Raw genomic sequence first — 107,605 nt, forward strand, 5'->3', positions numbered from 1 at the left:
CATGTATTTAATGCAGTGGAAATATACTTAAAGGATGTGAACAGCATCAGAAAAAAATCTTGTGCTTTGACAACACCTGGCTAATAGGGTTCAATTCTTTTTTAACTAAATAGCTGGTTACTGGAGAGAATTACTGAAAAACAGGTCCACCTGAAGGCAGTGCATACCTTTAGCAGTCTTTAAATAAGGCAAGAACTCCACTAACTTACAAGTGATTCTGTTCTTCCTGGGTAATAAACTGCATATCTCTTGCAGCTGAATCTTCTCTCTCCTTCAGATCTAGGGAGGAAAACTTGCAGAGCATCTTTCAGCAGTCTGAAGAAGAAAAACACTTGTGGCAAAATAACAGTAGAGCACATCCTGCCCTAAAACTAGGGTGAAGTCTAAAAAAGGCCAGTTATAGTCAAACCACGTGTTGCTGACCAAAGGCACAAATTGATAGGTAGCAAAATCTTGGAGTTGGTACCAACACACAACTGACCAATACAGAATAGGCATGTAACATACTTGTAATGAGACATTCAGCTGAAGCTGTAAGGTGTCCTCTTCTTCACGCCATGTAAGCAACGCCAGAGGCCAAGGTAAATTTACTTGGAGGACGTACGCCAGACAAGTACCAGTTTGGTTGCTCTGCTCTTGCAAAGTCCAGTCTAAACACAGCTCTATATCTAAACTCAAGCACTTGATACTACGGTTAAATACAAGCGCTTGGAACCCTGTGCCTGATATGGATACCAACACAACTGCATCCTTCTACCAAGTTCTTCTATGTATCATCATATGAGGATTGTGACCTAAATGATAAAGACAGAAGTTCTCAGGAAGTTCTTTCCCATCTCCTCATCATGATTTAGCATTTACAGCATCTATAATCATTTCCAGTACTGTGAAGTTTGAATTATCATACTGAGACTCGAACTAGCATTCATAACTTGCACAGAGCACATCAAGCTGGGTTGTGGGACTACAAAAAGCTAACTAAGGCCTCACTCTTCCTTTTCTTGATATTCCTCCATTCCTTCACTCCCCACTGTAAGTCCTAAAACATGGAGTTTTGTTTCAGTGTCTTAATTCTCAGCTGCTCAGAATCAACAAGACACAAAACATCAACTTTTCATCTATAAGGACTGCCTAGCAAAACTGTGAGCAACAAAGTTGTCCATCTTAACCACTCTCTTGCTTGTTTTTTTGATGGCTAACTATTGTCACTTTAGAAATAAAGCTATTTCATCTACTAAGTCCATTTCCCCCAACCAGAGAAATGTTAAGAGAGAGAAAGAATCAAAGTATAAGAAAATAAACCCTTGACGTAGCAGCACCACAGTACCTGAGGTGGAAACAGCTCTGGGAGAGGGATAATTCTCCTTCTAAAGTGCTGACAGAGGCACAAAGGAGGAAAGATGCTTCTCTTTGGCCCCACAAAAGCTATGGGAGAAGCTCAGGATGACAGCAGCAATGTCAGCGATCCCTACCTCTTTTTGCATCCCCACTTCTCTTTTCTTCCCTGTTCCCAGCTGCTCATATAATCAAAGGGGGAAGGACAAGACAAAGCCTGGCAAAATAAAAAAACTGTAGCCAGATTCTGCATCTTAGTGTATTTATTGACGTGGTCTAGGATTAGGTGCAAAGCGGGGGGGAAACAGGAAAAAATGGGGTAAGACACACACAAGTAACTTTATAATGTCATTAGACATTGAAAAGGAAAGATAGGTCAGCAACTTTTCTCTTCTCTACACCTTTTTTAAATAGCGAGTCAGTGCAGTATTCCTTTAAAGTAGGTAAGCCTGGATATTTCTATTAGGAATTACTGGGAGAAAGTTGTTAGTGTCATTATTTTCCTAGGCCCATTATCTGAGATTTGCTCTTTACTTGAGGCAATGGTTGAAGAATTTTATTGAAAAAATAAAATTCAATCACCACCAAAGGCTTTTTCTTGTGGTATTTTTTTTTGGCAAGAGAATACAAAGGTACCACTATTGCAAGGGCTGTCCCCATGATAATTATCAGAACATACCTCAGACACTGGACTGTGACAAACAGAAGAAAGGTTGGAAATGTGACCACTGCCTTAAAAAAAATAATCTTGATAAAGAAATGGCGTCAACTGGCTTGTTTAGACTTTACAGTATTTCCAGCCTTATGAATTTTCCAGGCTTGAAAACATTTACTTCAGTAGGTTGCAGAGCTTCTGGCTTCCATCTTTATTACAAATTGTTGGACTTCATTTATCCCTTCAAGGGATTGCTTTCATGGGTGACCAAGGCTCATTTTGAAAGATTCGTGATCTTTCATGGGCCGGTGCACAAGCCATCTCATCACTGAAGGGCAGGAGGAGATTTTACCAAAATATAGCTGTCCACCAAGTGTCTAACACAGTCACTGTCGGAGTGGGAGGCGGACCCGGAGTAACGATGGAGTCTCAATATGAGTATGATCGTTCTCATTTATTCATACACCTTACACTTCTTATATACTTATCCTAATAATGCACGTGCTAACAAAACAAATCCTAATTGGTTATGTCCCACTGTTCACGTGCCTTGTGCTGTCACGCAACTGGCCAGACGCTCTTGAGCACGCGAAAGGGGCAGATACAAAGTTCTCATCACGACTCTTCGGGACTTTCCCGTGCTGGATTCCACATTCTTGTATTCTACTCCCTTTTATCTTATCCCAAGGTCAGGCCTAGCTATAGACAGCAAACCCTGGATTGTTCACTGCTATTAAATCATGCCCTCATTCACCGAGCCATTCTTCCACAATTCCCCCTTTTTGTTTTGAACAAGCCAGGGTTTATTTGTTATTCGCGATAGAATTTTTCTTAGACATAACCTTACACAACTGAAAAGAACTATTTCTACAAGTATAACTATCAACAATATTAATCCCATTTTTAATTCGCTCCTAAGCCAACCAGTCAATCTAACCAGTTGGATAATCCATCCAGTTGGATAATCCATCCAAACCAAAAAAAACACCTAGGTCAAAATCGTCACAGCCATGACCATGCGCCAATAACAAAAAAAAGAAGAAGAAATTTATTGCTGCTCTGTTCTGTGAAACAGTATGCTGCACGGTAGACATGTCGTCAGCCAGTTCAGACAAAATTCGACTTGTGATGTTGGCTTGTTTCACTACCCAACAAAATAATTGTTCTAAGTTTTTATGCGCTTTTACGGCTGCAACTTTTGATAGCAAAAGAAATGCAAAAAATCTTTCCCAAAAATTCCATAATTCAGGTCTCTTTTCCACCTTGTGGGATGAGTTTGATTTGGATGATGATATGGAACGCCAAAACTGGGCTGACCAATGGTACATGGTCCACCCTTCGGGTTAGAGGGCATGCCTGCCCGTGCTCGATTACCACAGATCAAAAATATTCTGGTGGTAATCGTCTTGGTAATACAGTGCCAGGAGCGGAGTGAGTTTTATTTCGTATTGTAATGTTGCACCATTTCCGCTCCCAATCACTGCTGTTCCCCATGGGATTAATTATTATTGGTGCTGCTTGGTCCGCTATACCAAGCAGCACCTCAGACCACGATACCTCAGACCACGATGCTAAACCTATAAAATAAAATTAAAAAAAACAAAATAAACCCCAGTACGTAGCAGTCAATGAATCCACAAGTTCAAGTTCTTGTGGTTCGGGTCCAATTGGAAGTTTGTCATCCCAATTATCATATTTGTCGAATGCTTCGCTCTCGTTTTCCCATCGAAAGGGTAGGTTACTAGTGATGTTAAACTGTGACGTCAACTCTTGCATTGTTTGATTAAAGTTAATTTTTTTTTTTTTTTAATGGGAACTCCTATAAGACAAGTCACAAATGATAAGCTTGGGGTCGCCAAACTGGCACAAAACTAGTAATGTTCAAGACTTGTGCAAGAGTAACCCATACATTTTGTCGCAGATCAAACAATGCGAGGTGGTACACTGCAATGACTAGTTTTAAACATACTAAACACAGCCAAAACTGCCTCATTTTCGATACCGTTTCCATTTACAAGAATGCCTACAGTTTTCTTTTACTTTCTTCCAATCTTGATCCTTAATAGTCCATATTACAGGGCCACTGATTATTATCACAGTCACCACAGTTATGCAACACCCAGGGATCACAATTCCCACAATTACAGCTTTCTTCATTCATTCCTGTGCAGGATCTTCTTGTGTAGGCTGTTGATCATGCTCTGATGGTGTCTCTTGATAGGGTCGAATGCTTTTCGCTGGTATCCACCTAGGACCACCTTCCGTGGAAACACACATATATCCTCGACCATTAAATATTACAGCAACAGGTCCTTTCCATATTCCTGTTACTGGATCTCTATATAATACTCCAAAGCTGGGGATAATTGTCTTTTCATTCAACCTTTTACTTTGATGATGTATTATCACCTGTGGCTCTTCTCTATCACTCATTAAACACAAATAGTTTAATGTGAACAAAACCTTATTCAATCTCATTTGCACATCCATTCCAGTGTCTTTTTGTCTTTGTAAATAATCTTTCAACACTTGATGAGTTCGCTCCACCAAAGCCAGTGGGAGAGTGTGGGATTCCTGTGATATGTTATACTCCCCACTTGGACAAAAAGACCCTCGTCTTTTGACTAGTATAGGCAGGCCCATTATCCGTTTTTATGGTCTCAGGCACCCCCATTACAGCAAAGCAGGACAACAAGTGTTTACACACGTTGTGCTTTCTCAACAGGTAATGCGGTTGCCCATACAAATTTCGAAAAGGTATCGATTGTCACGTGAACATACTTTAGTCTTCCAAATTCCCCAATATGAGTGACATCCATTCGCCAGAGCTCTAAGGACTTTAGTCCTTTAGGGTTAACTCCGATCCCTATTCCTGGACCGTGATTTCCACATCTTGGACAGGCTTGTACAATATTACGGGCTTCATTCTCTGTTAAGCCATACTGTCGTTTTAATCCTTTGGCATTCTGGTGAAATTGGTCGTGACTCTGTCTTGCTACACAAAATTTATCCATAGGGGGCATATGCGGAGCTGGACTAATGAAGCTATCTGCTATCTGATTACCCCTTCCTAGTCCCACGTCAAGTTGATGACTTCGCACATGATTAACACAACAAGGCTCTGTGTGTTGTTGAAGCATGGAGCGTAATTGCACAAACAATGCTCCTAATCTTGGGTTAGTTGTCTGTCTTAAAAGAGCATCCTCTAATCTTGGGACTACTTCTGCTACATATAATGAGTCCATTACAACATTAAGAGGGGTGGTTAGCTAATTCAACAGGGCCCAACCAACAGCAGTTAACTCTAAGGTCTGTAAAGAATCTTGGGGCTGTCCCTCCAAAATATGCTTGTGCCATTCAGCACGTTCGTGCCACACACAAACAGCACGATGCAGTCATTTTCCGGTCAGTATACACAGTAAGGCCATCCACCAGTGGTTGCATACTGACTTTCGTTCTCTCCAGCCACTGATTTCGTGACAGTATCTGCCACTTTTTCCCTTGTGGCTGCTGCGAATGTATTTGTCCTTCAAATCCTAATAGGCCTTCCTGAAGTGGTATTACATTTCGTAACCACCACTCTAGGTCTACAGCATTAACTGGAATGCTAATGTCTGCAGGTTCTTGACCGCTGATCTCAATAATTCGAGATCTGCCTTTTCGTACTAACTCTGCCACAGCTTTGGGTCTGGTTTGAATGCTCGTTTTTGGCTGCAAACCCAGAAACACCCATTCCAATACCCAGAATGATTCAGCTTTATGGGTTCTCTTGCTACTGGCAATGGCAGGGTCATTCAGGTCTCTGTCCTTCCCAGATTCCCCTCTTTTGTTTTGCCATTGACAGATGACTGCATATGGGGATTCGCTATTGTTACAAACCAAAAGCGATATCGGTAAATTCAGTATCTTCCAAGATGACCAAGATATTTTGTAAGCTACAACTGATTTTTTGTAAAAGAGTCCTTTGATCTGCAGTAAGCTCAATTTTGCAGGCTGTGTCGGCATTGTGCAACAACACAGTCAAGGGAGCAATATCAGAGTTGGAAATGTCCACACACGGTGGACCCATTGAATATTCCCTAACAACGTTTGAACATCTTTAACAGTTCGTAAACTGGTCATCAGTTCGATTTTCTGTGGTCGGATTTGGGCATCAGAAATGCGCCAGCCCAAATACTTCCACAGAGCTGACCTTTGTACTTTTTCAGGTGCAACAAGTCCTTTATCTCTCAGCATATCCCTCAATGTCTTCAGTGCCAGTTCATCAAACGGTTCTTATAAGGGACACTGGAATGCAGTGTTCTTCATAAATTGTTACTCCCCTAGAGAGAGATAAGGACTGCCAAGCTGAAACAAAAAAAAAAACCTTCACATATCAGGAGTAAGGGCGGGGAGGAATGGGGGGGGGGGAAAAAACCCTCACACACAGCCACAGGGCTGGGGGTGGGGGGAAACTCACACACAGCCATAGGGCTGGTTTTTTTTCCATTTTCTTTTTCTATTGTCTATGTTCTTTTTGTATTTTTTTTTCAGTTTGAAATTGTGTCCTCTGCAGCCTTTCTCTTCAAAGGTCCCAGGTAAATCTACCTGTTTGCCGGCTTAGTGGACGTTTGAGATTGAAAGGTCTCAGAGTTGCATTTTTAAGGTTAATCAAAACAAACAGAGGCTCAAACTCCTATAACCAAAACCCAATTTGCAAATCTTACAAACGTTTAAAGCGCTTTAAACACACACACGCATACACACACAGAACCGCTCTTTTGAGAGCTGGCTTAATATACCTATACAATATTGTTTACAACCAGTCAATAAGAAGAGCACGATGGTATGAATATTTAAACTATACACGGTACCGAACACATACAACACTTACAATATGCACATATATTATAAAATAAGGTTTGTATCAATTGTTTAGCAGGTAACAGTCCTTGGTTGTTACAGCATTTTCGTGGCATCTTCCTCCTCCTCTGATTCCTCGCTAGCCCGACAGCTTAGTCCGCCCCGCACTTTATCAGCGCAGCCGGCTACTGTGGGCACTTCCGGTTTTTGTGTCAGTGCACTTCCGCCCTCTGATGGGTGAACGTCGGGCGCCTCCGGCGCACTGGGGCCGTCTATGTCCTCAGACGCATTCCCCCTTTTTACAGCCGGATTTAAGAGCTCGCAGATGCTGGTACAAACTTTCCCAGTCATTCCTTTCATTGGGCAATTCTGGCTCACCCCAAAGAAAGCACTCATACGACTCGTCGTGATGCGATGAGTTTCAGCCGGGGGATTGGGGCAGGCTATGGCGCGCACAGCGGCAGCGGCAACTTTTGACTCCGCCTTCAGCGCTTGTAAAGTATTAACGACAGTTCGCCAAGTTTCCCCACAGCCCCCAAAAGGCTCTTTTGCCCTTTTTCGTGATCGTGCAGTCCTCCCGAACAGCTTTAACTTCCTTTTCATCCTTGTCTGTTCCTGATATAGTCTTTTGCCATAACGTTTCTCCATAATCTCGCCACTCCGTAACAAAAAAAATCGTGTGCGGATCAGTAAAGTGTCCCCATTTTCTACCTAAATGTAGAAGTTTTATCAGCAGTTTTGTGGGCAGTTCATGCCCTCTCTTAGAGAGGATTCCCACAAGTAGCGTTGCCGCAGCTTCTGTTTCCAGCAGTTTTGAGGGGAGTTCATGCCCTCTCTTAGAGGGGATTCCCGCAAGTAGCGTTGCCACAGCTTCTATTTCCATAATTATCCCTAAGGGGCGAGGAGCGACCTCACACCAGCTGTCTACCTTGACTATGCACAGGCAGCGCTTCCCTTAGCCGCAGTTTCCCACTCCCCTCCTCTAGCTGCTTACCGCAGTCTTGGAGAAGTTAAAGGTGTCCTGTAACCATCCTCTGCTAACAGATGTCACACCTTACACTTCTTATATACTTATCCTAATAATGCACACGCTAACAAAACAAATCCTAATTGGTTATGTCCCACTGTTCACGCGCCTTGTGCAGTCACGCAACTGGCCAGACGCTCTTGAGCACGCGAAAGGGGTAGATACAAAGTTCTCATCACGACTCTTCGACTCTTCGGGACTTTCCCGTGCTGGATTCCACATTCTTGTATTCTACTCCCTTTTATCTTATCTTATCTCAAGGTCAGGCCTAGCTACAGACAGCAAACCCTGGATTTTTCACTGCTATTAAATCATGCCCTCATTCACCGAGCCATTCTTCCACAAGTCACTGTAAAGCAACTCTGTTAGAGATACTGTTTTACATTAATACTTTTTCTTCATAAACAAAAAGGGTACCTCTGCCTTGACTTGTAATCATGGAGAGATGTGGATTTGCAACCAACCACAGTCTTTACAGTAAATTTGGTATTTCTCCCTGACCCTCAAGAAAAATTCTTTAATTTAGCATTTGTTTATTCAGATTCTCACTCCACATATCAGAAAATGATAACTGAATTTTCTTATTTACTGGATTATTCACAATTTAGTCACTAAATTCATTTAGGCACCTTGAAGTGGATTTTTGAGAAGGAATTATGTGTATGAGCACACATATACACACCCTCCAAACATAGCATCAGACACTACAAGCATCCAGTGAAAGAGCATTTTAAAATGAAAAAAATAACAGAGCCTAAAAAAAGGCTCAAAAAAGACATTATTTGACCTGTTTCTTTGTGCATATATCAAGAATCCTGAGCTTGTCGTCCCCCACCCCTTGCATCAGGAAAATTCCCATCCTGCCTGGATTAACACCTCTGGACGGCTACCCAGGAAAGTGTTATATGTGTAGATTTGTGGCGGTTCTGCCTAGGACAGCTGGTTATGTTCTGAAATAGCTTCACATTCACTGCGCTCCTCCAGGGTTATGCTGGCAGCTCTATAGTGGATGACTTCACCCCAGATGAGCCTCGGGAAACTGCTGAGTCTCAACCACTGCTCACTGCACAGCAAAACAAATGCTGGCTTGTGTGTCAAAGGTAGGGACTTTTGGAAAATCTAGGATTAAAATAAATTAAAAATAAATCAAGGAGAAAACAAGAAGGAAGGTCTTTGAGAGGCGTTTCAAAGGTGAATGAATTTGTAATTGTTTTATCCCATGTCTCTAAAGCAGCAGAGCGGCTCCCCAGTATAACACCTCTGCAGGTGTTGCAGAGTGGTGGGCTGAATCTGGCATCTTCCCTGTGAGTAGATCCAAGAATGTTAATCTTATGCTTCCATGAATATGCTCTCCTATTGAGAGAATAGATTGCTTAAATAGGAAGATGACAATGGACGCTCAAGGATGCAGCTGGTCAGGGAAAGGGGAGGGGGGGGGGCATGCTCCTCAGAGCTGCCTCCATCCATCCCCCACAAACATGACCATTAATAGATTCCCGAGCCAGGAAGTCACACCAGGTTGTCCCAGTCAAAACCAAGTAAGGATTTGGGCAGCACAGTGCTCAGGGTACTATGCTCTCACTTCTCCAGCCACTCTTGCCCCAGTTCCCCTCCTCTTCTCCCACCTACAGCTGGGGCCCACAGGGATGCCCATAGGAGCAGCATCTCCCCAGCATCACCTTCCCCTCTCAGAGTGATGCTTGTCCCCTGTCATAGGGCTCTGATGGCACACTTTCCTGTAGAGACTACCACTGGCCATACCCCTTTGCAGCACGTGGCACTCCTCATCACCACTGCCTGGCACCTCATCCAGAAACATTGGCTTTCCTTACTAGGAAGTCAATCTAGCTTGTAAAGGACCTTATTTAAAAAAAAAAAATCTCATTAGAGGGCAGCAAGCCAAAGCAATCATTAAAACACATCCTCACAGAAATTAAATACAAAATTAAATTCACAGCTATTTGCTTACTAGAGCTGTCAAATCATGGAAAGAATAATTTCAGAGAGGAACATACTTTCAGCTATTACCTAATTTTCCAGTCAGGTTATTTGCTGATGGATTTTTCTATGTTTGATTACCAATCAGTCAAAAATCAACTCCCTTCCTCGGGAAGAACTGGCTGTTCACAGTCCTATCTCCAAATATAACGTGAGCAGAATTTTCAGAAAATGTTTGTTTCAGATCCCCAATAGACAGTGAATTCTTAAGCCACTAATACTGGATTTACTTCTGTGCTCAGACAAGAGGAAATCCGAGATATTGGAAAGTAATAAGGAAATATCCTTGTTCATGCTCAAATACCTTTGCTACATGCAAATATGGCTAAGTATGAAAAGAGGTTGCCACTGGAAAGTCAGAACAAATGTCTGCAGTTAATCAAAAATAGCTTATGAGCAAAATTTGAAGGGAACATTTCACGCTGCTACTAGGATTGCAAAGCAGATTTTCTTGATTGGACTGGCTCCAGGCCAGCAACAAATGGATTTTCTAGAGCCACAAAGTTTATAATAGATATTAGTTTTAGAGGAAAGTTGTGAGCGGGAGGTAGAATCATTTCCAACATGCATCTCCATAGCTCTCCCCTGAAAATGTCAGCACCCAGGTGCCTACGGACATCCCAACCTTGTTTCCATTTGTGTCCCACAGGTGGCGTCTGTCACTCTTACAAGCACTCAGCAATGATCTTGCTTTGTCTGGAAACTGCTCTGGAAGGCATCCAGGCCACATCCCCGTGAATGGCAAAGTACATATTTAGAAATGGATTTCCCAAAATGCTCTGAAATGTGGCTTAACTCCCACTGAATTCACAGTGAAGTCAGTGGTGGGAGTCTTGAAAAAAAACATCCACAGAAAACAGAAAGTACAAATTTTGGACAGCGTCAGCGCTTCCCCTGGGCAGAGAGAGGAGGAGGGAAGGCATTGTTTACTCCAGCACCTGCTCCACTTCTCCTTGCACACAGTCACCTCTGAGAGATTATCTTCTGTTCTGCCCTCAGTACTATATGGTCACTTACTCCCATGCAAAGCTGCCAGTACAGAACCACCACTATGCAGTAGGACCGCAGCAAAGGCTCAGATCTGAGACCACCTTTCTCAGGCTCTGTGATAGCAGCAGCAGTACAAGATTAGGAACATAGTAGCTGTCATAAGCTGACTTCAAAGCAGACTGTTCTCTACTTGGTCACTGAGCACTTTGTTCTAAGGGACCTAAACTTGAAGCTTCCCAACCACCTAGCTTGCTCCTGCTGGGTTAAGATTCGGGCAGGTTTCTTGCCTGTATTACTGTGTCTTATTGTACTTCCATCTCCTTTGAAGGTGAGACATGAAGAAGTGTAAAGAAGTGCTGAGAAAATATGAATCTTCCCTGTCCACTGGAGAGCTTCCCTCTTCAGTCTCAGTTGAGTTTCTTCCTCCTTCAGGCCCCTTACTCTCCTCCTCCAAGTAACATATTTCCCTGCAATGTCTTGAAGCCCTTAAGTCCACTTCCTCCATTGCCCCAACATAACTCACATCTATGACAGGGTATTTGCTGCTCCTCAGATCAAATCCTCAAAGAGATCCTGATCCCCTCACCCACAGAGCTGGACACTCCACTTTCACTCTCCCTTGTAAACTCTAAGAGATGGCAATGACCATGGCAAAGAGCTACAGAAAATGGTAGTTCCCTCACCCACCTGGGGCACTGGTAGCTCCACTGGTGGTAACGAGAAATGGCAGACAGGCTAGGCAAAAGAAAAATGGCACATCATGATTAATAACAAAGTCATAATAAAACCGTGCCAGCTGGCAACAGCATCATCTGTCAGTGGGCTGAATTTGCAGGGAGGGAACCTGCTGTCATCTGTGTCTTGAAAAACTAGGAGACCTGTAGGAATTCTGTATAGTGAGAATGCCAGCATGCTTCCTCCTTCCCTTACCCTTTTTCCTTGCCAACACAAGTCTTACCTTGCACCTAAAGACAAATCACAGTGTCTGACACAGTGCTGGCCACTGCTTTGGCCAAGGCAGTGACTGGGCAAGTGCTCTGTAGAACAAAAATACAAGATTTTAGGGCTTTCTCTGAAGAATGCAATATTATTGACTCTCATCTTTTGAGTTCGGCACACATGGGCTCACAGAAGACACACCTTGGGAAATGGATTTTGCATGGAGGATGTGCAATAAGGGAATAAAATGTGAAACATACATAATGATTCATAGCTACAGATACTATATTTTTTAAAGAAAAGTTTATTTCAAAGACATTACTACCCCTTGGAATCACATACAACCACAGTCTGCAGGACTTTAGGCTCCTCAGATGTCACCTGTAAACATGGTCCTGTGATACTCTGTGAACTGGTCTTTGGAATGCTCAGTATATCACCTCAGCTTAATGCCAAGCAGGTAACTTGACAGTCATTCCAGATTGTCAGCCATCCAACAAAACTAGAAGAGCAAGTCACTTGGATGTAAAGCTTTGACCTGCTTGCTGAGCATACCAGGCCAGTCCGGGTGACAGCCTGTTGGAGAATGGATGCATGAATGACTAACTGAACAAGGCCATGGATCTATGGAAAGGCTGTGCGAGACACGGTTATCATGAGGCTTTTGTTTAGCATGAGTATCTCAGTGGAAACTTATCAGCTGCAAGAAAGATGTACCAGAAGTATGTTAAAACATGCTGATAAGGAAGAATGTGAAGATCGAATGGATCTGGAGATAAGCTGAACAAACAACTTGAAGGAAGCAGAAAGCAGGAAGCAGGAACATATCTTGGGCCCCCCAGTTGTATCTGCAAGTAGAAGGGAATAAGATTAAATGAATGTAGTAGTAGCCAATGATTGTTTGACAAATGTATAACCAAACCAATCAAGTTTAGGGAATGACTAAATAAAATGTAGTAAAAGGTATATAAACTGCAACTGTAATCAATAAAGTTGAAGCTTGCTTTATCACTCACATTGACTCGTCTGCTTGCTTCCCTCGCCCGTCGCAACAGCCAGCTCAGTTAAGTATTTTTGCCTGGATTACACTACAATGTTTTTGAGAAACTGTTTAACAGAAGAGAAAAGCATGCAATGGCATACCTGCAGAAGCTAGTCCTTCCTAGGACCACTTCTCAATATGATGTTTAATATGATCAACTTGTACACAGATATCTTTGATATGATTTTACCATTCATGTTTGTGTGTGCTCAGTTCTTACTGTTAACTTTAAACGATACTTTGATTTATTGAATCTATCTGATCATAGCTAGTACCAAACCTAATAGACTATTCTGTGTAGATGCAGATATGGATGTAGTCTGTAGAAATTGTATTTTTTTGCAATCAATTCTGAAATTTTTATGTTTCTCCAGTTAAAAAAAAAAAAACAAAATAGGGAGGAATTATTTCAAACAGTATATTGAAAAGAGAATTAAAATATAATTTTGTGTCAACTGGAAGGAAATTGTGTATTTGTATCTTTGGAATATGAATTAATTTCGTGGATTTTAGATTTCTTTTTCTGCTCATGCACTTAAGACTACTTTCCCCACCTCCGCTCAAGAGGACAAGTAGGGACACAACTTCTAACAATTTTTTTTTTAATAAGAAACTTTTGGTATAACAGATGACATAAAATGTGTTAGCTGCCTACTTTTGCAGAGATGCACAGTGAACTTTAGTAACATACTAAGATCTGAATTAAATTGTCTGCCAAAAGCAAGCAAACTTTCTAGACAATCTGTTCTTTGACACACTGCCTGGTGTACCATCTGCTCTGTTTAAAGTGCATTGTACATGTTTTGCATGGTTTCTAAACTTAGCAGTGAGCCAGAGTCAACATTTCTACAGTGGGGATCCCCTATAAGAAGTTCTGTCAACAGCTCTTGCCCTTTCAGCTTCATGTCCAAGATCCAAGAAAATCCCTTTCCCTACAGACTTCATTGACCTTACAGACAAACTCTACACTATCAGGAGAATCAAAAGTATCTTTTCAAAGAGTATCTTGCAGGTGATCTCACAAGTAACTTTAAGGACTAATAAAGCACTGAGTTCAAAACAGTGGCTCTTCATGTTCTGTGGCACTATTAGGATGCAAGCTTTACAGTTATTTGTATATAGAAGTCACATGCTTAAATTTCTCTTGCCTAAGATACTCTCATTTGAAGAAGTCATGGTGTGAGAGCTGTATTGCTCTTCTCTCTGCTGTAATTGTCCCAGAAACTACCTCCAAGCTTCACTTTAGCTATATGGCCTTCCATCAGTGCTTGCTATTGTCATAGAATCATAGAATCACCAGGTTGGAAAGGACCCACTGGATCATCGAGTTCAACCATTTCTAACATTCCCTTAAACCATGTCCCTAAGCACTTCATCCACCCGTTCCTTAAACACCTCCAGGGAAGGTGACATGACCACCTCCCTGGGCAGCCTGTTCCAGTGCCCAATGACTCTTTCCGTGAAAAACTTTTTTCTGATATCCAGACTGAACTTCCCCTGGTGGAGCTTGAGGCCATTCCCCCTTGTCCTGTCCTCTGTCACTTGGGAGGAGAGGCCAGCTCCCTCCTCTCCTCAACCTCCTTTCAGGTAGTTGTAGAGAGTAATAAGGTTTCCCCTCAGCCTCCTCTTCTCCAGGCTAAACAACCCCAGCTCTCTCAGCTGCTCCTCGTAAGACTTGTTCTCCAGCCCCTTCACCAGCTTCATTGCTCTTCTCTGGACATGCTCCAGAGCCTCAACATCCTTCTTGTGGTGAGGAGCCCAGAAGAGAACACAGTACTCAAGGTGTGGTCTCAACAATGTGGAGTACAGAGGGAGAATCACATCCCTGGACCTGCTGGTCACACCATTTCTGATACAAGCCAAGATGCCGTTGGCCTTCTTGGCCACCTGGGCACACTGCTGCCTCATGTTCAGTCGGCTGTCAACCAACACCCCCAGGTCCTTCTCCTCTGTGCAGCTCTCCAGCCACTCTTCCCCCAGTCTGTATCACTGCATAGGGTTGTTGTGCCCCAAGTGCAGGACCTGGCATTTGGCCCTGTTAAATCTCATGCCATTGGCCTCAGCCCAGCAGTCCAGCCTGTTCAGATCCCTTTGCAGAGCCTCCCTACCCTCCAGCAGATCCACACTTCCTCCCAGCTTAGTGTCATCTGCAGACTTGTTGAGGGTGCACTCAATGCCTTCATCCTGGTCATTAAAGACATTAAACAGGGCTGGACCCAGTACTGAGCCCTGACGGACCCCACTTGTGACTGGCCTCCAGCTGGAGTTAACTCCATTTACCACCACTCTCTGGGCCCGGCCATCCAACCAGTTTTCAACCCAGGAGAGTGTGTGCCTGTCCAGGCCAGAGGCAGACAGTTTCTGAATCAGAATGCTGTGAGAAACTGTGTCAAAGGCTTTACTGAAGTCCAATTGATGAAGGCCATCATCATGATGGTATTTCTTATGCAGAAATTTGCACACAAAACCTGCAGAGTGCACACAGAACAAAACAGGTGTCACAACTGTGAAGTATGTCCTATACATACCTAATTCCACTTGCATACTGCAGACCTGACATGTCCATGAGAAGTTACATCGCTAGATACAACGATGCAGCAGAAGGTACATTCCTACTAGTGCCATCTGGGAGACCGGTATCTACAAATCCCACACATGACCACAAAATATCCCAATGTGTGAGTATTGCATCAAAGAAGTCTGATCTGCTGGAGTCCCAGAACATTCAGAAATGTTCAAAACCTCCCTATTCAACATTTTCCTGCCAAAGAGAGAACACATCCAGGAAAACTACACACAGACAGACATATCCTACCTGCCTTACATCAAAAGGTAAAATGGGGACTGAAAAATAGCTCATTACTGTGATCTGGATGTACTTCTACATCCCTAACCTACTGGGTCAGTCAAAACAGTATCTTCTAACTTTGGGGTTTTTTATGTTGGATGATGAACAAAGGAATTCTTCTTGCATACCACTGAGAAACATTTTAAAATCTTATACACAGCAACCAGCTGATGTTTCCAGATTTTTTTCACAGCTTTTTCTCCATTGCAAATATGACTTCTCTAAAGATACCTTCCCACTGAAACTCTGGCAGCACTGAGCACAGAGAGTAGAAGGAGCAGGCACTGCAGAAAGGCAGCTGCTTTCACCTAGGCCAGTTGCATGAGGGGGTAGAAAGAGGAAGGAAAACTGGAGGGGGCAATGAGTCAGAATGCTGAAGTACTGAAATGTGCAGAGAGAAGAACACAGAAAAGTCGGATGCTAGAAGGAGGATGAAATTGAAGTTGATTCATTTTTTGCATTATTTTAGTTGGTGTGTCTGTAGAATAACCTGACAAAATACATAGATCTGATTCCACTAGGACTTCTTGTCTTATTGTCATTACTATGACAATATCATAACTTGATGTGGTCCAGACTATCTAAACTCTTTTTTGTTTCATAACAATATTGCATTCTTTAGATGCATATTGGGTCATATCACGTGCTTGCAATAGCATTTCTAGTAAAATCACCCACTTAAAATCTACTTTGAATCTTATGGTTTTTTTTATCCATATACATTTTATTTTTTCTGACATTTGGTCCCTAAAAGCCTGACTAGCACTGACTTTAAAATATTTACTGTGTTCTGTGGCCTGGGGCTGGCAACCGGATTATGTGACAGGTGTTCCTGAAAGACATCCAAGCTCAGGGACAAACCAGTCCCCATCAGTCCGCTGGACATTTCACTGAAAGGATGCTCTGCAGTTTAGGATCCTGAAACACATACTGTCCTGGTAAGAAAATGATGATTGAATGTGGCTGTTGATGTTCTTCATTAAAATAAAGTGCTTCCCCAAGGGGAAAATCAGGCTTTAGAATTAAAAAAAAAAAAAAAAAGGAGGAGAGGGAGTTAAGTGGGGAAAAGACAAAAGAAGGCGGAAAAAGAACTTAGTTGCATTACACCATAGGTATTTCAATTCATATATTTCCATTTTCCACCACGGGCACAACTCCGCAGTCAGGTGCCAGATGGAACAAAACCACACAATTGCCATGGAGGATATGAAGATTAGCACAGTATAGACTGTAACTCTCTGTAGGGGATAAAGCCTGCTAGGCACCTGGAATACAAGTACAAGGGACAGCATGAAGCACCTCAACTGCACTTCCCCAGTGTTTCATGACAGCAAGATTTTAGTCCCCAAATGTAGATAGTTCCCATCCAAGCACGCAGCCAATGTTCTACAGATAAAATTAATCAGGTTTTGACCTCTCCCATTTCCTCCAAAACTTATTGATTATTTTATACTACTTTTTTGGCTTCTGGTCAAGGTATGCAAATACAAAAAGTGCGACCTAAGAAGGACATCAGTGGATAAAGTCCTTAAAACCTTTCATTTCAGCTAGTGACTGGAGCAGCCTGGTTTATGGGACTCCAGCTGAAATGACACATCAGGGAAAACTTAGAAATCTGGAGGTGCCAAGGGGAAAAGTCAGTGGCAAAGGTACCCTGATGCACTTCGTTGACATCAAAATTCCAAAGAACTAGAAGTTATTTGTTCTGGGTTAGGTTTTTTTTCAGTTTAAAGTTCTAGAAAGTATGGCTGGTTGATGGAGAAAATGGAATGACAGGGATGTTCCAGTCTACAGTACTGCTCTCTTGGTATCATTACATCCAGTCTCAAAACTTACCTTTCTGTATCTTGCTCTGTATGCCCCGTTCACTTTGTCACCATCCTAGAAAATTACAAGTAGCACAGGAAACTAATCCATGTCCACAACAAGCAGAAAGGCTCTTATAGATAATTTTGTTTCCTCAAAAGTATAACTTTCATCTGTTCTTTATTATAATATTAATTGACTAGAAAAAAGACCACCTGTGTAAAAACTGACAATTGCTTTTGTTCTTTGGTGAAATTGTAGAAGGCTGTAGCAGAATGAACAGCAAGATCCTTTCATCCAGACACAAACACACGCATGTCCTTTGAGCTCATGGAGAGTAAGAATTTTAATTAGCTGTTTTCATGGTTTGAAAGCCTAATTGCCAAAGAGACCTTTGTATGGAAATGTGGGGATGTCTCCCTGTAAGAAGCAACACAATATAAACCATAGGAAATGAAGAAGAGAAAGAGGAAATGAAGAAGAAAAGGGAAAAATGAAGAAAATAAGAGAAAGGATAGGCACTATGAATAGGCTTCACCTCGGAGGAGTTTAGGTGTTGCTCCCACCTTCCAAGTACATTTGGAAGTATGTTTTCATTCTGGAGTTTAACTGCCTAGTTCCCAGAAAGGCTCACCAGCAAGATCCTGGTTAGAAGGCTGTAGCCACATGATGTTGTGAAAAAATGGCAAGGTAATCCTCCTCCCAAGGAGAAGAAGGGGTTTTGACAGCAGGAACAGATCCTTACTTTGCTTTCCCAGGCTTTACAGCCAGGACCTCTCTTGGAGCTTTGATCCCATTAGCAAAAAATTTTGTGCATCCATTGCTTCCCTTGAAGTCATTGTTGTAACTCTGTCCCTTCCATCTGCACTTCTCTCACACACTCTTGCCGTTCCACCTCTGAAAGTTAGCTTTATAGTTCGCAGGCCATGTATTTTGGAAAGACAAAACAACAGAAAGATGACAGCACACGGGAGTCAGAAACACTTCAGATTTATTCCACGTGCCATCCGTAGCTTTGCCATGAAGCCACCACACCACTTATCTTTGAAGCAATGATAACAACAGAAGCTCCTGTAGGGCTCTCCTCTGTCTCAGAAATTCTTGGACCATTTACCAGTTATTTAAAAGATAAAGAGTCTGCATGTTGTTCCTTGGAAAGAGAGTAAGACACAGTCAGTCAATGACTCTTTTGGAGAACTGAACAATCACTGCAGGTAAACTTGCATACCTAGCTACACAGCAAGATAAAAAAAATCACAGCATCTTAACAGTCCACCATGCTTTTTCATCACAAAGAACTTACTGTCTAGGATGTAATCATGAAAATTGTGAACTTACGTATGGGTCAATGAACAGGCTTGCATAGAGAGAGCTTAGTTTATTCAAAATATCATAGTCCATTTGCCAGCTCAAAGAGTAAGTGGCTTTGGTTTTCTTTAACTTACATTTATAAGAGGAAAGGGGAACAGGTTACCTTGATGTAAGGCAAAAGTAACATCTAAGAACAATAATATACATTTCTTTTATCCCTAGTGTCATACTGTCAAAATATTCATTTTAGCTCTGTCATTTTATATTTACCATTCAAACTATGCCAAGTCTGTGACTAGATCTCAAATGTAAATAGTGCACTTGTATACTCTACACCGATTTATGGAGTGGGTTCCTGTATGATGGATTAGTAAAATTCTGCAGCAGGTTTTAGGAATCAAACAGCACCTCTTTAACAAGGTGTTCAGAGACATCAGGTGTCTTATATATTGGCTTGTTGCATAAAAAAAATACAGGTGAAAACATTCATTTTTTATCTCGCTGTATTTTTGATTCAAGCACATTAGCTGTCATTTTTTCCCCCTGTATGTTTTCAAACAAATGACTTGTTCATATCAGGTTTAGGCAAGCTGGTGTTAATATGGTGGAATATGATCCTTTCATTTATTAAATACCAAGAACTAGAGTTCCCCTGCCAGGAGTCTGCAGGAGTACAAACACCGGATTTACTTATGCCAGAGGAGTAGACCACAAAATTTAGACCATGCAGAGAAAATTCCACCTGTTTCCTTGAGCAGTAATAACCATCTGACCAGGGCAGCAATTTCTGGTTCCACCACCACCTACTCTTTCATAGTCTGCAGGTTATGCCTAAAGCCACACACTGGAAATTACTTCTGGTCACCAGCACCAGGGATGAGATTCATGTTGGCTTCCCCATTGGCAAAGGCCACACTGCCATCGTAACACCTACAAATGCCTTACTGTCCCCCTGCTCTCCACAAGCCACATCACGGTTTTATCTGCTCAATAATGATTTAGTCTACAGCCTGCTTGTCATGTTACAGCAATGGCAGCAGGGGTCTGGGAAGCAAGAAATTTCTCAGGTCTCTCAGTCAATTGGTTGAAGCCCATTAAGTAGTAAGGCAGGTACCCAGGGGATACTCGCACGTGAAAAAAAAAAGCAAGTATTTCTGACTTAAATCCTTCGAAGCAGTACACACAACTAATATTTCCAAGGGAAGCAAGATCATCTTGTAGCTCACTGACACCACACGTCAGACTTTTCTCTGTAAAAACATAGCAAGGTAATTATTGGTACAAAAAGGATTAGGCTCAGGGTAATTTGCAGAACATCTTCCAGCAGGTATGCAGTATTACCATTTCCAATGGCAGGACTCAAAGGATTAATAGCATTGCTATCTAAGGATCTTTCTTAGACTGTGGATCCAGAAGCAGACTCAACAAATTCTCATCTGTAAACGTCAGCACTCATAATAGCAAACTTTAGTTTCCCCTTAACACACAGATAGAGGATCAGATCAGAGATCAAATGTCAGAGTCACCAACAACAGGAAATTAAATCAGTTTAGATGGAGGCCAAAATAATATCAAAATATCTTTTTTTAAAAAATTAAGCTTTATGAAATGCAATCCTAACATAATTTTAAGGTCCTGGACACACATATACTTACAGTTATTCAATCAGTATATGTGAAACTTTGCATGAATACGTACTTGCATATACAATGTTCGTACAGCAAGTGTCAAATACAAGTGCACGTGTATAAACAGTGGCAAACAGAAACGGAGCTGAGAATCAAAAAATCAAACCATGACATGCTAAGGCAAAAAAAAACCCCAAACCCCAAAAAATAGCACCCAAGCTCTTGTCCTTGCTTTTCATGTTTCTTTGGTCTTGTATTTGGAATACAAGCAATACAGAATCTGCATTGTAGTCTTCATGTCCCCATTCACAATATCTGTGGATACACAAGAAACAACAAAACCAGATGGGACGTATTAGTAATCTATGGAATAGAATGAGACTGTAGCTGCCAAAGACAATCTTCCACATTTCCCCAATTATAACGTGATCTTGCACAACGTAATTGAAGCAAGAAGCAACAGAGGAATTACAGAGCTGGCAAATTATTTGTTAGACGAACCTAAGCAAAAGTGACCTTCACTGCTCTATCTTGCTGGAAGACAGGATAAATAATGTACAGTAAGAAATAATTCTTCACTAGCAGACAACAGCATAGATAATTTAATAGGACTTTACAGATTCAGTATTTTATGATTTTTTCTGTGGCACAAATCACGTTGGGAACTACCTGACACTTTATTTTTTGGTTGTAATGTTTCCATTATGTTTTGCTGCTGTTGGCTGTTTTCCTTTTTTCATTTAGTTTTCAGCTTCCATGTTCTTGGCTAAACAAACTGCTCTTATATTTAATAATTGCAAAGGAAAAGGTTAATTGATTTAGAGGGTTTACTGCTCTCCTTACAGTGCTGTAAATCATTGGGAGAAAGACTAACAATGAAATACTAGTAAATTACATGCTTGTACAGTCTAGTGTAGCTGTAAACTACACTAAGTCATATTAAATTCAATGGCTAGCTGAGGATTTTCCCATTGATGCTACAGGACTTGCAGATGTTGGCACCAGAATTTCTTATACTGATCATTTCTGTATTTGAGGCAATGCAGAATAGCCAGAAGGAAGGAAAGAAATCATGGGTTTAACTTCTTTCTTACAAAAGGTGAATCTCAGCATGGAGACTTGAGCTTACACAAATTACTCTCTTCAAAGTTAACATAAATAAGCTTTCCAAACTCCTAGCTCTATGCAATATGACAAAAAGCCTACAATTCATGCATGCCCATCATGCAAAATGCCAACATCACCAAAGCATTAGTGGAAGAATAAAATTAAAAAAAACTAAAGAAAAAGTCTCCTTTCCTCTCCATGATGCCATGGGTTACACATGAAACATATGCTTATGAATACCTAACACATTACAACAGTCACATTAAACTTCCAGAGGGCAGATTTTGGACTGTTCAGAAGGTTGGTTGGCAAAGTCCCATGGGAGACAGTCCTTCAGGGTAAGGGAGCCCACAAGGGCTGGGCGCTCTTGAAAAATGAAATCCTAGCAGCTCAGGAGCAAGCCATCCCTATGTTCCAGAAAAGGAGCCGGCGGGGGGAAAAGCCAGCTTGGTTGGCTGCTTGATGTTGTGCCCATCCACAAGAAGAGTTGCAGGGAGGATCCAGGGAACTACAGGCCTGTCAGTCTGACCTCAGGGAAAGTCATGGAACAGGTGATCTTGAGTGCTATCATGAAGCACATGCAAGAGAACCGGGTGATCAGGCCCAGTTAAAATGGGTTCATGAAAGGCAGGTCTTGCCAAACTAACCTGATCGCCTTCTATGACAAAGTGACTCTACTACTGGACGAAGGAAAGACTGTGGATGTAGTCTTCTTGGACTTCAGTAAAGCCTTTGACACAGTTTCTCACAGCATTCTGGTGCAGAAACTGTCAGCCTCTGGCCTGGACAGGTGCACACTCTCCTGGGTTGAAAACTGGTTGGATGGCCGGGCCCAGAGAGTGGTGGTAAATGGAGTTAACTCCAGCTGGAGGCCAGTCACAAGTGGAGTTCCTCAGAGCTCGGTGCTGGGTCCAGCCCTGTTCAATGTCTTTTTCAATGACCGGGATGAAGGCATTGAGTGCACCCTCAACAAGTCTGCAGATGACACTAAGCTGGGAGGAAGTGTGGATCTGCTGGAGGGTAGGGAAGCTCTGCAAAGGGATCTGAACAGGCTGGACTGCAGGGCTGAGGCCAGTGGCATGAGATTCAACAAGGCCAAATGCCGGGTCCTGCACTTGGGGCACAACAACCCCATGCAGTGATACAGACTGGGAGAAGTGTGGCTAGGAAGCTAGGAAGAGGAGAAGGACCTGGGGGTGTTGGTTGACAGCCAACTGAACGTGAGCCAGCAGTGTGCCCAGGTGGCCAAGAAGGCCAATGGCATCTTGGTTTGTATCAGAAACGGTGTGATCAGCAGGTCCAGGGATGTGATTCTCCCTCTGTACTCGGCATTGGTGAGACCGCACCTTGAGTACTGTGTTCAGTTCTGGGCCCCTCACCACAAGAAGAATGTTGAGGCTCTGGAGTGTGTCCAAAGAAGAGCAACGAAGCTGGTGAGGGGACTGGAGAACAAGTCTTATGAGGAGCGGCTGAGAGAGCTGGCTGAGACATCCAGCAAACAGGAGAGCTTAAGCTCATAGAGATCTACACAATTTTCTGACTGGAATGAATAAACCAAATGTTTCCTTAATGAACCAGCAGAGGTGAAAGGGGCACGTTTCCCTCTCTGTAATGCATATGAGATTTGGAAGGGATAATAACATGCAAATCTCAAAATAAATATTCAGACAGAAATACTGATAATACACAGGGTAGGAACTAGAAAGTCTGAGCTCTGATTTGTACCTGAATTGTAGGGGTGTCTCATTGCTTTAAAGTGACATGTGATGCTTGAATAGGGTTGATCCAAAAAAAAAGAAAAAAGATTATTAAGTATAAAAAAATTCATTTACTTCCTCTGAATAAAGTTAATGGAGATGATGAAAAATTATTTTCAAGTCAATGGACCAGAGCAAAAAATGTTGAAAAGTAGGTGGAGGAGGAGAAAGAAAAACAACCACAAGGAAATGCTTTGATTTTGTTTGATTCAACCCTTCAAAACAGATTTTCCCTGTTCTAAATCATCTTCAATTTTAAAAAATCTGAATATTCCTAATATTTTAAGCAGTTTTCAACTACCAGCAATGAATTTTTTACAAAATTTGAAACTAGGCCTCTGACAATTGTGCTTTTAAATGTCTTGGTGAGAAGCTCTACAGGAATAGTTATTAATTAATATGGGACCTCTGAGGATTTTCATTACAAATAATTACTACCCAGAGAGATAACTGTGGTGAGGAGAGGAAATAGAGGAAAGCCTGTTCTGTTCACAGAAGTTGTAATGTAAACCACACCAGAGGAGGGAGTCCCTTTTTGAGCAGCTCTCGAGCAAAAAGGATCTGACATGTTTCACCTTCAGAGTCCTAACTGAATATAAGTCTGTAAAAATAGCTACTATGGTATCAAGACTTTCAGAGCTATTCCATGACCCAAATAAAAAATCTCTATCCACACCAGAGACAATTTGAAAATACCTCAAGTATTTCAAAGCATTTCAATATCCTAGATCAATGAAGGAGGCATTTATGTTGGCAGCACAGCATGCACTACCTTCTGGATGATGCCACCTTTTCCATTTAAAACAGTGATGAAGTCTGCCTGGTAGAGGTTGAAAAGGAGTCAAGCAAGTCTAGGTGGGTAGGTTACGTCTCCCAGCCTTCAGAGAGGAAAAGATGTGAATTCTCAAGAACTTCCTCAGCACAGAGGAGGCCTTCAGAATGTTCTAGTCATGTCTTGATTAAGGTATAGTTTTAGGAAAGCGTAAGGAAACCTAGAGGGGTCCACTTCTGTTTCCTAAGATATGTCAATCAATTAAAAATATTTACAGGACTGACTTGTAGGAGATAACATACTAATACCTCACCACATAGTGCCTCTGTACTTCACTGGAAGGCTTCAGAAGCACGTATCTGCCTTCCAAGTGCAAGTAACACTAATTTGCCTCTCATAACACAAATAAGTAATTTTGAAGAAGACATCGACTTGTTCCAAGGTATTCTAGGAGCACTAAGTGTTTGCGTTTGCATTGTCCCAAACCACTAGCCTGCAGGAAATGCATGCATAAGATTTTACATGCAGCAGCAGCAGTCAAAGCAAGAGGCAGAGCTCTTCAGTGATATACAGAAATATTAAATACACAAGATGTTTGAAGCCTCAAGCTTTTGAATAACAACCTACCATCTCCATGCTGCTGGCTTGAGTCAGGAGGAAATTCCTTAAATTCAGAAAGTAACCCTCCAGTTGTCCAATTAGCAGAAGTAAGATAACTCCATCTGCAAACTAGATGAAGAATGATGCGAATATTATTTATCGTGTTGGCTTGTAGTGAATTACTCCAATAAATGCCATTCTAACAATAAAGAAATTTAAATGGTACTCTGGCAAGCACACAGCCTAATCACTCAGCTCTCTCGACCTCTTCCTCAGTGAACTTCATATTTAGTTATATAAGCCTTCTGATTTCATATTAGTAAAAACACAACCTTGTAAAAGGAGAGCTAATAAAACAAACTATTTCAGGTGTGAAAAGAATTCAGACAACCACAAGTGACAAAAACATAACTATAAATTAAAGGAAAATGTGCCTAGTCCCTGAGATTTATGACAAAATACTTGCAAAACTTCCTTTCTTATAGCTGCTCACCAGGAAAACCCAAAAGAGCACTGGATCACAGCTCTGCTTTTCATCCACATGGCATAAATCACAGGGACTGTGGTTTTAAATGCCTCGAGCAAAGCAAGAACTGTGCATTGATTTCTCCTGCAGTTATTATGTGTGTTCCTGCACTTATTATGTGTGTGCTTGCAGAGGAAGGGAAAGAAAAATCCACAAGGGACGTTCCTGAGGTCATTTTCCATTGCTCACTTACTCCCCAGAGAGGAGCAGGGACTCGCTCTGCACAAGCCTTTGTCCACCCTCCTCGGAGGCAGTGGCAGCAGAGGACTACAGAGACGTGCTTGTGCCTCTCTTCACTGGATCCCAGGGTGGTGATCCAAAGGTGCCTAATATGTTCACTTCTCTCGCAGTTTCATGGACTCTGAAGGAGCTCAATATTCAGAGAATGGAACTTTGAAATGTAGTGAAAATCAGGCCTTCCTACTGTGAAGGAAATCCAGCAATAAAAATTACTAAGAACCAGCAGTTCTTAGCATCAGTTTAATTGTCAGAACACCTTTATTTCCATAACAACAGAAGGAGCATCCATAGGATTTGGGCAGACTCAAAAAATTACTGCCTCTAGCATTACAAGGGCACCATTCAATACAAAGGTAAATTTTTTTTATTACTTACTAGCTTCATGAACTTCAGAGACTGAATCCTTGTATCTTAACCTGAAGCTAGAAATAATTGTTATGCTGCCAAGTTTTAAATTACTGCAACAAAATTAAGAATCCTAATGATGAGAAGAAACATGCAAATGGATGAAAACACATGGTTAACATGCAGCTTAGAGCAGGCTACCTGAGATTTGATTTCTTTCACATTTAATCCTAATTTTCCAACATGCTCATTAACAAATTGCAAAAATACCTAGAGAAAACAAAAGGGGAGGAGAGGGTGGAAGAAAAGATAACTTTTTCCAGGGAAAACATGAATTATTTTTTATGTTACAAATTTTGATATCTTTTTAAAAAGTAAATTACCTTTTTTACAGCATCCAGTTTATCTGGAGCATGACTAAATAATTCATCAAAGGCATCATCTTCTGCATCAAAACAATATTAATTGGCATTATTTGAAATAACTGTCAGACCAGGGGTTTAAAGTGGCTCCAGAAGGAGAAAGGTGCTCGTGTCTAATAAGCCACGGAGGAAAAGAGTCACAGGGAAAGGGGCGAAAATCCCTGCATTTGTATTTATCAGAGTGACAGGTTTCCCTCCAGCCTGACTACATCAGAAAAAACAATTTGCTTCCTTCAGCTCTGTAATTTTCACCTTCAGAGGTTCTCAAGATTTGTGCTTCCATTGGTCTGAGCAATAGCTAAGTTTCACATCTCTACAGTTTATCTCTTTTCTGTTACGTATTTGTAACCCTGAGCCTCTGGAATAAAATATTGTAAGCAGAGAAGATCTATACATTCTACTGCTCCCCCCTCCAGTAGAAATGTCAGTTAAATCAAATTAGCAGAAAATCAGCCCCCTTCCTTCAAAAAAACCCCAGAAACTAGGTATTGAGTTTGTAGGCAATGCCCTTCCTCTGAAAATTCAAACCACTAGTGCTGACATTCAGTTTAAAGGAAGGCACCAAGCCTGTGCCAGCAGTGCTGCATCAGAGAACGAACACAAGTTTAAAGGAAATTACATTAATTGAAGTGCCCGTGAATGCCCACTCTCACCTCCATTTTCTACCCAGGTTTAGCAAAAGCATGATACATTTCCTCACAGTAACCCAGCCACAAGACTGCTCCAATTCATGCATGAAGAAAGATTTGAATCTCCCTTAAAAATCAAGGGTGCTCTGGCAGCATAACTAAAGTGAGAACCCTAGAGCCAGCAACGGAGAAGTCTCCACTGCAAAACGGTTTCCTTGAGTTTCTCCGTTCTCCCTGTTAGGGGACTGCTGCAGCAGCAATGCCGGGATGAATCTTTCAAATAAATCATTGAGCAATAGTCTGAAACCAGCAACAGTATTACAAACTAGAGAACCCTCTTCTGGAGCCATGCTTCGTGTTTTCTCTCTTTGTTAAGCAAGCTGTGTCAAAAATAGAGAGAGAGTGTGTTTTGGAGAGTGATTTGCAGATATCTCTCCCCAGCAGAATCAGCTCACTGGAAGAAACACGTAGTTGTAGAGATTTCACAATATCAACTCATACTAGAGACCACTAAGTGAAAAAAGTGATAAATATGTATTAAATGATATAGTTTGCACTACTTTGCGAAGGATGAAAACCATAAAGGGTGCAACAGAAGATAAAACAGTTGCCTTGATTCACTGGGGATGCGATGTGTTCCTTTGAAGCAAGAAAAGGCAGTTCACACTGAAGGCTAAGCAGTGCCCAAATCTTCCACAAGCTCTGCACACATGGACATTTTTCCACTTCAAGTGTAAGCAACACAATTCTCAAACTATTATGCTCATAAACTTCCAAAAGTGGCATGAATGAAGTCAATGTGTGAATTGAAGACATACTTTGCTCCTATCCAGGTCTTCTTCATTGAGTCATCAACCCACTGTTTGAAACATCTCATCTCACCTCTCATGTGTTGCCTGTAGTCTATGGGCAAAGTGACCACTCAGTTTCCAAACTACGTTGTGTTGATATGAATGCACATTAACAGATGACATTTGGAGAAAAACACTAGGAGAAATCTATGAATCTCCATTAACTCTAGTGGGAGCATACTGATTTTATCATGAGGTAAAAATGGATCAGAATGTGGTGTATAATAGCACATAACAGCAAAACCCTAAACTTGGCAATGCCAATACTTACTTGACTGCACTTCTAAAATCTCCCTAGAAGTGCAATAAAAAGCAAGAATTAGAAAAAGCATTCAGTAGAATTAACCTTATTCGCAAACAAAGCTTATCTGAGCCATCAGCTGTCTTGTAAAGCAGGAGATACAGCACAAAGTGCCATTAACTTCATGTCAGAGTAACTTTCCAGCAAGACATTGTTAAGCACGGTGTATAGCTGTATAGGCTCTTGGAAGTGTATGTATTGGCTCACAGTCCAATGAACATTTATTTTAAAAGCAAAATCCATAATATCCTCTTACAATAAGCAGCTCATGATATTAGAGTTTGAAGATGTTCTAGCATATGAAAAATTACAGTTGGAAAATCTGTTCCTTGTTCTTGAAATTATGTCCATATTTTCTCAGTATATAAATTGTATCCTACTACTTAACTCCTTTAATAATTACAGTACCTCACAAACTCAGCAAGCTCAAATCTTTCTTTCACAGTAAATTATGATAAAGACTGCCTCCTTTCTCTTTATTTAATGACACAACAGCAATAAATTTAGATTTAAACCACCATGGCTTTAGAGAATTCCCCATTTATTCTGGGACAAGCAAATTTACAGTACCTGATTTTTAGCATTATGTTTGTTATTATATTCCATGGCAAGGACAGCCATTAAGCCTCAGAAATAGTCACCACATTAATTTACAGATGTATGTAAACAGTAAAGAAGGGTTTTAGACAATACCAAATCTCAAGACAAAAAAAAAGGTGGGGGGGACGGGAATCAGGGAAACAATTTGCATGTATATGCATCCCTTAGTGCCTGGGTTTACGCTTTTTGTCATCTTCATGATCTTGGCACCCACAATATTTCCTTTATGATTGACAGTGTAAAAAACAGATATATTCCCCCTTACTTGTTTTCTGTGATATTGGTTGTCTTTAAACCTCTGGAAGTATTCTGTTGAAAAGGCAATAATTTTTTTTTGTTTGTTTCATTACACACACACACACATAAAATCCATAAGCATTAATGAGGCTTGCACGACATGTTTGCTGCCCTAAATGATTACCAAAGATAATTTATTCAAGAAGTCCAGTACAGGCACTTTGAGAGGTTACTACTCTCTTCACTCTTCAATCAGAAGTTTACTACTTCTCTACCAGAGAATGGCAAAGGAGAAGCATCTGGACCCTAGTGAAGTTCAGAGGCATGCATGTTCACCTGGGGACTTGAATGCATCAAGCGGCTTTGGGCAGGCAATGATTTCCTTGTGCACCTCACTGCATTAAGGGCTTTTCAGTTTTACAGCACTGGAGGTGGTCACCTTTGCCATATAATAATCTCACACCACGGCCTGCCACCCATCAATTAATTCCCCCTGCAGAGGACTCAGGTTTGGTGGGTTGCTTAGATTTGTGTTGACAATTCTTACTACTTCTGAAGCCACCTAGGATCTTTGCCAATGTCCTTGTGTCTTTGTTACTCTATTTAAATCCTAGCACTCCACACAACATCAAAAAAAAAAACAGTGCTTCATCCCAAATGACAGTCTGAAGAGATAAGAGAGGGTAGATATGCCTGCTGCTTTATTTAGGCACCTGGCAAACCTCTGTTATCACAGAAAATCTTTGGTGTCTGCCACTCTCCTCTTCTAGGCAGTGAAAAACAGCCTCTGTTCACATAGTGAGTCAACTCATTTGGGTCAACTCATTGCTGAAGAGGAGCATGACCAGCTCCACCAGAGTAAAGTCAGGTCCTTCCTGCAGACACATCTTGCAGAAAGGCCAGGCCTCCTCTGGTTTCTTTTGGAATTCCTCAACATTTCCCCCCTCCCACCCTCAACCCTTCTTCTGAGATGTGCCTTCATGGGCTTTCCTCGCATTTGCCTAATGGTTACCATTCCCATCAATACACTGATTTTTCATGTGGGGAATCAGCTCCCAACCATAACCCCATTATTTCCATTGCTGCTTCTCCTTCTTCCAGGGTTAACATCTCTTTCTGATGCTGTGATTTCACAGATAATTCCTTCCAATTTCCATGCATCTGAGGCAATTCTAGCCCCCTAAGGACCCAAATGGAGGCCTGATTTCCTCAGAATCTGGGTTGTCACTGATCAGTCACACAGGACAGTAGCATGAGCAGCAATGTGCAATTTGGACTCCAGTTAGATACCAGAGAGATCACTCCTCTGCTGAATTGCTCCACTGGAACAGGGCCAAAAGAGTTACCTTTACAGAACCAAGACCCAGAAGAAGCTGTCCCTCCAGGACACTTATAAGCCTCTTAAAGTGATGCATGTAGATCAAGGGCCCACTTCATTCCAGTTCCAGTTATGATCCTCCAAAGAGGGAAGAGTGCTAGGTCATGTCATATAGACCCTGTTCTGGACTCTGAACCACTGAATTGCAAATCCTCTGTCAAAACTCTATCACAGTAGTGCTAATTTTTGCAATTATATCCCAAATTGTGGGATATTTGATGTTCTTCTAAAGTTCCAGAGTTGACTTGAAGGAAAAAAATACAGGATGAGAAAATGTAGATCATTGGCTTGTACAGAAAAATAACATAACGTGACCCCAAAGGGAGGGGAACAAAATCTTCTTTCACCTAAAGAAATAAATTCTGAGCATTAAATGAGTGTCACAGTTTATGATTACACTCCATTTTAAAACACTTAAAAATAGTAACTTAAGAATGTCTTCTTTTTATTCATACGGAGATCAACAGCTATTTTCAGTTTGGACCGTTCCTTTCTTTGATCAAGGAGAAAAAAACAACATAGTGTTTCAACACTTAAAGATACAGTATCTGAACTAAGAACAAAATTATGGTCTAATCCAGCAAACTCAGAAATTAAAAGGCACAGTTCATAGAAAACACAAGTATCTCACAGCTGCACACACATTTCTCCCTAATTCTAAGCAAACTAGTCTTGTGAAAGGTCTCTAGGATCTATTGTAACAAATACTGAAACTATAATTACCTCAATGGCGATTGTTTCCACTTGAACATTTGGAAGCATGGCCAGGTTGGGTGTGAAGTGCTTTGCTATTGCACCCAGAAGATGGAGTGTGCTCAGTAAGTCCTTTGTCAAAATAGCTATTTTGTGTAAAGAAAGAAAACAATGTTTAACAAGTAGATCTCACTCCAATATCATAAATTCTTCCTAGGCAGGGGATCCCAAAAGCATGAAGGGACAGAACAAAGGTGGGACATCAGATTGGGGGTTACATAATATCACAATTACAATCACAGATTAGTACATTTTGTGAGACACACACATGACGCTGAGGGTTGTTAAGTCCACAAGCCACACATGTAGAGAATGCACCTTGCATGACCCAGTCAGGGTGAGATATTCCTGTCTCATTTCTGATTCAACTATTAATTGAAAACATGTTGTTTAATGTTGTTTAATTACTGTTCTGGCATCCATTTGCCTCTTAGCAAAGGAAGCACTATGATGGGTAATTTTCTCCAATATCACTTCACGTACATTCCTCCATTTCAGCTGGCTTTCCTCCAGTTGCAAACACTTAACCACAGCTTCCAGAATCACGGAGAGTTTCTATTGCTGGTTTTTTTCTGTTAATGCAATCTTGTCAAGATCCAGCTTGAGAGATTCTAGTTTTTCTTTGACAGAAGGATGTATTTTAACAACACAATGGGGGAAAGAAAAAAAAGAAAAAGAAATCAGTAACATAAAATGACAGCAAAGCTCTCAAAGTCCAGTTTTAAGTGTTTATATGATAAAACTTTGTAGCTTCCACCAACCCACATCCCATAGTTGTATGACTTGTTAAACTCTTGTGCTCTCTAAAAGCCTCAGTTATATCAATGAAGCTCTGCAAATGGGAGAGGACCAAGTCATTCTTTGTAGCATCATTCCCCAACTCTAGCACTCCATGTCCCTCCTTTTCCTAGTGGGAGCTACAGGAATGCAACAAGTGAATATTTCCTGTAGACAGTGTAACAAGGCCATATCCACTCACAAATATAGAAGGAATCCTAGCTAATTGCTCAGAGAAATAATCCAATCCTGTTCATGTTGTTCAATAAAGAGACTGAAAGGTAAAAGAAAAACAAAGTAAGGACAGGAGAGTTGGAAAAACAGCCAAACAGGCTGTTCCAACAGAACTCATCTTCATATAAGGACCATAGAGATTGTCTTCAATTTTCATAAGTTCCGATTCCAGCCCAGTGTTCTATACCTAGAATTTATTTTTTTTTCTAAAGCAGGAAAGCATACAAATTGCAGTGCTGATTCCTCCCAATGTTTCTATTAGCATCACAAGTCACCTTTGTGCTCTTGACTTATAAAGTCCTCCTTCCCTTCAGAGACACTGTAATTTCATAATTCAAAGATAATCTTTTTATTATCTTAACTAGCAGGTTAAAAGACTTTCTTAGAAGAAAAATAATTATATAAAGCCAATAGTGGATCATCAGGCATTTGTTCAGAATTGCAGTTATCACAGATGCTTAACAGTGCAGGGCTTTATCTATTAGCAAGAAGTGGGAATCCAGCAGATCCCTGCTACTGTGATTCATGAGGTTTATTCTGTGATCTGGAAATTCCTCCGTGATGTGTTCGCAAGCTAAACTCAAAGCAGCAGCTTACCCAAAAGATGATTAAGTACCAGCCCATTACAGATCTTCTTCCAGACTTTTAACAACTATGTGTACCTCTTTCAGAGTTGTCTTAATCCAGTCAATCGATAACTGTAGAGGAAAATAAACCAGCTGGTAATTATATTCTTGTGTTTAGACAGTGTAGCATTCAGTGCTACATCGCGCTTCACCTTTCTCTTTAGTACCTTATCTCACATGTCAGTTTGCTTTCAGCCTCCACTTCCTTTAGGCTTTTTGGTAGTTTTTTTAAAGGGAACTTAATTATCAGTTAGTTCTCCCTAATCAAATAACTTGTGAGATGCCTATGAACTTTGTAAAAATAGTTGTACAAACAGATAGGCAGATACCATTCCCACTTCCATCGGGGAAAAGACTGCAGACTATGCTTCCAAAGGCTGCAGTGTACATACACTTTCCAATCCCTGCTTCAAGTAGATGTCACAGAATTCACACAAATTCAATGTCAGATGAAAGTTTGTAAGAAATGAGGCTTCACTGATTCTGTTTGTTGCTTCTTGCAGTCATCCATGTTACTAGCATTCCTCCCCTGCCTTTCCTACTTTTGTTTTCTTTTTCTTTCTGCAATTTTATTGTAATCTGTCTCTAAATACCTCTTTTGGGGGGGAAAAGCATTTTGTTTATTTTGCTTCCATATGTGACAGACCTTTCATCATCCATTCCAGCATCCTTCCTGCCTTTGCAAAGGGAAACTGCTCAGGAAGCAAGGGCTGGGTACGACTAGAAAGGAACCACATTCCGAGTTACATTCCTTGGTTCTGCAGCCCCTTCCTTGAGCACTGTGTTCCTATACAGGTGACCAAAGGAGTTCCTCAGCACTTCCCCAAGCATGTGTTTTGTCTGCATACATTGATAAAAAGGGAAGATGGCCTGCTCAAGTAGGACTGAAAAGTACTAGTCCTGGGTGGCTATTAACAAGAACCTCTCAACAGAAGGATGGGTATTGCCTGTATTTCTGTTACTGCTACAAGTGAGTATCCAGTGTTTGTTGTGGGGATAATATCCTTCTCGCTCACTGAAGGAGAAAATTAATAGCAGATCCCTGTAAGTTAGCCAACATTAACAAAAATGTAAAAAGCAGTTTGGAAAAAAAAGAATATGTATCTCTGAGACCCCTGAAACTGCACAAGAACAAAATACCTGGCTCTGGTACTTGCCTGAACAGAGAAGATCTGAAACTGTTTGTGATATACTTCCTCAGTGAAGAAGTAACAAGAATTTTCTAGAGCAGAAAGTTATGCTCCTCAGCTAATGCTTGTGGGCTTGTGAGCTGGCGATGCTTTACATGTGGAAGGGATAGAGCAGTACCCCTAACACAACAGTACAACCAGATGGAAGTCAGAAAAGCAGGAAGAACAGCTGAGTACAGATCTATGAGGTCCCTCATTTGCCATCTCAGCTCTATAAGTAGCCATATCCACAGCCTGCTGTTCACAAAACTCTGCTTTCAGTTGAGTTGTTGAGCCTGCACCTGCACTCAGCCACAAAGCACAGTGTTCTGTCTAAAAATAGGGAAAGGAGAGAAGCAATACTTAAAGAAGTTTGCTGCTGGTATCCAAATATACCGTCTTTGATTTTATATGCAGTTTGATATATGTAGTAACTACAATGAGCCATTTCACATTCCCTACTTCCCCAAAGCCACCTCAAAAGGAAAGTGCAGTGAAACAGAGTCTTTCTCCCAAATCAGTTTCTTTGCTTCTTTGCTAAGCCTGTTTTCATAATATTTATAACAATTTCAGTATCTCCATAACGCAAGAAGTGCTAGCCTCATAAGAGTCCTGCCACTTTTCTTCCAGGAAATTTCTGGCTGCCAGCCTTCCCCCTGGCTATGCCATTAGAGAAACATAGTGACTGACTGCACAGGGGAGTTTTTCAAAATTGCTTGGAAATGAAGTACTTTCCCATGAAGTTGGATTTGTCTTTTGTAGTTACCTCAAACAGACAATGCACCATACAACAACTTGAAAGCTTTTCTCCCAATATCTTGGTGACTTGCGCACCTTCACCCTCTGCTCTATGCTAACCTCATTAGGCTGCATTGCAGCTTACCCAGCTGCTACTGGAGGCAGAACACAAGACTGCTGCGAATCAGCGCAGCAATCTTAAAAATTGTTACAGTAGGATCAGAGCAGCAAACATGCATGTATCCGAACATCTCTCTTTAGTCACAACAAATGCTAATGTGCATTTGCTTTTGGTCATGGTCCACTGTTCCAGCTGCATTCTCATTGCTGTTACACTATCATTATAATGAAGTAGCATCTGGGTACTTTCTGGTGTGGCTTATATCCATGCCCCAAGTTAGGAGAGGTGTCATATGAGAAGAAACACAGGTTTTAAATCTACACTCTACTTTACACGCTGCAGTGACCACTCTTCAGTGATGCAGGCATTTGAAGCCTGCTTCTGTAAGGCCGCAGCTATGCTGGCACAGTGCTTAAACAAAAGCTCTGGTTTACTTGTGTGGACCCTAAGCGCCAAAAGCACAGCTCATCCCCATCTGTAGAGAGTGGGAGACTGGGGCCAAAGAGTTGGGTAGTTTGCAAAGTTGAGCATTAACACAACAGGTTAAAACAACATGAGGTGCAGGTTAAACAATACAGTAAAATAAATGGTACCAGTTTTAATTCTTCCAATTTAGGATTGTTGATTGAGGTCAATTTTATGAGTTTCTTCTTCTTACCTATGAAAGGATGCAAACCAGATCCATTAAAATTATCAGATATGACTAACATGTTTGCTGTAAAAACTGTTATCAGTTTAATATAACCCAGCACAACTAGTTGCCACATGTAAAACACCATTATTTTTTCTTTTAACTGATTCCTTATGAGCAAGAAAATGATATATCAGACTATTAAGACTGCTGCTGGAAATTATGCTTCAACATAATTCAAATCATTAACATCTAGACAGACAATTCTGAAAAGAAGAAAACAAACTTGGTCAGATCTGCATGTATGAAACTTAGATTCCAGTTGAAGAATCAGCTAGAATTTTAGTTGTTTCTTCATGATCTGCCTCTAGAGAGTCAGCAGCCAAATTACACACACACAGAGATTACTCACTGCTGATAAAACCATGGAGCCATGCTGAAAATATGATTCATTCGTACTGAACATTTTCTACTTGGTTCTTCAGATCATTCTTTGGACTTTTTTTCTGTCCTGATTCATGAAGTACATACCTTGACCAACAACAATCTCATCCAGGAATTGATTGAGTGCGGCAGGCTGTGTAAACACATTTAAAAAGTCTGGATCCATCGTCTTTTTTCACTCCTAGTAAACAGGTAAAAAAATATGGGAGGGGGAAAGGAAAGTGAGTAAAGACATATAAAGATAAAAATTAGTGCTTAACAAGAAAACAAACAAACTGAAGGGATTTTCGCAAATCCTATTTAATGACTGCTAATTGCTTTTTGAAAAAAAGAGTCTGAAAATTTATTTAAATATGTGTGAAAAAAATAGGTTAAAAAGAACCTTCCTTTTTTCTGTTAATTATCAAAATGTAGGAAAAAAGCTCTGAAGTACTAAAATTTACCTTAATCCGATCTAATTCTATTTCACCTGAATTAGATTAGTGAAATCCTCTTTCAACTGAAATGAAAAAGTTTTCAGTGTCTAGGTATCAAGGGACAGCTGCAATAAAAATTACCAGTACTTAAGAAATATTAAATGAAGAATACAGTAGTTAAATTACTGAGGTAAGCTTATAAATATAAGCAGTTTATCTGGATTAGACCAGCTGGTATAACTGTGGGGAAATAATGACATGTTTCTGGGGAGACAATCCCTTCTTCATGCTAAATTAAGTTGCATGGCTTCTCAAAGATTTTTTTATTTTAAATACAGAACAAGATATTCCTTCTCAACCCAGATGTCTTCAAATGAAAGCAGAATGACAATGCATGATGCAGCTGTGAAAATACCTTGCCAACAGGCACAAAACTATGGATGAGGTTTTCCAAAACAGATAGGATTTTGGAGGACAGCAGAAGTTAGAGAAAGGAATGAGTTTGTCAGAGCTGTGTGGTGAGTCTGCATAGCCATCTATACGCACTGTCTTACCAAATGCCCAGCTGAAGTTCATGTCCATCACTGACAACTATCTATAAATAACAGACTGGTAATGATATTTCCCACTCTTCTAGAAGCCACAATTCAAACCACAGTGCAAGTGCAAACGAGTTTGAATTTTTAACCATGGGTGTGTGAGGCTGTGTCGTGTTGCCTACCCAGACAACACAAAAAACAGAGCCAGGGTCTACAGTCAGTTTATACAGTAGGAAACGCTTAGTTTTAAATGCCTGCTTTTGCAATCTTAACATTCACATAAAGGATCTTCAATCAAGTCCACAAGACTGAAAAAGTAAGATGCTTTATCTTGGCAAAGATTAAAACTCAGTAAAAATGGAACCTGAATAGTCTCTTTTACAGACTGTATTATAGAATCACAGAATTATTTAGGCTGGAAAAGACCCTTAAGGTCTCACTGCAAACCAAACACTGACAAGTCACCACTAAACCAGGTCCCTAAGCACTGCATCTGCATGTCTTCTAAATACCTCCAGGGATGATGTCTCAACCACTTCCTTAAGCAGCCTGTTCCAGTGCTTGACAATCTATTCGGTGAAGAATTTTTTTCCTAATGTTCAGTTTAAACCTCCCCCGGTGCAACTTAAGGCCATTTCCTCTTGTCCTGTCTCTCATTACTTGGGAGAAGAGACCAGCAGCCAGCTTGCTAAAACCCCCTTTCAGGTGTTGTAGAGAATGATAAGGTCTCCCCCTCAGACTCCTTTTCTCCAGACTAAACAATCCCAGTTTCCACAGACACATCTCATAGCACTTGTGCTTCACTAGCTCTGTTGTTCTTCTCTGGACCCACTCCAGCTCCTCAACATCTTTCTTGTTGTGAGGGGTCCAAAATTGAACACAGGATTCAAGGTGTGACCTCACCAGTGCTAAGTACAGAGGTATAACCCCTTCCCTAGTCTTGTTGGTCACATCACTTCTGATACAAACCACGATGTTGTTGGCCATCTTGGCCACATGGGCACACTGCTGACTCATGTTCAGCCGGCTGTCGACCAACACCCCCGGGTCCTTGTCTGCTAGGCAGCTTTCCAGCCATTCTTCCCCAAGCCTGTAGAGTTGTATGGGGCTGTTGTGGCCCAAGTGTAGGACCTGACGCTCAGCCTTGTTGAACCTCATACAGTTGATGTAGGCCAAATAATCCAGCCTGTCCTGATCCCTCTGCAAAGGCTTCCTTTCCTCAAGCAAGTCAACACTCTCACCTAACTTGGTATTGCCTGCAGACACACTCGATCTCCTCATCCAGATCGTTCATAAACATATTAAACAGAATGGGCCCCAGTGGTGAACCCTGCTGAACATCACTTGTGACCAGCCACCAACTGGATTTAACTCCACAACCCTTTGGGCTCAGCCATCCAGCCGTGCAAGAAGTAAGACAGTTCTTTATTAAACCAAATGTATGTTTATTTAAGTGCAAGAAATCAGAGTCATATACTGGAACTGTACAAAAATAATGTTGTCTGAAGAGGTGAACTACAGAACAATTGCATCTTTGAGCCCTGGATAATCATGGCAGCATGTGGTTTGTGTAATGGCAGCATCTGTACTAGCATAAGTAAGAGATCTTCTCTTCCCCAACAGTCCTAAAATCTATGAAAGCCAGAGCAGAGGAGACAAGAAGACTTTTTACAGTCCTCTAATCATCAAATCCTAGCTGCTGCTCAATGCAGGGTACTCAGTGGGATGGACTGCTGCTTTGCTCTCTAATTGGGACTGCTACCTGTTTGTGAATGGGAAATGCTCTCCATTCTCTCTGAAGTTCAGAGCTACATGGCTGCTGTAGGAGAGATGAGGTAGACTCTTTTTATTCTTTTTTTTTTAATAGAAAGCAAGATGTCTCATGCTAGAGGTGCATACAGGCGAGGCCTTCTGCTATCCAAGAGGCCCATATTAGGAGCCCTGTCTCTCAGGGCTTCCTATGTAATGGACATGGCACCTTAAAAGAGCCATCTAGAGCATATAAGTGACAATCTATCCCTGGCTTGCTTTTTTCAGTTACCACCTGTGTTCTGTTACCAGAGGCAGATGCTGCAGCTGTCTGAGGTAAGATGTGATGGCGAACCACCCCTAAAAGCACAGTGGAGCAAGGCAGCTGCTGCAAATGCTGTTGCACACAGACAGAAGATCTCCAAAGTTACGTCTCTCTCCTTGGTACCTTTATATGCCAAACTGCATGGTGCTGCTCTGCAAGCTCTGTCCCATGTATTTATTAAAGGCTCCAGTCAAATTGCATTATGAACATGTGTTTTAACATGGATATTTCCAAGAATATTGGTAGAAAATAGTGACTGGATGCTTTTGCACATCAGTATGGTAAAACAAATCAGGTACAAAATTCCCAGCAAGCCAGTAGGTGAAAGGGTCATGAGAGAATTAGTTTCATTATGGTGGCTGCAAAACTGAATGCTGTCCCTAAAAAGGTGCTTGGTAAAATAAGAGAGGAGAAATCGAGTCATTTAATGCCTAAGAAACAACTGAACTATCTGAGATAAGATTGCCCAGATGAAATTAACTGAGAGTGAAAAGTTAATTAATACAGAGCAACCTAAGCACAATTTGCTTTTAAATTTGTTTTCTGACAGCTGTTGTGCCTTAGGAAGTCCTGTTCATAAGCCTTCTGTAATCATTTCTGTAAACCACAACTTACACTAACACAGCTTTCCCACAATACTAAACTTGTATATCTGTTGCTTCCTTTGACTATTTACGCATCGAACTGATGCGTACTGCCTCCTGCATCCTTGTTCTTTGTTTGGCCAAAGAGCCCAAACATCAGAAGCCGCTCTTTAAAATCTGGAAGACTGTACAAAAAGACCTGAAATTAAGAATTTGCAGTAGCATAAGTTAATATTAGAATCATAGAATCATAGAATAGTTTGAGTTGGAAGGGATCTTAAAGATCATCTTGTTCCAATCCCACTGCCATAGGCAGGAACATCCCACTAGATGTGGCTGCCCAAGGCCCCATCCAGCCTGGCCTTGAACACCTTCAGGAATGGGGCATCCACAACCTCCCTGGGCAACCTGTGCCAGTGCCTCACCAATCTCATGATGAAGAAATTCTTCCTTATGTCTAGCCTAAATTTGCCCCTTGTCCTATCACTACATGCCTTTGTAAACAGTCCCTCCCCAGCTTTCCTGTAGGCCCCCTTCAGGTACTGGAAGGTTGCTATAAAGTCTCCTTGGAGCCTTCTCTTCTCCAGGCTGAACAAGCCCAACTCTCTCAGCCTGTCCTCGTATGGGAGGTGCTCCAACCCTCTGACCATCTTTGTAGCCCTCCTCTGGACCCTTTCCAATAGTCTCATATCCTTCTTACGTTGAGGATTCCAGAACTGGACACAGTTCTATTCTCTAAGGCCTCAGTCCTGTGTGTCCTACTCAGTCAGAATGTTAAAATTACTATACTGTGTAAGACTAGCTTGCCCAGTATCCAGTCCCTTCCAGCACCCAAAACCAGAAGCTTAGGGGGAAAAAAACCAACCAACCAGAAAGAGAGCAAGCATATATAGATACTTCCCTAAAACACTTCAGTATTCTGCACCTCAGCCTCCCTAAATCAAAATTGGTGTCCTGGTAATCAGAAGCTGTCAACACATTTATTTCCCATTAACTTCCCATTCACCCCTTGAACACGTTTATCTCCCACCATTTAGCAGGAAGAAGCTGAAGAGTATGGTTTTAACTTGCATGACCTTGTGCACCACTCCCTGTTGCTTGCTCTGACCTGCCAGCTTCCTTTGAAACTCCCCACTACACAGAGCACAATGAAGACCAAGTAATTCACATCCTTCACATTACTATGTTACTACTGCATTACTGTCCCACACCCTCAACAGCCATCTCTTTACCAAACTGAGGAAGCACAGCCTACATCTTAGTTGTCTTGCATAAAGAAACCACTCCATAGTACCTTCAGTCATCCTGGTTGCCCTTTGCTGAATTCTCTCCAGCACTAATACAGCCTTTTTGAAGTGCTAGAAACCAGAGCTAGAGGTGCACCACAGTGTTCACAATGTTGTCCTCCATTGCTGTCCTCCTGATTCCTAATGCTGTTTCCCTTTCTGATCATGGCTGAGCACCTAGCTGACACTCAATGGAACTATCTATTATATGCCCAAGGTCTTATTCCTAAATCGCAATACACCACTCAGAGTCCATCATTCATCTGTATAGCTAGTATTGCTTTTTTCCCAATGCATCTCACCTCACATTTATTGACATTGATTTCCCACAGCCATTTTAGAGCCTGAGAACTGCAATGCATTTTATAGACTCACTGCTTATTACTAATAATTAGCATTCGTGTGTGGACCTTCATGTGGCAAGCTGCATTTCTGTGAGGCTTGGTCCCAGATAGTAGCCTTTCAAAGAATAAAACACTGAATAAACAACATAACTGGGTTTGAGCACCTTCTTACGGTCACATAATTAGGGAGAAACAGGAAGGGATAGAAGACTTTGTTCTCACATGCAAGCTTTCAAGTTTGCTTCAACCGTCAATTCAAATTTGCTATTCAGAGCCAAGACTGACATGCTGATTTTTCCAGCCTCCATCCTCCTGCACACATTTATCAGTACTTGGAGAAGAGATGATTGTAGGAGACAACTGCTTGAATACTGATTGTAGAGGCATTTCATGATGACATGTTTAAATAAAACTTAAGTTTAATTATTGACTATTCAAATGAAATGGCATAATTTAGTCCTTTGTTTTCTGAGAACAACATAGATGTACAGGCTTGTCTGTTTCAAAGTCAAGAGGTTTTCTGTTTCTCCTGTGCCAACCACTGAGGCAGCCAACCGTAGTTTTCTTAGGCCAAGATCTAGACTATTGCACAACTTTGCAATGCCACAGCTACTGATAAAACAACGAATTCTCTAGTTGGGTCAGATCAGCTCACTTTTCTTCCATGAATCTTCAAACAATCCAGCTCCCAGATATCCCTAATATGCAATATAAAATATTAATGACCTACCAGTGATCTCTGGTATACAAACTAGCTGTAGAATATACACAAAGTACTTACTGCTGTTACCAAACTCTTTTAACTCTTCCATTTCCTGTTTGAAAAGCCCTGCTCTGTATTAGCTCAAACACTTACCCTAGGAGCAGTTGTCTAAACAGATCACACAAAGGAAGGAACGAAAACTGAGTGAGAATATTGATGTTAATAGTAGTATTTCTGCCTTCAGAAAACCAGAAATAAATAATAATTTTTTTTAAAAAGAGAATATGCATTGTGTGTCCAGTATAAAACTTACTTTTACTTCTTTGTTTAGTACCAGTCCTTTCAAGAGCCATTAGCGTCAGAAGAGATATTGTCTATGCAAAACTAGTTCATGTGTAGACAGGAAGTATTAAAGTTAAAGAAAAGTAATGGGGGAAAAAATAACCATCCCAGAGGCCCTTTTCCTAAACTTATTATTCTCTCCTTCAGTAATATCTTTTCTGAGATAGTCTCAGAATGCGCGATGAAATTTATGGGGAGAGGAAATTGACCCCCAGGCTCAGAACATCCAGTACTGAAGCTGCATGCTCATGCGCAGCAGCGCGAAGCACATAGAGTATGCAAGAGAGAAGTTTTTTTGCACAGTACTGATTACTCTTAAAAACGAAACTCAGCAGTATCCGTAACTGAATTGTCTATGTGCTTGGTCCCTGCTGGAGACTAAAATAAACAGGAATACAAACGCAGGAAATGTGCAACTCTACAACTCATAAAATACCAGAAAGTATTAGAAAGATATAATCATTCTTCCAAGGAACTGCAGAGATGGCTGGTTGTGACATTTCTTTGAACATGAAACAGCCAACAACAGACAAAATCACCATGCTACATTATACCCTTTACTCATGGTCCTTGAGCATTTTATAGAGCATCAGCACTACTCTACCTACATGGCAGAAGGAGAAGCCTAGGCAGAAGGAGATTAACTAGTTTGTCCTTAGAGAGCTAGTTAGCCACACCAGGACGCCAATCGCTTGACTGAGACAATAGTGATCTCCACTAGGCAGTGCTGCTGCTCCTCCTCCCCTTTTCCATCACTGAGTAAAGAGGGAAAGCTCTTTCCCTGGACATTTCCTTCAGGTACCAGTTACACTCAGTAACTTCTGGAAACCAAAAGAACTCTGCAGTCATTCATGATATCCCCGAATGAGGGAGCAGACAGCCACAGTAACTAAATTGGTCTGCTTTAGCGCTCTTAAGGGACTGCCTCCTGTATTTAGCTCCATGCCACACACAAGAATAGGTACAGCATGAGCTAAATGGGATAAAGGGAAGCAGGTTGAAAATAGATTTCCAGCTGCCATGAATTCTTAGTAACTGAGAATTTAACCCAAAATCCTTAATCAAAGGGCAAAATTAACTCTACTTTCTAAGCAGACAAGTACAACAATACAACAAATTAGCAAAGACCCAGAGTACCTTCTTACCTACGCAAAAGTCCATTCCACAGTTTACACAGTTTTTTCCACAGTTTAGTAACTGAAAAACAAAAAGAAGGTATAGTTGGAGATGCTATTGGGAACTGTGGACAAATCCAGTTTCATATCAACAGGAAGAGAGAGCAAGAAGAATTAAACGTTGGGATATCCATCTGTAATTACTAGGTCTCTCTCTGCTCAACTGGCAACTCAAAAGACTTTTGCTTGAAAGCCTTGTTAAGAAAACAGCTCATCAGTGCTAAAAGAACGTGTCTGAAACACACGATAGACAACCAACATTTTCCCCCCAAAAAACTGAAATTGCCACCAGTGCACGAAGTGTCCAGTCTTCTACAGAACAGCACTAGTAAATTCTATATCAGAGTTGCATTTGATTTCATGGCCATCTCCTCCCCCCTTCTAAGTCTTGTCTTTCTGTACTTTCCCAAAGCACACCTCATGCACACACCCATACCTTGCCCTGATATAAAAACAACCACTGAAGAATAATTCAAGGAATAAACAGCACTCCAGCCAGTAACAAGTTCCGATAATGTTTTCCTGCTTCCCCGCAGGGCCTTGTTTTATTGGACAGCCACTCTATGCTCTCTCCATACCAGAGCAAAGAGAAGCACACAGACATTTTCAATGTCATTTCGGGCTTACTTTGGCTTCTGTGTTCCCAGACGCTCTGTAGACATGTAAGGGGCTGGCTCTTTCATGCTAAGCTTCACTCTGTGCCACTCTGGAAGAACTGGGCCCTAAGTCTTCTAATGGTATCAGAGTGTGTAATTCAGTTACTTTTCTCTTGTCAAAAGAAAAGGTAAACAATTTGATCAGGTCCAGTAGCAGAGTAATATATAGTGTGTGTATATATATATATATATGAAAAAAAAAGCAGCTGATGAAACCTACGGAAAGAGCTCATATGTGTCTCCCCATAACAATCTCATCACCTGTATCAGGGCCATAAACCTGAGATTACCACTTTGTTAAGTCCACACACATTACCATATAACTAGAAACCTTGATGAGAAGATGGCTGAAGCTCAGGTTTGAAAGATCTTCCCACAGACTTGTCCATTTAGGAAAAAAAGATGTAGAAAATCAAATTATATTTATTTATTTATTTGAATAAATAGTACAACTGTCCCAAACCATGCATAACACTCCTGCTGTAAATTTTAGCAAACATAGCATTGCATTGTAACTTGCTTACAGTACACAATTCTTGTTACAAGGCTGGATGCCTCCAGCATACAAGTCTAGAATTTCATATGCAAGGCTGGTTTTTAGTAGTTAGAAATCCAGAGCAAACACTGTTAAAAAAGCAGGAAAGACTCTTAAAAAATACATTAATATTGAAAGCATTGGAGTGTGGGGAAGAAATCCTGTAAGGTTTAAACTGATTTAAAAAAATCTGATATTGTTTGTTTTTCATCTTGAAAAACAGAGTGCAGCAGAGGAGTGTTTGGGCTACTGCTGCACCTAGCACATCATCAGCCAGGCACAGCTCTACAGATGAAACCTGTGAAGTACTATGAAGCAACTAGGGTCCACCAGATCAATGTAGGAATCCTTTTTTAAAACTAATTCCCACTAAAATTCATAACAGCTTAAAAGACAACAGGACTAAGCCAAAGGCTTGCAGAGCATTTCTTGGGGTGGCACAGGGCAACTTGAAGTTAATTTGAAACATAACTCATCACTGAAGAGCATCACATTTGAGTGCTACCCATTGGTTTGTACTACGTAGACCACGTCTTCACTAGCCCAGTGCAATCCATAAGTACAGGCAAGCTCTTCTTTAAACAGGAATTCAGATTTACTCTTTAGGAAAGAAAATACATAAAACTCTGTTTATAAAAGCCTAAACCCCACCCCCCACCCCGAACTATACAGCTGCCGGTAACTACAGCAGGAATGAATTTGATCCTTTATCTACATGAAATGAAGAATTAGCCTTTAAACTGCCAAGCTTATTATTCCCCATATTAGCTTCAGACATGACCACGGGTAAAAAGCATTAATCCAGCTTTTGCCTATTTGACCAGCTCCTGACTGACCTGATTGAAGCTGCGTGCTTAACAGATGACAGTGACTCTAGCAACAAAATTTCTTCTAGCAGGGAGATGAAATAAAAAACAGACATCAAAAGGTTACCTGGTCATTTCATTGCAAGACTTACTCTGTGTAAACACTGAATGGAAATAACACTGAGTAGCATGAGGGTAGCACAAAATCTGAAACTTTTGCCATTAGCTTCAGATAGTGCCTGTAATTCTCCTCAGCCTCACCTACCCAACAGAACATAAATAACCATATTTAACAGAAGAGGCTCAGTTTCTACATAAATTCCAATGCTTATTTTCTATTGCTAACACTTAAGCCTCGAAAATCATCAAATGCCAGCTGCAACCAAGGAGCATACAAAAGAAAGTCTACTGAATCAGAGTCTCCAGCCATGAGAAACGTCTCATGTTTTCCTTGCTTATTAAAGTAGTTAGTGGTATATTTCCTTTATCAAAAGAACATCTGTTGATCGTAACAACAGATCTAACAGTATCTTATGGTAAAAGTGAGAAATAGCTACACATTATCAAGTGGACAAGAGAATACACATGTATTAATTTTAGTGGGATTGTCACACAAACAGTTACAGAGAAATCACATCAATTGTCAAAAGAATGCATGAAGTACAGCATAAGGTACAATGGGAGTGTGCAGAGGGTGCATTTATTGTAATTTCTGCCTCAGGAGGTTGGAAGGATGAAGATCTCAGCAGCTTCCAGGATCACTCAACATTCTTATACTTTGTGAACAGGTTATATAGAACCCTGAGGGTAGACTTCAGATCCAAACTGACAACATCTGTGGAAGAAAAGAAGAAATCATTCATTTGCTTTTTGTTATCCTTCATTTGTCCTCAAAGGAACAAAAGTTCCCACATTTCTGAGCTGGTGAGATCAGCAACAAAAAATCCCACAGAGTTCTGATCTGCCCAGGTCAAGCTTTTTAAATGTCCAGTGTGATGCACTTATAAGCACCTTCATGATAATAAAGTCACAGCTAACTTCTTTGGGACACTGGAAAAAAGATAATTCCCTTCCTCATCTAAAACTGGTGACAGAGAAAGTCTGCTTCTGTCTGACACCCAGGATAAAGGCTTTGGGTAATACCACTGATGACTTCACTGTCCACAGAAGCAGCAAACAAGTAGCCACACAAATCATGTGAGAAACTGAACCTCACACATCCCCAACTCTACAATGATACAGTCTACGATTAAACAAAGCCTGAATTTTCTTAGCAGATGCAAAGCCTCCTGTTATCTAATATCACTTCTTACCATGCTAGACCATGGAATTGGTCTGGAACAGTTCTCAACAAAAAGCTTTTCTGCTAGCACCTCCCAACCTGTTACTATACTTAAATCCCAGGAAATACCACAGGCATGGTATCCAGACCCTATGGAGGGAGACAAAGCACAGTGAAGACTGAAGAGGTGGGAAGAAAGGTTGTATTTAATAACCAAGAAAGGAGGAGGAAGCAAAAAATACACAGTAAACAATGCATATGGAAGCAGAAATAAGGAAGAAGAGATCGTTAAAAAAAAATTCAAAGAACTAGGAATACAGCAGTTAACAGACTAAGTACAACTAATGGGAGGTCCAGAAGAAACACCTACTGCCTGTTTTGAAGAATCATTGCCAGGACCTCTCCACCCTTCCCTCCCACCCCACATTCTTACCCTCACACTTCATCTAGTATTTTAGTAAGCTCTCAAACTCTTTTTTTCTACTTTTTTTCCTGTACTATTTTACATTCTTCATTTATGATTTTGTGTTTCACATTTGGAAAATACACTTCTGCCCAAAGAAAGGAAAGATTCTAACTGCTGTGAAGTAATACACCCCCCCCCAAAAAAAGATATGTCCGACCTAGATAACTAAAATATGAAACACATTTCTAATTTTTCCAGGTATCGTAGCAAGTTGCTTACTAACATAGCATTCTCAGTAAGGTAAAAGCCACAATCAGCATTGGTTCCTCCATTCTGAGACCCAGTATCTAAAGAAGAGACAACTACCAGCAAGATTTGACCCACTGATGCTGGCAGTCACTTTTGTTTGCTAAACGATTAAACAAAACAGTGCTGGCGCTATGAAAATGCTAAAACCGCTGGCCTAAACAGTCAGCTCTGTAGTGGTCAGAGATTTGTAATGTGTATTTGCCCCATTTCTCCCAAATAGTTTTCTTTTCCCCTTGCCACCCATGTTTCAGCTTACCACTGAAAGCAGGATACGTCTTTTCCCTGACCCACTGTAACCTCCATCTCAGCTGATACAGCATGAAGCAGTGTAACCAAATCTTGCAGGGTTCAGTTCCTGCCTTTGGCTGACAATTTTTTTTTCTTCCAGAGGTGGACATTCTACCTTCATCCCTTGACAATCCACACTGATGATTAATTACCTTTACTGTTGCAAAACTTATCCTGTAATTCCAGTTTGACATTTTCCTAACTTTCAGACCTTGTAAGCCTTTGCTTCATTGAAGAGTACAATAGTGTGAGATGCATCCTTCCTGTGTGGGTGACTGCAGCGTTCATTATTGAACCTATCTAACAGGTGTTCTCAGGGAAAAATCCTCCAATTTCTTATTTTAAGATGAAGCATGCACATTCGTAATATTACCAAAACCAACTAATAAAATGTTAACTGAAAGGGGCCATAAATCATCAAAATAGTTTAAAATATTCCATTAGTTTAAAACTTTCACACTCCATAACAACCCCACTAGAGGGTAATAAATTTATCCACATACTTTTGCTGCATTAACTCAGCATCAATTTCTGCTGCTGGCTCAACCCACTGAATTGAGCTGGATGAACAGAGAAGAGGAGCTGTCCTGTACCCTCCTATTTTTATCACCTGTACAAAGGCACACTAAAATATTAAATAAGATCTCTTTCTTGCAAGCAGTGGAGAAGGCACAGGCTATAGAAATGAAAATTGTCATGTTCTGCTCTAGACATTTTACATGAAAACCCTACAACTAATTCAAGAGGTATTTACAACTCAATTCACATTCAAGCACATGGATTCACCCAACAAGTTTTCCAGCCTATTTAGGAATGAACAATAGATCAATACAGCATTAAGAGAGAATATTACACACAAAACTTTTTGCACAGCATCAGAGTCTATGACAAAATGAATTCTTGTTCTAAGAAACATGTATTACATGACTGTGCTGACTGTCAAGATCCTATAGAGAATTCGATGAATCTACAGTGACAAGCAATGCCCAAGATGTTATTGGCCTCTCCATAGGAACAGCTTTTCAAGAGCAACAGTCAGTTTTACGGGCAATTTCAGCCACACAGACACCAGATCAGCACACTCACTCCAAGAGCTGCGAACTAGAGCTGCCAGTAATGGGTACACATACAGAAGAGGAAGGTATACACACAAGAGACTGTACATCCTGCAGCAGCAAAATCAAAAAGGGATGTTCTGTGGGCTAATTTTGCTCTTTGCCTTCTATTAATAATTAAATTTTCAATTAGTAAAACACCTAAACATATTCTGCTGCTTACTAGATGTACCCACCTTGTCCAGAGCAAACAAAAGATCTGCTATAATGTTCTACCAGTCAGAATAGTGTAAGGATACAAGATAGCCTTATGAGAAGGTAACCTCCTGCTAGATCAACCAATGAAAACAAAACAAAAAGGGACAAGCTTTCAAATGGAGAAGTCTTCTTCGGGGTTTTTAACATCTTCTTCTCTAAACAGGCTTATCTAGCTTAGCTGATCTCCTACTGCAATCTCTTTAAGGTTTCCACTCAAAAAAACCACTGTTCTGGATTTATCCATTTTTATTTCCCCAGTTTCCTTGTCCTCCTCATATACCCACTGACTCAGCTCTGATATTCAGCACACTTTACTTTCCCAAGTTAGTATCTTGCTTCACTGAATTCTTCAGGAGCATTTTTCATCCCCAAATCTAAAACAACAGCACTGACAGGCTACACATACATTTAATATTGCCTTTTACTTTTTTCCCCCACTATACCCTGCCTAACTATTTGTGAATTTATTTACTCGCTATTTATCACCATTTTGTATCATTTTAGATCAAACTGAACAATTCTTGGGAGCTTTTCATTTTTCTTTGTTCTGCGGAACCTTCTAACAGCTCATTTAGCAGTCATAAAGTTTTAATTCCTCTTGTTATCCCTAGGTGCAAGCAACAATGCAGACTTCATTATTAATTAATTTCAAGTTTCAGAGGCTATAAAGGCCAAACTCACTTTTTTATATGTTTCAGTTCTGAGTCTTAAGTCTAAATAAATCAAAAACTGAAATTGTAGCCAGTTCTACTAAAAAAACCCAAAAGCCTTTCAGTTATCTGCCGGTGAAATCTAATCACAAGAGCCCAAAACAGAGCTAAATGCAAGAATTATGAGAATTAGACCATGAAAAGCTTCCTGGATGGATTGTTATTCAGAATACCAGTGAATTCATAATACAGCACTGAACAGCTCTTGGATCATTCGCTAAAGCTGGACTTGTACACCTTAGTGAATCTACTCCAGATAAGAAACACAAGTAAGGATATACTCCAGACAATGAATCCTTTGGAAAATGATCAAGGGACGTATTTACAGCTCCTCTTTGTGGATCTACTGCTACTGTCTTCAAATGGATATGCACTTGAAATGCACAAGGTATTAAGTCTTTATATACAATTTAAAGCCACACAGTGTGTCTATACCTTCAGGGCGAGCTTTTGGTTTCTTTAGTCCTCCATCTTGCATCAGCTCAAAAGCAAAGGAAACGTTGTGAACCTGAAAGAGGTAAAGTGTTTAGAAACTCAAAGTTATATAGGCTTAAGAACCTTTAAAGAAATTTTTAAAGTGCTTTATTCTTTCTATATGTGACATAGAGAATAATTCTATTTAAATCAATATTAAACATTTACATATTTATGCATGGCAGAAAGTACATATGACAGACTAAGAAATGAAATCTTGTCTCATTATAGGGCAAATATTCACTTTTTTATACAAAGAAAGTAATTTAAAATTTCCAAATTTTAAGTGTAAAAATGTGACTGAGTACCACATGAACCAGGAAACCCCATTAAGTCTCAATTTCAGTCTCTACGGCAGGTCCAGAGAGCTTCCAGTAACAACTACAACAGAGCTGCATTTTGTCGTGTTCTTCCTGCCTGCAACCAAGATCAAGATTTCCAACTATGAGGTAGAAGATCACTTGCCATCAAGGCAATAAGGAATGTAACAGAAGTGGAATAACTGAACAGGGATGCGAAAATACATATGAGTATATAAGAAAGAAGAAATAAGGGCACTACATGGAAATATTTTTAAACAGCATGTCTTTGCTGCATTATTATCAGCTGCATATAAAGCAGTATCAACAGCACATAATCAAGGAGCCAGGCTGCTTGCTGTACAACCTTGTGCTAATCTCTTAGTCTCTTGGTGCTTTGGCTTCCTCTACTTGAAAACAGAGATAAAAGTCAGTATAAGTTTCTCTAATGAAACAATTGCTTCAAAAACTGCTTAATGATGGCACTTCCTAGACAGACATTGCAGTGAACTTGTAAAACAAGCCAGGCACAACTGTACAGTAAGAGCTGCAATAACTGTATAGTAAGAACAAGCCACCAATGATCATACGTGAGCATAAAGTAAGAGGAAAGAAAATGGACAGAAGAAAAAATACAAGAAAGTGGGTATCTTCTTTTAATCTTTCCTTTGAGGAGCCAACATTACAGTTTAAAAAGATTTGAGAAGCAGCTTTCTGGCTTGCACTTACTGAAATTTAAGCAAGGTAATTTGGATAATAAAGTCTGCACATTTTTGTTACTGCAAAGGACAGGTCTGGAGATATATAGCAAGGTGGAGGGATTTAATTAAAGCTACTCATCTTGAAGATAAGGGAGTTACATACACGAAGCACCCCTGCAGCAAGGAAGAAAGGCCCCTTTCACTGGTACTTATTGCTCATGACTTTGCTAATCTCCTATTACCTGCTACAGTTCCTCCTCATTCATTGTGACAAAACCAACTACTTTCAAGAGGAAAATATTTTTTCCTTTCCAAAGAACAAGGAGTCTACTTTGATTTACATATTCTCATTCCTCAAGGCAGACCCTCCACACAAACCACAACATTACTTCAGGAATACTAGATAATCTTTATGATTTTAAACCATTAATAACAAAACCCTAACTGAACAGGTGCTGGCTACAGCTCAGCATCCTGCATTTCTACTAGGGTGAAAATTCAAGATACAAGGATAGAAAAGCAAGAGAAAGGTATAAAGGAGAGCTTGTATAAGACGTAAGAGACAACCATCTTTCCACTGCTGTATGAAGTTCCTGTGCAGTATGCAAAATTCAAAATGAACTACCATTGCTGAGGGGTGCTTGACAGGAACAATCTGGGCTGAAGCCACTATGAAGAAAACACCATTTTAAATGGCCCTTGACTTATAAATCATTTGCTCGTTTAAATTTTGTCAGTGTCTCCACTCCTGGCCTAGCCATATTCTGCTCCAGCTCAGGCAACACAATACTTGCATCCTCTCCACCGCAGAACCTGGCAGAATAAAAAGCAGAGGGCAGACATATCACTCCAGCACAACCAGGCTCAGAGTATATGGATACTAGGTACAAAATATACACAGATGTGGATGCATGTCCAGAAACGTCAGAAAAAGGCAAACTTTTGGTTATAAGAACTCTTCTTATCATCAACACTAGGAAGGACACAGGATAATGGAGCAAGTGTGGGGCTAAGAGCAAGACACTTACTTTGTCTCTTTCCATCTGTAATACCCTGATGATGATTGAGACAATCTAAGACTGCAAAGAATCCACTCTTCCTCAAAGCTCATTTTGTCTGAGACACTGTTAGGCAGCAGGTCATTCACTCCTTACCAAACAGAAAGGAACATCCAAAAAAAAGGGAAGCTAGCACATTCTCTCAAAGTCAACGTCAGCAATGTTGGCAATGATCCTGCCAGGAACTGGACACAGAATCAGATGTCTGTGCTCACAAATTGACTTCAGATGGCAATTTTTTGCATGCTCCCTCCCTGGCAGGATCAGAGCAATCATCTTGGCTTCAGATTAGCTCCAAAACATGTTACCACTCAACACGTAGTTTCTAACCCCAGATCAACCAAAGATCACGGCCCAGGAAGCACCTCTAATTCATATGTATAGAAGGTACTGTAATAGAAATTATATTCATTCACTTGGGTTATAGGAACATCAAATAAACTAAATGAACTAACAGGTAGGCAACTGATGGGATGAGGGGGCAGTTTTTACGTATGACATTCTGTGACCTAGGGAAGAAGCTCTATCTCCAAGTCAATACCAGTGCATAGGATGCAGCTAAAGCAGAGCTTCCCATTTCTCACCTTTTGTCTTCCTTACCTATTTACATAGTACATAGTAGGCAAGGCCAGGCATCAGATCTACCGTCAGGCACAATAAGGCATCCATGACAAGTTGTATCCATCAGGGGTCTGCACCGGGACCAGTACTTCATCAATGATATAGACAGTGAGATTGAGTGTACCCTCAGCAAGTTTGCAGATCACATCAAGCCAAGTGATGCAAATGTCATGCAGAAAGGATGTCATCCAGAGAGACTTGGACAAGCTGGGCAAGTGGGCCTGTGTGAATCTCATGAGGTTCAGCAAGGCCAAGTGCAAGGTCCTACACCTGGGTCAGAGTAATCCCCAGTTTCAATACAGGATGAGGGATGATGTGATTGAGAGCAGCCCTGCAGAGAAGAACTTCGGGGTGCTGATTGATGAGAAGCTCGACATGAGCCGGCAATGGCCACTTGCAGCCCAGAAGGCCAATCATATCCTGGGCTGCATCAAAAGAAGCGTGGACAGCAAGTCAAGGAAGGTTGTTCTCTCCATCTGCTCAACTCTTGCGAGATCTCACCTGGAGTATTGTGTCCAGTTCTGGAATCCTCAACATAAGAAGGATATGGAACTGTTGGAACGGGCCCAGAGGAGGGCTACAAAGATCAACAGAGGGCTGGAGCACCTCTGCTATGAGGACAGGCTGAGAGAGTTGGGGTTTTTCAGCCTGCAGAAGAGAAGGCTCAAAGGAGACCTTAGAGTGGCCTTCCAACACCTGAAGGGGTATACGAGAAAGCTGGGGAGGGACTTTTGATAAGAGCATGTAGTGACAGGACTAGAGGGAAGGGCTATAAATTGGAGGGGCGAAGATTTAGACAAGACATTAGGAAGACATTCTTCGTAATGAGAGTGGTGAGGCACTGGCACAGGTTGCCCAGTGAAGTTGTGGAATGCCTCCTCGCCTGGAAGTGTTAAGGGACAGATTGGATGGGTCCTCGAGCAGCCTGACCCAGTGGGAGGTGCCCATGGCAGTGGGGTTGGAACTGGATGATCTTTAAGGTCCTCCAACCCAAATCATTCTATTATTCTATGAGCCCTGTGCACAAAAACACTTCAGGCAGTACTACAATTTAATAAATTACTTTGATTATGGAAAGTACCATATAGTACAAAGCACTTCTTACTGATCTATTCATTCCCGATTTCATGACCTTTATGTGTTGTTTGATGCTAGTAACAGAATATCTTTCTTCTTTAACTATGGGAAATTTACCCATTTATTTCACAAGCAGCTTTTAGTAGCATTGTCAAGTGTCCAGCCAGTACACCTTTGCTACAGCTCCTGAAGAGAAAGAAATATACCAGGTTCTCATTTACTGGGCACAAAGAGAAAGGATACAATCATTGGAAAATATCATGTGGTAACAAAGAAAAGGAATATAACTTAGAGTTTCCACCCACCTTTTGATCAAAACTTTCAGGTGTTAAGTAGAAGTTGTGAAGTGGAACAAAATAGTCTTCAAGGAGACCCATGAGCAAAACCAAGTAAACACCATCTGCAAACTAAACAGAAATACCAATGACATTCCTAGATGAAAGCATCTGTTTTCAAATAAGCATTCATAAATAAGTAGAACAGAGAGTGCTTAGCCCGAATTATGTACTTTGATTTCTACCACTGTTGTTTACTAGCACAGGAGTCACCGACTGCTCCTTACAGGCACAGCAAAGAACTGACAGCAACCGTAACAAGCATTAAGGGCTTTGTTTCATCTGCTCCCTGGATTCACCTATACCCTTGCCATCACCAATGCAGCTGAGCAAGATTAATTATTCTTTTCTTAAGGGCCTGTTATATAGCTGCATTCTGGTCAGTTCTCTAAAGAAAATTAAAAAAACAAAGGATACAATGGCTTCTCTCCACATCTGGTAGCATTATTTCCCCTAGTGTCATTTCCTGAGCAAAGCAAGGAAGCACATCAGCTATTGCTATAGAATTAACCCACGCAAGATCATGTGCCAACAACTATTTAAATTACTTACACACAGTAAATAGCTCTTTTCAGGAGAAATTAAAAACAATTTGCCTGGGAGTTACCTACAATTTGCAGCCCATAGTTATGCAGAACACTTGGTCTGGATAGGCAGGACTGAAAACAAGATCTTCTTTATCTCCAGCCAGTTACTATTTACTAGGCTACTGAATACTTTGGGGTAAGGTTATAGTATGTATGTCTTTTCTTGCTCTTCCTCCTATTCATTTTATTTGCTTGAGAAGTCTTGCCAATTTCACTACAGTATTGAACAAAGCTTTTTTGATTAAAAAAACCCAAACATTCCCAGGAAACACACTTACATAATATACATCCAGCCCTATCACTACACCGGTCATTTCAACCACAATTGCTACTGAGTCATGTGTGTTGGACATTCAAATCTCTTCCCTTAATCAGAAAAACAAATTAAGTTTCCCCTGTCACAGGTCTAAATTTACGAAACAACTTTTTTTCCCCATGTCAAACTAGATTGTTTACAATTTCAGTAAATACTAAATAATATATTAAACACTTTCAGCACTACTGTTCAGTATTCCTACAAGATAGGATGGCTACTTACTGGCTAAGGAAGTTAACATTATCTCTTTCTAACAGACTACTCACTTGTGATCCTGATAGGGTGTATATGACATCCTCTAACCTTTTCAAAAATAAATTGTTGGGTACTTCTAAGGCCTGAAGCAACAATTTCTTGTGACAGATCAGATCCAGTCACCAACTTATTTCAGCAAAGCTATAAAATAGCAGTGAATGACTGGTATTAAACTAAGCCATGCTCAAACCAATTACCCATACTCCTAGTAAAAATCTCTAAAGGCTGTGCTTATTTTTTTTGCTGGGATAGCAACATAACCATCTCTCCACAGTCCAGTGAACTGTGGGAGATATATCTCTTTCTACTTAGCCAAGCCCATGCCCGAAAATTGCTTAATTTTTATCTGTAAAGTGAGAACTATCCTACTGACACTAAAATTCACACTTACTTAAGGTTTCTAAGTATATTCAGAACCCAGTTCTGCACTAGAGACAGAGAACTCCTCAGAGCAGATGGTGCTGGTTAACATTTACCTCTGTTAACTAACCTGGATGCTAGTGCCACTCAAGCCACTGCAGTACATGAGCTCCGAGTCATCAATCCACACGGCTAAGAAGCAAGCACAGCTCATGTGCTTACAAGATAGTAGGGTAAAGAGGAGGATATTAAGGCCTTTGCTGGAACAGCAAAATTGTTTCCAGTCCCACTTTGATGTGATCAAATCTAGCACTGATATCTCTATGATGAACTGCACTTTGCAGTCCACACACCTTCCAAGAGCCCCAGACAGCCAGCTGTTAAGGGCTTATACTAGCTCATCATGAATCCTCAGAGCTAGGAAAAACATGTCCCACCATCCACCCATAACTATAACAACTGCTTTGCAGTACTCCGCTTAGATCTGAGAAACAAATTGCTTTGAAATCTAGCCGTGTTCTACAGTCGTTAATATAACACTATTAAATATCCAAGAATTTCACCTTATAATACAAATAAATAGCAATAAGAAGGATGTGTAAACGTAAGTAAAGCAAGCAAGTGTCAGTGAATGTCATTGCCACTTAAAAGACAGGGCCCTAATACCATAAATTACAATACAATAAATGCCATAAACATGCCCAAAGATAAACAGTTCCATAACAAAGTTTTATGGAGTGATGGCTCAGATTTGCAATTTACACAGATTACATTAAAAAAGACAAAGTCTCTTACCTGAGTTTCTAACTCTGTTACTTCCAAATTCAGTTTATTCAAGTGTTTGTTCACAAAGGTGATCAGAGACTATAAAAGAAAACACCAGAACCAGTGATGTTAAACACTACAGTCTGTGCTTATACAAAAGGGTTAACATAATCTTTTAAGACATTTTATTAGGCTTAGTAAGTATATATATGTGCTATTGGCTTTCGCATAATTAAGTACATAAAACTGAAAAAAATCAGTCATATAGTCATTTCTGTTGCACCATATGCCAGAAGTCACCAGATGGTGCTCTTACATACACCCTAATTGTTATTTTTCCTAGTACATAATGCATATTCTAGTATCATGGGAAAAAGCTGTGATGACATTGATTCTTTCACAGGTTCTTAGTGAAAAAGAAGCAAGCAGTGGATGTGTTTACTTTCTACACTAATATCTTGGAAAAGATCCACTGCCTGGAAGCAAGGCATCAGCATCACTGAGCTAAGACTCCCAAGAGAAGATGTCAGTAATACAGTACTCAGCACACGCCTAGGTTCCTGGAGTCATGTGCATATCAATTAGCAAACCACAGTCACGATGTAGCCCAAGTCTGGCATCTCTATTCCTGCAGGAAGCAGGCATTCAAGATCCTGCTACTATTGGGCAGATATAGGCTAATGTATTTAAGCATAGAGATCTGCCAGCCTGTTTACAACACTTCCAAAAGAGCTGAGCGTTAACGCTTCCATTGCATAGATAGAGTTAACTTAATTTTCTGTCAACTTTAAAACAATCTTCTAGAAGACATTTCAGACTGGAAAGATAAAATCTTCCAGAAACTTCAAAGCATTATTTCAAATGCTTACATCCTTTGCTTCATATGAAGCAAAGGGACAAATTAGACGCTGTTCTTTGCATACTACTGTTATAATATATAGCTTTACACCCATGTTGGAACTAGCTGATGGTAAAACATGGAGTCTCTTCATTATCTAACACGAGCTGGCAGAGATCAACAGCTACTTTTACCCCTCTGCTCTGATCAGCACAAAGAGCCATGTCAAGAACATGTTTAGATAGGCGTGCTTCGCAATGATGCTCAGCCATGGAGGAGAGCAGAGGACCATGTGAATTAGCATTAAGCAGAAGAGCCCTGGGACAAAAGCAACTCTTCTGAAAATGTTTTATATTTAGCAAACTTATTTATGGGTGAATCCCATTTCAGGGTACTGTGGAAAATAATCTTCCAATAGTGGAAGATCATCCTTAGTACAAGTATGAGCTGAAAATGAATCAGTGAGTGCTTCTTGGGGAAGCTGAAGCTGAAGACACGTGCAGGGCTCTGCTTGACATTCAGCCTACAATGGTAGTGACTACTGTCAACCACTCAGCGTACAGCCCAGTGCCTTCTCACAATAGAACAGCATTGGGATTTAAAAGTGTGCACAATTGTCCACTCAGAATGATCTGTACAACTGCAAATACTTTGCAGAGTATTTTTCTCTATCTGGCATCATTTTGATTGAATCCAGCAGTGCTATGTAGACAAACCTTGGTCAATAAATGAGAGTAATGAGGCAAGGCTGACCAAAGGCAATGAATCACTTGACTTTGAAACAGTGATCTTTGGGGGATATACAGCTTTTTCACTATTTTAGGATCCTCTTATGCTGTTTTCCAGATCTTTCTGGAAGAAGATTTATGTTTCAAAAGCGTAAGAATAAAAGCAATATAGAAAATAAAACTTGAATTTTATTTTTTACCTTTTTGACTACGCTGAGTTTGTCTGGTGCATGATCAAAAAGTGTGTCAAAGGCATCACGTTCTGGTTTTAGGGGGAAAAAAAAAGTACCTATCAATACACCTACAACAGCCAAATATGGGAAGCAGATTATGTGTCCCAAGCTTAAAGGTCTTTCTCAGAAAGCCATATAACAGAGATTCAGGCTAAAAGTCATCACCCTATTTCAGTATCTAAATGCCAGTGCAAACTCACCTGGGAATCTTCGAGATAACTGAAAATAAACATATCATTGACTTATTTGCCTCTTCTGCCATTCATAATTGGAACACAAAATACGTAAATGGAAGAAAAATCAAAACAAAACAGATTTCAGCTATGCCCCAAACCTAACTTAAATCATGAGCCACTGAAGCATCACCTGGTTTGGTGCACTACAGCCACAGTAATAGCTATGGTTGCATCCACTGCTCAATGCAAAATTAGATATTCATTTGGTTAATTTAAAATTACTGGTAGTACCCTGACTTCAGTAAAGCTAAAAACTGAACACAAGTGAAATGTCATTCAGCAGTGCATGAAAAGCAAAGCTTACATACGGTATGAAGATTTAAATTATGTTTAGGCTTTCAAAGCATTGTATAACAAAATCTAATCCAATCTAAAATCTTCTAAACTGACTATATTGGTGCAAGATTTCACACTATGTCAAATTTGGGCTGACTGAAGTTTTCTAAACACTGATTTTTTTGGATGACAACTATCACTATCAGATAAAACAAGAAAAAATTAGACATTTAACCAATTGTAATTGCACTTTTAAAAATGTATAAAAAATGCTGGAAATGCTTGCAGGTTTTAAACTGTTAAAATTTTCAACATAGCTTTTAACAGTTTTTCCAAGTTCAAATCATTTTTATTTACAGAACACATTTTAACAGTTTTCCATTGTTAAATAAACAAATATATTTATTATTCAAATTCCTTTGGTATCTGAAGATATGTTATTTAGCCCCTATAGACCCCTGACACTACTTACTTTCCAAGTATCTCATTAATTATTAATGTAGATACTCTGCAAGAGGGGAAAATGGTAGTGTTCACATTTTATAACTGGGGTAAAGAAAAACTAAATTACTTGTTCATCACATACAGTCCTTTACAAAAGCTCACAACTCTTCAGTGACAACTGACTTAATGCCACCAACAATACTAAATGCAAAAGAAGACTCTCAGCAGCAACACCAAAAAAATTGGTTTTAGTTTAGATGACCAGATCTACAGTTGGTAGGTCTGAATTCTAAAACTTAGTGAACATGGAGGACATGAGATGCTCCATGTACAGGAATTAAAGAGGACCGACTGGTCATTAAAAGTGGATAGACCAACAGGGCTATCTTAGATCTTATACCATACACCTTTCCTTCAGTAATTTTCATGTGTTTATTTATATTTAAACTAAATGGTCACAGCATGAAGATGGTGTAATTTTCATTGCCGGGAGGAGCAAAGATTTTTTACTTGAAAGCCACTAACAAGAGTACTAGGAAATATTGCCCTGTGCAGCATTTTCACTATTCATTACTTACAAATGAAAATAGAGACCAGTCTAAGGAGTATAAGCAGTATACTGGATTATCTGGTTCTACCCATTATGCTCCATATCTGTGTGGAGAAACAAAACCTGCCCCCACAATACATTCCAACCCTGCAGAATTGCCCAATCCATTGTCTTGATCTGCTGAAGGAAAACAGACAAGACTTCCATGCCTGACATAAATAAAAAAAATCCAGAGTTAACTTTGTTACTTACCAAATCTTCCCATCATCATCCTGCAAGTCAGAGCATTCAAAAATATTGGGTTACTTCATGAATAATCACTTTGAAAATACAAGACCATAGGTTTTAACTGACCCTTTCCTGCAAGATGCTGTGGGCTAACAACTCCTACCAAATCAGGAGGCTGAGCATGTCACAGACCAGAATCAATGTGCTGCAGGAATGTGACTCTAGCAGACCACAAGTGATGTCAGGGAGATACATTTGAAATTAATTGAAATGCATAGCTATGTTCTATACACAATCATAATTTGTTATGCATAACTTCTTATGATGAAGACTGAATGTCCTTCTGAGGTACAGGTTCCACAAATACAGTCATCAGACGCTACACCACACAGCTCAGAAGGAGCAAGGTTATCTATCTCACTTTAATCTGATTTCTCTGAAGAGAGAAAGCATACATCATATCTGGATATTATGTAAATGAAACTGCCAAATCTGAATTATAATCACAGCCAGTGACATCACTAGACACCTGGAGACATTTATCAGCTGAGAATCAGATCCTGATTTGCAAAGAGGCATTTGAAAGTATTCAATGAATGTTGGATTCTGCTGATCACTGCAGTTTCCATAGCTAAATTATGTCTGGGTATGCAACATATTAAACAGTAAACCTCTTACTATTGTGTAATATTAAATAACCTAATAAATAATAAAACACAAACATACATGCAAATCTGTAAACATCTTTCCCGCTAAAAAATGTCTAAACCCCACTCTGCAGACTACATCTTAAAAACCACTTCTCAAGGAGAGGACAAGTTAACTACATTGTTCAAGAGTTGAGGGGAGGAATTTTGGCTCAAAATCCTAAGACAGAGCTCTGATGCTACAAAAAACACTGAGATCTTCAGTGTCCACACAGGAATGTTATGATCTCATTTTTTAATGTTTCCATTTGAAAGATATTCCCCACTGAGCTAGCTACATGGTACTTCATTTATCTCCAAAGTCATAGAAACCTGAGCCAAGTCTATAGGGAGCCAATATGCTGATAAACTGGAGGAGGGCTTGTGTAAGCCCCTCTTGAAAGAGTTCCCTTCAGGCCACGTGAAGGAAAATCTCAGCTTTTATTTGCAGCCAAAGTGCTGCCTAGCCTTCTCCTTATAAAAAGGACTGTAAAAACATATAACAAACTAATCCATTGCAAAAACTGGAGAGGGGAGAGGTTTATTTATTTTATTTTATTTATTTTTGCTGAGCTCTAGTCCTGAGGTACTATTGAATGGAGAGAGATCCTCTCTCCTTATGATTTTAACAGGGTACAACTTCAGTTTTGAGAGGTATTTCAAAGAACTGCTTTTTCTCAAACTAATTCTTCCCCAAAACATCTACAGTGGCCCTTCACTTGAGAGAGGCAACAGCACTGGGCAGGAATTAGTTATACATGGCTACCTCCAGAAGGCAGAATAAAAAAAAAAGGCCCACAAAGGTCACTTTCAATAAACTATTTAGTTAAAAGCTTCTGTAACACAAGAATGCCAAGAAAAGCTTCTGTAACACAAGAATGTCAAGAAGACACTTTTGTCCTTTGTAACATATTTCCAGAGACCAAGTTATTTCTATATAGTTAATAAAGCACCATATTAAGGGATTTTGTTAATTTAGCAGGGGCCGGGGGAATATCAAGTCTCTCTTTCAACTTTGTAAATGGTCTCACATAATGCACCCCAAACATATTTTAAAGCTAAAGGGGTTTGTGCTTACTCTGTTGTAGTCGTCAGCTCCTCTGTAACATGAGTTGTCTGCAGGAGGCCTTCGCGTTTCTGGAAAGGAAGATGGAGTTAGAAACTGAGACGGCGTTAGTAAAGGAGAAGCTCATTAGGGGCTCTGCAGCATTCAGCACCTTTCAGAATCTCAGAGGAGAAAACTGGATAAAATGTGCTTTCTCTACTCCTGACACCAGAGTCAATATTGTGCCTGGAACACAAATTAAAGAGCATTTGTCAGCCCCATCTTAATTTCCCTGAGGACACTCATTCGTGACACATTGTGTCAACCAACAATTTGACACAATTGGCAGCCTGGCTCTCCAGAGAGGCCTGGGGCTGAACTAACATGGACGGCTGCCCCTAGGCCAGAGCTCCAATGCACTGCTAAAGGTCTCTGGGCATAAGGGTGACTTTCCTAGGACAGGCACGTTACTGAAGCTACCAGCCACATGCCTGTCAGGAACACATCCATCAAGGAAATAGCAGGGTCATAAAAAGCCCAAATAGTGATTTCACAAAGAATAGTATCTCCCTGTTACCAGGTTTTCTCTACTTGGGACAATTTTCTGCATGAATATGGAGTATCCTACCCAACAGAGATTTACCATGTGGTGAGACAGCTTTATAACAGCTTCCTCAGCTCTGTTAAGACACAGTCACCTAACACAGGTGGGGTCAAATGTTTCTGTGTTATGGAGGCATGGCACATGCCTCTCAGAGGCTGGAAGTGCCTTCACTCAAGTGAAAAATTTTCTTAACATCTCTATGGGTCCCTTTCTAAACTATAGGATATACCCTTATGCCTGAAGGGAAGAATGACTTCCCTCCCTTCTCTATGCTTAAAAAGTTGACATGAAGAGCTCAAATCTCAGCAGCCATCTACGAACCGGGTCTGTCAGAATGACTTACGGGAGGGATAATAAAGCTGTTAACTCAAGTAAGCAGAGAAACCAGCCACGGCCCAGGCACAAAGTCTGCACACATATGCCATCTCAGTAATTTTCACCAGATGAACCCCAAATATGAAGTTACTCAGGAGAACTGCTTTGAAAAGCACACATTCTTACCCAGAAGCAATCTAAGAAATAAAAATTGAAACCTAAAAACCAGTACGAACTCCTTCCCTTCCACTCCCTACTCAATGAATAAAAACACTGTTGCTTTCTCAAGACACCACTCGGGGAACCTGGCTGAAAGCACAGTTGGAGCCATGGTTTCCCACTGCTGTGCCGTTACAGCTCCATGCTTGAGCTAGGCCCTGTGCTGGATGCTGCCAGCTGGCCATGTTTTCACAGCCCCTCACTTCCTTATCATGTGTATATCTCATCTTGCTCCCCTGAGGGAGCCACAGGAATGGTGCCAGAAGCTTCGGAACAAGTCAGTATGACAGCGTGGATGGAAAAAATGAGGAAGCATCTCACAGGGTAATGTTTTCTTGCATACAAAACAATGTTGGTTTTATTCCATCCCATTACATCTCTGCTTTATTAACACGGGTTTATGGACCTTCCAGGCACCACACACCCCAGGAATCACAGAATCACCAGGTTGGAAAGGACCCACTGGATCATTGAGTCCAGCCATTCCTAACAATCCCTTAAACCATGTCCCTAAGCACTTCATGAAAGATGCTATGATCTGTGAACAAAAACTCAGTAAGTGGCGATTAGTGAATAATGCCCCAAATGCCTGATAAGAAAGAGGAATGGATGCCAATACTGACCCCCGTTAGGTGAAAACAGCAGCATTTCTGCATAACCCCCTCTGAGGCAGCTGAGCATGCAGCTCACACAGCAAGCCTAGGTCCCTTGGCCTTGTAATCCAAAAGCAAATGTCACTCCTTGATAAAATTTCGATTCCTTGCACCATCGACACCAGACACATTTATTCTTCATCCTGTCTTGCCTCTGACCTTTCAGTCTGCAACTCAAGACCACAAGGGAATTACTGTAAAAATATCTCCGATTTCCCAGCAGCACAAAGGTGGGTCACGATGCAAAGAAGACAAGGAAAGCTAAGTGCAAAAGAAGGAAAATCCTGAGCCTCATAAAAATAATCAACACAAGAAGCCTTAAGAACAATTTTTATATGTATTGCTGAGAACATTTTTGTTTTCCTGAATTAGGGTATTTCTTGCAAGTTTATGTTTCAAACATCAGGTAGTAGAATCATCTGGAAGAAAAATCTCAGGATTTTCAGTTCTCACTGGAAGCACACACTGAAACCACAAAGTTTCCCTCCTCCCTGTCCTCACTGAGGAGGGCTGGAACAACAGGCACATGCTGAGTGGCACCAGTATTAAAACGTGTATCATCTTACACTCAACTCAGCACTTTGACAAGCTATCAACAGGATCTTAACTAGAATACCTACCTAAACACTCACTCTGCTAAGACATGTATACCTTGGACATATATTGCCATTGTTACAAAATTTTCTATTTCACACAAAAGAAAACCCAAAGAAAACCAAAGAAAACCAATTCTGGAGGTTGCTTTCAAACCTTTTTGAAACCTTTTCAAAACTAGGTTTCAGGAACTCTGCTCTTGAGAGGGGCTATCTCATGGCATCCATTATAAAATAATATTTTTTTAAAATGGTTTTCTGCTGGATTAGTCTTCTAGGTATTTTGGATAAGACTGACAAATGGATAGGTAGGTAAAAGTTCTTCCTGCCATCAAAGGTAAAGCAGAAAATTGTCTCCAAAACACTTGCAAGTTTCTGAGAAAACTAGACAGTACAGGACCAAAAAAGGATAGTGTATTGTTTGACAGATAGAGATCCAGCTACAGATCTTTCTCAGACTCTAAATTAAACATTTTTAATGAAAAAAATTCAGCACCTTAGAACAGTCTCAGACTGTTACCTCGAATGTTACAGGAAGGAAGAATTTAAGGGAAGGCCAGAATCATTCTGTGGAGATCTTCATAAATACTTTCAATTAGCACAGTGCTATCATAAAATTATCTTATTTCATGGAGTAGTCCAGAACACTTACACAAGCTACTTAGGTATTCTGCATTGCTCTGGGATGGGCTATGGAAATGCGCATAGCTTGACTAAGCAGTAACTTTTTAAACCAATACGACTCTTATTTATATTGAAAGCACTGCTTTTCTAGGCAAGAAGCATCTCATGCATCTGCATAGTATGAGGACAGCTCATCAAAATTGATACTGATAATCCTAAGTGCCAAAGTTACCCATGAAAGTGAGACTTAACTAGTTTTGAAAACTGCTGTGTGGGTGTGTTCTCGCACAATAATCCCACAACATCTCGCAATGTTTTCTTGCAGTAGGGTCAGTTCCGCAGAGCTTACAAAGCTTAAAACACTTGAACTGTTGATTAATTCCCTTAAATGCATATTCAAGCAAGAGGCATTTAAATTAAAACCTCTCAGATCAGACATCTTATGTTAATTGTGATCTAGTTTGAGAGATCCTAATCATTATTGGGACCTGTAATAAAAGATCATTTAACAATAAATTTATAATTATAATGATACTTATCTTCTTACTAATAGTTTTCTTACTGGGATTAGGAACAATATTAACCTCATTCTTCTGTTTTGTCATTAGTATAACAAAGGCTAAATAAAATCTATTTAAAGAGATCCGTGTTACTGATCTAGTGTGCGTTTTTAGATTAGATTATGGATGCTGAACTACGAAAATTCAATTTAGCAAACTATAAGGCAAAAGTTATTGTTCCAGAGGAAACATGTTTCAGTTTATTTTGTGTCTTGTTTTCCATTTAAATAAACAAAGCTGAAGAATTGCAAACTTTTCTTAGCAGTCGGATAAGGGGGCTGAAAAAAGCTTCCTCTCACATTGAGGCCAGCTGAGTCAGGCTCACAGCCAGCAGATGCCACAACCATCTCCAGGACTCCAGGCTCAAGGTCCACGAGCAAGAGCTTACAGCCTCTCTAGCTTAAATTACTTCTTACTGTACTATTGATCTGATACCTTCAGGCACTCCACTGGGGACACAGTAGTTGCTCTTTCTCTCTTTCTTTCCCTAGTTTCTGCGAGTCTATATCTCATCATGTCTTCACCTCAGCCTTGTCTAGTCTCAAGATGCGGGGACTCTGGCGAACCAGGTGCTCTCAGTAGGTGCCTTCTCTATATCCCTCCAACAGCAAAAGATGTGCACTTTCCCTACATCCTTCCCTCTCCTACTAAGGTGGAGGGTCCTGAAGCTTGAACCAAAGACAAGGAAAGGGAAGCTTTGATTCTTTACCTAAGTTTTTTTTCTGACTTATCAGTTACAGAAGACACTTCACTGTACTAGGCAGAAGGAGATTTCTAGCATGAAGATTGCAGAGGACTGCTGACCATCTTACATTTATATTCTTCCTCTATATCTTTCCAAGACAGTAAAAAAAAATTTAAAAAGAAATACGTCTCTTATTTATGTTCATGTTATGCTATACCTAACTCACAGTTCTTAAAATGAAAGAACTACAGCATCCTGAAATGAGTTCAAAATCAACTTTTAAAGATAATGCATACATCTACTGTGAGCCGGGGAGTAAGCATCAATTACTTATTTACATCACACCTCTAGACCACTCAAGCAGGCAGCCTGGGAAATGTCATTATTTAAATGTAAAGCAAGATGAGGCTTGCCTAATCAACCACCATGCAATTGCATCTTGTAAGGTGATCCACATTTGCAAAACATAGTCCAATATCACCTTATCTTTTTTACTCTTGAGAGTAATCCTACTACAGCCTGACAGCTCTAACAGTAAATAGCACATACAGAAAGTGCTTTCATAGCCTGCTGCCAGCAGCTGAAGCTGTCTTGTGACAACAGCACTAAGCATCACAGCAAAAAGTCACAGGATGATCAGTGCCAGCTGGAGCAGCTCTGCCTGGCATTTCAACAGCTGTTGAGAAAAGCTGGCTTTACACGCTACAGACTGTGCTGTCACAGGAGCTTCAGCTGGGATAGAAGGCAAGATAAAAAGCAAAAGTACACATTCTCCAAAAGTACAGTCTTTGCAGAATGAAAGAAAATGGCAATGTCAGGCAGAGAAAGGAATAACTAGAGCAATATCTAGGGCAGGAGGGATGAAGTCAGGGTTCCTCAAGTGAGATATCTTCTCCAAAACTAAGGAAAGCTAACAAAAACAGTAGACTGTGAAAGAAATTATGAAAGTCTATTAGCATGCCAAGGAAAACAACATGTCTAAGTCTGCATAAGTCACTGAGGAAAAATAATATCAGTAACAGGGTTTCCAGACTAGGGATATTCTACATGCTAAACTCCTTTCTTTGCTGTTAATGTTTCAATAGCTTCTCTACAAAAAGTTCATGGCAAAAGTCTTTCTTACTGAAGTGCCAGAAATTACAGACACTACTCTTTTTTGTACAAAATCCCATCACGTGTTTTTAGCTTGATATCACAGTAGCAGATGGTGGTCCCAAATATATTAGAGATACAATGTTCTTGGGATCACATTTAAGCACACCAAAAATGCATTCCCAAGACTAGGACTCACTAAACAGCTGGGACAAGAACTTTTTAAATGACAAGAAATCAGGGGGCAATTGGGAGAAGCCTAGTATTGCAGAGTCAGGGATAAACAATGATTGTTCTGATCAATTTCTCTTACGAATTCATACTCACCCGTACAACTACCACTTGTACAGACACATGTTCAGGCAGTCGAATGGGAGCCCGGAAATGCATTGCCAAAGCTACCAGAAGGTGAAGAATGGAAATCAGATTCTTGCCATGGATTGCTGCAGGGAACAAGGAAAATGAAGCAAATAAAAGAATACTGAGGCCTTACTTTAAACAGCTCTTAGAAACAGGCAGGAAAAAGGCAGTGAAAATGTCTTTGGTGAACACCAGTCCTCTTTCTTTTTATTCTTCTTCCTCTTTTTCCTAAATTAACAAGTCTTACAATACAATTTTACAGGTAGCAAAGCCTAGATTCAAGCTTCCCTTTGGGCAACATGCCTAACTTAATGTCCAAACACTTCAGTTCCCCCTCTAGTCAAAGACTAGAGTAGACTAGTAGACTCAATCACTTGCCTTCCAGTGTACTGAAGAATAATGGAGAATTCTGCATTTAACAGACTTCCAAAATATTAACATAAGCTTTCCTGGCAGTACAAGATTAACCCCACATACTACTTAGATGAAAGGACTTCACAAATTCCACTCTCACTTTTAGATTGTATTAGGCCATGCTTGAACAGAGGGTACTTTCTGCTTAGCCTGCGAGAAGCTGCATCCTCCAGCAGGATGAAGGATCCTTTTACTCTCACTGTGGTTGCCTGAAGGATTAGACCACCCTCTAGTACTTGAAAGACAAAGACATTTCACATGTCCTTAGGAATTCAAATTCAGGAAGCAAACAAAAAACTTTCTAAAGAAAGCATATCATCAAAGGAACAAATTACTACAATTATCCCATAGCCATGCACATCTGTCTTTAAACAAAGACCACAGAAGAAGGTACCAGTTAGTATCCATACATGGATGTGGCAACACCCTCTACACAAATAAATAAATAATTTTTAAAAACAAACTGCATCACAGAGAATATGGTCAATCTGTTGATTATCACGCCCTCCTTGTTTGTGAAGCTAAGACAGAAAGTATAACCGAGTCCTTACAGTCAACATTCCACTTGATTGTCCAGCCATGGGGTCGGAGCAAATCATGGACAGCTTCCAGAACTGTCTGCAACTTTTGTTTCTGACCAATTTCAGACTGTGTCACTTCTGCAACATTCAGTTTACGGTTAGCCATTTTTTCTGTATTCGAAAGAGAAAAGACAAAATCAGACTAAGGCCTGGATGAGAATAATGATCACAGAGCAGAAATTTTCCAGGAGAATTATTTTGTTCAAAAAACAAAAGAGATGAAAGCAAAACTTTCATCAGAGTGTGTCAATTCCAATAAAACCTATGTAAGAAAACTGGTAAGGTCTAGCAGAACATGCTGATCGATCAGGTGTCAAAATATATGTAACAACTTTCAGAAAAGTACCAAGTGGGCAATAGTATTTACTGTATCTCTCATTTTCTTTCAGAGATGAAAGCATTTGGCATAACAGAGCTTTCAGTACACAAGGAATCTAAACTGGTTTAATGGACTGTTGTAGTTTGAGGTAAATGAGAGTCATTTTTGTGATGAACTCAGTTGCTGTAAGTAACTCCATTTTTCTCAAAGCTTACTGCACGTTTTTGAGACAGTGTTCTTCTCTGAAGTGATGACGTAGGGCATTGGTATGCAGAAAGGCCAATGCTTACACTTTTAACCAAGCCATCCCCAAGCTGGCAGAAAAGGGGCTGTACCTGCGAAGAGCAGCAAACAGGGCAGTTGCCCCATAACTGACCAACAGAGTATTCCGTCTCATATATGTCATATATATACTCGGTGTAACCTTGTGAGATCACGAGGGTCTAGCTCTTCTGCGATGGCTGACATCCACTCAGGACCTTGTCTGTCTGGTTGTTCCTGATCCGAGATTCATGTGTTCCTGAACCCAGTTTCTGAGTCCAGCCCCATCCTGGACATGGACCCATTCCCTCGTGTCTGCTCTGCAGCATTTGTGGTGATGTATACTCATTGAAGGGTAGGGTGGGGGTGCAATCTCATATGCATGGTAGTGATTTCCCCTTGAGCTGGGACGCCTCTCAAGGGTGCTTCTCAAGGCAGAAAGAATTTTTACCAGTGGTAGATATTTGACAAGCGACTGCTATTGCACACAACCTTGTAGTGTGGTAACTTTGATTTTGACTTGGTAACTTTGAATCATTGTTCAAATGATTGTGTCATACAGTACCAGCATGAAACCTGCCATCAAACTTTGTTGTCCCACTTTTCCAACTTCATATTTAAACTCCTTTTGCTAATACTTTTGACAGTGGTTCTTTCAGCAACCTAAGTGATCCATTTGTGTAATTGGAAGGATCCTAAATCAGAATTTCTGACACATTGCCACATCATAGTTGATTACTTCCAAAAATGAACTAAACCAGGAAATTCTATAAAATGCCACTATAAAAATTTGAATTGTTTCTGTAATACAATTATTCATTGGCAAAGTCATTGACAAGTCATACTTCTCTTCCTCTGCCTTGTGGCCCTTGCCAAAGACACAGGAACTGAATTTCTCTAGGAAAAAAAAAAAACAAAAGAGAGCTGAGGAAGGTGGGGTAGAGTCCTCCAGCCACCAGACCAATGGGAAGAGCTGATCTCTTTTCCCCCTCTAACCCAAGTACAGAAATGGCCAAACTCACTCTTCTGCTGGGACTAGGTCAGGACTATTTGAACGTATTCCAATTATATAATATTATCCCAATCTTTAAAACAACAAAAAAACCCCCACATTTCACCAAAACTGTTTTCACAAAATGGGATAGGCTTCAACTCTAAAGATTCTTCCAAAACATTTCAGAGTCATTGAAACCTATTACTCCAATAATGGAAATACTTCTGCTCTCAAATTCAAGTGTATGTTTCTTCTGGATATTTAACTTAGCTGAAGATTCATATATGTATTTTAAAATAAATTACAGAAATACAGAAGTACTTCAATCATAGATCATAGAATAGTTTGGGTTGGAAGGAACCTTAAAGATCATCTAGTTCCAAACCTACTGCCATGGGCAGGGACACCTTCCATGAGATCAGGCTCTTCAAGGCCCCATCCAGTCCAGCCTTGAACACTTTCAGGGATAGGGAACCCACAATTTCCCTGGCCAAGCTGTGCCAGTGCCTCACCACTCTTATTGTGAAGAATTTCTTCCTAATGTCTCATCTAAATCTTCCCCTCTCCAATTTAAAGCCATTCCCCCTCATCTTATCGCTACATGCCCTTGTCAAAAGTCTCTCCATAGCTTTCTTGTATGCCCCTTCAGGTACTAGAAGGCCACTATAAGTTCTCCTTTGCGCCTTCTCGAGACTGAACAACCCCAGTCCTGTTGTTAATCAATTTTAAAACTCGTGAATGTTCCCTGACACACTGCTGTTTATTATTTAAGGGGCATATGCAGAAAATTCAGTAGGCAGCATCCACTAGTACCAGTGGAATTAGTACCACTAGGTCCTCCTCTGACACATACCATCCCACATCGCGGCCTTCTCTTGAAAACATGTCATAAGTAAACTGAGAGTAGTCTATTTGCCTTCAAAAAACAGTGTGGAATTACGATGACACTTGAAGCTTCAAGTCTCTTTGTTTGCTAAAAGCACTGCCATGAAACACTGCATTATCATAAAGTTTTCTCCATCTTGCATGAAAACACAAATTGCAAAGATGTAAGAGGGTCACAAAATCACGACTGCTTACCCGAGTAGGGCCTTTCATAAATCGTTTGCACATAAGTTCACATTATGAGTATGTGCCTGCTGCCATGCATTCTCTTTTTCTCACTTTTTTCCATAAAAGCATTTCTATCAGGACCTCAAAAAAAACTCTCAGTCCAAAAGCTTTCAGAAGAAAATTATACAGGAAAGAATTTTTTCCATATGGCTTCTGCTTGGTCCCCCACTGCAAGTACAAATCTCAACACCTTTTTTCTGTCACACATTTCACCTGTCTGGACTATACTTAGGTCCATGAAACAGATACCTAGGAATCATCTGGCTTTCCTTCCCTTTCCACAGAGAGTCTGAGAAGAACAGATGGAGAAACTGACACTGCAGCAATCGACTAAACAAACTCTATCTCTGGTGAGATGGTGAGTTACTGCACAGACCTGCATCTTTGAAAGATACTAACTTTGGGCACCTTCCAGTCTTTGGGGTCGCCTTCTATTGCGTGAACTCACCTAGCAGCTTTTGCAGCACCTGCCCATCGTAAAGGTCCTCTTCAAGCTGTTTGACAATGATTCTCTCCTCCACCAGCACATCATTAATCCAGTCAATTAGAACCTGAAGTACAGAAAAAGGAAACAGGTGTCTTAAAACCACTGAAATATGTTTCTTCCATTCGAGGCAATAACCAGGAATATAAAACAGAGTAAAAGCAACCATATTTATGTACTGCCAAGTCACAAAGAAATAACAGACAAAGAGAAACTTTTGCTCTATTTCTTTGAATTCAGGTCTTGCAGCATGGCAATCTCAGTGCCCTCTATTTTTCCTCCCTAAAATGTCTCCTTATTGCATCCTTTCTAAAGGAAGTAGCAACTAACAGATCCACAACAATAACCTTTACTAGTATCTACATTCCCCAGGTCCCCAAACTCATGTCTTACCTGTTTTATGTGAACAGCAGACCTGCCAACAGATTACAGGAAAGATTACATGATCTCCACCCTAAATAGATGCAAGTGGTGTGCCAGAAAGAAAAGCTTCAGAGGGGAAAGCGTCCTGCTAACAGGAGCTACACAGACACACTAGCTAGATCCCTGCTGTTAGCAGGAGGACAAGACATTTTATCTTAAGCTATTGCAGAAGTCTGGAATTAAAATTTTGGTCAAATCGGCCTGATAACCATTCTAGAATATATGTGATAGTCCCCATGTGCTTACTACCTTAACTATAAAAATCATTCAGTCATCTGCAAAACAGGAATGAACATAAAGGACTTTTAAAAGGAAAAAGAACTAAGTGAAGTTTTCCAGTTGCCAAAGATAATAATTTCCAAACAGTTATAGGAAAATACAGTCTTAAATGTTTGAAGTTGGCAGTAGTGCTTTTCTCCAATTTACTATTTGGAAAATTAAATTACTTATGGAAAAGTAATGTAGTTCTGTGGGAAGAGGTGCAATGTTAAATGGTGCTAAATCCTTGTTTCTGTAAAAGGAGAAGTGTATTTCCAATCACAGGCAGGCAAAATCCATTAACTAGACCCACCTAAAGCAATGAGCTTCATTTAATAATTCTGCAGTTTTTATCTTGTTTCATATAAAATTGTGGATTCCTTAAAGTTACTTCGTCATTAGATCCCATACTTCCGCCTCTTCTTGGCGGAAAGATGGCTAAAAGTGTTTTGGGCTTTTAACAGACAAAAGACTGTGAAACAAAAGCAAATAAACAAAACAGACAGGTTTCCACTGTAAAACACCCACCTTGCCAGTCCTAGGAAACATGAGCATTTGAATACATTGGTCACATGGACATCTAAGTGATTCAGCCTGGCAACTAAGGTTGATTGAATCTACCAAACTCAAGTAAGTTGTGCTATGCATAGTATTCACAGAGAAGTCTACAATCCAAACACCAAACACTAATGCTTCACATATGTCTAATCTCCACCTTTAGTACTCCCAAAGCATCCTGAAAATGTGCAAGGCTGAAACTTAACTCTAAAAACAGTGTAAGTGACAAATTTTAGCTGAGTGATATGGCAACCAGTCAAATCATGGAAAGCAAGGATCAGCATTGGTGGTCAGGTATGTAAATCACTACTGCAGTCTAAGCAGTCCAGAGGGATGAAAAGTCTCTAATAAAAACTACTCCTCTGAAGAGCTTTATTTCAAAATAAAGCTTTACTGATAAGTTATTCACAAGTCAGTATCAGCAACTTGTACCAAAAGTGGTCTAGAGCAGGTAAAGAAAAAGTGGAGGTTTTGAAGAAAGATGTGGGTATACAAGGATGTGCTCTGTACCACTACTACCTCCCCACTGCTTCCCTGTGACCTTGCAGGAACCTGATCTATCACTTGGGCTTTTCCCTCTATCAGACGGCCTCTGCTCCACAGTTACAGCTACCACCATTGTTTCAATACATGCCACCAAGTTGTTCCACACTCTTACAAACACTTAATGCCATTTGTTGGGCAGGAGTTTCTCCCTTTCCTCTCCCGCCTCATGTTTCCCTCCTGCAATCCCTTCATGGTTTTCACTGCCAATGAATTGACAACTGCACTTCTGCTTGAGCAGCCCAGCCTGCTGACACCCTAACTAACCCTGTCACTCGGGGTCCTGGACTGAAAGGGGTATTGCTGCACCATGCCCTGGCAGATACAGTCTTCCTCTCATTTTGACTGTGGCCACAGGAGCATTGTCGGGAAGCCCGTCTCCTGACACATGGTCCAACATGCCCCAGAAACCATCTTGCTTCTGTGTCACACAGCCTGATATGTATCACACATGGGCAGAGAAAAATGCCAAGCTTTTTTTTTGCTCTTCCTGCATTTCACCCTCTAGCAGTTCTCAGGATACCTCTTCAGCAGTCTTTGGATCAGGTAAACACTCCGTGCTCAGTCCTTCTCCTCCAAATTTAGAGCTAGGGTTTTCAAAAAATCATAACATGTCAGCTATCATCTGGCATAGGACATCAAACCTCTGGATTTCCTTTGAAAACCCCAATCAAAACTAGTTGATGAGAGATTATAGCCAGCAAAAGTTAAATGCAAGAGGATGCGCACTAAATTAAACAGTTAGCAGATCTCTGCTATGCAGGTGGGAGGAACCATGACCATGTGTGGATAGAAAACCATAACAAGTTATTCTTGCCTCTTTCAATCTTTTTTTTTTTCAGGGGATAGAAGGACATTTATGGTCAAAAGCTGGAGAGAGACGTTAGACAAGTTAGCAAAGGATTACCACAGCTGGAAGACAATGAGGCATACCATCCTTCACCTTGGAAACTGTACACCAGAGGTACAGAAAAGTGAGTCCTAATTAACAAGATACTTTCTTGTACCAGATCATCTAGAAAGAGATTTTCGAAGCCTGTCAATAAGGTGATTGCCCAATTGTTATGGAACCTCATGAGATTCACACAGGCTTACTTTTCCAGCTTGTCCGGTCCCTTCTGAATGACATCCCATACTTCCAGTGTGGCAAGTGCATCACTCAGCTTAGCATCATCTGCAAACTTGCTGAGGTTGCACTCGATCTTGCTGTCTGTATTATTGATGAAGATATTAAACAGCACTTGTCCCAATACAGACCCATGAGGGACACCGCTTACCACAGATCCAAAAGTCCTCAGAGACTTTGTAAAAGGAAGATTCAGAATGCTAAACTATTTGAAAGCATTAATAAACACTATTTTATTTGTCCTGTGATGAATGGTGCTGAAGTCAAAATCTAGAAAATGCCAAGGAATTAAAAATAAAAGTCTGGAAGTACCTTCTAATGTAGGAGCCAGATAGGGCTACATTTGCTGCATTAAATAATGCATATAAGAGCAACACTGAAGGACTGAGGAAGGGCTTTATTGCAAAGTCTGTTCTCACAGAGACAGTTTTAACACCATGCCTCTCTTACAAGCAATGACTGGCAAAGTCACCACGAGACCCCACATGTAACAAATGATCTTCAGTGCACTGAGACCGATCTTGTTCAGTATTTGGAGACGCAAAAAACAGCAAGCAGCTACATGGAAATGTTTGTAACGTCACTGAACTTGTTATACATTCATTAAAAGCTGCTTTTCTATAGTCTTCTATAGTTTGGGAGATTAACAGAGGGATTTTAAAACTTTCAATACAACATCCTCATGTCCTCAAAACTATGCCTGCCCTATACATATCCATACTCAAATAAAACATCTCTGAACTGCATCAAATGTTTAGCCACATGCGTTTGTAGTTTTAAAATTTCTAGCAGTGCTTTAAATTCTGACACATCCATTTATCATATAATTTTAGTACAAATGCATATGTTTGGTTAAATGATCCATGTTGCATTAAATGCTGTCCTGAGAACTGAAATTCACCATGAGGCAGATAGCTGAAACAAGAGTGCTAGAAATCTAGAAGGAAAAACAAGTCTGTCTCACCGATTTGTATTTTTAGTTAATGCAAGATGGATTTTTACATCAAATTTCACCAGCTCAGTGAAATATTTTTGTTCCACAGGCTGCTACCATGGCAGTGAGGCACATTCAGAGTTAATCTGCAGAGCTCAAGGGCATAAGGACCCCACTGTCACCACTATACAGTAATGAACAAAATGAAAAATAAGACTAAATACATGAACACATCTGGCACAATGGAAAAACAGGAAGCCGACTCAGCAAAAACAGCAAAGAAAGAATGCCCTCATGTCAATGACCCTTTTCTCTCTGACTGCAGGAAGAACTGGGAAGCAGAGATCGAAGATATGAAAGCTTAACCAGCTTCAGGGCTGAGCACAGAAATTAATATGCAAAATCCATATTCAGGCCTGGAAACTATTGACGAAGCACAAAGCACCAGCAACATGTAAACAAAGAAAAGGCTTCTTGTTTTCAAAAGCCAACCACAGAGCATTCAGGAAGCATAGTTTCATCTGGTCACACGTGAAATCTTACCAGAAGGACAGTGCCTTCATTTTTATCTTCTGTTAACCACTGAATTTCAAAAAGCCATAAGATTAGACATGGAAAAAGGTGATGATTTCTAGGACAGTAAATGATTTACTATAAATGAGAATGTTTACTGATTTCAGGCAGTATCTAGAGCAGCACTATTTAGATCTGCATTAAGCTGAGATGAGGCTTTAAAGGCCAGAAGTTGTTGCAGTATCAGCTGATCTTACAGAAGACTTTGCAGTGCAGGAAAGCATCCTGCAACTGTGACTTGCTGTCTTTTGTCAAGGCAAGGCACTTTCAGATAAGACCCCATTCTTGCAAGCTGCTGTTCTAAAATTTTTGATTCAACTAGTAGAAGCTATCTTCATACCTTTCCTACTAAAAAAAAACCAGAAGAAAACTGAAATAAATGTGCCACTTACGTGAAATGTTAAAATATCTTTTTAAAGTCTAACTCAATTCTCACAACCTTTTAACTCTATTTATTGTTCAGGATGACAACCAGCAATTAAACTTTTGAAACTTTTACCCTTCAGCCATATCTGAATCAGAAAGAAAAAAGATTCCCAAGATTCCCTCCACCTTTACACCCAATAAGTAAAGAAACACACATGAACAACAAGGAAAGAACATCTTCCCTTTTTTTTTTTTTTTTTTTTTTTTTTTGATTATTTGAAAGAGAGCTAGAAGAACTCACAAACAGTCTTTACAATTAGTGACTGGACTAACTAAGGGAAATTTACATATTAATGGAGCCTGAATTTTAAGCAGATTCACCATGACAAGCAGACTAGAAACCCGACTCTAAAGTATACAAGAAGAAACTATGTATCACAGGACACCTCTCTATACCACCACAAAACAGCCCAAACTCATAATTTAAACACTTATTTTAAGTGAGTTGTGCAGTTGTCACTTGGCAAATATTGGACAATGAGTTGGACAATGAGTGAAAGAATCTCACACACTTCAGGCACCAGAAAAAAGAGCATATTGTCCATAATTTTTTTATACACATATATAAATAAAATTATAACTCAATTCTATTATCTGATTTGAATTTTCAGCTTCAGGTCTATTCAGCCATGTACCAAACTGTGTTTGATTACACACAGAGAAAATGAAGCAAGAAAAAAAAGGCCTCAGAGGGATCTTAGTTGAACACTTCATAGAGACAAATTGTGGACTACTATTTTTAGAATACCATCAATGATGATAAAAAAGAACACTTTGAGGCATAATTCTGTTTCCTGATGATTTTGGTATGTGCAAGAGGATTAGAGCAGGTATTTTAACATTCCAAACTAGGTAGCCTTCAACAAGAGGATTCACTGTGTATTTGCTTTAATAGGAGTGAGGAATGACATTCTCTGTTGGTTTTTTTTCCTGTTACTCTCCCTGTTTTACCACAACACTATACAATCTGTCCCTTCAAAGTTACAACCGTTCTGCCAAAATCACCTCCAAACGCTCACACAAGCCGGCACTGATCGATCTACTATGCATGTAATTTCTATGGCATGAGGCTAGCATAAATTAAAATAACATTTTGTGGAGACAAAGAGATATTAAAGCAGAATCAGCAAGACATCTCAACTACTTCTTTGCATCCACTTATGCAGTTGTATGTGACTGACAGAACAGACACACTCAAAATCAGTGATGGCAAACCATTGGCATGTGTAACTCTGGTGTTGAAAGAGATTTGGGCTAGCACCAATAAAACTAAGTCATACTGCCAAATTTCAAAAGGCATGAGATTCTATTGCTGCTATTCATACATTACTCTCTGAGGGCAAAAGAGAATCACTTTGTGATTTTCTCTTTCTATTCAACTTCTATCTACTCAACTTCCCACTCCTCAAGTCCACAGAGGTCTTTCATTTCAATCCCTATGAGGCAGGCAGACTTTTCTGCTAGCTGCTGCTGTACAGCACTTAGAATGGCTAATTCTCACCTATCACTGGGGCTCCTGGAAAATGTCATTAACAACTGAAGAACAGAAAACAAGGAATAAGTTGCTCATTTTTTTGCATTACCCAAACTCTGTGGTACAGAACAGGTTTTGCCAACTTAATTCAAGCCCCTCCCCACTTTATAGATTCAAACCAACACAGTGTTAAACATTTCTCTAGCTGATTCTCTGCAAAAGCTCTCACATGCTGAGAGGTATGCAAATGATTAGCAATTACCTAAGTTATATATTTTTCCAGGAGGCACTCTAGAGGACACATCTCTCCTTTGAGGATGATCCCAAGGAAACAATCTCCAGTTACGTGCTGTTCCCTACACCAGCGGCTCCAGTTCAATTGATAACAAGTAACATGCCATTCAAGCGTAAACTGGCGTAGTGAACATAGTGAAAGCTTGAGCATGCAGAGAAGAGATGGCAATTCTGAACAAATGTGATGTTTTTCCAAAAAACATTTGTGCTTGTGTTGTACTTCCCATTACACTACCTCTTTAATATTTTATTTTTCTTTTAAATTAATTTGTTAAAAACAACAATGTATGAGTCTGAAAAGTTTGGATAGTCTACACCATCTCCAGATAAGGGGCTGAGCTGCGGCACATTCCTTTCAGGGAACTTTGTGCACCCTGGCTGCACACATAACGTCTCAGCAAACTGCTCACCCAGTACATACTTAAAACAAGCCCAGTGATCTGTTAACCTCAATGACTTACTGCTTAGAAAAGACTCTCCTAAACACTAGTCCCTCAAGATCAAATCCTCCATCATACCTGGCAAAAACCATGAGCACTGCTGAGGCAAGAAGGCATACTTCACATCAGCATAGCTGGGAACCATTATAAACACCTTGGGCAGGTGTCTCCAGTGACAATACATATTCAGGACAATCTAGTCCCTACCCCAGATAAACTGAGGACTTTTCTTTTAAAAAAACCCAACAGAACACAGGGCAAGAAGAATCTCTGTCCCAGCTTTCCTATAACACCAGAGGTCTCCTCGTCCTTTACCATGCCCTTGCTCATTTCAGTGCTACTCTTTCTTCTCCTGAAATCCCTCTAATGCTTTCCAAAGCTCCTTCCCTGTTTTCATAAACAGAAGGAGCCTAGTTTTACGTGCAGTGACTGCAGGTAGACTCAAGCTGAGCACTGATCCTTGCTGTGATAATCACAAGGATATAAATGACAACGGAACTTTACTCTGTAAATACTGTAAGCACTCTGACATTCAGTCTTTTCTTGTTTTTCTCATTGTTGCTCTTAGCCTTACGTTGTTAATGACCTCAGTTTTCATAGATATACTTCAGTAACAACTGCATTCTTGGTAATCAGCCTGTAAATCAGCTCACTAGTTAAAGATTTGAAGAAGGATAAAATGGTGATCTCCTACCTTGATCAGTTCTTTGAACTTGGGGTCTTCTTTTGAGTTAGGATCAATCATAGTGCGTTCTTCATTCTCCTCTGTCCAAGTAAAACGGGAAACTTTAGTGACATTCACTTCAAATGTACACTGATGAAATACTGCAACAATTCCTAATCATGAAGTGACTTGTCAGCTGATCGAGAAATGACAGTGCCTAGTCATAGGAAGGGACTATCCGATTATCAGTGTTAGGCATTTTGAGAGACACACAGAAAGATACCACAGCCCTAAATTCCCTAAAATAAGATTGGTTCCACTAATCTTCCCCAGCTCAGACCTTGCTGTAAGCAGAATATTTCAAGAAAATAACCATCCTCTATACCCTGTGGGACATGTTAATATTAACACGCCAAAACCTGCAGTCAACTATTTTTTCTCTCTCTCCTCAATCTGTATTTAATTTCTACTTGAAAACACCTATCCCAAATTACACCGTCTTGAAAAATACAGCAAGCTTACAGCACTACACTTACTACAACTGCTAAGACATGGGCAGACAGTTTGTGCCTCCACTCTCTGGCTCCTTGTAATTTGGTCACACATAGTGGCCCTCAGTGCGTGAACTCTTTCACCTCTGGTTAAGCTGAAGAATGAAAATTTCCCCAATTTATGTTAGATGTACTCGTGCATGGAGGAAGAACATAAAATAGATTTCTCAGGGATGACATCTTCTAATTCTTTTGTTGCTGGGAGATGGAGAGATGTGAGAAACACTCTCCAATGGCCAGCAGGACAACAACAAGAGGCATGAATTAGATTAATTTTTAGAAGGGATGAGTTGAAACAGAAATGTTGGCAGCAAAATCAACTTGAACTCAGTAAGACTAACAGTCAAACAATCTTTGGCAGAATTATCTTCACAATGCCATGTATGGACACATGCATCACATACATGTTTGTATACTATGATAGATATGGATGCCAGTATTTAGGAGGCAGCTGGAGCAAGCCTCTCATTTTAAATTCTGGTGCTTGCTTTCAAACAGCAGATCTCTCCCTGCACCGTTCATTTTAGCTTCTTTAATAGCCAAGTGATACCTGTGATCTAGGTTAGATCTGTTCCTTTCACTGGAGAGCAAACCCTGGCTACTACACAACAGGAACACAAGGATAGGCGAGAGCATCACAGCTACAAAAGGAGATCCACATTTCTTCAACTAAAATAATTATTTACAAACTCCATGGACTTCTCTTTAGCTGAGTCTAGGCAAGCCTATATATGGAATCCTATTTTCCTACTGGTTTCTCAATTGCTTCCAGCATGACAACAAAGAAGGGGTTTCAGTATGACTATCGGTCAGGCCATTGCTAAACTACGTAGAACGCTTTAAAACCTGACAATGACCAGTCTTCAGGGACTTCCTGTTGCAGTGCTAGACTTTACTGCTGCCAGACGGAAACATGCAAATTGCATATACTGGATGCTAGACAGTCTATACCATCTAACTAGTCAGCTTAGCTTCACCCAGACATTTGAGTTCAGTATTTTCCAGGGCCTTTTATCCTTATTAAAAAAATAAGACCCTGCTATCTGAACATACTTGACAAATTTCCACAAATCTATGAAAAAACAAGAATTCATTTGATGCTTTTTTCCTCCCCACTCCTTTACTTCCTCATTACTGCCTAGGATGAGTCAGGCAGCCTAGTCCTAAGGAAGTGACACGCACTACACACCCAAAACACTGCTAACTGAAACCCTGAACAAGATTTGACCCATAACGGTATACTATTCATCACAGAAGTTTGCTTAAGGTTCACCAGTGATCATGTCTTTGCATGACAGACCTTCAGGAGTGGTCCTGCATCTTCTGAAGTCCTACATACCTTTAGTGGTACTCAGGAGAAGTGATTGGAAACACTCCTGATCCATACATATACACAAAGCAATCAACATTTTGCCTATGTCTCAGTACTTTACATTTCCTACTACTCTTCTAAGCAGAAAATTTAAATGACTAACACATTTTCAGGTTTAATTTAATGATTTATTATTTGTCTCTGTGATGGCTGACTTCAGGTGATTCCATAGATTAAAAGACATATGGCCAGGAAAAAAGAAAGTGCTTCATTCTAAAAAGTTTTAGGCACTTTTTGCTATTAAATGATGCCATTGCCCTTGTAGTGACTTCAGGAGGGAGGAAGGGAGAACAGGAATTTGAATTTTTGTCTTCTTTCTATAAAGCATTGCTTGTTTTACATATTTCTATCCTAATGACATTTAATTACTATTTTCAACAGCCTACACGCTCATCTGTTCATTCAGTATAAAGTCACATTTTGCTGTACTGTTACTTGCAAAACCTAAGCAGTAACCCAAGGAGGAACATGGCATCCACAAGCTATGAACAGTCTAGTATGCACATTGAGAGAAGGCAGTTTAAGGGTTCCACAGGAACCACAATACAAACTTCTGCTACAGGCTTTCTGTGGGTTGGCCCTTTTGCCCTTCAGTTCCACATCTATATTTATATAAAGATAATACTTCCTTACCAAAGAAGGATGTCTGAGATGCTCTTGGCAAATGGGTTAATGGAAGTGAGGCAAATCTTAAACAGACAAATTCAGCAGTATTTTCCATATAATTCTTCGCAAATTTCAACTGTCTACTTTCAGGATGACCACAGAACTCAAATTCTCCAACAATTCATGGAACTAGTCAATTTTCACCCAAACTGCCTAGTTGAAGTGTATCTGCATAGCTGGCACTGCTCTTTAAATTCCATTTTAGCCCTTCAAATTACTAATCTACATGTGATGTGCAACAGTTCTCAATTCTCATGCCCAATTCTCTCAGTTTCAACTGAACAATCTATATTCAAGAGCAAAGCAATGGCTATGGGGGTCACAGTGGCCATCTTCATTAATAATTGCTTAGTCAAGGTCTGTAGCATGAATACTTTACCTAATAGAGTGTCTTCTGGATGGATGTCCACAGCGCTTGGGTTCATTGGTGCGTTGATAGCATTTTTACCTTCTTCTTGGAGGTCACTCACTGAATAGAGGGGAAAAACAGAAAGACAGACTTTAGTAAATACAAAGTTTGCAGACGTAGAGGTTGAAGACAGTATTCATAACAGAAAACATTTGGTAGATCCATTTAAAAACAAGCCCACAGTTTATGGTATTAAGAACTGCAGCCACGGTGGAAAACAAAAGCACAGTAACATCCTTATATAGCTTCTTATTAAACTAAGCCACTACACAAATGACTGAAAATATTTTGCAAGAAACCCAATTCTGTAGTAAGGGCAACCTCAGAGTACTTTTTTTTTCCAGACGGAAGGGGTATGAGCTTTGTCTGCAGGATAACCCAGATCTAAAGCAGACAGCAAACTGTAAAAGCAAACTCTTTTTCTGATAGCATGACCACCACTCATCACTCAGCTGCAGAACACCAGGAACTGCAATTTGCTAATGGCCTTATTAAAAGTCTCAGAGAATCCCAGGGGGACCTAGCAAATAAAGATTAATCTAGCATTGTCATTGGCTAAAAATAAATGCAGTATGATCTGGTGAACACAAATCTGGAATTTGTGATCTGAAGCTCTTGTCCTAAGCGCACAATTCTCATGTGGGAAAGTCAGTAAAGTTCCCTTCATCAATAAAATGCATATTAAAATACTTCACAATGTCCTGCCAGGTGGGAGAAACTTAACTTGAGAACAACTATTGAATAGTTCTTTAGTATCTTCATAGAGCTTGACACTAAGAAAAGCATTAGAAACATTATAACACTTTTACATTCTCCAAGGCACATCCCTCCCTAAACTCAGAAATCTATTATTTCACATAGGTCAAGATATATATGCATCTGAAACAGGAGATACAAAACACCATAACAGTCTCATGAGTTCAGTGACAGTTCTGTGTTAGCATGGGCTAAGATAATTTCTGGTATTGCAGTCTCCTTTGGGAGAGGTCTAAGTCCCATACTCTTCTTAGGGAAAAGCAAGGACTTCCAAGTAAATAAGGTCTGATAGACAAACCTTCCAATTTTCAGTAACTTTTCAGTCACTATTCCCCCTGGAATACCAAACCACAGGCTAATCATTTACATGCAGTCTGCAAAGGTTACAAAATCCTGCATCAGAAGTGGGAGACACAGAGGTCCTGCTGCCTCAGAGGAGGACTGGGAAGAAACATACATTTCAATCCCCACTATTTCTCTCACAGATACTTTCAACAAGGACTTAAAACAAGAACCCACATTTCCTAATTGTCATTCCAAGATGTTAGTTAATTCTGATTAACAGCATAACAAACATGACTAAAATCCTCAATTACAAAATGCTGTTCTTATGTTCTGCAAGCAACAAACGCCAGTCTCATATTTTGAGACCTCATGGCTTATGAACCATGTTAAAGCAGCTGGTTAGATCTGACACTGCACAAACCCTAGGGAAAGGGAAGCTGCCAGTAGCAAGTATAGCTTGCTTTATGCATTGTGTACCTTCTGCAAAGGGAAGGGAAGAGAACAGCATTCTCGACTTGCAAACAGAATATGTCTGCAGGCTGAGATCTACCCTCCTGAATAAATGTTGCTATTAAAGAAATTCTTTAACTACCCCTTTCCTGCACTCATTCTCACTTTCTTGGAAAACTCCAAACAAAAGTCGGGGAGCTAAGAAGCCTCAGATCAAAACAGCTATAACAGCATGCCTTCCCCAGACCTTTTTGCACCACACCCACCTTTCTCACTCCCGCAGCTCCTATGTTGTGGTGCCAACAGGAATATGGCCACCAGGAGGCACAAGAAAAATTGTTTGGAAACTAGACAAGTAAGATTTTTAAAACCCTGCCAGGACTATAAATGCCCAAATTCCATTAAAATCAGAGTCCTTTTGGAAGTACCAGCCTTGTTTCTAGATGTAATTCTCTTCTCATTATTACAGGATTGCTGTCATTCTGGAAATGCCAAGTGTTCAATAAGGTCAGGGCACTGCTGTTCCTAATGCTCTGCAAATGGACAAGAGAGCTGCTAAGCTCCTCCAGGCAGTGAATACATGGTACTTGTTTTCAGTGTACGTTATATAAACAAAACACTGCACACACTTCAATCCAGAATACTTTTAAATGCAGCAAAAACAGTTTTACTCCCAAAATATCAATTAAGGTGATAAACTTGCCCTTTTTTAATATAAAAATGATGTCTTCTCTTCCTAACAAAAATAGCTTGTTTCTGAGCAATCTACTAAACTGAAAGAAAACAGTAACACGAATTTGTGTATTAAGTCTCCATACCTTACAGCAAAAAGAGTCATGTAAGACCCTTTAACTTGCCTTCAGATCCAGTGCAGCTACGTCAGATCCCACAGGACCAGAACATTGCCTCCTACTCCTCCCAGTGAAGCACAGCTATACCAGCCTGCTGCCCAGGCACAGCCCCGCTTACAGACAGCTCACACACCAGGTCCTAGGCAGATAGCTTAGGAAGAGACTCTTGCTACAAACATATCCGCTTACAGACAGCTCACACACCAGGTCCTAGGCAGATAGCTTAGGAAGAGACTCTTGCTACAAACATAATGTTTCCTACCTCCTTTTTTGTGCCTCTTACACAGGAGTCCTGCCATCCCGGCCCCAGCAACACAAACAGGCTGCAGATGAACCACATGGCCTGTCTGAATGCTGGAGGAGCGGCAGCAACTGGATAAGGGGCTGCCACCTCAGTACTGCCAAACCTACGTTAATTTGGGCACGTTGACACAGGAGGCACTAACATAGCCTCCCAGCTGCTAGGCTTGGAAGGAGTGGAGTTAGGAGGGAGGACACAGCACTTGGCCATAGACTCCCAGCCAGGAATCCCTCCCTATCCTTGCCACTTCTGCAGATAATCAAGTGCTTCCCTTGGCCTATTGCTAGCCCCCTAAGAGCAGGTACCCCAAAACCAACATTTTCTCTGGAAGGAGCTTCCTAAGAAAGTATTTTCCACCTCCTGGCCAAAGCACAGTCAGGTTCCCCACCACCACAGCCTGCCCCAGCAACACACAGGTTCACAGAGCAACAGCCAGCATACAGAGTAGCAATTGCCTTCAGGCATATAAATTTCCCAAGGTATTCCCAACACCTGCTGCCCTCCAGAACTCTTTCACGCTGTGCTTGAAAAAATGCTGAGAATTTTTCCCTGCTTGCTGCCCCCAGTATTCACTTATCACTGTTGAGCAAAGAAATAGAAGCAGGAAAAGGAAACTGAGCCACAACACTAGAAAAAAACAGAGAACCCACAAACGAACAAGTAGGGGCAGATAAAATAATAGTCAGGATGGAGTAACAGGCACATTTCTGAGAAGAATCTGACAGGCATTTCAATGCAATTTACAGCAAAGAACAATTTTCCATCCATGCTTTCACAAATCCAAAGGTACTGTAAAAGATTATGGATATTAATCAATTGGTAAATGCCAACCTCCTTGACTTTGTATCAGCAACAGTGGCTTTGCTGTAAGATTTATACCAGATCCATATATCAAACAAAACACCCATGCAAGGGGCCATTTACTGGTAGAGTAGTGCTATGCTTGCACAACAGGTTATAGTCATGGCAGGTCCCACATGAGGTATTACTGCTCCTTGCCTGCTTTCCACCTGCCTGTTCACAGGTCACTTTCTTTTCCCGTTCCCTTTCCCACAGGAAACATATTCCTCTGTTGTATTGGCATAATTCTTTGCTCTCTAAACAAGACCTGTGTAAAACATCTTTCCCTAAAGCCTGATCATTTCATTTCATTGATTGGTCAGAGGAAACCTGTAGTAGAGGAAGGCAAGAAGGGGTAGGAAATTGAGTACAGGCTGGAGTAGCATGGTTGATCCCCAGCAGAACCTCTTCTGTAACTGTTGTCCTGGGCCAGTTTCTTTGCTCCTGCTGGCACGCCACGCCAGGGCAAAAGTCTCCCTCGGATGTGCCAGCAGAACTCATATGAGCAGCCCCAGCATCCAGAGAATGCTCTCCTGGCCGCAAAAAGAGTTTGCCCCCACCTTGACCAGCAACACTGACTCTGTTAAATGGTTACAGCCTTAACACAAAACTTGACAAGGTCTAAATGACTCAGCTGTGAACTTACACAGGAAAAGTCATGTGTAACTACAGGCACAGAAAGATGATACCTTGGAAAGCTATGGACAATACAACAGCCAGCAAAGTTGGACTGACTACACTGCTGACAAAACTGAACAGATATATCCCCACCTCCAGTATTTACCTGGTTCTAATAACAACTAACAAAGCTGGAGCTGACCCACAGCTGGCTGGGCATAAACAGGCATTGATAAAGCCAAGACGAGGCCCACAGTAACAACACAGAGCCATCATATTTAACATTCAGGTCTTCTTGCCAGTAGTCATACTGATCCCATTCAAGCCTCACAGCTACCGAAGCACCAAGTCAGAATTCATCTCAGCATTTGTCTCCCTAGCTGGTTTAGTCCCTTTCTGTTCTGCTCACACAACAGGTCTAACACCCACCTAGTAAGTAGTTAAATAGGAATCCTTCAAAATAGGCTCTGCAAGGCAGAAAAGCAAGATACAGACTTTGACAGAAGCTTACAGAGTGCTACAGAGCTAAAACTAAAAGTCATACTTGGGTTTCGTCATTTTGCTCCAAGTTCCTGTTTCTTATTTCTTTAATTATTGCCTTAAGCCATAGTTATTTTAGCTGACTTTATTAGGCACCAGGCAGGCATCCATGCTGTCAGCATAGGAGCACATCAGACCTTGCCCCCAAGCACAGCTGCCATTCACCCTTTCCCTTTTGATAGCAATAGTGGTTGCAGAAACTGCATTATAGCACAGAGTGGGGATGCAGTCAGCATGAGAACTAACCAGATAACAAAGAAAAATAATGCAAAGTTAATTTTCACTGTTAGACATGCAACCACTAATGTTGGCCAAAAAAAAAAAAAAGGCAAAAATTATAAAACCCCCAAATAACACAACCAGAAGAAATAAGAGTGTGGAAGAATGGTGTTTTAAACTATTTATAAAGTTACACCTACAAAGGTGAGGTTTTGAAGTATAGAAAAAGCCACCCAGTAGGATACTGAGCAGACACACTGACCTAGCCAGCTCTGTTTCAGGCTCCCTGCATTGACCTTAAAATGGCAATCTCACAGCTTTGAAAATGGCACATTTTTTAATCACATTTCCTCATGCCTGAGAGGCATAAGAATATTTTTAAGCAGCTCTCAACAAACAGTTCTGACGTTTTGTCGTCCCTGCCTGAAATGGAGCAACACTCCTCTTCACACAGATGAGCAAGGAGAAGTGAACAAGCTGTATGCGTTACTCATAATGTGCTGCACTATTCTCAGGATGCCCACTGGCTGTTACAGCTCAGCATGGCTTACATCCTATGCACACTCTGAGCTCTAGAACCAGCACTTGTCTCCGAGCAGGATCCCCTACTCAGCATCATGTATCCATTTTCTCCCATTTCCTGCCCCTTGCCCTAGCTTTTGCACAGACTTGTTAATAAATAGGAAACTGTTTCAGTTAAAGAGGGTCCCAGGCCCTCAGGGGTGTATTTCTGAGGCAAAACCAAAACAATCTCTAAAGCACCTGCCCCTTATCCAGCTCTCCTACGCACTAATATAATACACACCAAAACTATACAGTTTCTACACTGCAGGACATGGAGTGGGCATACCTTTGTCACTTAGTTGTCCTGAACTTGCAAACAGATGGCTTCAGTCACAGAGGTTTTTTTAACTGGGAAAAAACAGGCTGCTGCCTGGCAATAATCAAAATTACAACAATCAAAATTACAGGCAATAACTGCAGCTTGAAAAGACCCTAAAAGCAACTAGGGAGAGCTATGCTTCTGCCTCTGCACACAAGTTCTGCTTGAAAATAGGGAAAACGTACTTTCTCAGCCTCTCCCAGTTACAATCCCATCACAACATACAAAAGGTCATTTCTTCCAATGAAGCAACGGATTATATTCTCCCAAGCATATTGCATGAGCACCAGTACAACTTCCACCCAAAAGAAAATAAAGTCAAATCTGTCTGATGAAAACTGAGGGGGAAAAAAGTATGGTAAGAAGGGGAAAGGGACTGAAGAAGACTTCTGGCCTGTACCCACCCCCAGCTGAAAACCTGCAAAGCATTTTAAATTTATAGTCATCAATTCTCCATGAAATATTGTATTCTACTGTGCAGTGCTTAGTAGTCTCCAAGGCTCTTGTGAGGCTTCAGCTTACTACATTCCCCATATCCTTCACCCCTCAACAAAAAGGTTAACAATCATAATCAAAAGTAGTGTACTTTGCAAATATGAAAACATTTAATGTTGCTTGTTCTTCTGAATATGTCCAGAGAAGTACAGAGTAATAGACTCACTTCTGAAGGCAGTGATGGCAGGTGAGTAGAAGCATCAACAAGAGAAAGGCACCATCTTCTGTTGATAATACAGAGCTCAACAAACTTCACACAAATAGGAAGGAGGCTACACCTATGACTTGCAATTCAAAAAAGCAACGTTTTTGCCTGTGCAACACAATTCTAGAGGAAGAATATGCTGAGATAAATGACCATGCAAACCACAAAAAATGCACATGCCCAGTCACTGGAGTTGCCCAGATGTCATGCAGAAAGACAAGGAAAATCCTGAGAAACAGTCATATATAGCAACTATATTTGCAACACACACGTTGACGGGCTTCTACCAAATACTAGTTTTCAGTACAATGGAGCATGGGACCAATGGAAGGATAGGCACTGCTCCAGACTTGAAACTTTATCCTAAACACTGAACACAGACTTTTCAGTATACAGTACACTGAGGTTGCTCATGCCCAGCTCTACCTTTCCTGTGCCCTACCCGCATCCAGGGCATTGAAGCAGTGTCCTGAAAATGAACTGAAGATCCTGCAAAATACAAAGAAGTTTTCTCAATGGTTTCCAGACAAGTCATATGCGGAAAATTATTATACTTGTTGAACTAGAGGAGCCTGTCAGGACAAGCACTTCAGTGATAAGCACTCAGACCTCACAGTAAAAGAAAGGCTGGAACTCAGAGCCCATAGTCGGATAAAAGCCAATCCATGAGGGAAAGGTGCAGTGAAAACAGCCATAAAAGTATTCAGATGCTTAACTGCCTCATTTAAGTAAGAAACGGCACTACCATGTCCTAACAGAGTTGCTGAAGACCATGTTGAAAGAGTGAAGCCCAGGCCTCTGACTACCATTCCAGCCCAATCCCTGAAACATGGCCCTCAAGGAATAACAAAATATAATCATCAAATAACAGCCAGCTCAAGAATCAAATCAAAACAAGTCCAAAGCACAAGAAAATGTCATGCTTCACCAAGTATCAAAAAGTCTTGCAGCTGCATTATTTGTTTACTCACTCAGCACACCAAAATTTAACATGATTTGCAGTACCAGCTGTCTGTGGTCTCTTTTAAAGCCCTTGCACTGATAATACCAGGTCTTATGAGCTGTGTTCCAGTGGCGCTAGGCATCTTAAAGACTTTTAAGCTCAGCTACTGGTCAGTCCCAAAGCAGCTACACAGCCTCTCTAACTCACTCTCACTAAAGAAGCAGTCAGAGCTTCAGTCTACTGGGATCTAAGCTCCCCTCCTCACTAAAACGTTAGACAGGCAAAAAAAGAAAGAATAATAAATGGTACTCTTTCTAGTAGCTGAGTGCAAAAACAGTCACTGTGAAGACATCCGGGAAACCCGACTCAAACAGCATTTCAGGTGCATATCTTAAATATTACAGCTCTAAAATAAAATTAAAAAACCCCAAGTATTTAAGCCCATATGATATATACAGATCCACCAGCAGGACCAAGAATCCCTCCTTGACACCATGCAGCAGAAAGCATCTGCACAAGACTTTGCATGAAGCTGTGCCTTTGCAGCTTCTCTCATTCATATCAGGTCTGTGTGCAGCCATCCATAAACCAAAGTCTCACAGGGCTCACCCACACATTCCTCCAAAGAAACATCCAGATGCCACCTTCCAGAACTCTCTCCTAAGATATTAGTATTAATAAGTCCTTTGAAGAAATCAAAATAAACAGGTATTACTAAGCAAGTGCCTTTAAGTAAGGGTAGACTCATTTTTAAGGAGAAAAAGGAGTCCCTTTCCAAATCCTTGCTTTAGTACTTCTAAGAAATTCTAAAATCTGGTTTTGGAAAATTATAAGTGCTGATAAACACAGTGTAGCTTATGTTAATGGCTGCAGCTCTGAAAATAAAACAACTTTAAAATGTCTGTCTTTCTTAGATAACATCAACTCACTTTCTTCAATCCACTACCGAAGAGCTACAGAGCTATTTCGCATTATCTTGCTGCGTCCTGTCTGGAGGAAAACTTTCAGCTGTAATTCAAAACTATTGTCTCAGCAAAAGACTGAGCCTAAAGCCATGTTGGGCAACCCATTCTAGCCTAGCTGCAGCTACAGGAGAAAAACATGTGGTTTATGACATGATTAAAAGGATGATTCCTGGACATGCAAAGTTCATTTCAGTTGCGGCATTGACACAAACTTTATCCACAGTAAAGCTTTTGCCAGAATAGAACAGTGCCAGAACCCAAATTGGCACTGCTCTAGCAAGAAAAGCCTGAAACCAGACCTGGTCAGAGGTATGCCTGAGCCCTACAGGAGAAACTCGGGCAATTAGATGGTTCCAACTGGAAATTAAGGTTTCTCTGCTTTTAAATTAGTAGTAGAAAGGATAATAAATTGAACCTGAATTTGCATGTCTGCACATAGTCTTTCTGTGGATATACATAGGCCTTACAGCTTTACATCTTTTTAGGTTCTATTGAACAGGTATCTTTCAGGATCATTATAAAGGTAAATAGATTTGTTACAAATCCAGAGCGGTCACTAGGCAGTGGCTAAAGCAAAGGTGCAACAAACTGAGATGGAGAAGTTAATTTTTTTGCAGTCTGTTTACACAGATACATCTCTGGAGACTGCACGGTAGAAAGCATTAAAAAGAGATTGTAACTATTTTCAATATGTCATATTCAAATGAAAGATGAGAGCCATTTTCTAAGCAAGTCCAATTCTCCTATCCTCTTGTGTTCAAGGGGGATGCCTTACAGACTCAAGATGCACTCATCGATACAAAGGCAATGAAGCAGATCTGGGTTTGAACCTTTTCCCTCCAGAGAGCAATTACCCACACAAGCAGCCCCATCAGTTTCAAAGAAATGATAAAGAAACTGTTTCCTCCAATTTAATTCTGCTTTTGAGCCATACTTCCTCATGTTCTTCCCTCCAGAAAGCCAAAGTGGATCATGCAGTCCTTCGTATTATATACAACCAGTTCCACTTGAACAATTTGGATGGGTTTTAGCATATGTAAAGCTGTGGAAAACAGGCAGATTATGCAGCACCTTTGCGTAAGGATCAGGGCACCAGAGAGGACTCAGGAAATACAGTTTCTCTCCCTGGCTTTGTCACTGGTTTGCCAGATGACCTTGAGAAAATCACTTCCCTTCCTCACCCTTCAGCTTTTCTCCCTGCAAAAGAGGGGAAACAACTGCCACCTTTCTCTGGCAGAAAAACCTTGCCATCTAGTCAAATATGCATCTACCAAGCTACTGATCAAACTGGTGTGCCAGCAGGCACAGACCCCAGGAACAATACTTTAACCTCCCTTGATATGTATAAAAAAAATAATATTATTCAGTTGCTGTTGCAATAATTCTGCCCTCTGTAGCACTGTCAATTCTTGTCTACTTCCCCTCCCCACCCCCCCGTTGATTTCATCAGGCACAATAAACTGCTCTTTTCTGGAGCAGTTTCCTCACCCCTATGCCCACTCTCAGTCCCTGTCACTGGGAAACAACTCTAAGCAATTAAGTGTGCTGTATTCCTCTCACTGCCTCCTCCATATAGGCTATATATATACACACACAGAGAGATGGAATAATAGAAAGTTTATTTAGCCAAACACCTGCTACCCAGATCTTTCATACTGAGTGTTATGAGGAAAAGAAAACACAGCTTTGCAAGCAGGCCAGGAACAAAACTTGCCACAAATCTCCTTTATTTCAGTACAAAGACGTCACTGACTGACTGGAAAGGGGAGATTTTTTTTTTTTAAATTCCTGTTACAGATGGAGATGAAACAGCACTATCTGAAAAAGCATCTTTTGCAAGGGTCTGAAAATAAGCTAACGGAGCATCTAGCTTACAAACTGTACACTGCTATGGGCCCTGTCAGCACCCCAATAGTTTCCTAAGGTATTTCGAGCAAGCTTTGTTGCTCCTGAACAACATACCATAGACATATCCTTTCTGCAGCTGTTTTTCTCCCACCTGGGCTCTCTACTAGAATGTAAGGGTAGAGCTCATTCACAGGCTTTCCTGCGGTGGGACTCCACTGAAGTCTTTCCATACTTATTAGTCACCCATATTGACACAATCTGCAGTCATTTAATTACCCTTAAGACCAGAAGTTTTCTCTTGGAGGCATTTTTTAGCCAAACTATGAGTTAAAAATATTCCTGGGAAGAAAGAGGAAGGGAGGAGCCAAACAGTGAGATCACCCACCCTGTACTTCCAATAGGAAACCAGGGTAAAAATGGCTTCAAATGACACTGGCTGCTGTTTCTTTCAAGTCAGGGCTGCCTAATAAGTTAGTTCAGCTGTAAAAAACACAGAAACATAAATGTAAAGTGCAAAGCAGAGGTTTGAGGTAGAAATTCAAAGGGTTCCTCAAACAGTTAAGCAAACTATAGAATTTGACTTAAAATGCTGACAAATTTGACCTGAGGTCTTAAACCTAGCTCACCTATCAGCAGCCAGTTACAAAGAACTATGTCACACCATACTGCTCAAGCAAGAGCAGGAGCAAAGTTATTTATATGCTGTGGCAAATACTTCGAATAATGCCACAGTGACAATCACCAGCATACCTAGGAACCTTGTTTATCCTCCTGTCATAAAGCAATGGTGTGAGCTTACACTGGCCACCTTGATAAGCCTAATAAACACTCATCTCCCAACACAGCCTCTCTATAAATAGATTGCAGCATGTTATAAAGCAGTTAGCCAAAAGTGTTCACATTTCATTGTTTATGGGTTGGCAGCCACGCATTATGGTTATTTATGATATGGCTGCTACCCATGATTAAAAAAATTGTGCAACAAAAATAAACCTTATTCAGAGTCATTGTAAGGATCTCTGGGCTGTGTGGGTCAGAAGTCAAGCACAAAGATGAAAAGGATTGATATAATTGGATTGCAGCTCTTGCACATACCAGGTTAAAGGTCATTACATGAGTACAGTTGAGACGGGCATAGCAGGCCCGTATTTACACTAGGATACAAAAGACAGGCAGTGAAAGCAAGAAGTATTTACCAAGAGGCCTCTGGCTCAATTGCTTTTCATATTGTTAGCAAGGAGGCAAGAATGATTTTTTCAGTCATGCCAAATGAATAGCCAGCATTTCCATTTGCTGCTGTGGAGAGGATCAGATGGAAAGGGTAGTATTTTGTCCACGAAGATCATCCTGACCTCTGCTGGTATCCTCAGAGAAAACCAGCAGAAACTGCCCAAAAGGAAGTAGGGAGGAAAACCCCAGGGCAGAGTGCTTCCCAAGTACACAAGAAAAGTTGACCACATGGCTCCTATATGGTCTGTCAACTCATTCAGGGAACACCACTCAGATGACCTTCCACTTTACTTCTGTTTCACACTGACATACAAAGATTCCATTTTGAATGGAATCAAAAGCCCCGAAATTTGTTCTTGTGGCTACCCAAAGCCTACCACAAGCCATGGGCAAGCATCTCTGCCCCTAATACAGTCCTCACGCCACCGCCTCATCACTACTTAGCCCTTGGTCCCCTCCAGTTTCACAGCCATGGTTTGGGCAGTCTGCATTTGAGAGCTAACTCAGCAGGCAAAGAAAGTGCAAATCCTGCCTTCCTCAGGCCTCAGAACTTCCAAATGAGGGAAATGTAAGAGGACGATAAGACATTTGCCCTTATAACCGAAAGGTCTCAGCTGCCTGCAGCACCACAGCATATCACACCAGAGACGTGGCTCCATGACCTTGCAGACAGTTTTTCCTCCCTTCACATTTTCAGAGTAGACGGAATAGACTAAAAGCTGTGTCGGACGTTTCAGTTTCCTCCTCATCGCACTGACGGAAGCGTGACACTTTATGTTACCACAGCAGTAATTACTGCTCACCAAGTTCCTCACCAAGTAGTGAGAGCAGTAACCAAAATAGGCCCTGCCATTCCCAGGAGGAGCTGCAGGCAGAAGAATAGGCAAAATAACAGGCAAACTCAACAAAATGAGTGCATGGCCCTAGCCAAAAGCAGTCGTGGCAGTCTGTCACTTCAAAAATATTGCCTTGTGATGCCAAAATTTCTCATTTAAGAAGGAATGCTGCCATCCTGTTTAAGCTTGTAAGACACCTGTGAATGAAACACACTTTCAGAGCATGTAGTCAGCATTCCCGCTGGAGATTAGTCTTCTTCATCATCTTCCTTCAAAAGCAAATGAGATCATGAGGAAGGCATGGCCACTTCTGCTGTTCCTCAGTAAAACCAAGTCAAAAAAACTTGATTAAAAATAGATAATAAAGGAAATACCAGTAAGCCACATCAATATGGCCAGCAGAAGGAAAGGGAAGCAATTTCACTGGAGGCCAAATATTTTATTTTTAAATATTAAAAAGCTGCCTTCTAAACGTTGGCAATTCATAGACTCAATACAGGTAAAACATATCCTCATTTAACAGCCAGTTGAAAAGGAGGCTAAAGTTCTAATTACATCCCTACCCTGCACTCATCAGACACTAGAACAAAACGAAGGCCGGTTTTAACCAGCCAGAAAGTCAAAATTCAGTAAGCGTAAGGTAAGGATACACAGATTTCCTGGTAGCAGACATCAACAGTCTGGGGATAATGCAAAGGAAGAGTTTCTCTGCAGGAGCCAGTACTCAGGGAAGTACGGGAGGACAGAGTAAGCTGTCCTCAGAGGAGACAATGCTCAGGGAAAAGGTACACTTTGCGCATACAGAGCTGCACCATCTTAATCAAGTCTAGTGGCAAAACGCCACCTTTCTATCTACAAAAGAAAAAAGAAGTCATGTTGCTCAGAGTAAATAGTGCTATCTCCGCACAGCCTCTAGTGTAAGCAGAGGGACAGTAAGCAGAACGCCTTACATGTGTGCCCGTACTAGAAGGCTGTGCCAGGGTGTGGCGCCAAGGTGATTCCAGAAAGAATCGCCTGCAGTACGCAGACACCACTGAGCTGCCACAATGCCAGTGCGGGTTCACTGGGCTCAGGCTCCGGGAGCTTCTCCAGGCTCCCTGCATGGAAGCGGGTGGCCAATGCCTCCCTATTTGGCTGGCACCGACTGCACTGGTGGCAACAACCCAAATGAACACACTGGATACAGCTCGGTGTATGCGCACCCATGTGAAATCCTGGTGCTCAAGGGTTAGGTGTTCTTGGTGAATAAATTTGGTTATGAAAACCACTCTGGGCAAAGTATCTATGCCAATGTAAAACCTACGGATAAAGCAGACCTGGAATGAGGTGGATTTAATCATTCCCTCGCAGCTTCCTCAACTCCCAGGTTAGAAAAAACGATGCCACAGTGTCCTTGGTCACCAAAATTTTATTGTACAGCAGGAAGTGGGTTCAAGGGTTCCTTTCCCAGCAGCAAGTAGAGTTATGAGAAGGGGTGCTGGGAAGTAAGCAGCCAAGCCCACAACCAGCCCCGAGGACCGGTTCTTACAAGCACTTCTTAAAAAGTAGTATTTTCATATTGTAGTGAAGAGACATCCCACTGCCCGGTGTGCAGAGCAGGGACCTCTGGGCAGCTCCGCAGGGCACACACAGCGCTCCCGACGCAGCCCGAGGGGGATGAACAGGCACACCACCCCCCACCATTAGCCACTCTTCCCCTAGTCCAACCCCCTAGAACAACCCTATGCAGTGCTACATAGGGGAAGAGTGGCTAGAAAGCTGCCTGGAGGAGAAGGACCTGGGGGTGTTGATTGACAGCGGCTGAACATGAGCCAGCAGTGTGCCCAGGTGGCCAAGAAGGCCAATGGCACAGAATCACAAAATCATAGAATAGTTAGGGTTGGAAGGGACCTTAAAGATCATCTAGTTCCAAACCCCCTGCCATAGGCAGGGACATCCCACTAAATCAGGCTACCCAAGGCCCCATCCAACCTGGCCTTGAAAACCTCCAAGGATGGGGCATCCACAACTTCCCTTGGTAACCTGTTCCAGTGTCTCATCATTCTCATGCTGAAGAAATTCTTCCTCATGTCTAGTCTAAATCTGCCCCTCTCCCGTTTATACAAGCAGGTGGCCAGCAGGACCAGGGAGGTTATTCTGCCCCTGTACTCGGCACTGGTGAGACTGCACCTTGAGTACTGTGTTCAGTTCTGGGCCCCTCAGCACAAGAAGGATGTTGAGGCTCTGGAGCGTATCCAGAGAAGAGCAACAAAGCTGGTGAAGGGGCTGGAGAACAAGTCTTATAGGGAGTAGCTGAGGGAACTGGGGTTGTTTAGCCTTGAGAACAGGAGGCTGAGGGGAGACCTTATTTCTGTCTACAACTACCTGAAAGGAGGTTGTTGAGACAAGGGTGTTGGCCTCTTCTCCCAAGTGACAGGGGACAGGACGAGAGGGAATGGCCTCAAGCTGCGCCAGGAGAGGTTCGGGCTGGACATGAGAAAAAAAATTTTCACAGAAAGGATCATCGGGCACTGGGAGAGGCTGCCCAGGGAGGTGTTTGAGTCACCAACCGTGGAGGCATTTAAAAGACAGGTAGATGAGGTGCTCAGGGGCATAGTTTAGTGGTTGATACGAATGGTTGGACTCGATGATCCAAGAGGTCTTTTCCAACCTAGTGATTCTATGCTTCTGTGATTCTATGACCTCCCCGCAAGCAGGGGCCGGGGCTGGTGAAAAGAGCAGGCTCCTGTCGGCAGCCCCGCCCCCTGCCCCCAGACGGGACGGGGGAGCCGCTGCCCGCGCCGCCGCTCGGATGTGCTGCCGCGCCTCCCGTCCGCGCGGTCGAACTCACCCTCCTTGGCTTTCTTCTTCCTCGCCAGGGTCCCGCCTAGCTTGCCCAGGAACGACTCGTCTTTCTTCATCCTGTGGGGCCGCAGCGTCGGGGATCGGACGGGCGCAGCGGACATCGGGGGGGACCCTGCTTGCAACGGCCGCGGAGCCGAACAAAAGCCCGGGGGGCGGGTGAATCGCCCGCCTAGCTGCTACTGAGCCGGGGAGCCGGCGGGGGGCGGGGGTGTGCGAGCCGCACAGGGCAGGGGGCGGGCTGGGAGCCGCTCGCCGACAGCCACAGCGCCCTGCCACGGCTGGGAAGTCCGCGGGAGGCGGGCAGCCGCGGCCGCCCGCGCCCAGGGTACTCGGAGAACATGGGGGCTTAGCGTGTGGGACCCACTGGTGCCGCACAAGGACGGGGTGGATCGGACCCACGAGGGCGGAGACCAGGGTAGGAAAGTGTGGTCCCATCGCAGCCAGACCAGAGAACAAAAGTGAGGGCAAGCGTGACATGGGTGACGAAAATGCCGGCAGATAAAACTCTCTAAGATTCGTTTTGGGGTTTGGGAAAGCAGCACCCTCTGCCAGGTACTTTAATCAAGAACCAGTAATTCACCCTGTGGATCATAGGCTGAAGGCACCCACTGCACCCAGCAGCATCCCACTGCATGTGTTGAGAATGTGATACCAGTCAAAATAGGGCAGGGCCACCCTAAACCGCATGAAAAGAAAAGAACAGCTGCACAGCACTCAGCATTTTATGAAAATGTCTTCCAGCAAATGAGATGGCAGTGCAGGAGGATCCGTCAGAACACAAATCCAAAACAGGAGGGTGCTTGAACTGGAGTGTGGCTTTTTGTCTAAAGAGGAACACAGCATAGGGCACAGACTTTGCCTGAAAGTGTTTGTAAGAGACAGAGTGTTTTGCATTGTCATAAATGCTGTTAGCAGAACATGGAGCAGTTTAGAGGTACTGTTAATTTACCTGTGCTGCATTTTAAAATTTGTATATGTTTTGCATGAAATATGTATATTTTTGTTTAAAATCTGTAAGTTTTTGTATAAAAATATTTTTCCCCATTGAAAGTAATATTTAACAATAGCTAATGAAAGGTTCAGGAAAACACTGCTTGTGCACTTGTTTCTGTAATTGGTTTTCCTTATGCATTTGAACCATAGGTTTATGTTACAGGCTATGTTACAGGCTCTTTTCCTGTTATGTTTTGGAAATCAACAGGAGAGTGACAAATAGACAAATACTGTTTCAAAACATAGAACTGAAGGACAGTGACAGGTTTGGAGTAGGACCTGCAGCCACTTTTAATATTCACCTTTAATGGATTAGATGTCAACTTTATAATGTTCCTCTGCTCAAGCCACCTATTGCTCCAGCGCAGCAAGATCTGAAGGCATCCACAGCACTGCTGTGCATTACTGCCAAAAGCAACCAAGAAACAGGAGTGCTCTTTCTATATCTCATAAGTTCTGCATTGCAGGGAGCTGGGGTTTCCCATCAAATGAATGAGCAGTTATTTTCACATCGGTAATTTCTTCCAGTCTCATACTATCCTTACCTTCTGTGTTACTGTCACAACCAGACAGTAACAGAGTAGCACTCAAAACTGCACTTAAACAGTTAGTTTATGACCTATAATGTTACAATTCTAAGTCAAAGGTATTAGCATAGGTCTAGACTAATATTAATATGCTGTAAGGGTTTGTGAGCCTTTGATACAGTTTCTCACAGCATTCTGATTAGGAAACTGGCTGCCTCTGGCCTGGACAGGCACACCCTCTCTTGGGTGAAAAACTGGTTCGATGGCTGGGCCCAAAGGGTTGTGGTAAATGGAGTCAACTCCAGCTGGAGGCGAGTCACAGGTGGTGTTCCCCAGGGCTCAGTGCTGGGTCCAGTCCTGTTCATTATCTTTCTCATTGATCTGGATGAAGGCATTGAATGCACCCTTAACAAGTTTGCAGACAACATTAAGCTGGGAGGAAGTGATGATCTGCTTGAGGACAGGGAGGCTCTGCAAAGGGATCTGAACATGCTGGACTGCTGGGCTGAGATCAATGGCATGAGGTTTAACAAGGCCAAATGCCGAGTCCTGCACTTGGGACACAACAACCCTGTGCAGTGCTACAGACTGGGGGAAGAGTGGCTAGAAAGCTGCCTGGAGAAGAACCTGGCGGTGTTGATTGACAGCAGCCGAACATGGGCCAGCAGTGTGCCCAGGTGGCCAAGAAGGCCAATGGCATCTTGGCTTGTGTCAGAAATGGCATGGCCAGCAGGTCCAGGGAGGTGATTCTCCCCCTGTACTTGGCACTGGTGAGACTGCACCTCAAATGCTGTGTTCAGTTCTAGGTCCCTCGCTACGAGAAGGATGTTGAGGCTCTGGAGCGTGTCCAGAGAAGAGTAGCGAAGCTGATGAGGGGGCTGGAGAACAAGTCTTATGGGGAGTAGCTGAGGGAACTGGGGTTGTTTAGCCTTGAGAACAGGAGGCTGACGGGAGACCTTATTGCTGTCTACAACTACCTGAAAGGAAGTTATAGAGAGATGGGTTTTGGCCTCATCTCCCAAGTGACAGTTGATAGGAGCTGCACCAGGGGAGGTTCAGACTGGATATCAGGAAAAACTTTTTCACAGAAAGGATCATCGGGCACTGGGAGAGGCCAAGGAGGTATTTGAGTCACCATCCCTGGAGGTATTTAAAAGACGGGTAGATGAGATGCTCAGGGACATAGTTTAGTGGCAGATAGGAATGGTTGGACTCGATGATCCAAGAGGTCTTTTCCAACCTAGTGATTCTAGGATTCTATGATTCTATTCTATGATTCTATATGATCTGTCCAGAGTCCAGTGACTCTGACAATCACATAGAGTGATTTCTATGAGGTTGCTGCAGGTGAAGTTCTTGCAGATGCCCCGGTGGTCATAGGGATCAGATCCATGAAGTGATGATGAAGTCAGTGGGGGTTCTCAGGCCAGCTGAGAGGAAGCTCCGTCCATGGCTTGCTCTGCTTGTTCCCTTAAGGTTCATTCATGAATGATCTGAAGTGGTAATGTCTGAGGTGGTGGTCGGCCCACATATTATCTTTTTCTTCACCTCTCATCAGTGGTGCAGCCAATAAGGGACACAGTGGGTTGTTTTGGCCTGGCCTTGCTGCTGCAGCCTCTGCCGATGTGTAGGGATCTGAAAACTCTAGGGTTATATACCTAGCTACACAAAACTTATGGTTTCATATATTGGATTCAATTAATATAACTTATTAGTACTTCTGCTTCCAGGATCACTTCCAGTTCTTTGTTCAATGGTATGATGTCACGTTAGCGTAACTCTGCTATATGTGCTTGCTTGCTCTGATAAGTCTGGGGGGGTGGGGTGTTGGTGACCAGGGGCTAGTCTGGTCATCCTGATAGGCAACAAGTGGCAGAGACATAGCAGCTAGGTTATTCTTCCCCACCTACCCTCACTGCACACCTAGGCTTGGATGTTACCATTGGCATGGAGTGATTGCCAGATCTTCGCCTTGCTCCCCTCCCTCCTGCAAATCAGAAAGGCAGTAGGCATCTTCAGCAGCTCAAAGGGGAGTAATATGTAAATTACCACATAATTTAAATATCTCACAAAATAAGATATACTGTGGATTTTAACATCTCACTTTCAATGACCATGCAAGTGGCATTAGCTGTTCCTGTAAGCCATGTTTCTTGTGGTCTGCTCTACCAGCCAGGCTGCTGATCCTGCTCTGCTGTGCTTCTTCTTAAGGAGCTGGCGGATGTCCTTTCCAAACCCCTATCCATCATCTTCCAGAGGTCCTGACTGGGGAAGTTCCACTAGACTGGAGGCTGGCTAATGTTGTGCCCATATACAAGAAGGGTTGCAGAGAAGATCCGGGGAACTACAGGCCTGTCAGTCTCACCTCAGTGCCAGGTAAAGTCATGGAACAGGTAATCTTGAGTGCTATCATGAAGCACATGCAAGAGAACTGGGTGATCAGGCCCAGTCAACATGGGTTTACAAAAGGCAGATCTTGCCAAACTAACCTGATCACCTTCTATGACAAAATCACTCAACTACTGGATGGGGGAAAGGCTGTGGATGTAGTCTTCTTGGACTTCACTAAAGCCTTTGACACAGTTTCTCACAGCATTCTGCTTCAGAAACTGTCAGCCTCTGGCCTGGACAGGCGCACACTCTCCTGGGTTGAAAACTGGTTGGATGGCCGGGCCCAGAGAGTGGTGGTCAATGGAGTGAACATGAGCCAGCAGTGTGCCCAGGTGGCCAAGAAGGCCAACGGCATCTTGGCTTGTATCAGAAATGGGGTCACCAGCAGGTCCAGGGAGGTTATTCTCCCTCTGTACTCGGCACTGGTGAGACCGCACCTCGAGTACTGTGTTCAGTTCTGGACCCCTCACCACAAGAAGGATGTTGAGGCTCTGGAGCGTGTCCAGAGAAGAGCAACGAAGCTGGTGAAGGGGCTGGAGAACAAGTCTTACGAGGAGCGGCTGAGAGAGCTGGGGTTGTTTAGCCTGGAGAAGAGGAGGCTGAGGGGAGACCTTATTACTCTCTACAACTACCTGAAAGGAGGTTGTGGAGAGGAGGGAGCTGGCCTCTTCTCCCAAGTGACAGGGGACAGGACAAGAGGGAATGGCCTGAAGCTCCATCAGGGGAGGTTCAGGTTGGATATCAGAAAAAAATTCTTCACAGTAAGAGTCATTGGGTACTGGAACAGGCTGCCCAGGGAGGTGGTCGAGTCGCCTTCCCTGGAGGTGTTTAAGGAACGGGTGGATGAAGTGCTGAGGGACATGGTTTAGGGAGTGTTAGGAATGGTTGGACTCGATGATCCAATGGGTCCTTTCCAACCTTGTGATTCTGTGATTCTGTGATTCATTCATGAGCCGTGGGAACATTGAGCTTAAAACTGATTGGTGACAAGCAAAAATCTCAGGACGTCCTAGATAAGACTCTCTGAAGACAGTATGACTGTAAAAACAACCAAGGCAAAAACAAAATTGCAACTAAACTGTGTTTGAAAACTTCAGGAAACACAGGAAGCCATGGTGTAAATTAGGGAAATCCCTTACATCTGGCACAAACCTGAGTGTAACATACGGATTCACTTTAATTGATCATAGAATCCATCATGTAAACAATTATAAAACTTCATTGTTTTGTTTGTGTAAAGAGAGAGCAGTGAGAATTGTTATAAAGAACACAGAAATGAAGCACACCCTGGCACCATAAGATCAACAGTACATTCTGCACGTTTTCCAGTTTCCAGTAGGTCTAGCCCTTAGACCAGACCAGACTAGTGGTGTCCACCTCTTCTTGCTGGGGTACTGTAGACCACAACAAAGGCGCCAATCACATAAGGAAATGGCTTTTGCTGACCAAACCACTCATTCAGCCAGTGTACTGTCTTGGAGGGGTGCAATACAGTTTAATAATTTTGATGACCTATATGCAGCACTGGTATGTAAGTGGCACTGCCCATAATGAAAAGAAACACTTTGTCAAGTTTCAGAGCTGCATAAGCAGAAGGTGATGCCAGAGGTCTTTAAAAGCTCATATGATAAATAAGTGTTCAGATAAATATGCCCTATATTTGCAGCCTAATTTTTTTAAGCATAAATTCTTTCTTTAAGCACTCATCAATATGTTATCCTGAAACTTACACAAAATCTATTTTCTCATTTCTTCCCAAAGTTTCTTTCTCCTCATTTCAGAAATCAATTTCAATAAGTGGAAATTCTGGACATTGGTTATAACCTCAACTTCTCATCCTGTTTCCTTGGCAAGTCCCAAACCTGCCAATGACTTTCAGTTCTGATTTGGTTTTATTGCAGGATACAAGGAAGTATCCTGTGGTCAGAGTAGCATGGAGCACACAAAAGGGATTTGTCTGTCTGCACTAAATGTTTAATGCCTAGCTAATGCAAGTTGCTGCTACCACACAATTTCATTCCATATCATCCCAGCTTCACCTTCGTGTGTACCAAGTACTATGATACTCTTCTCACATGCTCACCTCTTCCCTAACCAGCTCAGGTTTTCATTAAAGGTTACTGCTGCACCAGGACACTGATGTCTTGCTTTGTTACAGAAAAGTTTGCCTTAGCTGACAGATAATACTGCTTTTAAAAAGGCTGTGAACTTTGTGTGGTGCTGATTTTGGAATGCGTAGAAAACCTAAAACTTAAAATGGAGCAGTTTGTTCTTAATTAGAAAGCCCACTGCCCAGCTTTAGTCAAATAACCTCCTCCTTGCAAATATTTAATCTTTATACCTAATAGCAAGATAAGCCTATCTTGTGTTTGCCCACAAGGGCAATGATGATTATTATTTTTTACTGACACTGCTTCTTCAGAAGAACAAATACATTCTACTTCCTGAAATAACAGTGTGTTGCCCATAGCAAAGGGTCTTAGACTGTAAGTGAGAACTTGCCAAGGCAGGGATCAATACCAGTTACAAATCCACCTCTCACTTAAATGATTTTGAGGTTTCAGGCTATCCCTAATGAATGTTTTATATTGAATTTCTGTGCAGGAGAGAGTTCTTCCCTGTGCTCTTGCTAGTGGAAAAAGTCAATTAGCCTACCAGAAACTTTAGCTATTCTACTTTGTTCAAACAGCAACACTGCAACTAATACACATTTTTCTAGTAAATATTTCAACTCTTGGAGTTGCTAATGAGATGCACACCCAGTTTGCCATCCAGATTCACATACAGTATGAATACAAGCATCTTTTACACAGTTCTGTATCTACATATCCAAAAAAAACAGCTGCGATGCTTCTTCAGTACCAGGTTTGCCAGACAAGTGTGTTGCTGCAGCCTTTAGCAGCAGTAGTGCTAGTACAGTGAGTATTAAAAAGTTGCGTAATTTCCTAAATAACTTAATTCAAATACAGATCCTCCAGATTTTTTGAGGAATGCTCTCAGAGTGGAACTTAGGACCTATGAGACTTGTGTGTACAATACAAATACTGATAGTAAAATCAACTCCTATGCAGCAAATGGGCTCTGACAAAGACCCGGCACACATCGCATCCCCAGAGAATAACAGCCCCTGCAGTTCTTTCTCTGTTGTAAGTCAACATTACAATCAATACATCAGGAAAATGGGCTGGGGGGGAGAGGAGGATCAAGAGAGGAGATTTTTAAAAAAGGAGTAGCATAATTATGCCAAAGAGGTACATAGAAAGACATTCATTGGTTAAGTTGTTCATTTAATTTAAGTTTATTATACATCTTTGCACAATTAAATAATTAGCAAGGACATCAACTGCATTCTGCTGGGGCAAGCCAAATGAGACACTTTACCAGTGTAAGCTCTGAATCTATACAAAATAGCTAGTAACACTAAAATACACAAACATGTCAATCTGCATCAGGACAAGCAGAGTGGATGTTTTCATATCACTAAATTCATACTGAAGTCTTAGATTACATTTAGCTTTAAGGCAGTGTGGAAACAGAATTTTATCCAACCTCTGGGGCAAAAAAAAAAAAAAAATAAAATCAATGAGTTCTCATACCTGAATTTTTAATGAAATCTTCATCAGAAACTCTGTGAGTACAAACCTCCAAGCAAGAAAGCACACAAATGGGTTCACAAGTTATACACACAGTCCAAATGGCATATAAAAATTCACTGACTCAAATATAGCACTCAAGATGTAACAACTTTTAAGCGCCTTTTAATAACTAAAAAAACCCCACAGATAGATCCATTCCCCTCCAGCTTTGATGTCATATGGATTTGTAAAGAAATGCTTAAATTTGTGGCAAAAGTAGGAAAAGTATGTCAGCCTATGTAAAGTAAAAGGAGGCTGGGTTGTTTGGGGGAAGAAGAGAGAGCCTACAGCAACAGAAAGTAAAACTACACTTCAAAAAAAGCAAAACAAAACACGGAGTCTTTTTGAGTCACATCACAGTGATTCAAACAGTGCTTTTCTAAACAGGATATTAAGAGCTCCTATAAGTATTTAATCATGTCTATGTTAGTCTTTAATAATTTAACTGGCTAATGGCCATTAGAAGCTGCTGTTGCCTGAGTTGAATGGCCTTCAGTTTGAAGTGCATACTCCGTCTAAGTAGAATTATGAGGAAGGCTAGCTACGTTATTTGTGTCAGCCTTCCGTACTGAATGAGATACCAGCATTCTACAACCCCGAAAAACTGTCTCTGGTACTCTACCTCTAACCAGGGATGAGTTTCCTGTGAGTGTATATTCATAAAGAAAACTGACAGAGCATAAACATGTCTTTCCAGAAACAGAGAAATACACCAAAAAGACTAAACCTTGTTCAAAAGCAGTTTTTAATTTCAGCCCTGAACTGTAAGCTCTAATATTTAGCTGAACATTTAAAAGTCTGAATTCACATTTGACCATTTTAACATTACCTACCACCTTTCTTATAGAGGGTTTTTGTTTCCTCTACTTTAGCCTTACCACCTGAGATTACTGTAATTAAATGTATCGCAGGATAATGGTGGAATTGAATATCTGGTCTCCCATAGATCTTCATGCATTAAGCAAAGAAAAGCTTCCTGCTTTTTAAACTGGAAATTGTTATAAACAGTCTTGTTCTATTATAATAATACCCATATGGATTTTCTAAGATGATAGCTACTTTATAGAAAGAAGACACTGTTACAGGTAATTTTTCTTCCTGGTCCACAAGACGAACAAAAATCTGGGGTTTGGAGGTTGTGAGAGTAATAAAATTATTTATTAAGTACTGAGATGGAAATGTACCACTTAACTGCTGCTATTGATTTACTTCAGAATAATTTTTATTATGTATTCTATTTATCTGAAAAACTTACAAAGACCATTTTTTCCATGCAGATATTAGTTCTAACAGCTGCAGACTGGGTTGCATTTTTTGCTTAACAATGGAAGAAAGATGAATGCTCTGACTTGCACAGAATATACTCAGCATAAAGTCTCATCCCAATTAAGTTAAAATCACCCAAGAGCACTGCAGTTGCTAACAGCAATTTAGCACCGCTGTCATAAAACATACATTCAATTACACAATTTCAAAAATCTTTCCTTGGTAGAGAAGCTGTGTAAAAATCCTCCTGAAAATGATTGCTACTGCCGTGGCTGTGAGGCTCCAGCCCCTTTAAAAACAAGACAAGAATGGCAAAACAAACCTTTAATCCTGTCCACTCAAATTCTGTAAATTTAGCATGATTTGCTTGTCCTATCCTGTACAAACTTCAGCATGAGCTCCCAGATATCTGAGCAACTTTTAATATTCCCATGAAGGCGTAAGGGCTTTTCCCCCATCACAGTAAACATTTATAATTTTCATTTGAGTAACTGTTCATGTACCCGAGAGAAAAGAGAGCCAACCTGACCCCCATCCTCTTTTCTGTGGGCCTGTACATTTTATCACATAGGGAAGAGGAATACTCTGAATGCTTCCCTCAAAGGGCACAAAATGAACAGCAGTTTCTACACAGATGCCTGACAAAACCAACAGGTATTTTGGAAAGGTAACGTATTGAATATTACTTGCTACATCTCTGCAGAGATTTCTATCAAGATTGGTATCAAGTACACACTTGCATTAAAAAAAAGACACAGAACAATAGCAAATGTACTTGTATGTTGAAGCACACTTCCATATTATTGAGGTCAGCATCGTATCTTTTTAAAAAAAATCAAATAGTTACAATAAGGTCACTAACCTGCCCCTTACAGTCTACAAGCCTCACAATTTCTTATTCCCCTTTCCCTCTAAGCTCCCTATAGATTACTCATTAACAGTTCCTAATGCCACCTGATCTTCCAAATAGAAAGAGTATTTCCAACTTTTTTATGTAAGTGGAACAGCACCTCACCCACTGTCTTAGAATTTGTGACACAAATATTAGCCATGCTTCACATACTTACTTCTACCTTCTCACTGGCTCAACGTCCGCTCAATTTATCAATAAGACTGTACAGCCGTTGTCCCCAAAAGCCTTCCTCTCCTCCCCAGGCTCCTTCTAGCCCTAGAAAGGACAGTAAGCACTGAAAAAAATTCTGCTTCAGATGCTATTTGCGACCTCAGCACTGTTGACATAAAACCAGAGTACACGAGCACATGGGCAGTCATTTCAGGGGTACTGTCTGGAGGTATCTGTCACCATCTTACTGCCCCAAACAACGTGCATGGCTATAAAAGCAAGAGCATCTCAATTACAGAATAGGTGAAGTGATACCCAAACCTACACATTTAAGCAAATACTATGCTTTTAAACCAGTTACGACCACAGACCTTCTTTATGCCTTTTATCCTTTGACAGACAAACTCAATGGCCAGAAATGCAATCAGCAAAGAGAACTGCATCAGATTTGTCCAGAACCATTCTGCCACTGAGTCTGTT

General features: G+C 41.1%; 2 protein-coding genes across 5 annotated transcripts; both read right to left on the reverse strand.

The window, feature by feature from the left end:
- Positions 1-18,562: 18,562 nt before the first annotated feature.
- Positions 18,563-43,340, reverse strand: LOC104067366 (gamma-parvin). The gene is given in 10 exon segments (XM_054056603.1): positions 18,563-20,728; positions 20,731-20,736; positions 24,685-24,786; positions 30,910-31,025; positions 31,419-31,559; positions 32,548-32,576; positions 32,578-32,648; positions 35,198-35,262; positions 35,767-35,860; positions 43,113-43,340. Coding segments are annotated over 9 exon segments (681 nt in total). The 5' UTR covers positions 35,846-35,860; positions 43,113-43,340; the 3' UTR covers positions 18,563-20,656.
- Positions 43,341-44,215: 875 nt separating this feature from the next.
- On the reverse strand, positions 44,216-97,456 carry LOC104067348 (beta-parvin). 4 transcript variants are annotated; one of them, XM_054086951.1, is made up of 13 exons: positions 97,237-97,456; positions 82,112-82,201; positions 79,174-79,244; positions 71,395-71,497; positions 68,230-68,370; positions 67,232-67,347; positions 61,593-61,651; positions 59,853-59,872; positions 58,062-58,123; positions 56,326-56,394; positions 53,983-54,084; positions 49,883-49,955; positions 44,216-45,974 (listed from the first exon to the last, which is right to left on the reverse strand). In XM_054086951.1, exons 1-13 carry the CDS (start codon positions 97,349-97,351, stop codon positions 45,898-45,900), a joined length of 1,098 nt encoding a protein of 365 aa, XP_053942926.1. In that variant the 5' UTR covers positions 97,352-97,456; the 3' UTR covers positions 44,216-45,897. The 4 variants fall into 4 exon arrangements, with proteins under 4 accessions (XP_053942926.1, XP_053942941.1, XP_009568378.1 ...); XM_054086966.1 differs by lacking the exon at positions 97,237-97,456 and adding an exon at positions 88,546-88,579; XM_009570083.2 differs by lacking the exon at positions 97,237-97,456 and adding an exon at positions 84,746-84,898.
- Positions 97,457-107,605: the final 10,149 nt, after the last annotated feature.

This window comes from Cuculus canorus, chromosome 1 (assembly GCF_017976375.1).
Source record: "Cuculus canorus isolate bCucCan1 chromosome 1, bCucCan1.pri, whole genome shotgun sequence".
Lineage (NCBI taxonomy): Eukaryota > Metazoa > Chordata > Aves > Cuculiformes > Cuculidae > Cuculus > Cuculus canorus.

What these genes read in the sequence shown, in the direction of transcription:
- LOC104067348 (XM_054086951.1), bottom strand. Translation starts at nt 97,351, where the DNA reads ATGTCCGCTGCGCCCGTCCGATCCCCGACGCTGCGGCCCCACAGGATG. An exon ending in GGTGCTGCAAAAGCTGCTAG is followed by an intron (nt 68,371 to 71,394) that starts GTGAGTTCACGC and finishes TTTCGAATACAG; the next exon opens with AAAAAATGGCTAACCGTAAA. An exon ending in AACTCAGCGTAGTCAAAAAG is followed by an intron (nt 56,395 to 58,061) that starts GTAAAAAATAAA and finishes TTTCTTTTATAG; the next exon opens with TCTCTGATCACCTTTGTGAA.